This window comes from Hypanus sabinus, chromosome X2 (genome assembly GCF_030144855.1).
Source record: "Hypanus sabinus isolate sHypSab1 chromosome X2, sHypSab1.hap1, whole genome shotgun sequence".
NCBI classification, from domain to species: domain Eukaryota; kingdom Metazoa; phylum Chordata; class Chondrichthyes; order Myliobatiformes; family Dasyatidae; genus Hypanus; species Hypanus sabinus.
The window spans coordinates 39,284,783-39,428,961 of NC_082739.1; positions in this window are offsets into that span (position 1 = coordinate 39,284,783).

Sequence of the window (144,179 nt, forward strand, 5' to 3'; positions counted from 1 at the left end):
CCGGTCAGTCACCAAAGTTGCATGGCTTTGATGTCGACTTCCTCAATCCAGGATACTGTTTCTCTTCCATTTCCCCAGGAAAACCAGACATTACTATCACAGGGAAAAGAGGGACAGTCACCACCCCATGTCCGAGGGTAACCTCTGTACCTGAGGTATTCCTGGTAATCACGGTCATCCTGTTTGCGTAGACAGCTGGAGATTTCTGCAGTGCAGGTCTCACCAGCACTCCTGTAGGTAAGGGTGCCTCTTCTTCCGTATCGCCAGGAGCATCCACCTGGATGGCCGAGGCGTTGGCCATTCTGGTAAATTTGGGGGCTCCTGTCACTCTAACTACTCCTCCAGGATGTAACATGACAGGTTTGGACTGGGTATACCACACAGTTCCTCGTTTCTGCTCATCATCCTGCTTAGGGGGACCTTGCACATTCCGTAAAGCATCTCTGAACACAGGGTAAATGGACAGGGTTTTCAAAGAGTTCTCTCCATTTTTCTTGTTGCATCTCAAACCATATACACCAATCATAACCATGGCATTATACATATATTAGGAATTTGTTGTGGTGCGACATGCAACAAGAAACAACAACATTCAATAATTAAGAATTATATAAAATAAGTTAGAGTTTAAAGTACAGATATAGAATATAATGTGCATAACTATATCAATTCATGAATTGAAAATACACGTGGACTAAGATGTTAACTGTCCTGTGCTATCATCAGTCGGATCATCAGTTGATCTGCCACCTCTCCTCAGGAGTTTCGGCCCGCTTACGATCAAGACTCCCTCTAGGTGGTGGGCCAGCAGTGCTAAAGCACCACCTCCCACTGATGAGCTTAACAACTTGGCATCTGCCTCTATCAGAGTTGTTGGTCGCTTCCATCCAACAGATAGTCTACTCTTCAGGTATCTATGCAGCTACTGAAGAGTTTGCAAAAGATGGATACACCTTCCAACTATCTGCCCCTCTGGATGTATTTATTCCACACCCATGATGATCCTGCCTCTGCTGCCTCAGCTACAGCCCTGCGGGTTGACTTGACCTCTCTTCCAGTAAAGCCAAGGTCAAGCAGCCGCTTCTGGAAAGTGAACGCAATAAAGCCACGGCACCCTACTTCGAATGGATAGCATGAGACCTTCCAGCCTCTGTCTCTGCACTCTGATCTTAATTCTGCATACTTGGTTAACTTGCGCTCATGGGCTTCATCGATGTTGTCTTTCCAGGGGACTGTGAGTTCACCAATAACCACTTCTCCAACCAATAACCACCAGTAACCACTTCTCTACTGGTGTCAGACCAGACGATATCAATCCAGCTGGTATATCAACAATGTATTAACAATGCATAAAAATTGGTTTAAAGTGTTTACAGTCCATTGCAGTGACTGAGATAATTAGATAGAGGGTGATGAGGGTGCTAATTGGAATGATTGAACAGATTAACTGCCTGGGGGAAGAAACTTTGAAGATGGCATAAAGTTTTTGTTTTACTAAACCTGTAGTGCATTCCAGAAGACAGCCTTTGGGAAAGGAAATTTGCAGGTTAGCTTGTATCCAGAATGACTTTTCTTGCCCACTTTCTTCCTGGAAACATACAATCCTGCAGTGATGGTAGACAGCAGCCAATGACTTTATCTGTTGACCTGAGAATTTACTGTAATTTCCCTATATATTGTGAAAGGATGCTCAAAGTTCAAAGTAATATTTATTATCAGAGTACATACATGTCACCACATGCAACCCTGAAATTCTTTATCTGTACGCCAAACTTAGCCAATCTATAGAACAGTAACTGTAAACTGTAAAATCAGGAACTGTTACCTGTTAACAAACTGTGCAAATGCAGATATAAATAAACAGCAATAAATAACTATGTATAAATAAATGCTGTACCCAACCAGACAGTAGTGGCTGATGTGAGGACGCTTTTGATGATGGCAGTGCAGAATTACTACGGTATGCTTTAGGGAAGAAAGAGCTTTACCAACTGCCGAGAGAACTATATCCTCTGCTGAGCCTTTTAGTTAATGAAGGAGATGTAGTTCTCCCACATGAAGTCCTGTGAATTAATAAAGCCCAGGAACCCATACGTTGAACAGGTGCTAACTGTGGAGCTGTTATTATGAGTGGGTGGAGAGGACACTCATTTCTCCTGAAGTCGATATGCATCTCCACAGTTCTGAAGACATTCAGCTCCAAGTGGTTGTGATTGGAACAGGACACTAGCTTGTTTTCTTCCTGATCATACTTGGATTTGTTGTCTCAAGAAATTAGTCCAATAACAGTGGCATCATCTGCAAAAATTACCATTTTGACCAATGGACCACTGGAGAAACAGTCATTGGTGTGTAGGGTTTTAGGTTTTCACAAATAAAACGAAGCGAGGTGTTTTACGTTTAATAAAACCCATAACACATTTTATTTAACTCTAAAACCTACACACACAAAAGCGGGCTCTTTGCATAATAACATCTTCACATCAGGCCACCCTCTTAAAGTGAAACCCCAACTCATTGTTGGTGGTTGTGAATCATGTACATTTCTCCCAATTACATTACCCTTCACAAGACCCCCAGAATTCACTAAAACCGGCATTGTGAGCCTGTCTGGAGCACGGAAAAGCAACTCAGCTCAGGTCCTGTGTTCCAAGGGTGGAGGAACAGCCAGTGCACCTGGCTTGACCAGAGGTCACTCTCATAGTCACGTTGGGGCACAGCAGCAGAATACTCCACTTCCTGGTGGGCGATCTACCAAAATACATTTAGGTTTACCCCTCTTATCCATGATAAAAGTCTTTTCACTCCACTCCAAAATGCAGAATGGACCATCATAATGGCAGACAAAAACAAATAAGGTGGAATGTCGATCAGCAAGAACCCAAGAGTGCTGTGTGCCATGATGGGAGGTAGGAATTGGTGGAAAGAAAGTGAATTCACTGAGGAAGGGGAAACTCTGCAGAAAGGCTGACTAGGCAGTCATAGCATCTGGATGATATCACCTAGCATTTGTAGCAGCTGTCCGTATACCAACTCTGCCATGGACGACTGCAGGGTCTCTTTTAGAGCAGTTCTGAGCTCCAGCAGCACCCATGGGAGATGATCATGCCAACATGTATCTGTCAGGGAAGACCTCAGAGCAGCCTTTAAGGAGCGGTGAAACTGCTCCCATTGGCCATTGGACTGCAGGTGATGTAGCCTAATGCTGAGGTTCTGGGCTATCACAGCCCGGAGGTCTGGTATGAATTGGGGGACTACAGTCAGAGGAAATACCAGATGGGATGCCAAACCGAGCAACCCAGGTGCCGATGAATGCCCGAGCCACATCTATGGCCGTTGTCAATACCAGAGGGACGGCCTCTGTCTACCTGCTGATATGGTCCGCCACGGCAAGAAGGTGCATAAAACCATGCGAGGGAGGAAGAAGACCAACAAGGTCCACATTGACTTGGTCAAACCATTGCTCAGGGACCTCAAAAGGTGCCAATGGCACCTGAGCACGATGGCCTGTGACTGCTGTAAGCCTAGACCTCTGAGTCAGTAACTTGGTTGGCTCCCATGACAGCATAATCCAGTGTATGGCCTCAATGGCTGACCGGGAGAGGCAGTTAGCCATTGTTTTTCCTTTGATATGTTGTATATCAGTTGTGAGCTCTGATAAGGAGGCCAGGTGGTGTTGCTGCCGTGCAGACCAAGGGTCTGATATTTTGTCTATCACATGCACAAGGGACTTGTGGTCAATGAACACTGAAATGGCAACCCTCTAGTACAGGGGTGTCAAACTCATTTTAGGTCACGGGCCGGATTGGGCAAAATGCAGCTTCATGCGGGCCGGATCAGTCGGGCGCGTGCGAACGCAGCTTTCATTGCCTCCGTTTTTTCAGCCTGTTCTCGTGTGTCTCAGTCTCTGCTATAACTACAAAGTGTTTTACTTCACAAATTCCGTTTCTTATGAAGAAGGTTGCTGAGCAAGCATTATTTTTATGATTGGTATTAACTTACAAGCGTAGGCTTCATATCGCCGGGCCATTAATAATTAAAATAATAGATCTATCTAAAATGATCTCACGGGCCGGATATAATTGTACGCCGGGCCGGATATGGCCTGCGGGCCTTGAGTTTGACACCTATGCTCTAGTAGAAAGCAAAAATGAGGGACAGGCAGATAGAGACCAAGAAGCTCACGGTCAAATGTGCCGTACTTCCTTTCAGGGCAACGGAGCTGCCGGCTGAAGAAGGCGAGTGGCTGCCACACGCCTCCAAACAACTGTTCGAGCACAGCTCCCACAGCAGAGTCTGAACCGTCAGCAGTAATGCTTATGGAGCGGGTGCGCCAGTCGGATTGTTAGAAAGAGTTCATTTGGTATCATCAAATGGTCTGGTCATATTCACTGACCAGTCAAGTACTTGATTAGAGGTATTGCCTTAAAGTATACTCTCTAGGGGGAAGATAAGTTCAGTAGCCCATGGAATGAAGCTGTGATAGAAATTGACCATACACAAAAAATCCTGTAGTTTTTTGTAGTGCGGGACAGTGGGAAATCTATAATAGCAGTTATTTTTGATGGGAGGCATTTTGCACCTTCTGCAGTGATGTGATGGCTGAGAATGACAACCTACTGGCACTTAGCAAGTTAGTAAGTAACCCGTGTCGGCTTAGGTGCTTCAGAGCTGTGCAGAGATGAGATATGTGTTTGGATTTGGATGCACTGATTTGGATCAAATTCCACTTCTTACTTAGAGTGAGACCTTTGTTAAAATTCTGTCTGATTTCCTCGGGGAGACTGTCTGGGTTCAAAATAATTTTTGCACGGTTAGTCAAAGTAGAAAGAGCCACTCTATGTTGGGAGGTGCGATGGTGGCTGTTGTTGAGGTATGTCCATGTGAGTGGATTGCTGATAGACAGCACGTCCGGGGCTACCTTCTGGTTTCTGTCGTATTTGAATGTCCAGGACAAAGAGGCAACCATTCTTCTCCATCTCCATCATAAACTGAATGTTTGGATGTATGCTGTTCAGATGGTCATGGAACTAGTAGAGTGCCTGGAGTCCATGAGGTCACACTACAAGGATGTCATCAATGTATCTGAAGCATTTGGAGCATAGGGGTGATGAACTTAAAGCCCTCTCCTCAAAGTCACCCACTTAGAAATTATAAGTCATTTAAGTAACAACTAGAAATTGATTGTAAACAAGGTGGGAGAGCAAAACCTGATTGGATTAGGACTAACCAATCAGGAGGGATGCACTAGGGGGGTATAAATACGAATGGACTAGACATACCTGGGCATCATCCTTGATGAAGATGGCAGAGTTTTTCATTGAAACTTTGGGTATAATTGATACCTGTACCCAGTTGGAAGCCCAAGAAGAGTTTATTCATCATATACGCTGGGAAAGTACCAGATCCTTTTTTAGAAAATCGAAGTCTTTTAATATCAGCCATTGCAGTCTGTGCTGCATTTTTCAGTCCAAACAGAATGCACAGGAACTCAAAGAGGCCAAACGGAGTTATCACAGCTGCTTTGAGAATGTCCTCTGAGCACACAGACTCCTGATGGTAACCCCTAACTAGATCGACTTTGAAAAAACATTAACTTTCCAGCTAAACATGCCTAAAAATCTTGAATGTGTGGGACTAGGTAAGGTTTGGGGGTGGTGACCTTTTAAAGACGTCGTTAATCCCCACATGGGCGGCAACCACCATCAATCGGTCTTAGGGGCTATATGGAGGGGTGAAGCCGAAGAGCTATTCGGCTGGCATATAATGCCAGGTATTTCTATGTTTGCAAACTCAGCCTTCGTGGTTGCCAGCTTTTCTGGTTCCAGTCTACATGCGCGGGAATGGACTCGTGATCCAGTTGTGCAAATGTGGTGCTAGACCCCATGTTTTGTGACTGTCATGGACGATGTGGGCTTGGTGAGGTTTGGGAATTGTCCCAGCAGTCGAGTAAACTCACATAATACAGTGGTGCACGCTCTTGTCAGAGTCGTTGTGGGGAACTTACTGGGGCAGCAGGGTAATGACCCAAAGTCCCTGACATCCACAATCCGGCAGTCGTTAAGATCGACTGACAGACCTTGGGCACGCAGGAAATCTGCACTAAGCAGAGGTTTAGCCTCTTTATCCAGGATGAGGTCCCATGTGTAATGTCACCTACTCAAGCAGAGTCTCACCTCTCGTGTCCTGTCAGTCTGGATCTTGCTGTCGTTGGCAACCTCCAGTGAGGTTTCAGTGCTCTTTGCCTTCTCATCAATAGGTGATGTTGGCAGCAAACTCATTTGAGCACCTGTGTCACACAGGAAATGTCACCGTGAAAGGGTATCTGTAATGAACAGACCTTGGCAGCTGGAAACCATAGAGCTCACAGACCTCTGATGTCCCAGTGCACTGGCACTGTCAAAGCTGCAAGGAAGTCAGCACTTCTCAGCATTCCTACCAAAGTGAATGTGGTAAAAACACAGACCTAACATTGTCTGTTTCTCAGCTGCGGGCGTCCTTCCCTTGGGGGCCTTGCTGACTGTGCTTATTGAGGTAGAGGAAGGAGCAATGATACACCGCAGCCTAGCTGAGTGTAGACTCTCAGCCATTTTAAAATGCTCCCAATCGTCCATCGCGGGAGCATTAGCAAGGGCTGTGTAAGCTTCTTCAGGTTTTTGCTGCATGAAGAGTTCTTCAAAAATAAAACAAAATAAAACAAGGATTGCGATTTTATAGCAGAGACAGCACATGGTCAGTTAGCTCCAAAGGCCTAGCATCGCCAAGGCTGGGCAAGGAGAGCAACTGTTAGGCACGTTCAGACAATGATAGTCCAAACGTCTGTTAAAAGTGAGTTTTCAGCGATTGGTATTTATCATGCTCAAGCAGGTGTTCAAGCAGACTAACTACTTTCACACCCATGGAATTAGTGAATGATGCTACCACGTAGTAGAATTTAGTGTCATCGGCAGAGATTTCTCGCAGAGTGAACTGGGCCTCAGCTTGTATGAACCAAGCGACAGCATTTTGCTCCCAAAACTCCAGCAATTTCAAAGCGACTGCATTAGCCAACATGTTCAATAACCCTGGAATTCTCCTAGAGCACTGGGGTCTCCAATGTAGGTTTTCGCAAATGAAACAAAGTGAGGAGTTTTATGTTCAATGAAACCCATAGCACATTTTACTTAACTCCAAAACATACACACACAAAAGTGTGCTAAAACTCTAAGTAATAACGTCATCAAATCAGACCAGCCTTTTCGAGTGAAACCCCAACTCATTGTTGGTGGTTGTGAATTATGTACCTTTTTGTGGATTATGTACCTTTCTCCCAATTATATTACTCTACAGGGTAAGTAGGAGAGGGGAGAGAACACACCCCTGTTGTGCACGAGTGTTGACTAAGCAGGATGTGGGAATGTGTTTGCCCAGTCTCACCATCTGACTCTTGTCAGAGAGGAAGTTTGTGATCCACCAGCAGATGGGACCTGGTATGTTAAATTTGGACAACTTCTCTTGCAGAAGCTCAGGAGTGATGGTATTGAAAGTTGAAATAAAATCAACAAAGAGAATCCTGATTTACCAGGGGAGTCAGAGAGCTGTGGTATGAAGTGCAGACTGATGTGAACTGCATCACCTACAGATCTATTGGCTTTGTAGGCAAGCTGCAGTGATCTCACATGAACATGAGTGCAAGTTCTTGCCCAAGATGCACAAAACACTTACAAATACGTCTCCATTCTGTCTTACCACTGCCTCCAAATCCTAGAACTCCCTATGCCTGTACTGTGGGAATACCTTACAGAAGGATTGAAGTGGATAAAGAAGATGTCTTCTGAACAATATTAGGGAATGCTAGTGTCTCCTTCATCTCATGCTCAAATAAAAAGCAGAAAGTTGTTGCATAGAGAATGATGGAATTTGCAGCTATTTGAGACTGGATGGAAATCTAGATTCTGCGATACACATCCAATACTGCTGCCACAAGACATCACCAGATTGCTAACTATGCAGTGCTAATTAGTGTTGGGCAAAATAGTTTGCTTAATTCCCAAAGGATATAAGGGCCCTCCTCTAAATGTTTCACATGTTATACCGCTGTCTAACTGAGTATGTTCCATTCGCCTCAGCCCAACCATCCCTGTGATTTGTCATGGTGGCTGAAGTACTTTCATTCAAATAGGTGTGAGGCTGATCGAAATAATCAAAGTCAAAAACTAGCAAGGTCTCAATTAATACAGATTTTCAATTAGTTAGGCCCTGGAAATCTCAGGTTTGTTATCACCCCTGATTAGTCGTATCTGAAGTAACGTAACTTTAACCTTTCAGGAAAGGCAGAATGTGAAAATGTACTTTTTAACACCTAAAAAGAAAAAAATACAGTTTGCAAATCTTCCTGCTGGAAGCTGGTATTGTTCCAAACTGGAGGATGATATTGTGCCAGGGTGGGGGCTGGTATTCTGCGGATGATATTGTTCCATTCTGGGGCTGTTATCATTTCAAGATGGGTGATGGCACTTTTCTAGGTTGGGGATTGTCTTTGCTCAGGATGGGGACTGGTATTGTTCCAATCAACCTCGGTCTGTTACAATGACACAAAGTTGACAGAGTGTCAGACTGTGACACAGTCAAGACATTTTTCAAACAGTGTGCAGACCATACAGAGCTGTGATGAAGAAGCACCACCCTAAGTATCATAAACACAAGAAATTCTGCAGATGCTGGAACTCCAAAGCAACACACACACAATGCTGGAGGAACTCAGCAGGTCAAGCAGCATCTATGGAAATGAATAAACAGTTAACGTTTAGGTCCAAGACTCTTCTTCAGGACTTGAAAGAAAAGGGGAAGATGGCAGAATAAAAAAGGTGGTGTGAGGGGAACGAGAGCTAGAAAGTGATAGGTGAAGCCAGGTGAGTGGAAAAGGTAAAGAGCTGGAGAGGAAGGAATCTGATAGGAGAGGAGATGGGAGAAAGAGAAGGAGGAGGGGACCTGAGGGAGGTGATAGGCAGGTGAGAAGAGTTAAGAGACCTGAGTGGGGATTAGAAGAAGATGGGAAGAAAAATTTATTTTTACCAGAAGGAGGAATCGAGTTTGTGTCATCAGGTTGGAGGCTACACAGACGTAATATGAGGTGCTGTTCCTCCACCCTGAGAGCAACCTCATTGTGGCGTAAGAGGAAGCCATGGACCAACATGTTGGAACAGGAATGGGAATAGCAAGTAGGATGGTTTGCCACTGGGAAGTTCTGCATCTGGCAGGTGGAGCAGAGGTACTTGACAAAGCGGTCACACAATTTATGACGGGTCTCACCAATGTAGAGGAGGCTGCATCTAGAGCACTTCCTCTTACTAACCCCTTGAATAGAACCCCACTTTGGACCACGTGAAAATTGTCTCCAGCACAATTATTAATGTCATCAGCTCTGGAGAACTCCCATCCACTCCCACCATACTCATAGTTCCCTTACTCTGCATTGCTTGCTTCTGTCATCCACCCAAGATCCACAAACCTGACTTTCCAAGTAGGCCCATTGTCTCTGCCTGCTCCTGCCCTACTGAGCTCATGTCACCTTACTTCAACTCCATTCTATCCTTCTTGGTTCAGTCCCTTCCCACTTCACAGGCTCTCGATCTCCTGACTAGCTTTCAATACCCTGGTCCTGACCACCTCATTTTCACCATGGATGTCCAGTCCTTATACACTTCTATCCACCATCAAAAAGGCCTTAACACTCTCTGCTTCTTTCTCAACAAAATGACCAACTGGCTCCCCCCTCCTCCACCACCCTTCTCTGTCTGGTAGAACTGGTCCTTGCCCTCAACCATTTCTCTTTTGGCTCGTCCTACTTTCTCCAGGATCAAGAGGTAGCAATGTGTATCCGCATGGGCCCCAGCTATGCCTGCCTTTTTGGTGGCTACTTAGACCAGTCACTATTCCAGGCATTCCCTGGTAACGTTCTGCAACTCTTCCTACGCTACATTGAAGATGGCAATGATGCTGCTTCATGCACCCATGCTGAGTTCATCAATTCCATCAACTTTGCCTCCAACTTCTACCCTGTCTTTAAATTCACTTGGTTCATTTCTGCCACCTCTCTTTCTCGATCTGTTTGTCTCCATCCCTGATGTTGCTCCTCCACCCTGTAAAAATGCTACTCCCTTTTCTCAGTTCCTTCATCTCTGCTGCATCTATACCTGGGATTAGGCTTTCAGTTCTAGGAATCAGAGATGTAAGCCTTCCTCAAAGCAAGGGGTTTCCCTTCCTCTCTCATTGATGCCTCCCTCACCTGCATCTCCTCCATTACCCAGACATCCACACTCACCCCATCTTCCTACTGCCTTAACAGTGATAGAGCTCTTCTCGTCCTAACCTACCAGCCAATGAGCTTCCACATCCAACACATCATTCTCCACAACGTCCGCCATCTCCAGAGAGATCCTACCACCAAACACATCTTTACCTCCCGCCCACTCTTGTAGTGTTCTTGCACAGGTGTAAAAGAACTCTGAACTAAACACAGAGTTTAAACCAGTCAATGAGGTGGTCCCAGTAAGATTAACCATTTACTGTTCACTCTTCCACATTAACGTATGGTGAAAAGGCGTTGCTTCACTGATGTTTCTAGTGCGTAGAAAGAAAACTTTTCTTGCGCTGATCTTGCACACACATAAGCCCCCTCCTTCCCGTTTCTCCAAATTGGTATTTTCCCACAGGACACGGTGAAACCGGGTGTGACGTCATCGCATGCCGCGATATTATCACAGACAACGAATTTACTTTAAACAACCTTAACTTTAACTAGAAGACGATTACAAACGAATTACTAAAGTGAAAATATAATAAACTTATCAAATGCCTTAAAGGCAACGCACACATCTTTACCTCCCGCCCACTCTCTACTTTTCGCAGGGATCACTCCCTCTGTGATTCCCTTGTCCATTCATCCTGTTGTAATGTGAGTATTATTAAAAGTAAGTTAATACTAATTGGGAAGCTGTTGGTAGCAAGAGGCAGGATCCGGGGTTGGCGGGGTCTTTACTTCTGCTCTTTTTATTCCCAGTATGCATCGTATATAGGCCCTCTACCCATGCCGCACAAGGTACCTAGAAGCCTCTGTATTGTAAATATCATTTGCCGTCCCAGATAAAGATGCTCTTTTGGCCGTCGAGTTGTCGAGTGGTCTTTTTGTAAAGTAGAAGTCACCACACATCCCACCCCACCATTCGCCCTCCTGGCACTTACCCGTGCAAGTGGCCTAAGTGCCACACCTACCCATTCACTTCTTTCCTCCCCTCCATTCAGGGCCCCAAACAGTCCTTCCAGGTGAGGCAGCACGTCACCTCCGAATCTGCTGGGGTCAGCTATTATAGCCAGTGCTCCCGCTGCGGTCTTCTGTACATTGGTGAGACAAATTGGAACCACTTTGCCGTGCACTTCTACTACACCCACTAACAGCAGAATTTCTCTGTGCCCAACCATTTTAATTCTTATTCCCTTTCCTGTTCTGACGTGTTGGTCCACGGCCTCCTCTTGTGCCACTTGCAGGGTGGAGGAGCACCACTTTATATTCCATCTGGGCGTCTTCCAACCTGATGGCATGAACATCAATTTCTACTTTCAGTAAAAAAAAGTCTCCCTCCCCTCTTTTTCTATTTCCCACTCTGGCCTCTTACCTCTTCTCACCTGCCTATCACCTCCCCCCGATTCCCCTCCTTCCCTTTCTTGCAGGGTCCACTCTTCTCTGCTATTGGATTCTTCCTGCTCCAGCCCTTTACCTTTCACACCTGAATGGCTTCTGCTATCACCTTCTAGTTGTCCTCCTTCCCTTCCCCCACCTTTTTATTCTGGTGTCTTCCTTCTTCCTTTCCAGTCCTGAAGAAAGGACTTGACCCGAAACGTCAACGGTTTATTAATTTCCGTGGATGCTGCCTGACCTGCAGAGTTCCTCTAGCATTTTGTGTGTGTTACCCAAAATATCAGCCTTCCTTTTCTTTCACAAGGGTCAATGGTCCTGCTGAGTACTTCCACCTTCTGTTTTAATTCAGATATTACCATTATAGATAATTTTCCATGAGAATCAATATGTGAAATTGATCTGGTCATTCCTTAGATGCCCCCTGAAAATAAAGCAGTGCAAGTCCATTCTCCTTTACGGCTAGGATATCTTTTGCTAAGATTCTGGATGATGGAGTGTGTGTGGGAGGGGAATATCCTGATGTAACAAAGTGAAACAGAACATAGCAACATTAGGGAATAATTTCCAAAGCAAGTTACCTCTAATGGGAATAAGAGATGATGTTTCTCATGTTGCTTAGCCTGTCAGCATCCCCCTGTTAATTGGAGGAACATCAAGGTATGTGTTTCCTCATCTCCCTGTAAAGGCCATGTGTGGAGAGAACTTTCTGTTCCATTTCTCTCATGTCTTGCAGCAAATCTCTGTCGTTCCCCTTTTGAGAGCTTTATTTTGCCTGATTAATCAGGATTGCTTGTTAAGTGATGATCTTCAGGCTGTGGAACTGTGGAACATTGAGGAACTGAAGAAAAATAAATCACTCGTATCACAGATCTTCTGATTGTCCTGAAGCCTTTTTCACAGCCAAAGAAATGTGTGGTTGCTGATGTCATGAAGGAAAATATTCAGAATCAGAATCAGGTTTATTATCACTGTCTTATATGATGTGAAATTTGTTGTTTTGCTACAGCAGTATAATGCAAAGACATAAAATACTAAAAATTGCAAAATAAATATATAGTGCAAAAAGAACAATAAGGTACTGCTCATAGGTTCGTGGACTGTTCAGAAATATGATAAATTTTGAGTGTAGATCTTCAGGCTCCTGTACCTCCTCCCTGATGGAAGTAACGAGAAGAGGCCTTGTCCCGGTTGATGAGGCTCCATAACGATGGATGCTCTCTTTTGAGGCTCTGACTCTTGAGGTATCATTGATGGTGGGGAGGTTTGAGCCTGTGATGGAGTTGGCTGAATATACAACCTCCTTCAGCCTCTTGTGATCCTGGTGCATTGGAGCCTTGAAACCAGATGGTGATGGTGATGGTGATGGTGATGGTGATGTTCTCCTCCACAGTACGTCTGTAGAAATTTGCTAGAGTCTTTGGTGACATATCAAATCTCCTCAAACTCCTAATGAAGTAGAACTGCTGGCATAGTAAGTGATTGCATCAATGTGTTGGGCTCATGACAAATCCTCTCAGATATTGATACCCAGGAATTTAAAGCTGCTCAGCTGAACATGCATTCTCCCGATTTCCCCTTCCTATGTCCACAATCAATGCCTTGGCCTTGCAGACATTGAGTGTGAGGTTGTTGTTGTGACAGCACGTCTGGTTGCCTTCTTAAACCCATCTGAGATTTTATGAACAAGTTGTCATCTGAAGATACAAAAATAATATTTGAGCTGTGCTTAGCCACACAGTTATGAGTGTAGAGCAGTGTTGCACCTGTGTTGATTCTCAGTGAGGAGAGGTGTTATCACTGATCTGTACTCAATGAAATTTCCTCATGAGGAAGTTGAGGATCCAGTTTGGTGGGGGGGGGAGGGGTTACAGAGGTCCAGGTTTAGAAGCTTGCTGATTCAATACCAATTGGTATTGAATACCAAGCTGTGATCAATAAACAGCAACTGACATAGGCTATTGTCTGGGTGCTCTAAAGCAAAATGGAGAGACAGTGAAATTGCATCCAATTATAGGCCTGTTGTGGCGGTAGGCAAATTGCAGCAGGTCCAGGTCCTTGCACATGTAGGTGTTCATTCCAGCCATAACTAATCTCTTGAAGCACTTCTTTACAGTAGATGTGAGTGCTACCAGTCAATAGTCACTGAGGCAGATTGGCCTGCATTTCATGGTCATGGGTATGAATGATGCCCTTTTGAAACAGAATCTGTACAGAAGAACTTCTTTTCAAGTTTATCAAATGCCTGAAGCTTCAACTTCACACAGAATCAGTTCAATGCCTGGTATAAATTACATAACGAGAACAGAATCATTCCTGAACCTTCTTTTATAGAAGAGCTGCATGCTATATTGAAGTAAATGGTTTCCAAGCTTGATTAGGACTTCAACAACATGAACCCAATTTTAATTTTGATTATGTGTCAGTGAACGAGTGTGTTGGTATTGGTCTAATAATAAGACCATAAGACATAGGAGCAGAATTGGGCTTTTCAGTCTTTCGAGTCTGCTCTGCCATTCCATCATAGCTGATCCCAGATCCCACTCAATACCTGCCTTCTCACCATATCTTTTGATGCCCTGACTGATCAGGAAACGATCAACTTCCGCCTTAAGTATACACATGGACTTGCCGACTACTGCGGTCTGTGGTGGAGCATTCCACAGATTTACAACTCACTGGCTAAAAAATTCCTCCTTACCTCTGTTTTAATGCCTGATTCAGTCTGGTCCTGTGCTAGTGCCAACATACAGAGGAGTAGATTTTTCAGAGAGAGGCTAGGGAATATCTGGGATGGGTTACCAGAAGAGATGGTAGAGGCAGATATAATTACAATATCTACAAGGCATTTGGAATGGTACTTGTGGAAGTGATATAAAGGGATACAAGCCTAATACAGGCAAATGGGATTAGCACAGATCAACATCATGGTTGCCATGGATTTGTATGGTTCTGCAAATCATAGAACTGTACAGCCTGTTTTTTGCTCCTGTATCTACAAATGGCCACTGAGTGTATGTTCCTGATCTTCTGCTGCTGCAGCCGATCCACTTCAGGGTTGGACGTATTGTACATTCAGAGATGAACGTTGTTGTACCACATGATTATTTGAGTTACTGTCAATTTCCTGTCAGCTTGAACCAGTCTGGTCATTCTCCTCTGACCGCTCTCATTAAAAAGGCGTTTTTACCCCACAGAACTGCCAATCACTGGATTTTTTTTTTGTTTTCCACACCATTCTCTGTAAACTCTAGAGATGATTGGTCTGAAAACCCCAGGAGATCAGCAGTTTCTGAGATACTCAAACCATCCTATCTGGCACCAACAATCATCCCAGTCAAAGTTACTTTGATCACATTTCTTTCCTATGATGTTTGGTCTGAACAAAAACTGAGCTTCTTGATTCTACAAGCTTTTATGCATTGAGTTGCTGCCACATGATCAGCTGATTAGATTTTTGAATTAATGAGCAGGAGAACAGATATACCGAATAAAGTGGCCACTGAGTGTATGTCACTATCTTAAGTTTGCTCTACAATAGCTTGTTAGCTGTGTTATTAGCTACTGTCTATTTTCAGTGATGCATTCTGTAAATGTAAGTACAGCCTTTCTTGCTGAAATGTTGCCCCTCATCTCCAAGAAGCTCCCTACAAGAGTTGAGCAATCTACAGTCACTACATTCTAGAACCAGACACACAAAACACCATAGTGCAAATGATACATACACTTGTTCAAAAGCTGAACTCCAAACCATGATCCATGGTGAGACCTTTGAAAGTGCGGACCACTTCACATGTCTCAGAAACCACCTCTCAGTGAAGTTACGTATTGACTATGAAATTCACAAATGGCTTCAATGTGCCAGCAGGGTTTTTAGTTAATTGAAGAGAAGAACATTTGGAGTTCAAGACCTCTGACCTGCTATGAAACTCATGAACTACCGCACAGGAGTGATCCCTACCATCCTATATGCTTTTGAGACCCACATGACTTACAGCTGACATCTCAAGGCATGGATTAATACCTCCATTGCTCTCTCTGTCAAATCCTTGAAGTTCACTGGAAGAACAAACATACAAATGATAGTGCCGTAATCAATCCTCAGTACACTATTTCCACCATTCAAAAGTTCAAATTCCAAATTAAATTTATTATCAAAGTATAGCCTGAGATTCACTTTCTTACAGGCACTTATGGGAAAGTAAAGAAGTACTATGGAGTTTATGAAAAATTATACATAACATAGACTAACAAATATCCAATGTGCAATGTACCAATAATAAATCTAAAAAATAATTCCGAGAACATGTGCTGTAAAGTCCTTGAAAGTGAGTCTATGGGTTGTGGAGTCAGTTCAGGATTGAGCTGCGTGAATTTATCCACACTGATTCAGGAGACTTATGGTTGTAGAGTCCTTGAACCTGGTGGCATGGGGCCTAAGGATCCTATATCTCCTGCCTGATGGTATTAGTGAGAAGAAAGCATGGTCTGTATGGTGGCGATCCTTGATGATGGATGCTGCTTTCTTGTGGCATTGCTCCTTGTAAATGTGTTCAATGATAGGGTGGGTTTTGCATGTGATAGACTGGGCTGTATCCACCACTCTTTGCAGACTTTTCCATTCAGGTATTGATGTTTCCATATAGGCTGTGATGCAACTAGTCAGAAAACTCTCCATTGTGCCTATATAGAAGATTGTTAAAGTTTTAAATGACATGCTGAATTAATGCAAACTTGTAACAAAGTCGAAGCACTGTCGTGCCTTCTTTGTAATGGTACTTCTTTGTGATGACAGATCCTCTGATATGGTAACACTAAGGGCATCAAGATGGCACTGGTGAACCTCAGTAATGTGTTACAAGGAGTTTACAAAACTTCTAAATATAGTTATTTTGAATTAATCTCACTGAAGTCTGCAGCCTATAGTTTCCCTTTAAGGACATTTTCCTGTATTCTTCATCTCATGTTCTTGATATTTATTGCTTTTTTTTTTATTATTATTATTATTTTTTTTTCTCTTTCTTTTGTGAAGAAGAAACTCTGGAATTCTCCTCTCTCCTCTCTGATTCTTTCTTAAAGTATACACCTTTGGCAAAGCTTTTGGTCAGTCCGTTATGTGGCTTAGTATCAGACTGTAACAAACCTTCAGACATTTAGTTCCCTTAAGGACAGTACAGAAATAGAAGTTGTTTTTGTTGATAATGGGACGGAATAGGTTATTATCCTGGATCTGATTCATCACAGTCCAAGAATGTGAAGAGAGATTTTTAAAGAATGAGCAAGAATACATCACCAGAAGAAAATTCAGTTCATTTAAAATAAATAACAAAAAAATTATTTCCAAAAAACAAAGATGATGTACTGCACGTGACCGCTAGATACTGCAGAGAGTTGTAGAGACAGCACAGCACATCAGTGAAAAGTTTCCCCTCTATGGACTCTGACTATACGTCTTGCTGCTTCAGTAAAGCAGCCAGCGTAATGAAGATGCCATCCATCCAGACTATTCTTCTTCTCCTGTCATTCAGCAGGGAGGAGATACAAAAGCTTGAAAGCATGTACCGCTAGGTTTAAGAACAGATTCTATCCCACTGTTATCAGACTCTTGAATGAACCTCTTGTATGAGAAGTTGTACTCTTGGCCTTATAATCTACCTTGTTATGATTTGCACTTAATTGATTACCTGCTTCACATTCATTTTGTAGCTTTCACACCTTATTCTGCATGGGCATTGCTTTACCTTATTCTAGCTCAATGCACTGTATAATGATTTGATCTTTATGAACAGTATGCAAGACAAGTTTTTCACTCTGTCTTGGTACATATGACAATAATAAACCAAAAGCAATGATATGGGCTGTAAGGGTCTCAGAAACTTCCTTAATTGTCATAATTGTAATCTTGGAATATCTACTGTTTTAGCTTTAGGAACCTAATGAGTGTTCTCACTGTGCCCAAAGTTAAATCACTTCGTACATGACAATGGTACATGCATTTACTATCATTTTATTTAAAACCCTCAGTAAATGAGCATCCACGGCCCTCTTTGATATGGATTTCCAAGGACTCACTACCTTCTGGTTGAAGAAATTTGATCCTCAACAGTGGACCTGATATTTTGAGAATAGGCTTTTTGGTTCTAGACTCTGCAGCTGCCTAAGAGAATTTTGCGCACTTCAATGACATACCTTTTTATTTTCCTAAACTTAAGAAAACATAAGCCCAGTCCACTTAACTCCCCTCACATAATCCACAACTACCTTTAAACCAATCTGGTGAAGTGATGCTGCATATTTCTAGAAGTAAGCATATCCTTTGTAACATATTGCAACTAGACCTGTGCATGATATTCCAGATATGGATTTATCAGTGCTCTACAAAATTTGACAAAGAAGTCTTTACTCTTGCACTCACGTCCTCTTTACAACAAATGCCAATAGACCATTTGCCTTCCTAATTGTTTGCTATATCTGTATGTTGACTTTATCTCATTTGTATGCAAGAACATTCAGAACCCTCTGAACAACACCATTCAAACTCTCACCATTTCTAACAAACTCTGCCTTTTCATTTCTTTGCCCAATGTGGTGACCTCACAGCACTCTAACCTGTATTTCATTTGGCCATTCAATTAAGATTCTGGTAAGATAGCAACACACTCAGATGCAGCAGCCTTTCTGGGCCTAAACAAAGGAGTAATTGTTCATCCTTTATGTCTTCTTTACAATCGCAAGACACGGGTGAATATTAAGAACATCAAATACTGCAGGTCTACCCCATCAGTGAGTTGTTCAATTGTGTTCTCACCTGGACTTGTTGCGTACCATTGCTGTGCAGAGGCAGTGCATGGTGATTGTGGTTCTTTTTGGGACTCTTTTTGTGTGATCGTAAGACTCTGTTGGACATTGGAAATACAGAATACAGAGAGTCCGATTCACTGGCTCACTCATTTGATCGACAGCTGATTTGCCTTGGTTGTGGCGCAGATTAGGCCCAAATGCCGTGGGGTCACCTGTAGCAGCCAACCAGTGGAGGAGGTGCTGGTGACAGTGTGGGAGAAAGCAAAGACCTTTGGGGGTATGCTGGGATCCGTACTGAGTTGGGGGGGGGGGGGTGGGGGCTGGGCCCTACACTGCCTCCAGTGTTTGCTCAATGGAAGAATAAACTAGACTAGAACACCATTCCATGCACAATCAGTCTACAGGCCATGCCATTCAGGAACTTGGGCTATAAATATTTTTTGTGACTATGTGACTCTACTTTTTTCTTTTATCGTAAAAATATGTGCTCTATGTGCTATGAGTTGTGTGCTGTTGTTAACGTGCTTTTCACCTTATCTATTGAGGAATACCTTCTTTGTTTGGCTATATGATAACTAAACCTGAACTTCAAACTGTCTGAATATCCCAGAAACCTTATTGCATTCCTTTTCATATCCCATACTTCCATTCACCTAAGACACTGAAATAGATTTTGAACAGCTAATTTCACAGTATTACATTGCCTCACTGGTCGCAGTCTTCCAACTCAAAACACTCATCCTTTCCCCCACAGATGCTACTCAATTCTCTGAGTTCTTCCAGCTAATTGGTTGCTATTCCTACTTTTTGTTTATTGTTTGCTAATCGATGCTCAATACGTGCCAATGTACATTGCCATCAATAATGTTCACTCCACTATTATTTAACAAAACCTTGTGTTGCACCTTTTTGGAGACCTATATTAGGCAGATTACTGTCAACAGAACTTACATATTTAGTTTAGTCTTCTCCGCTTATCTACTGTTTTATTTCTTGTACATTTTCCAAAGAGGCACTAATTGGCAATTAACAGTGCAGTTCTTCTCTCTCTAGCCCAATTTGTGAAGGTATAACAGTATGGGTTGACATGAGTGAAATCCTGATCTAATTTGCTGTTATCCATAAACAAACTTGTTATTCTTCTTGAGGTCATCGCCTTGGAATTCCAATCTTCTTCACAAACTTTAATATGTCTGTCTTGCTGAATTGGAACAGCAAGAGGTGTTAGATCTCAAAACAATAGCAACTGAATCATGAACTCAGACAATTAAATTGACTTTATTTCTTACATTCTTCATATACACGAGGAGTAAAAATCTTTGTTACATCTCCATCTGAATGTACAAATGAGCAATTTATAGTAATTTGTAATATATAGTATGTACAACCCAATAGTCAATATAGCATAGAAATACAATTGTATCAGTGTGAATTAATTTGTCTGACAGCCTGGTGGGAGAAGCTGTCCCAGAGCCTGTTGGTCCGGGCTTTTATGCTGGATGGTAGTAGCTGGAACAGTTAGTGGTTGGGGTGACTCAGGTCTCCAATGATCCTTTGGGCCCTTTTAATGCACCTGTCTTTGTAAATGTCTTGAATAGTGGGAAGTTCATGTCTACAGATGTGCTGGGTTGTCCACACCACTCTCTGCAGAGTCCTGCGATTGAGGGAAGTACAGTTCCCATACCAGGCAGTGATGCAACCAGTCAGGATGCTCTCAATTGTGCCCTTGTAGAAAGTTCTTAGGGTTTTGAGACTCATGTCAAACTTCTTCAACCGTCTGAGGTGAAAGAGGCACTATTGTGCCTTTTTCACCACACAGCCAGTATGTACAAACCTCATGAGATCGTCAGTGATGTGTACGCTGAGGAACTTAAAGCTGTTCGCCCTCTCAACTTCATATCCGTTGATGTCAATAGGGGTTAGCCTCTCTCCATTCCTCCTGTAATCCACAACCAGTTCCTTTGCTTTTGCAAAATTGAAGAAGAGGTTGTTTTCTTGACACCGCTGCGTCAGAGTGATGACTTCTTCTTTGTCGGCTGCCTCAGTATTATTTGAGATAATGTCATTCAATGTAGTATCGGCAGATTGGAGCTGTGGGTGGTGATACAGTCATGGGTATACAAGGGATAAAGGAGGGGGCTTAGGACACAGCCCTGAGGGGCACCTGTGTTGAGGGTCAAAGGGGCAAAGGTGAGGGAGCCCACTCTTATCACTTGCCGGCGATCTGACAGGAAGTCCAGGATCCAGCTGCACAAGGCAGGGTGAAGGCCAAAGTCTCTGAGCTTCTTTTCAAGCCTAGAGGGAATTATGAACTGTATGAGTTGAAAGCTGAACTGTAGTCCAATAACAACACCTACATAAGCATCACTCTTCTCCAGATGTATAGAGCTGTGGCAATTGCATCATCTGTCGATTGGTTGTGTCAGTAGGTGAATTGTAGAGGGTCCAACGTTGGTGGTAGCATGCTGCAGATGTAGTCCTTGACCAGCCTCTCAAAGCATTTGTAAGTTTGACGGGATGGCAGTCATTCAGACATGTTACCTTGGTCTTTTTAGGTATAGGAACAATGGCAGATATTTTGAAGCAGGAGGGCACTCTACAGTGGGAGAGGGAGAGATTAAAAATGAGATTAACTTCCTGAATTTAAGCACATAAATCTGTGTTCATAACAACCTACTGAGTTGCCATAGAGTACTACGTGATCTGCTAATATTCTCAACTATGGAAGCCACCAGTCATGACTGATCTTATGTATAGAAGAATGGAAAACACTTCTGGAAATTGTCAGAATGATCAAGCAATACCAATATTGCTTTGATTCTAGAGGCAAACTATTTAAAAAAAATCTTTAATGCATGGGCTTGCATTGCTGCTGATGCATTACATGGGAAGTCCAGAGAACCTTTCGGAAATCCAAATCCAGGAGGAAACAGGTTAGTATCTACATGAGCAGTTTGATGTTGGAATGGGAGCTTTGAGCCTGATTAGAGCTAATGAGGCACTGAGCAAAAGGGAGTATGTATTAATAGCACATGGCATTTTTAAAACACATGATCATTGTCCAAAATGGCCTAGATATCAGAGCATATCAGCTCTAAATAAAGAGTCACCCCATAAAATGGGTAACTTTTCAGTAACTTTTATCTTGATAATCTTCTGCTTTAGCAAGGGAAGTGCATTGTACTGACAGTTAAGTCAAATAAAGTTGGATAAATATTACATGTGGAGGCACAGATCAGATGGACTGTCCAGAGCAGGGGCCTATCAACAGCAGTCATTTTGAGTGAGTTATTGTGCCATAGAGTGAAAAAGCATGGTAAACAAGGTCTTTGGCACTCTTGTTCTGAATGTGGTGGAGTGGGGGGGGGACGGGGAAGGAATCTGAAGACCACATCTGTGAAGGTGATACACCTTTTGGAATCCTCTACTGAAGGCAAATGGTGGCTCTGTCACAGAGTATCGTCAAGATTGGGATTAACAGAATTTTAGATATTAAGGATATCAAGGGATATGGATTAATGAATGAAAGTCTCTACTGAGGTAGAAGATCAGCCATGATCTTGTTCTTAATGAAACTGTACATCCAGGGAAGAGTTTCCAAAGCTACTGATTTCACATGCAGTTGGTTTGAGAGTTTTCCACTGCGCTGACCCCTGTTTGCTCAAGCTGAGGCCGTTGTGGGCTCACTGCTTGCAAATAGCCTCCCTTCAGCAACTTCAGAACAAAAGGAAATCTCACATCATTTTTCTCACAGCTTCAGTCAGAGCAAGTAAATACACTTGAACTAAATTTGCTGCACAGCAGGGACACAATGTTTCTAACGCAGGGTCACAGGGAACAGACTGATTGGAGCAGCTTACTGTGACTGGCAATTTATTGAACAAGAAAAATTATAGACAAATACTTTAATTCATAAGGGAACTATCTTTAAAAGCAACACTGTGAGAATACATTGCTTTATTCAAGCTTTAGCAGCAAATTGAGAGTACAGTTTATTGCCCCCTTTCGGGTATATTCAGACAATGTTTTATCTTGGGTCATAAAAATCAGAATCAGAACCAGAATTAGGTTTAATATCACTGGCATATGTCATAAAATATGTTGCTTTGCAGTAGCAGTACATTGCAATACATAAGAATAAAATTAAATTACAATAAGAAATATATATATATATAAAATTAAGTTAAATAAGTAGTACAAACAAAAGAGAGAAAAAAGCAAAAAAACAATACTAGTGAGGTAGTGTACATGGGTTCATTGTCCGTTCAGAAATCTGATGGAAGTAGGGAAAAGCTGTTCCTCAAACGTTAAGTATGTATCTTCAGGCTCCTGTACTTCCTCCTTAATGGCAACAATGAGAAGAGTGCATGTCCTGGGTCATGGGGGTGCTTAGTGATGAATGTCACCTTTTTGAGGCATCACCTTTTGAAGGTCTCCTCAATGCGGGGGAGGCTAGTGCCCATGATAGAACTGCCTGAGTTTACAACTTTCTGCAGCTTTTTCTGGTCCTGTGTGGTGGTCCCTCCATACCAGACGGTGATGCAGCCAGTTAGAATGCTCTCCACAGTACATCTATAGAAATTTGCGAGGGTCCTTGGTGACACACCAAGTCTCCTCAAATGCCTAATGAAATATAACCACTGTTGTGCCTTCTTTGTAATTGCATCAATATGTTGGGCCCAGGATAGATCTTCAGAGATGTTGACACCCAGGAACTTCAGACTGCTCACCCTTTCCACTGCTGACCCCTCAATGAGGACTTGTGTGTGTTCCCTTAACTTCACCTTCCTGAATTCCACAATCAATTCCTTGGTCTCACTGACATTAAGTGCAAGGTTGTTGCTGTGACACAACTCAACCAGCTGATCTATCTCACTCCTTTATGCCTCCTTGTCACCATCTGAAGTTCTGCCAACAATAGTTTTATCATCGACAAATTTATACATGGCGTTTGAGCTGTGTCTAGCTACACAGTCATAGGTATAGAGAGAGTAGAGCAGTGGGCTAAACACACATCCTTGAGGTGCGCCAGTGTTGATAGTCAGCGAGAAGGAGATGTTATTTCCGATCTGCACAGACTGTTGTGAGGAAATCAAGGATCCAGTTGCTGAGGGAGTTACAGAGGCCCAGATTTTGGATTAGTACTGAGGGTATGAATGTGTTGAATGCTGAGCTGTAATCAATAAATAGCAGCCTGACATACAGTAACTATTGATATTGTCCTGATGACCCACGGAGGAGTGGAGAGCCACTGAGACTGCATCTGCTGTAGACCTATTATGGTGCTAGGCTAATTGCAGTGGGTCCAGGTCCTTTGCAGGAGTTGATGCTTTTGCTATGACCAACCTCTCAAAGCACTTCATCACAGTAGAATGTAATAGAGTGCACTCAGTGTTAGTCACTGAGGCAGCTTAACCTGCTCTTCTTGGGCACTGGCAGTAGCAGTAGAGGAGTGGACCAGTGAGAGACCTGTATCAGTCTAACCTTCCATCCCGCCCTGAACAGGTGGGGTAGCAGGCAGGAGTGTGAATTCAGATGGTCAAGTTTAGTTCATTGTCATAAATGTGGAGAAGCAAGGTACCAGGCTCAAGAATAGCTTCTGCACTAATGTTATAATACTATTAAATGGTTCCCTTTTACAATAAGATGGACTCTTGAATCTGAACCTCACAATCTACCTCATTATGATCTTGCACCTTATTGTTTAGCTGCAATGAACTTTCTTTATAGCTGTTACACTTTATTTTGCTTTGAAATAGCTTTACCTTGTTCTACCTCAATGCATTCTGTAATGATCTATTCCGCCTGAACAACATGCAAGACAAGCTTTTCACTGTATCTTTGGGACATGTGGGCGTAACAAAGCAATTCCAATTCTAACAATAAAATCTTGCTTGCAGTAGCATCACGGGCACTTACATTCAGGAAACACACAAAACATCAATTATACACAAATTATACATAAATTAAGTGAAGAGAAATGATTGCGCAAAGCAAGACGCGAGTGCAAATTAAAACACGATCCAAGCTAAATCCACAGCAGTGCAAAAGGTGGCCCGCACTGTTCCATTAGTGAGATAGGGTAAAGGCTGTGCAGGTTGATTCAAAGTGCACCTTGAACCAACCTGCACAATGTTATCCACACTCATTCAGGGGTTTGATAATTGAAAGGTAATAACTGTTTCTGACCCTTAGGTCCCACATCACCAGGTTCAGGAAGAGTTATAATCTTACTCACCTCAACTCTGAACTGATTCCACAACCTAAGGACTCACCTTCAAGGATTCTTCTGTATTATTTATTTATATGCACAGTTTGTCTTCTTTTGCATACTGGCTGTTTGTCAGTCTTTATGTGCAGCTTTTCATTGATCTATTGTATTTTTCTGTTGTATTGTGAATGCCTGCAAGAAAATGAATCTCAAGGTAACCCTGATAAGTGTGAAGTGGTTCATTTTGGTAGGTCTAATATGATGGCAGAATATAGTATTAATGGTAAGACTCTTGGCAGTGTGGAGGATCAGAGGGATCTTGGGGTCTGAGTCTATAGGACACTCAAAGTAGCTGCACAGGTTGACTCTGTGGTTAAGAAGGTGTACGGTGTATTGGCCTTCATCAATCGTGAAATTGAATTTAGGAGCCAAGAGGTAATGTTACAGCTCTATAGGACCCTGGTCAGATCCCACTTGGCGTACTTTGCTCATTTCTGGTCGCCTCACTACAGGAAGGATGTGGAAACCATAGAAAAGGTGCAGAGGAGATTTACACGGATGTTGTCTGGATTTGAGGGTATACCTTATGAGAATAGGTTGAGTGAACTCGGCCTTTTCTCCTTGGAGTGACAGAGGATGAGTGATGACCTGATAGAGATGTATAAGATGATGAGAGGCATTGATTGTGTGGATAGTCAGATGCTTTTTCCCAGGGCTGAAATGGTTACCACAATAGGACACAGGTTTAAGGTGCTGGGGAGTAGGTACAGAGGAGATGTCAGAGGTAAGTTTTTTATGCAGAGAGTGGTGAGTGTGTGGAATGGGCTGCTGTCAACAGTGGTGGAGGCAGATACGATAGGGTCTTTTAAGAGACTTTTGGATAGGTACATGGAGATTAGGAAAATACAGGGCTATGGGTAAGCCTAGTAATTTCTAAGGTAGGGACATGTTCAACACAACTTTGTGGGCCGAAGGGCCTGGATTGTGCTGTAGGATTTCTATGTTTCTATGTTAACATACAGTAGATGTAGTTTGATAATAAATTTACTTTGAAGTTTGAACTTTCCGTCGGAAACACAAGGACATGGCATTGAGGCGGGTAAAGAAAAAAGAATGAATGGCCTGAAGGGTGCTGTGTTAAAAAAAACATTCCTTGTACATAATCCTCTTATCTCCCAAGGATTCCCTGTAAGGTGTAAAAAACACTCCCTTGTTATACCTCCTTGAGGCTTGAATTCATTTGATGCCTATTTTCCCTGATGTGGTCAAGATTATCCTTATTGCCTAGATTAAAGTCTCTCGAAACGCTAAGTATGCAAGGCTTTTTCTAATTATTGTGAAAATTCAATACTGCATGAATAAAATAATAGTGGTTGAAGATGGTGCCCTAAAGTAATCCCCTCGTACCCCATAACAACAGGCTTGACAACATCAAATAAAATGTTCCTACTTCAGTGTCACTGCAGGAAAGATCTAATAGTTTTCTATTAACGGAGATTACAATTTAGGTAGAAGTATTGTTTTCTGATGTTGAAAGAGTTAAAATCACAACCAATCACATGCCAATTCAATATACAATGTTGACTTTTTCCATCTTCTGTATATTAATAAGCAGTCCAGTCAATATGAAGCTATTCGCATTTTCAGGAGAGAATCAATGAAATGCTTGTCAGCCATAGGAGATGTGAAAGTCAGCAAAAAACATCTAATTCTCTGCGTGGTCAACTTCTTATGTGAGTAACTATATACACCTCTGGAAATATTTCTGCTCAGGTATCAGCTTTTATATGCATAAGCATATATAAAAGTACACACTTCTCAATCATGAATGAACTTCAGAATGGCTAAAAATACTGAAAAAATTATCATGACCTTGAACTCAATCTGGCTTGAATGTTTCCTGTACCTGCAGTTTCTCAGTTTCCGTCCTGGGTTGAGGAAAATGGCTCCGTTTGGAGTCTTTCTCTGTTTCTTTGTTCCATCAATGAATGGCTCATTAGTCCACTTGAATTAAGAGAACCATGGGGATATTAACTGATCTGAGAGAGGGTTTCCATGCTTAACTTGAGGAATGAAAACTCTGGAATAAGAAGTTGTAGATATTTTATGAGGACCAGTGACCTTATTCATTCTACCCATTGACCCTGATGTGGATCCAACTTAATTGGAGAATGGCCCATATGTTGAGATCTTCAATGAAGCTGTCTGTCAATTTGTAGCAAAATTGAAGGAGGCTCATGCTTTATTAACTTGAAATGTTGTCAACTACATTTACATGTTTGTTCCTATATTTTGTGGTTTAATGGTGCCGTATATGTATTTTGATAATAAATTTAATTTGAACTTTCAGCTTTCCAGCGCAGTATATTGGTGATTTTATCAAAACTCCACCCTCATGAGCTCCTGGCTTAAATATTTGAAACCAATTATGTAATCAGTAATGATCCAAGCTAAGTTCATCTTCTGATCAGTTCCAGCCAATATATACACCGACCTATTGCAGAACAGCAAAACATTCAGGATATATACATTTAGTGGCCACATTATTAGGTACCTCCTGTACCTAATAAAGTTGCCTCTGAACGTACTGTATGTTCATGGCCTTCTGCAGCTGTAGCTCATCCACTTCAAGGTTCGATGTGCTGTGTGTTCAGAGGTGCTCTTCTGCACACCACTGTTGTATCGAGTGGTTATTTAAGTTACTGTTGCCTTCCTGTCTGCTTGAACTAGACTAGCCATTCTCCTCTGATATCTCTCACTAACAAGGAGATTTTGCCCACAAAACTGTTGCTCATCGTTATCAACACAGTCAGCTGAGTTCAGAATCAGAAACAGGCAGATTATCACTGACATAAAATTTGTAATTTGTAATTTTGTGGCAGCAATACAGTGCAATACATGAAAAAGACAATAAGCTACCAGAAGAAATATAAAAAATACTTAAGTATGTAGTGCAAAAAGAGGAAAGATAGTGAGATGCTTTTCATGGGTTTATGGACCATTCAGAAAACTGATGGCTGAGGGAAAGAAGCTAAAACACTGAATATGTGTCTTCAGGCTCCCGTGCTTCCTCCCTAATGGTAGTAATGAGAAGAGGGCATGAGCTGGGTAGTGAGTATTCTTAATGATGGATGCCACCTTCTTGAAGCATTGCGTTTTGAAGATGTCCTTGTTGAAGAAAAGGCTAGTTCTCATGATGGAGCTGGCTGAGTTTACAACCTTCAGCAGTTTTTTCCAATCCTGTGCATTGGAGCTTCGATGCCAGTGATGCAACCAGTCAGAATACTCTCCACTGTACACCTGTAGCAATTTGGCAACATAGCAAATCTCCTCAAACTCCTAATGAAGTATAGTTGCTGGCATGCCTCCTTTGTAATTTCTTCAATATGTTGGGCCCTGGATGGATCATCAGAGATATTGACATCCAGGAATTTGAAACTGCTTGCCTTTTCCACTGTTGATTTCTCGATGAGGACTGGTGTGTGTTCTATCAATTTCATCTTCCTGAAATCCACAATCAATTCCTTGGTCTGACTGATGTTGAGAGCAAGGTTGTTATTGCGACACCACTCAATCAGCTGCTCTATCCTTCTCCTGTAAGCTTCCTTGTCATCTTATCACTGTCTGAGGTTCTGCCAACAGTTGGGTCATCGATAAATTTATAGATGGCATTTAAACTGTGCTGAGCCACACAGTCATGTGTAGAGAGAGTAGAGCAGTGGGTTAAGCACGCATCCCTGAGGTGCATTTGCATTGATTGTCAGTGAAGAGGAGATGGTATTTCCAATATGCACTGACTATGGTTTCACAAAGAGGAAGTCAAGCATCCAGTTGCAGAGGGAGGTACAGTGCCTAGGTTTTGAAGTTTGTTGATTAGTACTAAGGTGGTTGATAATCACTGATGGTGTTAAATACTCAGCTGTAATCACTAAGCAGCAGCCTAATGTAGTTATTGCTGTTGTCCAGATGGTCCCAGGCTGAAAGGAGAGCCACTGAGATTGCATCTGCTGTCAACATATTGTAGCGATAGGCAAATTGCAGTGGGTCCAGGTCCTTGCTTAGGCAGGAGCTGATTCACGCCATGACCAACCTTTCAAAGCACTTCATCACAGCTGATATGAGTGCCAGTGGACAATAGTCATTGAGGCAGCTCGCCCTGCTCTTCTTGGGCAGTGCTTGAGTTCAGTTGAAGCAGGTGGGAACCTTTGACTGCAGCAATGAGAGGTGGACCAGATCTTCTCAATCCATCTTTATAGGTCTGCGAAAAAATGCAGAATAACTTAAAATTCCTGACTTTATCCAGAGGCTAATGCTTCCGAGGACCACCAGGTAGAAGGTTGGGATACCCTAATAAGTGGGAGGGATGGAATTGTTCCATTTTAGCTGTAATTGAACATTAGATAGATCTGATCAAATAGAATGGACAGTCATGTTTTTACATTGTAATGGTTACATATTTCCCATCATTTTGCACTTCAACTCTTTGGGTTTTGTGGAGTAATCTACTACAATAGGTATAAAAGTTAATGCTTAATTACTTTTGAATAGTCAACTTCAACCTTCAAATAGATTACACTAATGCAAGGTACATTGAAGATTTTTTTTTCACCAAGAAGATGATTGCAATCTGCCTTGAGAAGGTAGTGGAGGGAAGTACTGTCACAAGATTTATAAAGTATCTAGACTTCCAGATGGGTCTCCAGGAATATTGAATAAACATCAACCTTGTTATGTCTAAATTTCTGCGAGGAATGTATCTTGTGCTCCTACTGTTTCTTTGTCAAGCATACATCATGCTACAATTGACAGAACATGCTTTCTGCTCTCTCTCAGCTCAGTAACGATAAGTTGCTAGAACAATCTCAACAACTCCAAGAATGTTTCTTCAACATTCGCTTGCTGTTGCTAGGTAACAAGCCAAGAATCTCTGGTAATAAGACATCATCAATGACAGCTGCTAAAACAAAAAAAGGTGGTATTTGCACAGTCGGCTTAAGTGCTGTGTCTGAAGTCAGTCAGAAATGAACAGAGCCCATTATAAACATAAATCTGTTTGGCAAGCAATATTATGCTTGGATTTGAATTTTGATGTGAAACAGTTTTTTTAATGATCAATTTGTACTATTTGAATACAAACCTAATTTATCATTCATCTTCTAATAGATTAGATGTTTAGTTGCAAAATAAGATTTTGACAAAATATTATTCTAGAGCACGATTGGCATTCAACTCACTATAAATTGCAGGCAACTTGGAAGAGATAGTTAAAATGTCTTTATCCACAGCTAAGGTACTAGGAGATAGGAGAATAACTAAAGTTGTTAAGGCTCTAAGAATAAGTCAAGAAATTATAGGCTAGTGGGTCTGATGTCAGTTTTGGATAAATTAATGGAATATATTCTAAGGGAGAGGATATATAATTATTTGGATAGATAGGGCCTGATTAGGAATAGTCAACATGGTAGGTCTTGTACAACCAGACCAAGAAGGTTGATGAAGAAAGGGCAAATTTTTATGGGTGAGAGGGTGGAGATATATTTCTAGCAAAGCAGGTGTAAGACGTTCCTTCCCTCCGCAATGCTGCAGGTCACCCTTGGGCAAGGTGTAACACTACCACCACGCCCCTCACCGCCCTGATCAGGGTCATGTGAAGCCATGGGAGCAGGTGGTGTATGGTCATATGAGCTGCTGATGCACACGACTGATGCCAGGCAGAAAATCTCCAAAGAGTATTAATAATAGCTGGATGCACCTGTTTTGTAAAGTCACTGCCCAGAGGAAGGCAATGGCAAACCACTTCTGTTGAAAAAATTGTCAAGAATAACCATGGTGATGGGACCATGATTGCCTACGTCATACAACATGGCAAATAATGATGATGATGATATGTTGAAGTTGTATAAGATGTTGGTGAGGCAAAATTTTGACTATTGTGTGCAATCCCGGTCATCTTCCTACAGGAAAGATATCAATAAACTTGAAAGGGTGCAGAGAAAACTTACAAGGATTTTGCTGGGACTTGAGGACTTGAGTTATAAGGTAAAAATGAATAGGTTAAGATGATATTCACTTAAGAGGTGATTTAGGGAAGATCTTATAGAGCTATACAAAATTATAAGCAGTATAGATAGGATGAATGCACGCAGACATTTTCCCCTCAGGTTGGGTGAGACTAGAACTTGATGTCATCGGTTTGGGGTGAAAGGTGAAATATTTAAAGGGAATTTGAGGGGTAACTTCTTCACTTAGAGGGTGATGCAAGTGTGGAATGAGCTGCCAGCGAAGTTTGGTACATGGATGAGAAAGGTACAGAGGGCTATGGTCTGGGTACACGTAGATGGGACTAGGAAGAATACCAGTCAGCCCAGCCTAGATAGGTCAAAGAATCTCTTTCTGTGCTTTAGTGTTCTATGACTCTATGACATTCGGGCAGATGGGGCTTGTCAGCTGTGATTGGCAGCTCATCTAGGAGAAGGAAGACTCTGATCTCAAACCTCCGCTGCCTTGCGGTTATACCCACTCATGGGGTAGGCTTCAGGAGTAAACCCCGAGGGAAAAATCCAGAGCTGGAGTCCCTAAGGCATTCCTACATTGAGTTCAATACTGACTGGCAACGCCTGTGATGCTGCTGGTACCAAACTGTATCGGTATCTGTCGTTCCTTTGGGTTCATCAGATGCATGGAGAGGGGGAGCTTGCTACATGGGCAACAGCTTGCTACTCATATCATCCTGCCCAGGCTTGTGTATCAAGACAGCTAGGGTGCAATATCCATGGTCAACCCTAACCAACGAAGGGCTCACTCACTGTATGACATGCCAAGCAACGTAAAAAGGTTAGGAAATATCTAATCAAGAATTATGCACAATAGGCTGGGATAAAACTTATAAAGGATGGCAGAATCCAAATGTGCAGGAAATACAAAATCTATTAGAGACAGATTCCAAGCTGGGTGGTGGATATTGGGACACTGAGGGATAGATTTTATGATAGTTGTTGCGGTAGCCATATCAGGGCTGCTATTCTGAATTTGAGGAGTTGTTATGGATTTAAGTGTGGTCCAGAATTTACTCTGTAACTGCAGGGAATTACATGATGCAGACAAGCATACAGATTAAATTTACTTCTGTGCATCAGCAGTTCACACTCATGCTTTGCTTTCATTTAAACTGTGTCCATGGTAACAGTCCCACCAGAAGTTCCAAAACTCTATAAGCTAGCGTTGTATGTTCCTTCTTAATTAAAGCTTCTCCTCAAATTATGAGCAGACGTTAGATGCATCATTATCGAGAATGATTTATTTTATTTTAGCTTTTCAATAATTTTCAAGACATTTTCATCGTTATGAGCACTTTATCTTCATTGTATCCTCATGGAGTTTGCTGCTGAAACATGTAACTATGGAGTGGCACAGTGGCAAAGCTGGTAGAGGCACCATCTCACTGGGTCAGAGAGACAGATTCAATCCTGACCTCTTGGTTTGCTGTGGGAAAAATGTATGCAAAGCCTTGTGTATTTGTTTCGCAGCTCTGTTTTATATTTCTCTGAAGCAATTGTGTCAAATACATGTAGACACCTGTCAGTATAATTGTCTACCTATTGTGCTATCATACTTTTACACTAAAATATCAATATTTCGTTCAGAATGCATACAGATGACATAATTTTTATCTTTCTCCAAAAGATATTTTGCTCCTTCCAGTGTACCTTTTCTTAATGTATTGGCGTTTTACTAATTTTAAAGCTTGAACTGGTACCATTCCCTTATATTTCTTTGTTTTATTTATTGAGATACAGCAAGCAACAGGCCCTTCGAAACACACTGCCCAGCAATCCCTGATTTAACCCTAGCCTTATCATGGAGCAATTTACAATGACTGATTAACCTACAAAATAGTACGTCCTTGCACTGTGGGGGGAAACCGGAGCACCTGGAGAAAATCCACGCATTCCATGGGGAAGGTGTACGAACTCCTTGCAGAGGACACTGGAATTGAACTCCTAACTCTGATGCCCTGAGCTCTAATAGCGTTGCGTTAACTGCTACGCTACAGTGGCTTATGACAAGGGTTACTCGATGGAGGATGTCGTTTCTGAGCTTAATTCTATTTTCACAAAACTGGACACACACACACACACACACACACACTCACACACTCACACACACACACACACACACACACACACACACACACACACACACACACACACTCACACACACACACACACACACACACACACACACACACACACACTCACACACACACACACACACACACACACTCACACACACACACACACACACACACACACACACACACACACACACACACACACACACACACACACACACACACACCAAGGTCTGTTTCAAGTACAAATAATAAGATTTAAAAGTTATATCATTTGCATGAGTATGTGTGCTACATGTTGGAGGTAGGGAGGGGCATGAAAATTAAGCTAGTGATTGAAAGAAAGATTGATAATTGTTCCATCAGCAATCCAATCCTAGTGTTTCATGTTATCATGTGAAGAAGGATACAGGATCCAATTTGAAATCATCATTGAACACAATGTATCCCTCAAGTGCTTGTACGGATCAACTGGTCAATGAGCTCACTCAGCCTGTCTTCCCCACTCCTTATCCACTGGATCACCTCATTCAAATCAATGGAACAAAAATCTAAAAGAAAACTTAATTTTGTGGAAGTCAATGTGTTAAAGAAAAGATTAGCCTTATTTGTCACATGTATATCGAAATATACGGTGAAATGCAATTATTGCATTTAATCAAATCAGCGAGGATTTGTTGAGGGGGGGGGCAGTCTGTAAGTGTTGCCCTGGTTCTGGCACCAACAAAACTCAAAATTTACTAACCCTAACCTGTAGGTGATTGGAATGTGAGAGGAAACTGGCACATCCAGAGGAAACCCACACAGTCACAGGGAGAATGTACGAGCTCCTCTCAGACAGGTGGGAATTGAATCCTCATTGTTGATCGCTGGTGCTGTAAAGAGACTACGCTACAGTGCCGCCCACGGATGGATGAATAATTATATTTTAATATTTTTATTTTCATATATTTACTGGAGTTGCATAATGCTACAAACATAACAAGCCTGCTAAATGGATCTACAGGGTATTGAACGCTAAATCTAATTTACAACACTGCCGCTCAAAAAGCTAAAGGCACCATCCTTAATTAGTATTTATTTATAATTTGACTTATCGAAAGCCTGCTTTCCAAGTTGTTCATGTGCTTCATAAAAACAACAGAAAAGGCTTGAATTTAATCTAGTCTTCCTGGCATAAGCAGGGTGAGTGTTTAGTTATAATATCAGCTGGCAGATGTGTGCCCAGTTCCTGCATGTTGAGGTCATCTGTCATGTTAAGTACCAGGATTACATCTACAAGGTATATCAATATTAATTTTCAGTATTGTTGTTACTTAAAGACTGGTGGGGCCACAGTTGATTTGAGAAACTCACATGGATTATCATGACTAAATTTAATATATTTTTAGCTAATTGAAAACAAATAAAAATATGCATTTAAGTAAAACAGAAACTGCTGGAAATGTTCAGCAGGTCAGATATCCCTGAATCTGTGGGGAGAGAAAGGGAACTAACATTTCATGTTGAAGTCCCTTTGTAGAACTGGGCTGGATAGTCTTGATGTCCAAACTGGCTACATCTGCTGCTCAATGGACTACCACAATTCAGAGTCTTGTTTACTTGAGTGACAATGAGACTTGGTTCCAGAGTCCAGAACCACCAACGACCAGAGTACTACTTTTAACTTTAAATTGTGGACACAATGCCAAGGGAGCTACTGACAATGTGCTTAAGGGAGAAATGTGACCAGAGAAAGTCAAAGCTAATATGACATAGTCTGACATAGTCATATAAATTGTGAGGTACAGTGGTGCTAGAAAGTTTGTGAATCCTGTAGAATTTTCTCTATTTCTGTATAAATATGACCTAAAATGTGATCAGATCTTCATGTAAGTCCTAAAACTAGATACAGAGAACACAATTAAATAGCACAAAAAACATTATACTTGTTCATTTATTTATTGAGAAAAATTATCCAATATTACATGTATTTGTTGGAAGAAGTATGTGAACCTCTGGGATAATGCTTTCTACAAAAGCTATTTGGAGTCAGGTGTTCCAATCAATGAGATGAGATTGGTGATGTGAGTTGTAGAGGTGTCCTGCCCTATAAAAAGGACACACAGTCAGGTTACTGACAGAGCTTGCTCTTCTCAAGAAAGATTTGTGTATGTACACCATGCCTCAATCAAAAAAACTTTCAGAGGACCTTAAAAGAAAAATTGTAGAGATGTGTGAAGCTGGAAAAGGCTACAAAAACATTTCTAAAGAGCTGAATCTTCATCAGTCCACAGGAAGGGAAATTATCTACAAATGGAAGAAAACTTGGTACTGTTGTTATCCTTCCTAGGAGTGGACATTTGCACACCAAGAGCACAACGTGTAATGCTGAAGGAAGTATAAAGAAACCAGCAAAAGAGCTGCAGAAATCTCTGGAACTTGCTGAAGTCTCTGTTCATGTGTCCACTATAAGAAAAACACTGAACAAGAATGGTGTTCATGGAAGGACAACACAAAAGAAACCACTGCTCTCTAAAAAAAAAATTCTGCTTGTCCTAAGTTTGCAAAAGGCCATCTGGATGTTCAACAATGCTTCTGGGACAATGTTCTGTGGACAGATGAGACAAAAGTTGAACTTTCTGGCAGAAATGCACATGACCATGTTTGGAGGAAAAAGGGCACTACATACCAACATCAAAACCTCATCCCAACTGTGAAACATGGTGGAAGGAGCATCATGGTTTGGGGTTGCTTTGCTGCCTCAAGGCCTGAACAGCTTGCCATTGTTAAGGGAATAATTAATTAATTAATTCAAATTTTATTAAGACATTTTGCAGGAGAATGTCAGGGTAGCAGTCCATCACCTGAAGCTTAATAGAAGTTACATGATGCAGCAAGACAATGAGACAAGTAAATCAACAACAGAATGACTTAAAAAGAAGAAAGTTTGCATTTTGGAATAGCCAAGTCAAAGTCCTGACCTTAATCCAATATAAATGTTGTGGAAGGACCTGAAGCAAGCAGCTCATACAAAGAGGCCCAGCAACATCTCAGAGCTGAAGTAGTTTTATAAGGAAGAATGACCTAAAATTCCTCCATGCTGATGTGGACAGTGAGCCCAACACCATCACACTTCCATCCAGAAGCACAGTGGATGTTCTTCACTGCATGACTACCCCAAGAGAAGTATCAATCACTATTGTTTAACTTCACAAATGCTTTTGCATTCATCAATCAAAAGGGAGACTGTCGTATCCTTCCCAAACCTGACTGCTTCCAAAAATTCATTTCCATCTTACATCTGTTTCACATTAACATGCAAGCAGTGATGTAACTCATTCATTTTGCACCTACCATATCCAAAATTAAGGTCTTTTCCCAGGTTGATTGTTATATGCAACAGTCATTGACAGTAGATGTTCAACATGAATCCCTGCAAAACTTGAAGCACTTTCTATAACTCACGAGCCACCTCTCAGTGAAGACAGACTTCAAAGCTGATATTCACTATTGATTTCAGTAATTCAGTACACCAGCACATATTTTGATTGTCTGAGAAAACAAATATTTTGATTTGAAGACCTTAAAAACTACCACAAACCTCGTAGTCTACTGGGCTCCAAAAAAAAAGTCAGAACATTAACAACTATGGTTCTTCTGAAACTTGCTGAAGTTTTTGACTCTGTCAGTTGAGAAGGACAGTGGAGAAATCTTCTCAACTGTATTTGTCCTCAGAAATCTGTTTCTATTTTACATCTTTTACATGCAAGCAATGATTTTAACTAATAAATTCATCACAGACTAAACGCATTGCAGACTAGGCCCAAAGAATCTCATCCATCCAATCCTCTCCTCAATATTGATCCATGTCTTCATGAACATCCAGCTGATCTTAACTAAAGGCTATCCATCTGGGCATATGTGAGATTATGCAGTATTTGTTCTCTTCATTCCAGAGTAAAGGTCAGTTCTTCAATATTTATTGAGGTGTACTTCACAACATGCATACTCTGCAAGTTGATGATGAGTCATTACTTGAGCTGATTGGGAATGGAATATGCCTTAGAAATGTATGCAGTGGAAATATGGAGAAAAGCTTTGCAAACTACGTGGTTTGAGTTACAACCTAATTAAAATATTCTCACATCAGCAAAATTTAAAAATATCATTCCAAAATCACCCAACACCTCCCTTTGTTTTTGTACTTGTGAATGTTTTTCATTAATATGAATTAATTTCATTGAACTATGCTGGATCTTACATGTTAAGTATTGTTTCCTTAACATAAAAGATCCAGCATCAAACATTTGACCCTGCTCTTACGAGCTGCAGTATGAAAATGTTATTGATCCATCAGAATGATGACCTGAACTTCTGTGCTTCAGTTATTCATCATGGACAAAATGTAATGACTGAGAAAGAAAATCTGGTGAGAGGGCGGATGCTTTTGAAAGGGAAAGTATAATTGCTTTCTTCCAAATTTGTATCTTTGTATTGTTCAGAAATATTTTGGATGTGCAAAAGCTAAATTTGCCTTCCTGAATTTGCAGTGGCTGGGTTGTCAGCTTTGAAACTGGTGATATTGCAGGCTGTCACAGACGACGAACCGTTTGCTTGTGGATTTGTTCACACGCACCAATCAGACTCCTGATCACACCAGCCAGTGGACACAGAAATAAACAGAAAACACTTCTATCTCAACCTATCTAAAAAAACTTGCCAATGATTTGAGGATTGGTAGTCTATTAATAGGAAGCAACACACATTGCAGGCAAAATTTAAGTGCAATTGGGCAAAGTTTGTAAAATAGACCATAAAACATAAGACATTGGAGTAGAATTAAGCTATTTGGTCCACTGACCCTGCTCTGCCATTTCATCATGGCTGATCCATTTCCCTCTCAGCCACACTCTCCTGCGTTCTCCCCATATCCCTTCATGCTCTGACTCATCAAAAATCTACCAACCTCTGCCTTAAACACACTCACTGACCTTGTTCCCACTGCCACCTGTGGTAATGAATTCCAGAGATTCACCCCCTTAGGCTAAAGAAACTCCTCCTCATCACCATTCTAATGGACATCCCTCTATTCTGAGGCTGTGTGCTCTGGTTCTCGACTCACCCACCATAGGAACCATCCTCGCCATATCCACTCTATCTATGCCTTTCAACATTCGGTTGGTTTCAATGAGACCCCCCCCCCCCCCCCTTTTGTCTATCTTCCAAGTGAGTGCAGGCTCAGAGCCATCAACGTTTTTCATAAGATAAGAGCCTGGAATAATTTTCGTGAACCTCCTTTGAACCCTCTCCAATGTCAGCACATCCTTTCTTAGTAAAGGGGCCAAAGACTGCTCACAATATTCCAAGTGCCTGAAAAAGCCTCGGCATTACATCCTTGTTTTTATATTCTAGTCCCCTCGAAATGAATGCTAGCATTGTATTTGTCTTTCTCCCCACCAACTCAACTTGCAAGTTAACCTTTAGGAAATCCTGCATGAGGACTCCCAAGTCCCCTTGTATCTCAGATATTTGATGTTTCTTCCCATTTAGAAAATCATCTATGCTTTTATTCCTCTACCAAAGTCCATGACCATACACTTCCCGCCATTATATTCTGCCGATTTTCTAATATGTCCAAGTCCTTCCGCAGCTTCCCTGCTTCTGCAGCACTACTTTGCCACAATGCCATTAATTCCATCATCCAAATCATTTACATACAATGTGAAAAGAAGCAGTACCGACACTGAACCCTGCAGAGCACCACTAGTCACCAGCAGCCAATCAGAATAGGCTCCCATTATTCCCACTCTTTGCCTCTGGCCAATCAGCCAATGTTCTATCCATGCTGGTATCTTTCCTGCAATAGTAAGGCCTCTTACCTTGTTAAGCAACCTAGTGTTATAGGCCTTCTGAAAATCCAAATGCTCAACATCCACCGATTTTCCTGTGTCTATCCTACTTGTAATTTCTTCAAAGAATTAGATTGAGAGGAATGTGTTTTTATTTGTTTTGTTCATGAAATATATGCAATTATCATTGAGTTATGTCCAGAACATTCATGATGGCTTATTTATGATCTAAGTCCTGTTACCATTCCTGATGGCTCTTAAGCCTACCCCATCATTTTATGTGAACATGACTGATCTACCCCAGGCATAATCTTTTCTTCTGTAGCAAGTTCCCCACAGCCCTCAATTCTCTGATCTTTTAAAATTTTACCTATGTTCACTTTAAATACCCCCCAATGATTTTGCCTCCCTCAACAATCTGGGGAGATAATTCCAGGCATTCACCATGACCACTGTGAGAAATTTCTCTACATCTCAGTTTTAAATGACCACACCTTCGAGTCTTGTAACTGTGAACCCTTCTTCTGTCAGTGACCTATTTCATTTTCTAACCTATCCCCTCAGGGTCTTATATTTTTCAAAAGTATCGCCCCTCATTTTTCTAAACTCTAAAGAAATGAGATGTTATTTCTTTTGCCCGGATAAGGGGTCTTGGCTCAAAAAGTCAGTTGTTTATTCATTTCCATAAATACTGTTTGACCTGCTGAACTCCTCCAGCATTTTGTGTGTGGTGCTGTAGATTTCCGGCACCTGCAGAATCTTTTGTGCTCTTATTTCTTTACCTGCTCATAATAGGATAGCCCTCTCACCCCAGAAACTAGGCCAATGAGTCCCTTTTTGCCTGTCTCCAACGCCAGAATATCCCTACCTAAATAATGGGAACAAACCTATGCACAGTACTCCAGGTGTGGCTTCTCCAAGACCTTGTAAAATTACAATAATATTTAACCATTTCTGTATTCCAATCAGCTTTTGCAATAACACCTAATATATCATTTGCCTTTTCACCACTTGCTGCACCAGCCTTCTAATTTTCTGTGATTCATACACAAAGAATACTTCAACCTCTCCATATTTTGCTCATTTATAGTCTTTGTCTGCCTTTAGATTCGACTTTTTGAAGGTCACAACCTTGCACTTTCACCACATTCAACTCCATTTGCCCAAGTTTTCACTCACTCACTCACTCAACCTATCTATATTCCACTGCAGAGTCCTAATATCTTGATCATCACTTGCCTTTTCACTTGTTATTGGAAAACTTGGATACCTTGCCTTCTGCTCTGTCATCAAGGTTATTAATATCAATCAATAATCTATGAATCAATGATCTGTGTCACTCTATTATCATCATCCTTCCAGGCAGTTTTCTGACTCTGTTATGTTTAATAACTTGCCTTTAATCCAACAAACTTTTCCTCATAACATGTGCTCTTATTATGTGAACACTCATTCTATATGACACCTTGTTGAAAGCCTTCTGAAGATCAACAAACAGCACTGACTGAAGAGATCTGCGCCCTCTTTGGCTTGCTTTGCTCTTCTGATCATTAATTCATTCCTCCATATTGAGACAACTTGATGCACTTGGGCTCTATGGCAGAATGTATGGACCCCGCCCCCCGCTCTTATTTCCACAAGTTATATGAGGTGCTTGGGTGCTTACTTATGAGCCTGAACAGACATTACTCCTGATGACTGTAAGTCTCCCACAGTCACCACACAATCCACTCGTATAGAGGAAAGCAGCTCATGAATAAATAATGTTAGTTATCATGTTCAAGATATAAAACTGATTTTTTGAGGTCTAAGCAGGAATTACATTCTATGCTTAAGAATCAAAGTGAATGAACTGGCGAGTCATTACTTCACTGAAACTATTTCATATTTATTCTGACCTGCAGATGATTGTGGTGACCTAATTATTTGCATGTGTGGGTCTCTCTGGCAACACAGTACACAGGGGAGTAAAGCACATGTGGCTTGATTCTGTACTCCTGGTTAAATTGGTGCCTGCAGCTGCTTCACTTTTAATTACTCCAGGTAGCAGCTGAATAATTTTCAGTGACTGTGCTTCAGCTGCACCACGTACTGGCACAACAGACATCTATTTTTCTATATTTAGATATAGAAGGACATAGATTTGCTTCCATAAATATATTGCTGGTCTTTGGTTTGCCTCTTGTAATGGTTTCCATTGTTATAGTTAGTGATTTCTTTATTTGGCTTCCCAGATCTTTTTGAGTTTGGATAATTGTTTTGTAGGTAGTGCATAACCTCCATTTTACTAAAATGTGATTCTTTGCTGCATTGAAATCCATTTGTCATTTACATACCTGTTCTGTAAGTTATTTAATGTCCATTCTGGGTCTTCTTATCTTTCAAGAGAACATCTCACAGAAATTTAAAGCTAGCATACTGAACAATAAATTCATAACAAGTCATGCAACAGAAAGTCATTCAACCTATTGAGTACATGGCTCCAAATATAGATACATACAGTTGATTAATTCTGCATCCCATGCTTCAGTCTATAGACAGGAGGCTCTAGCATTTCAAGTGGACATCTATTACTGTTTAAATCGGTTCCTCTCATCACCGATCAGTAGGAGCCCACTGCTCATTCAGACTACAGCACTCTTCGGAAGGGACTAATCAACTCAATTCAACCCTGATAATTTTTATTCTCAGGCATTTACCTGATTTTGAATGTTACTCTCAGGTATACCACAACCATTAAATTAACAAAAGCAGCTGAGGCATCAACAAATGAGAGAGGCAATGATAATTATTGTCTATATTAATTGCAGTTGAAATTTAGCACCAAGTAATACTAAATATTAAAAGGCAAAACAATCAGTGTATGATGAAATATGTGGTGCTGAAGTAGCTAACAATGAGGTTGGAGGTGACCAAGACTATTGCTTTTTTCATAAATGTATTCAACATGGGCATTGCTGGTCCTAATTGTCATATTGGTTGGGTCTGGCCTCAGATTTAAATTCATTTATTTATTAGATGTACATCAAAACATAAAGTGAAATGTGTTGTTTGTGTCAATAACCAACACAACCTAAGGATGTGCTGGGGGCAGCCCGCAAGTGTTGCCGTGCATTTTGGTGCCAGCAGAGCAGCAAAAACAACAGCAATTTTACTCACCACCATCCACCCAGCCTCTCACACCCCACACACAGACAGTTCTCCAACCCTTGGACAGGCCGTCTTCAGGCCTCCAGTCTCCAGCTGACTTGCAGCCATCGAGCCTCTGACTTTCCCAGTGGACTCGCAGACTTCAACATAACATCCCAACTTCTGTATTCCTTTGACTTATGAAGGCCAATGTGACAAAAGCTCTCTTTACAGCCTGATCTACTTTTAAGGAATTATGGATCTGTATTCCCAGATCCCTCTGTTCTACCACATTTTTCAGTGCCCTACCACTCATTGCATAGTGTACGTCCTACCTTGGTTTGTCCTCTCAAAATGCAACACCTCCCACTTATCTACATTAAATTCCATCTGCCATTTTTAGGGCCATTTTTCCAGTTAGTTCAGATTGCGCTGCAGGTTTGATAGCCTTGGTATCATCTACAAATTTGCTGGTCCAATTTACTATATTATCATCCAGATTGTTGACAGAGGGAACAACTAACAACAGATCCGACACTGATCCCTGCAGAACACCACTAGTCACAGGCCTCCAGTCAGAGTGGCAAACTCCTACTACCACTCTCTGGCTTCTCCCGCAATGCCAATATCTAATCTAATTTACTACCTCATCCTGAAAGTCAAGCAACTGAGCATTCTTGACCAACCACCTGTGAGGGACCTTGTCAAAGACTTTGCTAAATTCCATGTAGATAACATCCACTGGCTTGCCTTCATTAATTTTTCTAGTAACATTCTCAAAAAAATCTATAAGATTGGTTAGACTTGATCTACTATACACAAAGCCATGTTGACTATCCTTAATCAGTCCCTATCTATCCAAATATTTATATATCCTCTCCTTTAGAATACATTCCAGTAATTTGCCCTACTGCTATCAGGCAGTAGTGGGAAAATTTCCCAGTTTATTCTTTGAGCCTTCCTTAAACAACAGAGCAACATTAGCTATTTTCCAATCTTCTGGCTCCTCACCTGTTGCTAAGGGTGTTTGAAATATCTCTGCTAGGACCTCTGTAGTTTCGGTATTTGGCCCTGGGGATTTATCCACCTTAATTTGACTCAAGACAGCAAACACCTCCTCCTCTGTAATTGTGTATGGTCCTCAGTGCTGTTTTGCTACACTTCTATGGACTCTAGATCAGTCTCCTGAGTAAATTAGATATTTTTTACATCAATCCAATAACTTTCTGACTGCTATTGCAATGACTACATTTAATTCTGTAATTATGTTGATACCTGGACTTATATTCTCCAGTTACAATGCTACCATTTCATTTATGTCTCAGGAAAAAATGACACAGAATTCTAACCTAACTAGTTAATTACTTAACTTCTCCTTTCATCATAAAACTAATACAAAGGGACTATCGGAAAAGGTAACTAAATTGATAGGAAACAAGCTGATTACGGGACAAGGGAAGAAACAAAATACTGTAATGCTCTGGTCATACAACATCCCGTGGAATGTGTCTAAATTTGATCACATGGATGCAAGAAAGTCCTTCAAGAAAAAGAATACAGTAAAGAAAAGAGGCCAAAGTATTCCAATCAAGTTATTGATCTAAGAAGAAAGATAGTGGAGGTGTTGACATTTCAATTGAAAAGGAAGCATTAGGGAGCTGCAAGCATGGATAAGTAAATCAATTAGAAGGCAAAAAGGCAGAAAAAAGGCAAAAGGTGTTCTGATTAAGGGTCTTGGCCCAAAATGCCAGCTGGTTATTCTTTTTCCAGAGATACTGCCTGTTACGACATGCACCCAACTGCATCACCGTCCGGGGTTTAGATGCTCTAACTCTCCAGAATAGAGATAGCTGGCACTGCCCCTTTAAGGGTTCAACACATCCCAATAATTGGTAATACATTTTGGGTACCAAGAGTTGAGTAATTAAAGGGCACCTGAATGAAACCTCAGTGCTCAATCATCAGCCCAACCAGAGATATCATCTAGCATTTTGTTCTGTGCTCAGTTCCCGATCCAATTTTATTCCATGTCTCAATCCTAGCCTCGGATATACTTCGGCATCTGGGTCTGAACCATCCTTGTCAAGGACTCTCGACACAGTGCCTGACTGGCTGAATTCCTCCAGCATTTTGTGTGTTTCTCTGCATTTCCAGCATCTGCAGAATGAGTCCTGATGAAGGGTCTTAGTCCATAACGTCAACTGTTTGTTCATTTCCATCGATGCTGCCTGACTTGCTGAGATCCTCCCTCGTTTTGTGTGTTCTGCTCTGGATTTTCAGCATCTGTAGACTCTCTTGAGTTTATGCTCTGTTTATGATTGTGCTGAAGACATAAGTGATTCTAAATTGGTTAATATCTGTGCATTATTTAAGTTGGAGAGAAATTAATAGTTGGAATTAACTTCTCTGTACATTAGTGGAAACAGGAGATCTCCTTAAATTTAATAAACAGACATCTTCTGCATTGGGTGTAACTGTTGGAACATCCAAGATGGAATAAAATAAATCTGATGTGATTTAGTACCAGTTATACCTCAAGACCAGGTATGACTCAGTGCTGAAGGTGATTTAGAATTTGATATCACTGAATTCTTTGTGTGTCATTATCTTATGCGTCCTTGTAGCAAGTCTGGTTCAATGTCCGGTATGACTCAGAACAGAACATGTCTCAGTATCTGGTGTGATTAAGTGATGCATGTGTCTCAGTATCCAAGTGTGTCTTCACACTAACTGTAGCACTATATCTGGTGTGATTCAGAACTGAGGGTACCTTGGTGTTTCATGTAACTTAATCCATGTGTGGCCAATTCATGGTTGTAACTCATTCCCCAGTGTGACTCAGTGCTTGTTGTGTCTCAGTACCCAATATGAGTTAACCAGTGATTTGATTCAGTACCAAAAGTGATCACAACAGATACATTCTCAGCGAAATCCAATGCCAAGGCTTTATTTTTAATCTTCTGTCCTCCCTCTTACCTCCAAGAGACACCCTGCAGGAGTGGAAATACTAATGGGAAGCTGTTCAACTTGTAGTGACTACACTCCAGAACCAAGGTCAATGAATATCACTTGTTGAGCTACAGTGCGCAAAGTGAAGGATTGTGAGCACTCAGAGTTTGATTTCCAACTCAGCTTCAGCCCACTCACTAAAGTATACCAGAGCCTGGGGCTTATACCCAATATCTACAAGGGAAAGATTCTCTATCAACCTGTTCTTGTTGCACAACATTTACCTTCTGACAATAACGATTCTCAGCAAGTTCCTGCCTGGGAAGTATGAGCTGGTTCCCACAGCTTGGGAGTCACCATCCACCATCTGAGGCCTAATTGCCATTGGACAGCCATGGTAATGAGTGGACTGCAAGGCTGCAAAAGGTTAGTGCTACCTCAAGGACTATTATGGATAGGAGGGTGTGAACTTAAGGTTGGGCTAGATAGACATGGAGACATGGAGTCATAGGGTCATAGAAAAATGTAGCACAGAAACAGGCCCTTTGCCCCATCTAGTCCATGTTGAGACCATTTAAACTGCCTACTTCCATTGACTTGCACTGGGACCATAGCCCTCCATACCCCTAGCATTTATGTACCATTCGAAACTACTCTTCAAAATGCTCACATGCACCTCTTGCACAGGCAGCTCGTTCCACACTCTCATGACCCTCTGAGTGAAGATGTGTCCCCTCATGTCCACCTTAATCTTTCACCTTTCACCCATAACCATTGGTTGTTGTCCCACCTAAACTCAGCGGAAAAAGCATGTTTGGATTACCCTATTTATACCTCTCATAAATTGGTACGCCTCCATCAAATCTCCTCGTGATCCAAGCAATGTTGAGTAATTTCTTTTCATCATCTTTTTTTCTTAATATCAATTTTTTCCTTACTTTCTCATTCAAGACCATTAATAATTTTGAAAAACTCTATCAAATTTTCCTTTACTTTTCTCTACTTCTCCATATAACTGAAAAGGTTCACCCAGTTCCATTCTGGTTGATGCCCTTTTTATGTTTTCATGTGCCTGAGCACCCTATTTAAAGAATGGCACCTATAAATTGCCACAGTTCTCTAGCTGGAACCATCCTGTAATTAACAATCTGCCATAAGTAACCCACTTTGGACTCTTAAGTGATTTTCTACTATTTTCAGAATGATTGCAACCTAACAATTCCTAATGTTTCAAAGTTTCAATGTCAGAGAAATGTATACGATATACATCCTGAAATTCTTTTTCTTTGCAACCATCCATGAAAGCAGAGGAGTGCCCCAAAGAATGAATGACTGTTAAATGTTAGAACCCCAAAGGCCCCCCCAGCTTCCCCTCCCAAGCGTAAGCAGCAGCAAAACAATGACCCCCACTACTCCCACTAGCAAAAAAGCTTCGGCTCCCCCCACCAAGCACTCGAGCGTGCAGCAAAGCATCAATAAAGACACAGACTTGCAGTACCCCAAAGACTACTTGTTCACCCGGTAACTCCAGGTCAGGGTCTTCAACAGAACCCTGAAAGGGAAAAACAGAGATATTAAAGATAGAAATAGAGCTGTTTCCAAAGGTGCAAGTAAAGGAGTCGCCGTTCGGCGCCAATGTAATTGAGTAATCCTGAAAAGTTTTAAACTATCATAAGAATGGGGAGAAAAAGTCAAGTTGATTGTCATATGCACAAGTACATGGATGCACAGGGTCAATGTGATAAATACTTGCTGCAGCATCACAAGCACTTGGCATTATATCGCACCAATCAGAAGAAGTGCAAATTAAACATAAATTATGCAGAATTTTTACAAGAAAGAATATAATTTGAGCAATATAAGTCCATTTTAGTGCAAAATGATCAAAGTGGTCATACTTGCTTACCTACCACACGTTATGCCGCTGGCGTTTCGGGCAGCAATGAAGATCCTCCATCCCTGGTGGGGTTCAGGGCTTCCTTCATCATGTCAGCAGATTCCTTTCAGTTTTCTCTACTATCAGTCATGCAAGCCCCAGGTGGAGACTCAGGAATACTGTCACACTTAGATGTAGAAGGATCCTTCATTGCTGTTTCCATAACAATTTTGTTTTACCAGTCTGGTTTGTTGGCCCTGAGCCAGACCCCCAAACCTGGAGGACAGATGGACCGCTCTTAGTCTATCCTACCAAGGGTCAAGGCACAAGGCCCTGACTCCAGCCAACTTAGTTCTCTGGGCAAATGTGGTATGCAAGCTCCAAGCCATGACATGGTCCTACTGTTGCTAAACTGTTTTGCTTAAGAATGTGCAGGTTGGGTCAACAACTGAATGACTGAAGGGAAGTAACTGGTCTTGAACCTGGTGGTTTGTTACTGCAAAAAGATGGCTTGGGCCAAGGAAGAAGGGTTTTTGATTATGGTTATTGCCTCCATGAAGCAGCTGCTCATGTAGATATTACCAATGACGGAGTGGATGTGCTCATGATGGGAGATCCTGTATAGAGTTCTCCATTTATTAAATATTTGTCACTCATCTTTAAAGAGTTCAGCCCAACGAAATCAGATTTGAGGTATTATAATGAAACTTTTTAATCTGTTGTAACCATTATATGAACTCATTGGATTTACCATCAATATTGCTGCCATTAATGTTCCTCTTTGCTGATTATATGCAACTGGTCAGTTAATGCTGAGAACTAACCACCAACATACAGTCAATGAAGAACATTTGTGATCAGGGGTCTGATACACTTTGTAGCTGATCTCTTCACCTTGGTGCCAGCATCTAGCCCAATTCATTTGAATGGAATGGCTGAAGATTAATCGTAATGATCTTAGATTTACTATAAGATAATAAGACCATAAAATATAGGAGCAGAATTAGGCCATTTGGCCCACCAGGTCTACTCCACCATTTCATTATGGCTGATTCATTTCTCATGCACAGTCAAGATCCTGCCAAACTCTGCCTAAAATACACCCAATGACCTGTCCTCTGCAGCTACCTGTGGCAATAAATTCTATAGATTCACCACTCTCTGGGTAAAGAAATATCTCCTCATCATTCTAAATGGATGTCTTTCTATTCTGAGGCTGTGGCCTCTGGTCCAGGAATCCCCCACCATCCTTTCCACATCCACTCTATTGAGGCCTTTCAACATTCGATTGGTATCAAAGAGATCCCCTACTCCCCTTTCTTCTAAATTCCAGTGAGCACAGGCTCAAAGCCATCAATCACTCCTCACACGACAAACCTTTCATTCCTGGAATTGCTTAACAACATAAGAGACTATGGTATTACAGGAAAGATACGAGCACGGATATAGCATTGGCTGATAGGCAGGAGGAAAAGAACGGGAGTAATTGGAAACTTTTCTGACTGACTGCCGGTAACTGGTGGTGTTCTGCAAGGGTCAGTGTTGGGACTGCTTCTTTTTGCGTTGTATGTCAAAGATTTGAATGATAGAATTGTTGGCTTTGTGCCCAAGTTTACAAAAGATAGGTGGAAGTACAGGTAGTGTTGAGGAAACAGGGAGGCTGCAGAGGGACTTGAATAGATTAGAAGAATGGGTAAATAAGTGGCAGAAAGAATATAGTGTGGGTAAGTGCAGTCATGCACTTTTGTAGAAGGAATAAAGGTGCAGATTACTTTCTAAATGGGGAGAAAATTCAAAAATCTGAGGTGCAAAGGGATTTGGGAGTCCTTGTGCAGGATTCGCTAAAGGTTAAATTGCAGGTGAGGAAGGCAAATGCAATGTTAGCATTCATTTTTAGAGGATTAGAATATAAAAGCAAAGATGTAATGTTGTGGCTTTATAAGACACTGGTGAGGCCTCACTTGGAGTGTAGTGAGCAGTTTTGGGCCTCTTATCTAAGAAAGGATGTGCTGACATTGGAGAGGGTTCAGAGCAGGTTCACAAGAAAACTAAAATGGTAGGTTGATCTGCTTAATTAATTTATTTGCCCATACATTTCAGTTAATACATATTTTTCATGATTACCTTTTGAATTATTCATTTCCAGTTTTATTTTTTTAAATAATTCCACAACTCAAAATTTACCAAGTCTCTGATTATGAGATGTTTAAAAATAAACAGATCTATGTCAGCATGAGCTGTGAATGGTTGTCAGAGATAGCTGGAGCCTTAGGGTTTCAAGAAAAGCTATGTGCTTATTATCTGCTGCAGCACTGCAGGAAACCTGTGCTCTCTGAGGTACTGTCTTTTGGATGAGATGCCAAGTCAAGGCCCCATCTGTTTTCAGGACCATACTGAAGAAAAGCCAGTAGCTGTCCCTTGGGTCCCGGCCAATAGTAATGCCTCACTCAGCAAACAGATCATCTGGTCAGTATCACAAACAAGATAAAATCTGCAGATGCTAGAAATCCAAGCAACACACACAAAGTGCTGGAGGAAGTCAGTGAGCCAGGCAGCATCCATGGAAAAGAGTAAAAGAGTTTTGGGCTGAGACATGAAGGCTCTCGGCCGAAAACGTCGACTGTTTACTCTTTTCCATAGATGCTGCCTGGCCTGCTGAGTTCTTCCCGCATTCTGTGTGTGGTATCTGGTCAGTATGAGATAGTTGTTCGTGGGAACTCACCGCATTCAGAGTGGCAGTTGTAATGGCAGCTCCACTTCAAAATTGTTTCGTTCTTTTTGGCATTCTGGTGAAGTGCACTGTGGACATGCACATTTATTGCAGCATGAATATGGGATAAAAATGCAAAAAAATTGGGGTAAATCCTTGTCAATATCTAAACATTATTTAAAAAGCATTTGGACAGGCATAGATAGGAAAGGTTGAGAGGGATAAGGGCCAAATGCGAGCAAATGGACAAGCTTAGGTGAACATGTTGGTTGGCATGGATAAGTAGGGCTGAAGGGCTTGTTTCCATGCTTTATGATTCTATGGTTCTATGAAATACAATTTTGCTGTTCCCTAAAGCTAACAATTCCTAAATGTCACCATGGCAAACTGCAGCTTATTCCAACTCCTAGCTTTTAAAAATTCTGTCAAGCACCACTTGAGTCTCTTTCACTGTTCACTAATCTCTTTGGTGTTCTTATTTTGAACATCTCATTGATTGATTGCTACAGTTCTATAGGACAGAAAATTCCAAAGATTCATATTATCTTGAGTGAAGAAATTTTCCTTCAACTCAGTCCTGAATGGCTGACACCTTATTTGGAATCATCTCCTCCAGCTCTACCTCGAGCTAGATGCAACATCTTATCAGTATTCACCCTTTCAAGCCCTCTTTTCATATCTTTCAAAGGCAAAATAAGGATACTGTGAGATGCAAAGTCATAGAATAATTGGAGAAGGGAGAATAGAACATAGAAGAGTACAGCACAGGAGTGGGCCTATTGGTCCATAACAACAGAAATCAGGAATCAAAAATGGTTTGAACTTTTCTCTCTTGAATTCTTTTCACTGCAGTTAATTCCTCTTCTGCATTTGTGAACAGCACGCAAATAATCAAACACCACAAATGAAATCTCTGGAATTAAAACAGACATTTACAATATATCACATATAATTTGAGGTAACCAAGCTGATTACCTCACACCACCACTTCTTTATCATTTCCTGTCAGTCACCTCATGTACAGATACTCCCATACCTAGTCTAATTTTGTGTAAATACAATCAGTCTATGTACAAAAGCAAATCTTATGTATTTATATTCATTGTGTTTATTTATCACTGGTGCTAGATATGGTGATGTGCTTGTCCACAGGAAAGGAGAAAAACAAATCTGTAGGAAATTATATAGTAACATTCACATATATAATCCTGTTCCTAAAATCCATTCCACTGAAGCAAAATAAAACACACTGACACTGCTTGAGAGCAGACTTAGTTCTATCAACTGCAGTGGGTTTCAAGGTGTGAGATGGATGTTCATTTTTCAGGGCCAGGAGCTCTTGTTATTTGTCAAGCTCTAAACATAGTTCTAAAGATCAAATTATTGTTTTTGAATAAATTACACTTCCAACTATTATTCTTTGTTTAACTTCAGGTTGTAAATGGAAGCCAGTATTCAGTTCTTTTTTGTCACTTGAGTGATTTCACACACATAGTTCTTAATCTAAATGGCAAGTAGTAATCAGTTTGAGGTTAAAAAGAACAGTGCTGAAAACAAGCACTGTCCATACAGCAGACTGCTGGCCCATAGCACCTGGTCTATCTGCTGAAGAGGTGCAGTATAACTCTATAGGTTATTTAATCTGGCTTGTTTCAAACTAGACAAGGCTGGCTAAGTTGTTTAGTTCAAGGAGGCTGGCAGTCCAGACTGGTATTTTCATCTAACATATCAATAGCTGACTGATTAATATGTTGGACAGTTTATATACTCAAAGAGTTAGCTTCACAGCATTAATTGTGGGAACCTGGAATCTCTGCATCCAGGAGCATTTAGATCACTTGAAGGTGAAAAATATTACATATGTGAAGTTACCAAAGTGGCAGTAAAGAGAGAATAAATTTAGAGAGCAGGTCAGGTATTTTTAGGAATGGTCCAGGAACATCAAGAAGCATGCCAAAAACACAAGGTGAATTAGAAACCATTCCTCTGCCATCGATTTCTGCATTAAATGACTAGTTTGTCTGCACTCATGGATATATCTTTTTAGCTTATCGGAATTGTAATTGTGTTTTGGAAAACCTTTGTGTTTTAGAAATGGTTTGTAATTTGGAAATGTTTTATAAGACAATAGACAATAGACAATAGGTGCAGAAGTAGACCATTCGGCCCTTCAAGCCTGCACCGCCATTTTGAGATCATGGCTGATCAACTACTATTAATACCCGGTTCCTGCCTTGTCCCCATATCCCTTGATTCTCCTATCCATACCTATCTAGCTCCTTCTTGAAAGCATCCAGAGAATTGGCCTCCACTACCTTCCGAGGCAGTGCATTCCAGATCCCCACAACTCTCTGGGAGAAGAAGTTCTTCCTTAACTCTGTCCTAAATGACCTACCCCTTATTCTCAAACCATGCCCTCTGGTACTGGACTCTCCCAGCATCCGGAACATATTTCCTGCCTCTATCTTGTCCAATCCCTTAATAATCTTAAATGTTTCAATCAGATCCTCTCTCAATCTCCTTAATTCCAGTGTGTACAAGCCCAGTCTCTCTAACCTCTCTGCGTAAGACAGTCCAGACATCCCAGGAATTAACCTCGCGAATCTACGCTGCACTTCCTCTACAGCCAGGATGTCCTTCCTTAACCCTGGAGACCAAAACTGTACACAATACTCCAGGTGTGGTCTCACCAGGACTCTGTACAAATGCAAGAGGATTTCCTTGCTCTTGTACTCAATTCCCTTTGTAATTCCATTAGCCTTCTTCACTGCCTGCTGTACTTGCTCATTCACCTTCAGTGACTGATGAACAAGGACTCCGAGATCTCTTTGTATTTCTCCCTTACCTAACTCTACACCGTTCAGATAATAATCTGCCTTCCTGTTCTTACTCCCAAAGTGGATAACCTCACACTTATTCACATTAAATGTCATCTGCCAAGTATCTGCCCACTCACCCAGCCTATCCAAGTCACCCTGAATTCTCCTAACATCCTCATCACATGTCACACTGCCACCCAGCTTAGTATCATCAGCAAATTTGCTGATGTTATTCTCAATGCCTTCATCCAAATCGTAGACGTAAATTGTAAACAGCTGTGGTCCCAATACCGAGCCCTGTGGCACCCCACTAGTCACCACCTGCCATTCCGAGAAACACTCATTCACCGCTACCCTTTGCTTTCTATCTGCCAACCAGTTTTCTCTCCATGTCAATGTCTTCACCCCGATGCCCTGAGCTCTGATTTTACCCACCAATCTCCTATGTGGGACCTTATCAAATGCCTTCTGAAAATCGAGGTACACTACATCCACTGGATCTCTCCCGTCTAACTTCCTGGTTACATCCTCGAAAAACTCCAACAGATTAGTCAAGCTTGATTTACCCTTGGTAAATCCATGCTGGCCTGGCACAATCCTATCACTGCTATCAAGATATGCCACTATTTCATCCTTAATAATGGACTGTAGCATCTTCCCCACCACCGATGTCAGGCTGACAGGTCGATAGTTCTCTGTTTTCTCCCTCCCTCCTTTCTTAAAAAGTGGGATAACATTAGCCATTCTCCAATCCTCAGGAACTGATCCTGAATCTAAGGAACATTGGAAAATGATTACCAATGCATCCGCAATTTCCAGGGCCACCTCCTTTAGTACCCTAGGATGCAGACCATCTGGACCTGGGGATTTGTCAGCCTTCAGTCCCATCAGTCTTCTCATTGCCGTTTCCTTCCTAATGTCAATCTGTTTCATTTCCTCTGTTACCCTATGTCCTTGGCCCATCCATACATCTGGGAGATTGCTTGTGTCTTCCTTAATGAAAACAGATCTAAAGTACTCATTAAATTCTTCTGCCATTTCTCTGTTTCCCATAACAATTACACCCAATTCATTCTTCAAGGGCCCAACATTGTTCTTAACTATCTTCTTTCTCTTCACATACCTAAAAAAGCTTTTGCTACCCTCCTTTATATTCCTGGCTAGCTTGTGTTCGTACCTCATTTTTTCTCCCCATATTGTCTTTTTAGTTAAGTTCTGTTGTTCCTTAAAAACTTCCCAATCATCTGTCCTCCCACTCACCTTAGCTCTGTCATACTTCTTTTTTTTAATGCTGTGCAATCTCTGACTTCCTTTGTCAACCACTGTGGCCCCTTTCCCCGCTTTCATCTCAGTTCATCTCTGGGGGATGAACTGATTTTGCACCTTGTGCATTATTCCCAAGAATACCTGCCATTGCTGTTCCACTGTCTTTTCTGCTAGGCTATCCGTCCAGTCAACTTTGGCCAGCTCCTCCCTCATGGCTCCATAGTTTCCCCTGTTCATCTGCAACACTGACACCTCTGAGCTGCCCTTATCCTTCTCAAATTGCAGATAAAAACTTATCATATTATGATCATTACCTCCTAATGGCTCCTTTACTGCAAGATCGCTTATCAAATCCTGTTCATTACATAACTGTAAATCCAGAATAATCTTGTCCCTGGTCGGCTCTCGTACAAGCTGTGCCACCCCCTCTGCCCACATTTCTGTCCCTACGATAGCACGTATAACCTTGTACATTCATTTCCCAGGTCTGATCTCCCTGCAGCCATGTCTCCGTTATCCCAACAACATCATAGTTACCCATTCGCACCTGGACTTCAAGCTCATCCACCTTATTTCTGACACTTCATGCATTCAGATATAGAATTTTTAGTCCATTTCTCCTCTCTCTGTTTGAATCGCTGCCTATTGTGCTTAACCCAGCTCCCCGAACTCCCATCGGCCTATACGCCCCTAGAATTTTGTTGTCCTTCCTAAATTTACTTATTCTTTCAACACATTTAATTTCATGTTCCGTCAGACCATCCTCTGTACATGTGTCCTCCTTATCACTTGTTCTGCCTCACCTTTCTCTACTACACACTTAATATTCCGGAACCATGTGGCCCCCACCTGTCCTTTATTCTTCCTCTCGCGATCCTCTCACATTCTGGATCCCCGCCCCCTGCAAATTTAGTTTAAAAGCTAGAAAGTTTTAAGAATGTTTTTAGAATGCTTTTGAATTTAAACATTTATCACTGAAAATAAAAGAACTATGGTTATACCACTTTGTTTGCTGGAAGTATCTCCTTGGTAGGGAGGGCGGAATGTAACAGTCAAATAGTGAGTATTGGCAACTGAAGCCACCATAGAGGATGAATGGGGAAGTGGACTAGTCCTTGAAGATTGGTTAGCTAAAGTATAACCTCCCTTTAGTGGGGGTACCAATAGCTATTTGTATCAGATAGGGCTTAGGGTCTTCATTTGAGATTAAAACTTTATGGTCAGCAAGCCCAATACCATCACAGGAGAACATCTCTTTCCATAAACTGTGTTTTCATGTGAGATTTGATACCCACAGAGCGAGATTATTCTACTCAGCATACTGTTACTCTTTGGAATGCACTGCCTGAAAGTGTGGAGAAAATAGACAGAACAATATGCTGCCACAGGAATCCTGCATTTGTGCTTAACGCAAGCATAAGACAGAGATGTGAAGATAACTGGATAACTCACATGGGGCTGAAGGGACTCTTCTATCTGATTCTGTGGCGCATTGATTCACCAAAAAGATTCTTCTTCAGCACCATTCTTTTTATAGTTTTTGGATGAATATTCTTTGCATTATCATCTCTGTTTGCTTCCTTCCACAGTAAGCAGCAGCAGCTTGTTTGAACAGCACACACTAACCAAGCTTCCAATTTCCCCTCACTTTGAGCTGCATCTGGCAGTGGATCTGACAGTTTAAATAATGACAGCAATATTAGTACCAGTGAGAGAATCTTGGCTGCATCATGAATAAATATAGTGTGTGTGTGTGTGTGTGTGTGTGTGTGTGTGTGTGTGTGTGTGTGTGTGTGTGTGTGTGTGTATGTGTGTGTGTATTTCCTTGAGGAGGATGGAGAAGTTGAAGTGAGTGTAGGTTTGTAACTTCACACCTTCTCAATTTGTCTTCATTAGTACTCCTCATAAAATGCTCAGTGCTTGACCCAAAATATTGACTTAAACCATTTTCCTCCAAAGATGTTCTTTAACCTACTGAGTTCTTCCAGTTCTCTTTTTATTCTAGATTCCATATCTGACGTTTGCTTTAAGACTTTACTCCAAGGATTATCATTAAGGTACCAAAGCCATAATTGAGAAAATTAAGCAGCACAGAAATGTTGTATGGAGAAGGTGACCTTTGTGGATGGAGGCTAGAAATTGTCAGTCTGGAAGCCCCTCATCCTGTCTCCCAAAAGGGGAATGAGTCTGGACATGGTTAGACCAGAGCAACCTTTTGCCTCTTGAACAGGTTTCACAGCTTGGTTGATCATTTCTGTTGTGCCGTAATTGCAACAATGCAATTCTAGTTGACTTCTGGCATTGTCCTGGAATCAGGGAGCAAGCATGATCACTGACCTCAAGTGGAAGATGCCTTTGGCAAGATCCTTGGAGGAAAAGCTGAGAAATATTTAATCCAGTATTTCCTGTGAATTAAATCACGGAATACACATTGGATGTTTTACTTTTTTCAAGTAAATATGATCATTGCATATCTGCCCAAATTGTTCTTCAGCCATTAATTTTGGAAGGGAAAATATGACCCATTTAAAATGTGTGATGATTTACATTCTCCATGTAGCCATCTCCTGCCTCCAGATGATTGGCAAAAAGGGAGAGTGCAAATTAGAACTATTAATGTTTGAAATCAAATGCAAAGTCATGAATTAGAATCTTCATAGATTCCTTAAGTGAAATTGGGAGTAGTATGGTTAGAGATAGATTTTGGAGTAGGTGCAATACACAGATACAGGTGGAGATACTGTCTATATGTACAGTACATGTGGTATATACATAATACCTTATGATATTGTAGTTATTCTTCGAAGAAGTAACATTTAGGATAGACAAAGGAGAATCGGTGGATGTTGTGCACTTGGATTTTCAGAAGGCCTTTGATAAGGTGCCACACATGAGGTTGCTTAACAAGCTATGAGCCCATGGTATTATAGGAAATGTTCTAGCATGGATAAAGCTGTGACTGGTTGGCAGGAGGCAAAGATTGGAAGTAAAGGGAGCCTCTTCTGACTGGTTGCCGGTGACTAGTGGTGTTCCACAGGGACCTGATGGCTTTGTTGCAAAGTTTGCAGACAATATGAAGATAGGTAGAGGGGCAGGTAGTTTTGAGGATGTAGAGAGACTACAGAAGGACTTAGACAGGTTAGGAGAATGGGCAAAGAAATGGCAGATGGAATACAGTGTCAGGAAATGTATGGTCATGCGCTTTGGTAGAAGAAATGAAAAGGGTTGACTGTTTTCTAAATGGAGAGAAAGTACAAAAAAACTGAGCTTGAGAAAGGACTTGGGAGTCCTTGTGCAGGATTCCCTAAAGGTTAGTTGCAGTTTGAGTCTGTGGTGAGGAAGGCAAATGCAATGTCAGCATTCATTTCCAGAGGACAAGAATATACAAGCAAGGATGTGATGTTGAAACTTAATAAAGCACTGGTGAGGCCTCACTTGGTGTATTGTGAGCTCTTTTCGGCCCTTTATTTTAGAAAAAATGCGCTGAAAATGGACGGGTTTGAAAGTAAGTTCAAGAAAATGATTCCAGGATTGAATGGCTTGTCATGTGAAGAGATTTTGATGGTTTTGGTACTGTTTTCACTAGAATTCAGAAGAATGAGGAGTGACCTCATTGAAAATTATCAAATGGTGAAAGGCCTTGATAGAGTGGACGTGGAGAAGATGTTTCCTATGGTAGGAGAGTCTAAGACCAGAGGACACAGCTTCAGAATTGAGGGCATTCTTTTAGAACAGAGATGAGGAGGAATTTCTTTAGCCAGAGAGTGGAGAATCAGTAGAATTCTTTGCTACAGGCAGTTGTAGAAGCCAAGTCTTTATGTATATTTAAGGCAAATGTTGATAGATTCTGGCATGAAAGGATATGGGGAGAAGGCAAAAGATTGGGGTTGAGAGGAAAACTGGACCAGCCATGATGAGATGGCGGAGCAGACTTGATGGGCCAAATAACTTAATTCTGCTCCTATATCTTATGGTCTTACATTCTTTGGGAATTATATGAGTTACTGAGAACTTTGTTAGTCTTGACTCCTGATGAAAAATAGTTAACTGAATTTTGTTATCTCACACTACTTCCCTTGACATATTCAACAGTACAATTTCCCCTGTAAGTTCTGAGTGGCCGATGCAAATAACTCGTTCATGAATAAAGATAGTGACTAATTTCTTAGGTATGCAGTATTACACCTGACTGGATTTGATTCCCTGATGATGACTCACCAAGAAGAGCACTACCTAATGCATTAATTTAATCATTCAGGAAAGCTTGCAAATATAATGCTTAGATTGTTTAGGTGGAGTTTTGCATTCAGCATGATAATGCAGGAATATAGTTAAGGTCTACTTAGAAGAAAAATAAGCATATATTATCTGATCCTGTCTGCTTATCTATGATTCTTTATCTACATGTGCATGGACATGCATACATTTGTGTGTGAGTGTTTACTTTGTGTGCATGCGTGTGTTTGATTTGTGTGTATTTGTTCTGAATGTTGACTAGTTTATTGCATGTGTGCTTGTTTATGTACTGTATTTGTTCCGTGTTTGTGTATTTTTGCATTTGAATTTGGGTGTGTGTGTTTATTATCTGTCTGTGTGTTATACATTAGTTGTGTGCCTGACAGCTTATTGGATACGGTTGTGTGTGTTTGTGTGTCAATATATTACCAATGCTGCAATATACCCATGACTGACTAATCTGCTGAGGCTTGTTTGGATTAACACATGGAGAAGTGGATAGTGGGGCAAGTTACGGTGACACTTCCAGACTATGGAAAACTACCCTGGCATCATTCAGAGACTATAACGTGAATGAATTTGAAAAGTTTCCCATGTACTATGAAACAAAGTAAATATTATTATATCCTAACTTATATGATATAATTTGAGCCAGAAGTCAAGGTATATTTAAAGAGTATTGAAGGGTACTTTGCAACAAGAGAGTACCTAGATCTCACTGTCTCTGATACAGAGCAATCTGCTGATCAGTTACTGACAGCCTCTGAATACTTCATTAAAATAGACTGCTTAATTGCTTATCCAATATTAATTTGTCTTCTTTAAAATTTTCAGAAAACAGAGTAACCCTGTGTTAGGAGAATGTAACAAAATATTTTTAATATTTTATGTTAAAGGAAAATTAAAATTAATTTTAGTTATTTCAAAATATGAACATGATGGGATTAGTGATGTGTTTGTCAAGTGTTTGTCAAATATAAGACCGAAAGTAAAATAAATATATATAATTAACTCAAAATTGGAATTTATACATTGCAATTAATTTCACAGAGGCTTAATTTGTGTGGGAGTTCAAAAAATGGTAAGGGAAAGAGAGAGAGAGAGAGAAAATTAGGACAGAAAGAACCATTCAACACAAATCTCATCTGTATTTGTCTTGCAACATGTCTGTTGAGAATAGAGAAAAGGCAGAAAAAAACATTTACTGGTGAAAAGATTTATTGGCAGTGTCGGTTGTAACTGTGCATGGAAAGAGCCCAAGTTTTGTGTGGGCTGGTGATAGGTCGGTTTGGGCTAACGAAGGAGGTTATGTAATCAGTGATGGTCTAGTTTTAACACCTGCAGAAGCTGATCACTCCAGAAGAGAGTGAGAGTGAGAGAGAGCTTGAGTATAGAGAGTACAGCACTCGCTCACAAGCCTCTTGTTTACCTGCAGTAACTAAATCTCAGCATCTGAATTTAGCTTTTGATCCCCAGTCGTGTTAGGATGGATTGCTGTTCTGTATGTATAATTTCCAGTTTTTTCTCCTTGTTTGTTTAATTGTGATATGTCTGCTTAATTCACGTCTGTTTTCAGAACCTTCAGTTTTGAACTTGTATTATGCTTATCAGTGAGACAGGCTGAACAGTAAGCTGATAAGTATTGTTAATGGCATTTGGGATGTTCTGATTTATATCACTTCAATTAACTTGGTTAATTCATTGGCTTTCTAGAGATTTGTTTCTTTTACAAAATGTAACTACGTATAACTGAAAATAGCAATATCTCATACAGAGGAGGATTGAAATCTCTCAGATGCTGCATTGCTTGTGTTGTAGGCTTTTGGATTTATTAAAAACAATTCTGAATAAGAAGCACTTCAGGAAGGAAGTTTTAACTGAAGAATTAGTGGATCGGCTTTCTGCATTTTTAACTCTTTGAATGCTGCTTTCTTCCTGCTGTTCTTCAGTAAATATACATTTTCTAGAACCATCCAAGATCAAAAATACCTTTCTGAGGGTCATGCCTGGTTATGGTATGTGGTTATAAAACTCTCTTTATCAAAATTCCACCCAGAAAGGTATTTTGACTTCCAAACACTATGATGGACATTAGGATAATGTGAAAGAAAGAGACTTTAAAAACATTTCTGTGTATAAAGTAGGTAATATTTTGGCATTTATAAATTAACAGTTATGATTCAAAATATGATGATGTTTTATTGTATTTTTACATTTCAAACGTAAGCTTAAGGATATTGATAGATTGAATTTAATAGGACAAGTGACAACAGTAATGGCAATATAAAGAAATAAAAGGTACTTGTTTACAACTCTCCTTCAGTTACATAGTAATAAGTATATGGAATAATTTGCCATGTAGGGTTAGAAGAACTTCCCAAGCATCTGAAATACAGTTGGAACAAAAAAGAGAACTAGTGGATGTTTGTGGATGAGCCAAAATGCTCTTCCATTCCTGTTTTAATAAAAGTGTTGGATCTGAAATGATTGAAGATATATAGTAGGATACAAAGGACATCCAGTAATTAACAAATGTCATACATTGTCATGCTAACACCATTTTAAAGTAAGAATTTTATTGAGAGATTTAAGTGGAACCATTTGGTTTCATTAATAGCAACAGCAGAATGAATGGCATCGAATGCAAATATTTCCCCAATAAGATCTATTTTCGGTAATTCACATTTACCAGACTGTGTTGGTGGTCTAAGGATGATGTGACAATTGTTAACACTTCGATGGGACTTCAGTGGTTTAGAGTGGACTGACCATGTGTAATACATGGACCCAAAATGTAAGCAATCACCTATGCAAAATTCATAATGCATAATAGAAAATTAACATATAACCTGAGCCAATTTCATGGCTATGATTATTTGTGGATATATTAGTTGCTCAGGTCTTGACTGGCTTACATTGTTATTGCTCTTCTATCGAGCTAAGTGCCACCTCTGTTGAAGCGGATGAGTGAGCTTGTATGCCCTTGTGTTCCTACTGATGCTCTTCTTGGTCAGAACTATGGAAGTTTCCTTTCATGAATGTTTCCTTTCATGTTATCCCTTCTGCTTAAGGGAAGCTCAGATGGACACAACAATCAGGATTGGAAATTGCCTGACTCTAAAGTTTAAGATAGTGCTGAAACCATACAACTGACAAATGCTGCCTTGAATTATCAAGGGAAAACCAATTACTTGGTTGTTGTTTTGGTTCTTGTGTGAGATATTTTCTTTTTCAAAAATGCTTCCACTCCACCATGTTGGAAGTCGCATGCTATGCACAAACCTCAGCTGATGAGAGGGGTGTAAAATCTGCTCACAGCTTTCATTGATGTGAGAAGGTGCAACAGATGCATGGAAATAGGTTGTCAGGATTTCATTTGTAGAGACATAATTAAATTCTTCATAGTGAGTGGCATATTTAATGTTGAGAATTTGTTGCGTGATGATTTATGGACACAAACTCACACAATGTTCCTGTGGCACTCTAAAATAGTGTTTCTATCTGTGAGCTTTGCTTTTGCAAACAAACTGAAAAAATTACGATTTTCATTTCTTCTCCCTTGTGCTTGTCAGTTTTGATATTAAAATGTGCTTTCAGGCAATTTCTCCTCCATCATCCTAAAGCTAAGAGGAAAATTTGCATTTACGTCGTGCTTTAATTGTCCAAAGGAAGGTGCTTAGAATGCCCTTCAGAAGGGTGACTTCAAAACAAGCATTAAGAACAGTTCATGAAAGAAATACATTATGGAACTAGTTCAGAGGGTTGGGTTTTCCAGATGCAGGGCTTTGGTCCTAAACATCAACAATTTCTTCCCCTACTCTTCCCACCCAACTCCAATGCTGCTTGACCAACTGAGTTCATCCATAAGATTGTTTATTGCTCCAAATTTTATATTGTGTAACAAGACATCATTAATCAGTTAATTCACAGCAATGGATCTTTCAGGGAAGCATGACTTTTAAAAAACAATCATTTTGAGGACAATGGACAAAATATTTAATAATTCTCAGTAAGTATATATTCCATTGAGAAATAAAAACTTAATGAGAAGGATAATCCATCCATTGATGACTAAGGAAATGAAAGATGATATTACATTAAGGGAAAAAACAAAAAGCAATACAACCCAGGCCACATTAAGCCCAACGACTGGAAGTGACAGGAAGCAGAAATGTCATCAAAACTTTAAGAAGCATGGGATACATACACAAAGCATAAATATTAAACAAAATGGGAGAATATAGAAAAAGGGAGAGAGAAACAAAAATAAATGTGTGTCCGATGGAGAAAAAGGAATTATAATGAGGAATAAAAAATATGGAGGCATTGAACAAATATTTTGTATCTGCTTTTTGAAGGCACCCCTCAAAGAGGACCACAACATTGTCAGTGGGTTTGGAGGCTTGCATGCCTCAATGACCCAGAGAGCTATACTGGTTGGAGTCAGTGCTTTATGCTTTGGCTCTTGGTAGAATCACCCGTGCCAAACAGGTCAAAGGGTAGAGGCCAGACTAAGAGTGGTCCACCGGTCCTCCAGGTTCAGGTGTTCAGCTCAGGGCTAAAAACCCTGACTGGTAAAAAAAAATTGTGATGGAAACAACAATGAAGAATCCTTCTACAGCTGAGTATGACAGTGTTCCTCAGTCTCCACCTGGGACTTGCATGACGGACAGTAGCGAAAAGTGAGAGGAAGCTGCTGACATGATGAAGGAAGTGCTCAAGTGCAAAGATGGAGGACCTTCATTACGGCTCTAAACACCTACGGCATAACGGGCAGTAAGTAAGTAAGTTTTGAAAGGGACTGTAAACTAAACTGAAAAAGCAGGGTATCAAAGGTTTAACAGCAGTAAGGAACTTATCATTAATTTAATATTCTAGCATTCTTAATGAGATTAGCTGCAGAGAAAAAGATTTTGTAAGAGATGAACTTTCAAAATTCCTGGTATTCTGAAATGATCATATCTCAGAGAATTATGACAAATGGAAATTTTCAAGAACAGAGAAAGAGAAAAATTGACCCCATACTTAGGATATGATAATGAAACACTTAAAATTATAGGATAATTAGTTATGGTCAATGTTTCCATGAAATGGGAATCATTTTGAAATTCTATTCAAGTGCTTTGAGAATATAACAAAGCAAATCATTTTATTTAGACCAGGGGTTCCTGACCTGGGGTTCATGGACCCCTCGGTTAATGGTAGGGATCCATGCCATAAAAAAGCTTCGGAACCTCTGATTTAGACCATCTGGATTTTTGAATGGCACTTGGTAAGATATCTCAAAAAAAGTTGCTGTTTGAAAGAAAGGTTCATTGGCTTCAGGTAATATAAAATATGGGTACAGATTTGTATAAGGTTCAGAACAACAATAGAAAAGTTTAGATAGGCTTTACTGGTGAAATGCTCGACTAATAACAATTAACCTTTATCCAAAGTTCAAAGTAAATTTATTATCAAAATACTTGTATGTCAAAGAGCATATAAAACCCTGAGATTTGTTTTCTTGTGGGCATACACAGTAAATGTAAAAAGCACAATAGAATTAATGGAAGGCCACACATGAGAGAACAAAGAGCCAATGTGCAAATGCCAATGAATCGTGCAAATACAAAACAAAAGAGAAAAAAGAACAATAAATAAGCATAAATTTCAAGAACATGAGATGAAGACTCCTTGAAAGTGAGTCTATAGGTTGTGAGAACAATTCAGTGATGGGGTGAGTGAAGTTGAGTGAGGTTATCCCTTCTGGTTCAAAAGCCTAATGGTTGAGGGCTAATAATCGTTCCTGAACCTGGTGGTGTGGGTCCTGAGGTTTCTGTACATCCTTCCTGATGGTAGCAGCGAGAAAAGACCGTAGCCTGGATGGTGGGGGTCCTTGATTTTGGATTCTGCATTCTTGTGACATTGCTCCATATAGATGTGTTCAGTGATGGGAGTGCTTTACCTATGATGGACTGGGCCATACACACTTTTTTAATCTTTTCCATTCAAGGGCATTGGTGTTTCCATACCAGGGCCTGATGCAACTAGTCAATATACTCTCCACAGCATGTCTATAGAAGTTAGTCAAAATTATAGATGTCATGCCAAATCTTCACAAACGTTTGAGGAAGTAGAGGCACTGCCATGTGTTTTTCATAATAGCACTTATGTGCTGTGCCCAGGACAGATCCTTTGAAATGATAATACTGAGGAATTTGAATTTGCTGACCCACTCCAACTCCGATCCCCCGATGAGAACTGGCTCATGGACCTCCAGTTTCCTCCTCCTGAAGTCCACAATCAGTTCTTTGGTCTTGCTGACATTGCGTGAGTGGTTGTTGTTGTGGCAACACTCAGCCAGATTTTTCAGTCCCCCTCCTATATGCCGATTCATCACCCCATTTGATTCAGCAACGACAGTGGTGTCATCAGCAAACTTAACTATGGCATTGGAGCTGTACTTAGCCACACAGTCATAGTATAAAGTGAGTAGAGCAGAAGGCTAAGCACACAGCCTTGTGGTGCACCTGTTCAGTTGCTGACTGTGAAGGAGATATTGTTGCCTATCCAAACTTACTGGGGTTTGCAAGTGAGGACATTTATGTATTGGAAAGTTGAAATTACTGCAATCTGTCCTTTCAGTGGAATTTTACAGGGCTTTGCTGGTGTCATACCTGGATGACTGTGTGTTGTTTTGTTCTCTTTGTCTAAGGAAGACTATACTTGCTTTGTAGGCATGGCGTTTGGATTCAACAAATTGATAGCAAAGATGATATAAATTTGCAAGAGTGAAAGGCAGTGCAAGATTCTTGATTAAAAAAGGTAATTAAAGAAAAATTAGAGAATCTAACCCAAGGAGGTTGATCACAAGGTATGGGGATCAGCTATTTAGAACAGAGATGAGGAGATGAAAACATATTGGAATTGGGAGGGACTGCAGAAGTTCAAGAAGGTGACACTGTCTCAAGTCCATTTAGGGAGCTGCAATTACATACAAGCACAACCCGTGAAATTAACAAATGCACTTCAAAAGAAATAGACAGGATAAGGCATAGAGCTGGCCAGTGCCTCGCAATGATGGGGGAAGCTGAAAAGACTGTAAGACCAATCTTCTTCAAAAGTTATGAAATCTAATGCATTTGATGATTCTATTCCAGACCTCCAGCAAAACCTTCCAAAGCCTGACACAGGAAGGAGATTTGACATTATTTAACATAATCCTCAGGGCTCTTCTTCTCAGTCATTTTATGCTTTCTATTGGTGACAATCAATTCATCAGCTATTACTGGACCAGAAGTTCCAGGAATGGAGATGACCTATTGAAAGGTCTCCTTCTATCTGATGTATTTTTTTCTACTTCGATTGTGTGAACCCCTCTCCCTACAGCCATGACACTCTTTTGCTCTGTTCACAGGAAATACAATTAATTTCTGTCAATAGTAATAATAATAATTTGTTTATGATTGTCATATGAACCGAGGTACTGTGAAAAGCTGTGTTTAGAATGCTATCCAGACAGATCACAAGTACATCAAGGTAGTAAAAAGGGGAAGCAATAACAATGCAGAACATAGTGTTACTGTTATGGGAAATGTATAGTGCAGAAAGATGAATAGGATGTAAGTGCCTTTATGAGGGTGACTGAGAGATTAAGAGTTCATATTTATCACACACAAGGTCCAGTCAAGAGCCTTATAACAATGCTTTAGAAGTTGTTCATGAAACTTCACCTATGTATTTGTGAGGTTTTAGCACATCTTGAAAGGAGGCAGTGGGTGTGGGTGCTGTTACAAATGCTGTGAGTGTTGTAGGGATCACTGGAGGACATGAGACACATAGAGAGTTACCAAACACATGAAACTTGTCAACTCTTTCCTTGTTTCTCCTGGATACATACATGATACATATGGATGTACTAGTATTTAAGTACAGCAAACTGGTTTATCCTTTTGCAAACAATGGTTTATTTTCAATGTGGTGATCAGGCTCCCACTAATATCAATAGATTAATGATCAGACGATTTGTTTTTATGATGTTGATTGTGGCAAAGTATCAGACAGACAACAAGATATTGCTTGACTCCTCTTTCCTCAGGTGTACCATGGAGCCATTAATGCCCCCCCCCCCCCTCAGGAATTATGTTAGGGCGTTCCACCTTTTGTCTTACCAAACATCCATCAGCATGACACTCCTTCTGTACTGCACTGAAGAGTCATGCCAGATATTGTGTTCATTTGAAATATGATTGAATTTATGAATTTCTAGCTCAGAGGAGAAATGCTGCTTACTGAACCAAAGTTGACACTTAATAGTTTTTGTTGTGCTATGATCTCCCTACAATACAGAGATCTCTGGATTTCTGCGAATGCTGGAACAATATTCATTGGTAAAAAGGCAAGCTCATTAAATGTAACTCGGCACCTCCCTATTGCCTGTAATACTGATTGTGGAATGCTAATGTCTTAGATTTCCCTTCTTATATCCTGCCAAGAACTCTTCAAAAAAAAAACAGAGAAAATCAAAGTCAAAGGAACAGCAACATCTTTGATTTATATATCACCTATAACTTAGTAAAACTTGCTAGGGTATGTCACGGAGCACTTTTTATCAAGGCTTGACATGAAGCCAAAGAGGAGGCATCAGAGAAGTTCAGTAAAAATTTGGTGAAATGAATGTTTTAAGAAGTTTGAGAGTATTCCTTTAAAAAAGAGGAATAACGAGTGATTAATATTAAAGTTAATGGTGCATTCTTGGCATAAGTTCAAGATTTTCTTCGTAAGTTCAAAATCATAAGATTTTAGATGCATCTGGATGAAGCTATTCCCAAAGGAAGTCTGCAATATTTAAAGCTCCATACCCCTCTTTGTTCCATTTTAATCAAAAGAATGTAAAGAAACTTATTATCTCTTTATGGACATTGTTTCTGGGACAGAGATTAATATTATTTTCACTAAATAATGTGTATTAAGATACATTTTTTTTCTGAAGCAAAAAGGAATAGAATAGAAGATATTTTGGGGGGAGAATTCCCAAGCAAAGGACCCATAAAATTCAATGCACGACTAATGATAATTTTCAAAGGAATTTGGGGCGGTGGCCCAGTGCTGTGAAGCGGTAAATAGCAGTGGGACCAAGGATGAACCACCTAAAATTAAGGCTGAAGTTTGAAAATGATTGAGACTTGGGAGATGATTTTGATTGATGCATTTGAGGATGCAAGGAACATTGGATGATGTGCATTTAGTTTGAGTTATGATCTGGTCATTAGAAGAAGGAAGGAAAGTATGGAATCAAGAAAGATCAAGTGTGACATGGTAGGCTGTGGTAGCATAATGCTTTACAGCACTGACACACAGAAGATTGGTGTTCAATTCACGCCACTGTCTGTAAAGAGATTGTACATTCTCCCTATGACTGCATGGGTTTTCCCTGGGTGGTCTCGTTTCCTCCCACATTCCAAAAGTCGTATGGGTTAGGGTTAGTAAGTTGTGAGCATGCTATGCCAGTGGCGGAAACATGCTGACACTTGCAGGCTGCCCAAACACATCTTCAGGATGTGTTGGTCATTTCACTGAATGTATCAATGCTTCAATGAACACATTACAAATAAAGCTAATCTGTAAAGCATAGAATTTCACTTGAAAGTATCATGTCAATATTCGGCAGAGTTGAATATTGGGATTGGAAGTTCATTCGTTTAGGATATTTTGTCAGATTAAAGATTTGAGGGTATGCAAATCCAATTTATTATTGGTTTCCAAGTATTTGTCAGCGTTCCTCGACTGGAGAATGTTAAAATCAGCCAGTATCTGCTCCTTTCTGTGCTCTATGTGATGGTTTGCTGGAAATGTGTTTGATGATTTCTGAGGATGAAAAGGAGGTCTGTTGATCACCAATGTCCAGCTGGCATGTAGAGCTTAAATAACTGTACCGAGTAGCAGAGACCTTCAAGTGTCCTTATTACGGAAAGGCCAGTGTGAAATTGCCAATCCAGCAAAAGTGATAAATCTACAGAAGAACCGGAAAGGAAATCAAATGATTAAAAATGGGGTGATTGTGCTAAAAATTGCATTTCTATCAGAAAATAAAACTAGGTTATTATCAACTGCAGCTACCTCTCAAGGGAAAACCTTGTTAAGCTGACTTCCTACTGTCTGAGTTTGAAATGTGTGAGCGTGTGTGTGCAAATGCTGCTTGTTTCAAGGAGCCAATTAGTCACAGTTAACAAGTACGCAGAAGGAAAGGTTATTATTTTTCAGTTGCAGTTATAATAGAGATGTCTATGCCCATTTACTTCATTATGCTGTCGATGAGAATATTTCATCTTGTGTATTTTGAATTACCAAACATATGCATCTTAATAACACTTTTTCTTGTGAGAAAAAGAGACAACAACCTTTTCAGATAAAAGGTCTGTAAAGAGATGATGAAAAATGGGGGTTATAGTATTCTTTTGGCAGAAAAAGAGAGCGATGGGTTTAAATGTTACAATGCTGTCAGAAAGAGTGGAGGAGGGGGGGCACACTAGCAACATCTAAAAACAATCTAAATACCTGTATGAAAGGGAGAGATTTAGAAGGCTATGGGTCAAATGCAGGCATGTGCAACTAACTTGTTGGGCAACACAACCAGCATGGAAGATGGGGGTTGATGGCCTGTTTCCATGCTCCATGACTCTGGCTTGATGACTCCCAGAAGGGAGCACACATGGAAGCTCCATGTTCAGCACAGACATATCAAGTACTATCTGAAGAATCCACTATAAATATCCATTAATACAGATTACTATGGCACTTAGATCCACACAACTGAATGAAGAACATATCATGAGTACCCTTTAAGCAGCAGGCTTTGCTTTGCATTCCCAGTCTTCACTGAAGGAATCAATGTAGCCAGATGAACCATGTATTATAGATTATATACACATCACTAAGCCATCCAGGCATCTGAACCTTTTCAATTATTTCATGGCTTCAGTTCAAGGGAGTCGTAAACATTAGAATGTAAGAAATAGAAGCAGGAAAAAGCAATATGGCCACTCACATTTACTCTGCTGTTCAGAAAGATCTTTTACCTCAGTGTCACTTTCCAGCACTAATCCCTTATCCCATGATTCCCTTAATATCTAAAAACCTATCATGCTCTCCTTTGAATATACTCTGAAACAAAAGTGGTAGCCTTTTTCAAGAGAGAATTCCAAAAGTACACTGCACTCAAGATAAAGATTTGTTTTTCTTAGCTCTGTTCTCAATGGACAGCCTTTAAGTAGAGACTGACACATGGTTCCAGACACCTTAGCTAAGTGAAACTTCAGTTTTAAATCTACTTATTAAACCCTATTAGAAGATTATATGTTTCAATCAGAATATTGCCAATTCATCTAAATGGCACGGGGTATTTACTTATTTATTTACAGCCTGGAACGGGCTCTTTTGGCCCAATGAGTCACGCTGCCCAGCAACCCACCTATTTAATCTTAGTCTAATCACAGGACAATTTACAATGACCAATTAACCGATACATCTTTGGACTGTGGGAAGAAACTGGAGCACCCGGAGGAAACCCACATAGTTCATGTAGAAGAACCTACAAACTCCTTACAGACGAGGCCAGAATTGAACTTTGAACTCTGGAATGCCCCGAGCTGTAACAGAGTAATGGTAGATGCTATGCTCCCATGGTGCCCAGTCTGTCTACTCTCACGGGCCTCTCCCTTATTCCAGGAATCAATCTGGTGAATCTTGATTGGACTAGATTGTAAGTATAGCCTTCATTAGATAGGGAAATAAGATCTGCCCATAATATTCCAGCTGTAGTCTCACCAGAGTCTGTATAATTTCAGCAAGATATCAATACAAGTGTACTTATTGAACTCTTTTTTTAAGAGGGAGGACAAAGAGTACATATAATCAATGGTCCCTCTAATTTATTTTTTACAGCTGTGCAGACCAACCATTGCTCTTGAGCAGGAAATTTTTACATGGCCCGAAAATTGAATGCCACTTTATATTAACATTATATAAAAGGAAATTCCAGCTGCACAACAACAAAGGCTACGGATGTGGGAGCATTTCAGTTACTGTGCAGCCATGCACCTGTGCAGGTCAGAGGGAACAGTGCCTACACGCCTAGTAAGAGATAACAATATGTATATCAGCACCGGAGTTTCACCACATCCTAATCGTCCACTTATTTGTCATTTACAAAATATGCACTGAAACATTTTGCAACATCAGTGTTTCCATTCAAGGCAACAAATGCAAAACCATTTGTTGCATCTCAGTGTTTTCTTTCTCCAGCAGGTCCAGAGGAGGATTGCCCCACTACTCCAATCAACCTGAACATATTTCCCAATTGGAACCGTTTGCTTCTTCAGAAATAACTGAAAGATTCTTGCAGCCAATATTCTTCCACAATCTATTCAGGCTACTCTTTTTCTTCTAGGTATTCCTGCTGGCTTTATCTTTGTTGGCCTCTGCCATGCTAACAACTTGTCTGATAACGGCATAGTTGAGCTGCATTGCAGGACACTCTCAAATAGCCTACGATGCGATCATGCATGACTGCAGAGAGCTGTGGACATAGCTTAGCACATCAAGGAATCACCTCCCCTCTATGGATTTTGTCTATACCTCTCACTGCCTCAGTAAAGCAAACAGCATAATCAAAGTCCTCACACACTCCAGACGTTCTCCCTCCTCTCCTCTCCCATCAAGCCGAAGTACAAAAGCCTGAAAGCATGTATCACCAGGCTCAAGGACTGCCTCTATCCCACTGTAATCAGACCCTTGAGTGGACCTCTAGTCTGATACACTGGCATGTGGCCAAATGGATAAAGCGTTCGTCTAGTGATCTAAAGGTCGCTAGTTCGAGCCTAGGCTGAGGTGGTGTGTTGTGTCCTTGAGAAAGGCACTTTAAACAAGGAGTCCATAAGTCAAGACAAAAATGGGAAAGTGACTTGAATATTAAAATTGAAGAAACAAATTTGTCAAGACTATGTCTTGATAGTATGACAAATACAATAAATGTCCGGTTAAGATTAGTGCAATATAATTTTTTACATCAATTATATATCACACCACAAAAAATAAATAAATTAAATCCAAATTTATCTGAACAGTGTTTCCGATGTAACCAAGAAATCGGTACTTTTTTACATTCTACTTGGTCTTGTTCTAAAATTCAACCTTTTTGGACAAATTTAAGAGTTTTATTGGAACAAATTATTGGTACCCAACTTCCATATAACCCAAAATTATTTTTATTAGGCAATATTGAAGGGATAAAATCGAAACCCAAATTGAATAAATATCAGAAAGAATTTATAAAAATTGCACTGGCAGTAGCCAAAAAGGCTATTGCAGTTACTTGGAAATTGGATGCATACTTAAGTATAGATCGTTGGAAGAATGAAATTTCCAGCTGTATTCCACTTGAAAAACTTACTTATAATTTAAGAGATAAATATGAAACATTTTTGAAAATTTGACACCCTTATTTACAAAAGACAGGATTAAATAAATAGGTGCTCCAAAGTTAAAATAATTGGTTATTTGGGGAAAGAAATAAATATATATACTAAAGTTATTACGAACTCCATGGATTATGTGGGGATCTTCTGATATCCAGGCACTCTCTCTCTCTCTCTCTCTCTCTCTTTCTTTCTTTCTTTTTTTTCTATAGGGATGTTAGGGGGGAGGGGCTAAGGGGAGGGGGGAAGGGTATTTTTTTTTACATATTTTCTTTTTCTTTCTGTAATTATTTGAAAACTCAATACAAAAAGTTTTTTAATAAAAAGAGAAAGGCACTTAGCCACACATTGCTCTGCGATGACACTAGTGCCAAGCTGTATGGGTCCGAATGCCCTTCCCTTAGACAACATTGGTGGTGTGGAGAGGGGAGACTTGCAGCTTGGGCAACTGCCGGTCTTCCATAAAAAAAACCTTGCCCAGGCTTGTGCCCTGCAAATCTATGGTTTATCAAGACTAACAGAGGCCTACACACAGTCTGATAAGATGGACTCTTGACCTCACAATCTACTTTACTATGATCCTGCACGTTATCATTCACCTACACTGTACTTTATCAGTAGCTTTTACACTTTATTCTGCATTGTTATTGTTTTACCTTATTCTCAATTGTGTAATGATTTGATCTGTATGACTTCCGCTGTATATTAGTACCTGTGATAAGAATAAACCAATACCAATACTCCAACACACCAAAATGAAAGCATAAACATTGTAGTACCTTAATTTGGGATTAAGTCTTTATTTATCACAGCAGTGTGATAGCTACAATGCTCCCAGGTATAGCTCTTAAACATTTTGCCAATTTGGAATTTAAGATTCTTTAAAATATAAAAGCATTGTGACAGGTGTCTGCGAAGCAATCGATGACTTGCATAATGCTGTGTTGATGGATGCACTAAATTGAGCATTCACAGAATATAATGATCCCAGATTTATTGAGGTACTGGCATTGTGTGTAAGTGAAAAAAATGTACTCACATAAAGTTTAAAAATGCTGCTAATTTAAAAGAGAAAGCACATCAGCTGCAGGAGACATGCAAGTGGAACATAAAGCACAAAACACTACAGCACAGTACAGGCTCTTCAGCACATGATGTTGTGTCAATCTTTTAACCCACTCTAAAATCAATCTATCCTACATAGCCCTTCATTTTTATATCATCTACTGTATGCGTCTAAGAGTTTCTTAAAAGCCCTAATGTATCTGCTCTACCACCACAGAAAATAGCAATAAAAAGAGTAACCAGAAACCAGAAGCACATATGACATGAACTACAGAGTCCTCAAACAGTGTCGATTAAGTCTTGCCCATGACCCAAGGCACTAGCATCATCCTCCACGTGTGTATTCCACGCACTCACCACTCTCTGTGTAAAAAATTTGACCTCTGACATCCCACCTATACTTTTCTCTAATCACCTAAAAATTATGTCGTCTAGTATTAGCGATTTCCTCCCTGGGAAAAAGTCTCTGGCTATCCACTCAATCTATGCCTGTTATAATCTTGTACACCTTGATGAAATATATGATAGACATTTATAACTAGAATAGGGAGCTCAGGAGAAGCTACTTTACCCAGGGAATAGTCACAACATAGAACTCACTGCCTCAGTGAAAGTGAACAGTATGTAAGGAAAAGAGATAAACAGAGAATGGAAAAAGGGAGCAAAACATATGCAACTAGCATTGATGAAAAGGGTGGAGAGAATATTGTGTGTAGGTTAAGTATTGGCATGGACCTGCACAGATTTACTTCTGTAATGCCCTTTCCTCAGGACAAGAAACTCAGCACTATAAAGAAGACAGGGTATGTCAGTGGGAGCACACACAAAGCCACCCAATAACTCTTCAATATCATTTTCCTGTTTCAGTCTCTGACCCTAGTGCTATTCTTCATATCTGCTGATTGTCCTTAACTCAACTGTGCTCTCTATGTTAGTCAGCTAACCCTGAATCTCTCTGTTCTAACCTGGAAGCTCTAGTTAAGTATTTAGTTGTATCACTTTCTAAAATTAGGACATCACAGAATAATGTGTAAGCAGTGAAGAGTTCACCCCAAGGTAAGGAAAACAGTATTCTTGTCATATGTTAAATAGTTATTATTTCTGAGCTAAATCTACATGGTATATGGAATTTAGCTCTGTTTAGGCAGGTGATAGGTAGACTAATGTTTAGCCTGCCCAAGACTGAAGCTCAATAGAACTTGGATTCAAAGATTCAAAGTACATTTATTATTGGAGATTGTATGTATACAACCCTGGAATTTGTCTTCCCACAGACAGCCGAAAAATGAAGAAACACAATGGAACCTGTTCAAAGAAAACATCAAATACCCCACACGCAAAAAACTGAAGAAATCACGCAAACAGCAAAAAGTGAGCAAAAAACACACAATATAAATAATCAAACCACAGAGTCATTGAAACAGTCTAGGTATGCTCAATTTAGTTCAGTTGAGTTCAGATAAATTTAGCAATGTGTTATTCATTGACTGCAGGCTGTCTGCCCCGCTGTAAGTCACAGAAAATAGCAATAAAAAGAGTAACCAGAAACCAGAAGCACATATGACATGAACTACAGAGTCCTCAAACAGTGTCGATTAAGTCTTGCCCATGACCCAAGGCACTAGCATCATCCTCTAGCAACAGTGAACAAGAGGGTGAGAGAGATTGGTCAGATGCAGGCAGCGCTGAACACCCGCTTACCTTCTGCTCTCGTCCTTGTTGATTTCAATCTTGTTCGATGCTTTAATTGGCGAGATCAGTGAGAAATAGAGTTGATCATGGCTCACTGGGCTTCTTGGCCTCCAGGCCGCACACGCAGCTCGAAACCTCCCCAGTCTCCATCGGAGACAGCAAAGTGCCAGTTTGGTCAATTGGCCCAAAAAAAAACAATCATAATGTAAATTACAGGTTCCAGTAGTAGCAGAAGCATATTTGAAAGAAGAAGTAAGAGAAATAGTTTTGTGAAATGTCTGAGAACGGCGCCTTTGGCCACGTTGTTCGCTGTCGCCATCTTCCTCAGGACAACAAATCATGAAAATGCTGATGGATTTCCCCATTTACCCTTCAAAGAGGAAATGCCTGAAAGCCTGAAAAATTTACAAAAGAGGACACTCCTCTTGACTTATGCTCCCTAATGCAAATCAAAAGTTTCCCTATTGCGGTAGAGATGATCCCAAAGGAAACCAGGAAAGACCCCACACTTTTTCAGGTCTATATGGCAATCCCAAATGTGAAGCAGAAATCCCAGTTCCCCCCACTTTTTATCAGCACCAGGATGAACTTGCCCTTATGTAGGGATTGAGAGTTGTTGTACCATCCAAGCTGAGAGCTGAAGTGTTAGAGGAGCTACATGCCAGTCATCTAAGCATGGTTGAAATGAAAGCATTGGCTCGAAGCTTCATCTGGTGGCCTGAGATTGATCAGCAGATCGAGCAGCTTGCCATGAACTGTTTGGAATGCAAACACATCCAGAAGATGCCAAGAGCAGTGCTTCTAAATCCCTGGAAATGATTCATGTGGATTTTGCCAGACCATTCATGGCACAAGAATCTCGGTAGAAGCGGATGCAGCTACTAAGTGGCCAGAGGTGTTATCAATAACCACTGCTGCAGCCTGGCATTGTTGAAGTATTGAGAAGCCTCTTTGCAAGGACTGGTGTTCCAGAACACTTCGTCAGTGACAATGGACCACAGTGTGTGGGGGAACAGTTTCAGTCATTCCTGAAAACAAATGGAGTAAGACATATTATATCTGCACCATACCACCCAGCTACAAAAGACTTGGCGAGGTTTGTCCAGTGTTTAATGAATGCCCTGCGAGCAATGCCATCAGAACACACTGCACTGTCACTGAATCGCACCAATTTCTCCTTTGCATCTCACAATGCAGCACACTCCACAACCAACAATTCATCAGCTATGCTGTCCTGGGTCCTCATTGTGTTCACACTTGGATCTCTTCAAACCCAATCTCAGAAGGAATATGCAGGGTGAATAGCTGAGACAAACTGAAGGCTCCTCAAACAAGGAGGTTCGATGTTTCATTCCTGGGCAAGCAGTCCTGGCGAAGGACTACAGGGGTGATCCAAAGTAGGTACTGGGAAAGATTAAGGACAGAACTGGAACACTCTCCTACACAGTGGTGATTGTGTCTGATGTCATCTGGGGATGATACATCGATCAATTGAGGAGAGCAGAGTCAATTGTTGGAAAAGAAAGTTAGCTACTGCTGTCAGATCCATTTCCTGCAGTCCCAGAGTCAACTCCTACAACCACCATGGAAGAGGCGCCAGAACCTGAGATTGTCTCACACATTTTATATATATATGTGTGTGTGTGTGTGTGTGTGTGTGTGTGTGTCTAAGTAGAGATGCATTCTATATTGAGTTGGAGTTTATAACTAAGCAGGGAGGAGTGATGTATATTTAAATTTCAGTAATATTTGAATAATATTGTAAATATATTGTTTGATTAAGCATTCTTTGTTTGCTTAAATAATTAATTATGGGTTATATGTAAAAGTACGTGCATGGAATATGTCATCGAGCCACCGCATCATATGTACACATCTCGCTAATAGTAAAGCTAAGTACATATTTGAGTTATCCGGGCTCTGCATTTCCTTTCAACTAGTTTTTGTTTTGGAGTTACAAAATAGAACAGTTAATTCATATGATCTCCAGTTATCAATACTTAATAAGGGAATATTTATAAATCCTTCATAAGTGACAGGATATAATTTTCATTTTATTTCATTTTTATTGAATTTGCTGATCTGCATTATGAATTCTGTCAGTACAATATCATCATCTTACTGTGCTTATGAAGACTCTTTGTAGAGGAACTTAGTGATAAAGAGAACCTCACCTTTGTCCTTCCTCCCTCAACAATTCCAAGTCTAGTGCAGCATGGACTCAGTGTAGAGAAAATATCTTATTTTGAACATTTCTGCATTATATACTTGACTGATATGCTGCTGGCATGTAGGTCAGCAATGAAAGTCCTTTATCTCTGTCTTTCTTTGGCCAATCAGTTGTAGAAGGATTCTTCATTGATGTTACCATTACAGTTTTGTTTTACCAGTCAGGGTCATTAGCCTTGAGTTGAATCCCTGAACCTGGAGGACTGGTGGACCACTCTTAGTCTGGCCTCTACCCTTTGACCAGTTTAGCATGGGTCACCCCACCAAGAGCTGAATAATAGAGCCCTACTCCAGCCACCATAGTTCTCTAGCTCATTGAGGCCTGCAAGTCTCCAAACCATGACAAGGTTGTGTTCCTCGTGAAGAATTTCTACATTACTCAGCCCTCAATTCTACATCAATGAATTGTTCACACTTGGGTGATTCCTGTAGTTCCCATTTCCAGTCACTTTCATTGCTTTGCTAAGAATCAACATCTTGGTGCCAACCATGTTGAATTCTTTACACGTGTCAGTGATTCAGGAGCTGTATTATGATTGCTTAAATGTACCTTTGTTGGAGTACTTTAGTGCACTTGCTAAATTACCAAGTTTGTACAAGGAAGTCTGGACTGATGAGTCTGAGAATTTAATTTGAAACCCTTTGATTGCAGCTGGGAAATTTAAACTCAAATATTTAAAACTGACTAGAATGAAAATATTACTTTTAGCAAAAGTAAATTACTGGATTAAGATAAAGCCATTTGGTTCACTAATCTGAAAGGCTGAATCTTTACCTAAAACCGTGACTCCAGATGCAACACTGTCCTCTGTAACGGCCAAAGGAGCAGTGAGGGTGTGACGTAAATGCTGGTTTTTTATTTTGGCCCAGTGAATTAACTAATAAAACAATTAGACCAAGGTAAGACCCTAGTCCAAATAGGCGATTTGAGAGCTGTGCTCACCAGTGCTGAATCACCAGTGAGCACACTAGAGTTCAACACTGAATTCAGTGCTAGTTGTAAAGCAGCAGTGTCCTTCCCAGGTGGGGATTTAGGACAGCTCCTCAACTGTGAGTTGAGTTCCAGTTACCAGTCCTATGTATATTTGTGATTCTCTTATTTGAATAATAATTGAGCTGGAATTTCAAGATAGTGAGTAATTAGAATGCATTAAAACAGTTCATTGAAGATACTGGTATTTAAATGTACTGCTGTGTTGGGGGATTAATGGGAAATTGGTTACATTATGAACTAATAATGAACAAATGATACACAGAGACGTTAGAGCGTTACCATGACATTATTTGATATTTAAATTCAGTCTTAATTAAATTGGAATGTAGAGATAGTTCTATTTGTGGTGTTTATGAAACCACAGGATTGTTGAAAACCCTATCAACCTCACCTCCAAACATAATAGAAGGAAGAAGATTGTCCTTAATTGGTCTGAGAATTTAGACCCACAGTAATGTGATTAACTTCTACTGCTCTCTAAGATTGTTAGAGGCCATTTATTTCAGTATAGCCAATGAATATATTTTTGTTTCCAGCAATTCCCATGGTTTCAGACATACATTTTAAATACTTTAATTACCTTGCCTCAATTGTTCTTTCCTCTCCAGATGATGTATGTGTGCTTTTGGTGTTTCAACTTCGGAGTTATTAATTTATCTATAAATAGGCTACAAACACCATCAAACTTATCAATTATAAACAGATTCTCTGATGGGTTAGCTCATGCGCTTAGCCAGTGCTCTCTTTCCAAAACGGTCATTTGAATAATTATGGAATGGGAACTTGGGCTGATTTTCCATTTCCAGTCCTACGATGCAAGTTATTTAGGACTGCCTATTGACTTGTGTTCCTTTTAATGGCCAGCGCACTAAACTTCTAAGCATTGACACTGGGAGCTGAAATCAGTGTGTAAGTCAAAGTGCTGTGTTTGAATCAGGTCCACTTGCTCACGCTGCTTTAGGGATTGGCCAAGGCATTTGTAGCATCTGTGAATATCATCTGTTGACTTGGACAAAGTAGGGGAGGAGGTGGGTGGGGAAGGAAGACTGGAAACTGAGGATGGGAAAGAACAAGGAACAAATCCGCCACCCACATACAATATTATGGTACAACAGTGATCTGTGCCATTAGATCTGTTTTGCAGTCTGCTGCTTTACACCCACCTGTCTGCTAAATCCAATTGGATTTTGCAGTAATCTGCAAACCAAAGACGTTTAATATTTGCATTTTTATCTTCAACTTCTGACATGTTTGCTTACAGATAAGTAAAAGCCTTTCTTGAAAACAGCATTTTTTTTTTGCTGTGATAATTTTGTTTTAAAAGCTTGTTTCCATCCCTCTTTTTCTCGTTTAATGAAGGGTGATAAGGAAGAGACCTGCGTGAAGCATGAGGAGGAAGATATCCTCGACATCCCCTTGGATGACGAAGAGGCTAATGCAGCTGCCGCAAAGATCCAGGCTAGCTTCCGCGGCCACATGACCAGAAAGAAGCTCAAGGGTGGAGAGAAGGAAGATTCTGAGCAGAAAGCAGATGGCACAAGGGATTGCGAGGAGGAAGCTCCTGCGGATGGGCCTGACGAGACCAGTGCGAATGCTGGAGACTCAGGAGCAGCTGATGCAGTCAAGGAAGAGAAAGGTCAAAATGGGGCTACTGAAGAGGCAAAGGAAGGGGCATCTGTTAATGGGGACCAAGCAGAGACAGGTAAGAACTCATTCTGTTTAATGGCTTCACCTTCAGACATAGCAGCTTTCTCCAGCATCCTTCTTCAACCACTCTACCTTGCACCTCGTTTTATTACTTCAAAGTTCTCACTGATCCTAATGCAAAGGAAAAATACACAAAAATGTGCAGTTAATATATGATAATAAAAATAATATGAACAATAATAAAAACTGGAACATATAAACTGAAAACAGAAAATACAGCAAGTACTTAACAGGTCAGGCAGCATCTGTGGAGAAATGTGGATGCCTGAAAGTTCAATGGCTCGAAATGGTAACTTGTATTCTTTCTTCCTAAAACCTAATGTTCTTTTCTTTTTTTCTGTCACTGTGAATCACTATAGGACATTGCTGTTGGCCCCCAGTTTACCCCATAAGCAGAGAATAGCTAGAATTATCAGTACAGTTTCAAAGAGGGATTTTTAATTTTTTTTTAGTTAGGATGGATTCACTATTGTAAAGCTATGGCTGTTTACATTGGTGAAAAAAAGATTAGAACTTTTTACTTATCTACTTCCTTTCATTTCTTTCGCAGATTTTTATAGTAAATGACACACATTGGAAATGAATCAGAATCAGAAGCAGGTTTATTATCATCTGCATGTGCCGTGAGACTTGTTAACTTCGCAGCAGCAGTTCAATGCAATACATGATAATGTAGAAAATAACTAAATTACAGTAAATATATATATGTATATTGAATAGATTAAAGTAAGTGCAAAACAGAAATTATATATATTAACAAAAAGAAAAAATGTAGTGAGGTTGTGTTCATGGATTCAATGTCCATTTAGGAATCAGACGGCAGAGGGGAAGAAGCTGTTCCTGAATCACTGAGTTTGTGCCTTCAGGCTTCTGTACCTCCTTCCTGATGGTAACAATGAGAAGAGGGCATGTCTTTGTTATGGGGGTCCATAATGATGGATGCCACCTTTTTGAGGCACCGCTCCTTGAAGATGTCTTGGATACTCCAAAGGCTAGTACCCAAGATAGAGCTGACTAATTTTACAACTTTCTGTAACTTCTTTCAGTCCTGTGCAGAAGCGCCCCCCCCCCCCACATATCAAACTGTGATGCAGCCTGTCAGAATGCTCTCCATGGTACATATATAGATGTTTTTGAGTGTATTTGTTGACATACCAAATCTCTTCAAACTCCTCATGAAGTATAGTCGCTGTCTTGCCTTCTTTATATAACTGCATCGATACATTAGAACCAGGTTAGGTCCTCAGAGATCTTGACATCCAGGAAATTGAAACTGCTCACTCTCTCCACTTCTGATCCCTCTAAGGATTGGTTTGTCTTCCCTTGTATTACCCTTTCTGAAGTCCTCAATCAGCTCTTTCATCTTACTGACATTGAATGCAAGGTTGTAGCTGTGACACTAGTTGGCATACCTCACCCCTGTATGCCCTCTCATCTCCATCTGAGATTCTCCCAACAATGGCTTTATCATCAGCAAATTTATAAATGATATTTGAGCTATCCCTAGCCACACACCCATGTGTATAGAGGGAGCAGATCAATGGGCTAAGCACACACCCCTGAGGTGAGTCAGTGTTGATTGTCAGCAAAGAGGAGATATTATTACAAATCTGCACAGATGGTGGTCTTCTTAGGCACTGGCACAAATGGTGCCTTTTTGGAGCAGGTGGACACACGTTCAAAGGAGTTAGTCATCATAGCAAATATATCACCTTCATAAGGCATTGTTCAGTCTGCACTTGGAGTATGGTGAGCAGCTTTGAGCCTCTTATCTAAGAAAGGATGTGCTGGCATTGGAGAGGGTTCAGAGGAGGCTCATGAGAATGGTCCTGGGACTGAAAGGGTGAATGTTTGAGAAGCATTTGATGGCTCTGGGCCTGGACTCGCTGGAGTTTAGGGGAAATCTCATTGAAACCTATTGAATATTTAAAGGCCTATATAGAATGGACATGAAGAGGATGTTACCTATCGTGGGGGAGTCTAGGACCAAAGAACACAGCCTGAGAATGGAGGGATGTCCCTTTAGAACAGAGGTGAGGAGGAATTTCTTTATTCAGATGGTGGGGAAATTGTGGAATTCATTGCCATGGACATCTGTGGAAGCCAAGTCATTGGGTATATAGAAAGTGGAGGTCAATAGGTTCTTGATTAGTAAGAGTATCTAAGGTTCCAGAGAGATGCATTTACACTTCACTTAAAACAGCAGGGAGTGGAATTTGGAACAAGCTCTTCAGACAGCTTCAGTAACTTTGAAACTCTACTGTTTCTGTTTGATTTTCCAAGATTTATATAGCTGGCTGTTGTGAAGGAGTCTTTGTGAAAACAATTTTTTGGTCTGGTTCTTACTGCGGAAGAGCCCAGAATGTTCATGACAAAGTCCAAGAACAATAGTCCTGCATCAGACTTTCATCTGTAGAGTTACATTTTGGACTATTGCATACTGAGTAGTTCTTTACAGAAATTAATAAACAAATTGAAGAACAGGTTTTATGAGGAATTGAGGAACAGAACATTGTGCTGCTTAAAGCTTTTATATGAATTGAGTAATGAGTGGTGTAGGTGCACAAATCAAACTACCTGAGGGATCTGTGGGCATCACATTGGTTTTGCAAATAGCACTATTGCCTCACGGATTCAGCGGACATCTGGTATTCTCTGAGTGGGGTTTTCATGTTCTCCCTGTGACTCCAAGGGAATTCCTCCCAGTGCTCCAGTTTCCTCACATCCTAAAGACCTGCTGCCAGGTTAACGGATAAATGGAAATGATCACAAGTTCAAATAGGATAGGATATCAAGAAGAAAATTGCTATTTGAGAAAGGATAGGTTGCAGAGAATGTGGGAAATGCAATTGATTCAATGGGCTGTCATAGTCTAAAAGAACAAAATGTCCCCCTTTTATATCATGAGAAAATATAAAACATAACATATAAGGTTCAAATGGACTTTCTTTGCTTGAAGTAGAATAATCCAACTTCTACGGTCTCTCAGCAGAACAGACCTTTGATCTCTGGTAGTATCCTTCTAAATATCTTCTGCATCTTCTCAAAGGCCTTGTCATCTTTCCCTGAGTGTGACACCTACAATTAGCAACAATGATCAAGCTGAGACCAGTTTAGGAAAAATTCCTTTTGTACTTCAAGTATCAACTTAAAGCCAATGGTCCCACCTGTCCTTTAAATGACCTTTTCACATCCTGCTACTTTAAAAGATTTAAGCGTGTATTCCCTCAAGTCTTGTACTTCTGTGTTTATTCTCACCTATTTTTTCCTTTCAGCATCAACCACTTCATTCTTTCCTTCACTATTTCATGTGTTTTCCCATTTTTCAGATCAAATCAGGAGGATTTAAACTAATGTGGCAGGGGGATGGGAACAAGTGCAGAGAGACAGAGTGGTGTAAAATGAGAGTAGAAGCAAAAAGCAGTAAGGTGAAAAGTAAAAGTGGTAGACAGGCAAATCCAGGGCAAAAATCAAAAAGGGCCACTTTTCAACATAATCGTATAAGGGCTAAGAGTGTTGTGAAAACAAGCCTGAAGGCTTTGTGTGTCAATGTGAGGAGCATTCGTAACAAGGTGGATGAATTGAATGTGCAGGTAGTTATTAATGAATATGATATAGTTGGGATCACAGAGACATAGCTCCAGGGTGACCAAGGATGGGAGCTCAGCATCCAGGGATATTCAATATTCAGGAGGGATAGACAGGATGAAAGAGAAGGTGGGGTAGCATTGCTGGTTAGAGAGGAGATTAATGCAATAGAAAGGAAGGATATTAGCCTAGAGGACGTGGAATCGATATGGGTAGAGCTGCATAACACTAAGGGGCAGAAAATGCTGGTGGGAGTTGTGTACAGGCCACCTATCAGTAGAAATGAGGTTGGGATGGCATTAAACAGAAAATTAGAAATGCGTGCAATAAAGGAACAGCAGTTATAATGGGTGACTTCAATCTACATATAGATTGGGTGAACCAAATTGGTAAGGGTGCTGAGGAAGAGGATTTCTTGGAATGTATGTGGGATGGTTTTCTGAACCAACATGTCGAGGAACCAACCAGAGAGCAGGCCATTCTAGATTGGGTATTGAGCAATGAGGAAGGGTTAGTTAGCAATCTTGTCATGTGTGGCTCCTTGGGTAAGAGTGACCATAATATCGTGGAATTCTTCATTAAGATGGAGAGTGACATATTAATTCAGAAACAAAGGTTCTGAACTTAAAGAAGGGTAACTTTGAAGGTATGTGACGTGAATTAGCTAAGATAGACTGGCAAATGATACTTAAAGGGTTGACAGTGGATATGCAATGGCAAGCATTTAAGGATCGCATGGATGAACTACAACAATTGTTCATCCCAGTTTGGCAAAAGAATAAACCAGGGAAGGTAGTGCACCTGTGGCTGACAAGGGAAATTAGGGGTAGTATCAAATCCAAAGAAGAAACATATAAATTAGCCAGAAACAGTGGCACACCTGAGGACTGGGAGAAATTCAGAGACCAGCAGAGGAGGACAAAGGGCTTAATTAGGAAAGGGAAAAAAGATTATGAGAGAAAGCTGGCAGGGAACATAAAAACTGACTGTAAAAGCTTTTATAGATACGTGAGAAGAAAAAGTTTGGTTAAGACAAATGTAGGGTCCTTACAGTCAGAAACAGGTGAATTGATCATGGGGAACAAAGACATGGCAGACCAATTGAATAATTACTTTGGTTCTGTCTTCACTAAGGAGGACATAAATACTCTTCCGGAAATAATAGGGGACCGAGGGTCTAGTGAGATGGAGGAACTGAGGGAAATACATGTTAGTAGGGAAGTGGTGTTAGGTAAATTGAAGGGATTAAAGGCAGATAAATCCCCAGGGCTAGATGGTCTGCATCCCAGAGTGCTTAAGGAAGTAGCCCAAGAAATAGTGGATGCATTAGTGATAATTTTACAAAACTCCTTAGATTCTAGATTAGCTCCTGAGGATTGGAGGGTGGCTCATGTAACCCCACTTTTTAAAAAAGGAGGGAGAGAGAAACCGGAGAATTATAGATCGGTTAGCCTGACATCAGTGGCGGGGAAAATGCTAGAGTCGGTTATCAAAAATGTGATAACAGCACATTTGGAAAGAGGTGAAATCATCGGACAAAGTCAGCATGGATTTGTGAAAGGAAAATTATGTCTGACAAATCTTATAGAATTTTTTTGAGGATGTAACTAGTAGAGTGGATAGGGGAGAACCAGTGGATGTGGTATATTCGGATTTTCAAAAGGCTTTTGATAAGGTCCCACACAGGAGATTAGTGTGCAAACTTAAAGCACATGGTATTGGGGGTATGGTATTGATGTGGATAGAGAATTGGTTGGCAGACAGGAAGCAAAGAGTGGGAATAAACGGGACCTTTTCAGAATGGCAGGCAGTGACTAGTGGGGTACCACAAGGCTCAGTGCTGGGACCCCAGTTGTTTACAATATATATTAATGATTTAGATGAGGGAATTAAATGCAGCATCTCCAAGTTTGCGGATAACATGAAGCTGGGCGGCGGTGTTAGCTGTGAGGAGGATGCTAAGAGGATGCAGGGTGACTTGGATAGGTTAGGTGATTGGGCAAATTCATGGGAGGTGCAATTTAATGTGGATAAATGTGAGATTATCCACTTTGGTGGCAAGAACAGGAAAACAGATTAATATCTGAATGGTGGCCGATTAAGAAAAGGGGAGGTGCAACGAGACCTGGGTGTCATTGTATATCAGTCATTGAAAGTGGGCATGCCGGTACAGCAGGCGGTGAAAAAGGCGAATGGTATGTTGACATTCATAGCAAGAGGATTTGAGTACAAGAGCAGGGAGGTTCTACTGCAGTTGTACAAGGCCTTGGTGAGATCACACCTGGAGTATTGTGCGCAGTTTTGGTCCCCTAATCTGAGGAAAGACATTCTTGCCATAGAGGGAGTACAGAGAAGGTTCACCAGATTGATTCCTGGGATGGCAGGACTTTCATATGAAGAAAGACTGGATCGACTGGGCTTATACTTGCTGGTATTTAGAAGACTGAGGGGGGATCTTATTGAAACGTATAAAATTCTAAAGGGATTGGACAGGCTAGATGCAGGAAGACTGTTTCCGATGTTGGGGAAGTCCAGAACGAGGGGTCACAGTTTAAGGATAAAGGGGAAGCCTTTTAGGACCGAGATAAGGAAAAACTTCTTCACACAGAGTGTGGTGAATCTGTGGAATTCTCTGCCACAGGAACCAGTTGAGGCCAGTTCATTGGCTATATTTAAGAGGGAGTTAGATATGGCCCTTGTGGCTAAAGGGATCAGGGGGTATGGAGAGAAAGCAGGTACAGGGTTCTGAGTTGGATGATCAGCCATGATCATACTGAATGGCGGTGTAGGCTCGAAGGGCCGAATGGCCTACTCCTGCACCTATTTTCTATGTTTCTATGTTTGTCAGTGTCCTCTCCATTCTCAGTTTGACCTTTGTGTCATCTGTAGTTTTGATGTAACGCCCCAGATCTATCGCAAGACAGTTATATGAGTTCTAATGAATGGCTTTGGCCTGAGATGTTGACTGTCTATTTGCCTTGATAGATGCTGCCTGATCCACTGAGCTCCTCCAGTGCCTTTGAGTGTTGCTCCACATTTCCAGTGCTTTCAGTCTCTTGTTGTCTTCGGTTATGTAAGAGCCTTGTTCCCTACACCAATCCCCATTGCACACTTTCTGCCAGAGCGGAAACATTTGTTTATTCCGTCTCCATCTACATCCACATGTCATTTCACTTTGAGTGATGGATTGAGTTTTACTCGCAAGTCTATTAAGTAGCTTGAAAATGTTTGATAGAACAAATCATAATTTTGACCGTACAGTTATTCTCTCTTTCCATTACTTCATCACCAAACTCATTCATCCAAGAAGGCAAAATTTGTTTGTAACAACACATTAAAAGCTTTCACTTCTTAAAGCATATTTTTTCAAGAGGTTTTAATATTGTCCCACATTAATAACTTTAAAAGTCTCCATTATCATTGGGTCCGCTTTTTAGGATTATATCCTTTACTCATTTTAGTCGCAAGGGTGTAATGTACTTGGTTCACCTTTGGTGCCATTGCCATATTTAAGAAAGAAAATTAGAATTAGAAAATTATGGTGGTTTTTCATCCTGACTTGCCTTAAGACTCTGAATGAATGTTATCATATCAAATTACTTTCTGTTCCTAATCCTGCCAAGATTCAAATATCTGTTATTAAATTTCATCCTGCTCTAACATCCCTTGTTTCAATACAGCTGTGTTCTCTTTTTTAGTGAAAGTAGAGGAAAACTTTTCAGCTAGTTCCATAACCGCGGTCTCCATCTTCACAAGAAAGTTTCATTTGTTGACCTCTTGGTTTGCAATCTTCCTTTGACTAGGATTTATCAATTCATTTGCTTGTAACAAAACTTGTGGTTTTTACATAAGACATTGGTTTATTCTTATACACATCTTTGCTCCACCCATGTTCCATTTCAAAATTTGCCCATGTACCTTTTTGTATATAGTCACGTTCTTCACCGACTTACGAACCTGACATTTCCCTTAAACTTTTAAGCTTCATTTATTATTTTATTTTAATCTCCATACCTGCATACCTACTGGAACATATATTTCCAGATGTTTAGGGAGTAGATGTTTAGTTTTAAGCTGTACTCAGTTTTCAAAGTCTGTGCTGAGCTACTGTTTAATTCATAAATGTTTTATTCAGTTGTATATTTTCATGATTAATTCTCCTCTCTATCAGTTCTAAACCTAATGATATTGTGAACATCGTCTTCCCAATTCTTTAGTCCTCCCCATTTTATTCATTTGACCTACAGGCAAATCTGTGGGGAAACTAATCTACACATTCCATATGCACTATCAGGAGATGAATACGGCACAGTCTTTATTGAAGACAAATGTTCTTCAGTTATTGGGTTAAATATCAAGTTTAACAATACATAATTGTGATAAATCCTTTCCACAACTGTGAACCAGCATCCTTAGGTCTTGGTGAATGAATCTCTGACAATATAATTACAAATCCTTGGGCACGAACATGTATCATAATATAAAACTTAAATGAAATTCAATTTAAAAATAATCTCAGATAATCCTATTTCAGATCTCAGGCTGCTGCTACTGAGTATCGCAGGGCTGATCTGTCATGTGGTGATGTAAGAATGACATGTAAATCTGTGGATATCTTCTACGACGCAAGATTAGGAGTGTTGTGCTTAGTGCAGAAGATAATCGTAGACTACAGGGGTATCTTGGACAGGTAGGGAAGTGGGGCAAGGAGTGGCAAATCAGTTTCAATGCAGATAACGGTGAGGTAATACACTTTGGAAAATCAAAACAATAGAGGACCTATACTATGAATGGTAGGGCATCAGGCAGTGTAGCATTACAGGCAAACAGGGTTGTGAAAAAGGTGTTTAACATGCTGGCCTTCATCAGCTAGTAAGTATGGGAGTTGGGATATTATGTGCAGTTGTATAACTCTTTGGTACACCCACCCTTGGAGTACTTGTTTTGGTCATGCTGTTACTTGAAAAACATTGTTAAACTGGAAACAGTGCAAAAAGGATTTACAAGGATGTTGCCAGGACCAGAGGGCTTGGGTTACTGGGGTGAGGTTAGCTAGAATTGGTCTTCATTCCTTGGAACATAGGAGAATGAGGGGTGATCTTATAGAAGTGCTTAAAATTATGAGAGGCATAGATAAAGTGCACAGTAACAGTCTTTTCCTCAGTTAGGGGAGTCCAAAACTCAGCTTTCCAGACTTGAATGCCTCTGATCCGGCCCTCGGCACATTGCAGATCTCAAGGTTCATCCAGGGCTTCTGGCTGGGGAAGACTGTGAATGATTTTGTGGGGACACAATCATCTAAGACTCATTTTATAAAGTCCGTGACAACCGTGGTGTATTCATTCAGATTTACCTATGAGTCCTTGAACCCTTTGGACCGAGACCCTTCATCATGTCCTGAGAAGGGTCTCAGCACATTATTCCTTTCCATAGATGCTGTCTGACCTGTTGAACTCCTTCAGCATTTTGTGCGTCTTATACTGTACTTATGAAGGTTAGGAACAGGGAAAGAAACTTTATATTGGGGCTTTTTCTGAAGGGGTGCATTTTTCATGATGGATTGTCCAAATAAGAATCAACTGTAAGGAAAGTAAAAATTAAATGTATCATGATTGCTGTCCTAAGGATAACTTGTTATTGACAAATGATGTACCAATTGTATTTAGGTCACAGGGTTGGACAATATTGATCTAAGAGTGAAATTTGTCAGTGGATCTATGATTGGCTCAGTTAGCATTGACTAGACATTTTAAATCCACCATAATTAGAGAATGTTAATTCTTAATTGCAATGTACATAAGATTATTGAGTGCTTAATCCAGCACACAATTTTGCTTGTTGTGTCATAATTCTGCTAGTAAATTCAGCGGGTTCTGTGCTCTTGAAGGTCACAGGCAACTGAAATAGTTCACATGGTAACTTCAGTTAAACATCCTGTCCAATCTCTGGTGTAAATCGTCAAGCCCTACTTCTGAATTTAGCTTCTTTTATCCCTAGCAACACTAACCTAATTGTCAGTTGCTATGTAAGATGTGCATGAGAGAATGCTCTATCGAAAGCAAGGTGCTCTGTTTAAAAAGGTAAAATATTTGCCAGGCCATGAATGCATCCATCAAGATGACAATGCCTGACTTCCAGAAGGTTTCTCATCTCTCTTTTTTTAGCTCAATAACTTATGACTAGTATTGTCATAAAAGTAAAGTGAATATAGTTTTGTCATTGTTGTTGATCATTCCAAATTTGGCATATGTGCCACATGATAGGTGGTTGTTAGGATTGGAAAAAAAAAGTTCTTGGACTGTTTTAAAGAAAGTCATTTAATATCCTCCATTCAACAAGAAATTCTTGGTTTTCTGCTTTTTTCCTAAATTTTGTTCTCAACTGATCCTTTGTCAAATTAGTGTTTTTGCTTTAACTTTAAGATAGACAATGGAAGTTAGCATTGATCATTGCATAGCAATCTGGGCGAATCTAATGCTGTCTCTTTCTATGTGCTCTACTGTTAGACAGAACTCAAGAGGGGAAAAGTGGGACAAAACTCCTCCTTTGTGGATGAGAAATAGTAATACTAATGGCAAGGTCATCAAATTCACATCCAAGTACAAAACCAGAAGGAACTTTTATCTAATAGGCATCACAGGAATCCAACAAAATAAACATCTCAGTCCATATTAATCTTATTTTCAGACAGAAAAGATTAAAATGAAACATAAAAGCTCAGAATTACATATTAATAATAAGTTTTAGAAAGCTAGTGTTACAATAGAGTGCAGAATGGGAATGGACATGTCTTTTCAAATCTTCAACAGTGGATGTGATAAGGATGGTGTGATTTTATGTAATCTGAATGAACTAAATTTATCTTTATGTGTGATTTTATCACTACATTTATATATTTTCTCTGAAACAAATTGCACTGAGGAAATGTCAAATTCAGGAGAATTATAAAGCACCACATTTGGAGAGCTGCCCAATGAACTTCTTCCATTTCTGTTCTGGCAGAAACCTTCCTCACATTTACAGTGATGTGGAGACACAGTTTTGATTTTCAGCAGATGAGTTAAAATGGAGATTTTTAAAATAAATAATATTATTGCCATCAGTGCTACTGAAGATTTAGCAAATGAGGTGCATTTATAAATCTATGTAAATCTAAATATTTTGTTTAAACCCTGTTCAAAATAGATCTGAACAAGGAATGTATTCATGTATTCTTGTATGGCATAAGTTACATATGCCGGTTAGGTGTAATGTCAAATTCATGAGAAGGCAGCTAATACTTAAATAATCTCAAGTACACTGTGTGAATTCTTAAAGGATGCTCTAATTCATAAAAAATGCACAACCAAACCTAAGACATCTTAGATGTTCTGTTTTCAAATTCCCATCATCAGTGCTTCGTAACCATAACATTGTGATTGAAGTTCCTCAGTGTTAGTATTGCTTAATCTGCCCTGTGTTGTTTCGGAATAAATAAGTGAAAATGTGAGAGCAAGGTCAGTGTTAAGATGCTTCAGCTCACGAATGGTGGATCCTCCTCTATAACCATCAACATGGGAGGTGATTCACAGTCAGAAATGGCCCCTGAGACAGAGAGTGGCGACAGTCACTTGAGCAACTGGAGCGTTTGAGCAGAAGCAGCCTTCCAATGGAGAGTAAGTAAAAGCTAGGAGTGGGTGTGGGTGACCAGACAGGAATGGAAAGGCAACGGCAATGGAAAAGCTGCAAAGTGGGAAGATGCTGAAAGAGAGGGAGAGAAAATAATAATTCGGGGGAAGAGGATGGTGATAGGGGCAATTAGGAAGGGGATCCGAAAGAGGGGGATCAAAGCAAAAGAGGTAATTGGTGGGCCTAAAGAAGGGGGTGTTAGCAAAATTCATCAGTGGCAATGGTCCTTTTATTTGTTCCTTGGGTTGAACCACACCAATAATGTTTTGCTACTTAATTTTCATATCTTTTTATCAAGTCTCTTCCATTGTCTGTCTATGATACCTAACAGTCACACACAATTCTGTCCTAACTATTGACGTCCAATACCTCACCCATTCCGATTTCTGGCTGATTTCTCACTCCTTTCTCACAGAACTGGTTTGCCATTGCCTTATTCTAGGCAGTATCTTTATAAGGTGGGTGACACCAGCCATTATCAATACTCTTCAGAGATTGTCCGCCTGGGGTCAGTGGTTGCATAACCAGGACTTGTGATATGCACCAGCTGCTCATACAACCATCCACCACCTGTTCCCATGGCTTCACTTGACCCTGATCGGGGGGGGGGGCTAAGCAGGTGCTACACCTCGCCAAGGGTGACATGCAGGGTAGTGGAATGAAAGAGTGTCTCATACATCCTTTGGTAGAGATGTATCTCCATCCCACCACCCATCTCTTTCTAATCCAGAGTATTTGAACATACTAAAGCAGCATCCCCATTTTCCTTATTCTTATGCTTGCTCTGATCAGATTTTCATTTTTGCCATAATCCTGATTCACCCATATAAAAGAGACATGTCACATTGTTTACAGTTTTGTGTGAAATTACCCCTTGTAATTCTTACTCATTTCTCAGTAGCCCCTGACACATTTAACCATCCCATCTGCCTTCAGTGTCTCTTCACCACACACAAAATGCTGGAGGAGCTCAGCAGGCCGGGCAGCATCTACGGAAAAGACGTTTCAAACTGAGACACTTGGATTTCCAGCATCTTCAGATTTTCTCTTGTTTGTGATTCAATGTCTCTTCTCCATTTTCCATTTGGGTGGAATAGCTCTCGCCTATTTGTTACTTACAGAATGAGCTTGAACATTGTGTTATCTATATAACTGCATTTCTGTATGATTTCTTTTCCTGCTCTAAAAGCTTGTCCCTAAAGATTTATTTTTGGTATTTTGTTTTTCATTTATATGTTAATCCACAGTGATATAGTTTAAGGCACAGCATTGTAGTCAAGGAGGATGATGACATTCAGCCTCATCTCACTAGTTTTCTGGACTACTCTGCTGTTTTACATTTCTCACACTGTTTATCTGACACCCAACACTGAATAAGTTTAAACTTCCGACAATTAAATGTGAGGAAATTGAAGCTATTGTCTTTTGCACCTGCCACAAACTCGAATAAGTGAAATTCTGGATGGCACTAATTAAATGCACATACTAAAAGAAAGGAATGAGGCAAAAACTTGTATAAAAATAGCTCAATGTCAACGGAGCTAAAATATCTAGCCAATAATTCGGCATAAAGTTAACGGGATTTGGATAATCTTGACCTGATAAGTGAAACATGTATTTGCTATCAACTATGCTTGATGACATTATCAAGTTCTTTGATAAAGAAGTGGAAAGTATTAATGAGACAGCATGGTTAAATTCCAAGATTGTTTAATGTCATTTCCATTACACGAGTTACTCCGGATCTGATGCAGCACAAAAAAAACTACAATACAATTAAGAACACAATTATCAAAACACATAATAAACATAAATGCATAAGATAGTTTGCATGTATCAATTGATTGTATATCCATAAAGTGATGTGGAAACCATAGAAAGGGTGCAGAGGAGATTTACAGGGATGTTGCCTGGATTGGGGAGCATGCCTTATGAGAATAGGTTGAATGAACTCGGCCTTTTCTCCTTGGAGCGACGGAGGATGAAAGGTGACCTGATAGAGGTGTACAAGATGATGAGAGGCATTGATCATGTGGATAGTCAGAGGCTTTTCCCCAGGGCTGAAATGGTTAGCATGAGAGGGCATAGTCTTAAGGTGCTTGGAGGTAAGTACAGAGAAGATGTCAGGGGTAAGTTTTTTACGCAGAGAGTGGTGAGTGTGTGGAATAGGCTGCCGGCGGCGGTGGTGAAGGCGGATATGATAGGGTCCTGGATGGCTACATGGAGCTTAGAAAAATAGAGGGCTATGAGTAAAGCCTAGGTAGTTCTAAGGTAGGGACATATTTGAAACAGCTTTGTGGGCTGAAGGGCCTGCATTGTGCTGTAGGTTTTCTATGTTTCTATAAAATGACTCTGACAGGAAATGATAGTGGTAGGGAGTGTATTGGAGTGGGTTAGTGGGTGGAGGTGTTGAACAGTTTTACTACTTGAGGAAAGTAATTGTTTTTGAGTTTGGTGGTCCTGCCGTAGATGCTACCTAGCCTGCTCCCTGATGGGAGTGGGGCAAACAGTGCATGAGCGAGGTGGGTGGGATCCTTCATGGTGCAGTGATGCAGCATGTTAGGATGCTTTCTGTTGTGCATCAGTAGAAGGAGGTGAGTATAGATGTGTATCTTTGCTGTTGATGAGTCCCACCACTGTCGTGTCATTGGCAAACTTGACAATGTGATTAGAGTCATAGAGTCATAGAAGGTGTCAGCACAGAAACAGGCCCTTTGGCCCATCTAGTCTGTGCCAAACTATTAATCTGCCTCGTCCCATCAACCAGCGCCCAGACCATAGTCCTCCCTACACCTGCCATCTATGTGTCTATCAAAATTTCTCTTAAATGTTGAAATAAATCACACATTCACCACTTTCACTGTCAGCTCGTTCCACATTTTCACCACCCTCTGAGTGAAGAAGTTCCCGCTCTTGTTCCCCTCAAACATTTTATGTTTCACCCTTAACCTTTAATTCTCATCTCACCCAACCTCAGTGGAAAAAGATTACTTATATTTACACTATCTATATCCTTCATAATTTTATATACCTCTGTCAAATATCTTGACACTCTTCTATGCTCTAAGGAATACAGTCGTAACATTTTCAAACTTTCCCTATCACTCAAGTCCTCGAGTTCTGGCAACATCTTTGTAAATTTTCTCTATACTCTTTCAATCTTATTGACATTTTTCTGTAGGTAGGTAACCAAATCTGCACACAATAATCCAAATTAGGCCTCATCAACATCTCGTACAACTCCAACATAATATCCTAACTCCTGTATTCAATACATTGATTTATGAAGGCCAATGTGCCAACAGTTTTCTTTATGACCCAACTTACCTGTGAAATCACTTTCAAGGAGTTATGGACCTGTATTCCCAGATCCCTTTGTTCTACTGCACTCCTTGGTGCCCTACTGTTCACAGTGTAAGTCCTAGTCTGGTTTATCCTCCCAAAAGGGCAATGTCTGCATTAAATTCCATCTGCCATTATTCAGCCCATTTTTCCATCTGGTTCAGATCCTGCTGTAAACTTTGATAGTCTTCTTTGTTGTCCTCTACATCCCAAATCTTGCTGTCATCAGCAAATTTGCTGATCCAGTTTACTACATTATCATCAAAATTGTTGATGACAAACAACAATGGACACAACACCGATCTTGGCAGCAAACTGCTAGACACAGGCCTCCAGTCAGAGAGGCAACCAGCTACTACCACTCTCTGGCTTCTCCCACGAAGCCAATATCTAACTCAACTTGGTACCTCATCTTGAATGCTAAGCAACTGAACCTTCTTAATCAAGCTCCCATGTGGGACCTTGTCAATGGCCTTGCTAAAGTCCATGTAGACAACATCCACTGCCTTGCCTTCATCCACTTTCCTGGTAACCTCTTCAAAAAATTCTATAATATTGGTTAGAGAAGACCTACCATGCACAAAGCCATGTGGACTTGGGCGTTTGATAACTCGGGTGTTTGGCCGTGCAGTCATGTGTGAGCAGAGTGTACAGCAATGGGTTCAGGACACAACCCCTGGGAGGGGAGGGGGTGGCACCGGTGTTGAGGATGATGGGGCGGGAGGAGTGATTGTGCATCCTGACTGTCTGAGGACTCTTGGTTAGGAAATCCAACACCCATTTAGTCTGAGGAATAGGAGTTTGTTCACCAAGGTCTGTGGAACAATGGTGTTTGAATGCTGAACTAATATCCAGAAGCAGCATTCTGACATAGTTGTCCTTGTTTTCTAGGTGTGTCAGGGTCAGGTGCATGACAGATGCTATGGCATCTGTTGTAAAGCAGTTCTGTCAGTAAACATATTGGTGAGTGTCCAGTGTGGCAGGAATGGGGTTTTTGGTATGTGCCATTATCAGCTGTTCAAATTACTTCATGTGAACTGACACGTGAATTTCAGTAGGCTTTTGACAAGGTGCATTGTGGCAACGTCAAAGCACATATCAAATATCAGTGATGGCATATGCAGGGACACATGAAACCATAGTGTGGAATGTGGAGCAAGAGACAATCAGCAGGAGGATTCAGAATCAAATTTATTATCAGTCTTGCATGACATGAAATTTGTTTTACAGCAGCAATGCAGTACAAAGAAATAACATTACTATAAATTTTGAGATAAATAAGTAGTGATTAAATGAGAGGGGTATAGAGGGTTATATTCCATTTGCAGGTCAATGGAACTAGGCAGAATAACAGTTTGGCATGGATTAGAATGGCCGATGGTCCTGTTTTCAATCTGTAGTGTGCTATGACTCTGTAAAAATACTCATAACTCAGAGACTGAGCAGCATCTGTGTGAGGAAAGGAATTGTCAATGTTTTGGGTCAAAATTTTAACATTTCAGTCCTAATACAGGACTGAAATCTCCACATTAGCATGTGTAGAATTGGCTAAGCGACTGAAGGCAGATAGTGATGGTGAATGGCAGTTTCTGCCACCTGAGGGAAGTAAGGACTTGTGTCCCATGAGGGCAGCATTGTATTTGCTTTTTACCTGCTTGCCAACTAAATGCATTTTTTTCTTACTGTCATGTATTTTAATGATCCAGATATGATTTCAAGTTTCCAATTGATATGAAACTTAGAAATGTGGTAAACAAGAAGGTTAGTAACAGAGACAGATTGGTCAAAATTGTAGACAGATGATGATGAATTTAACAAAAGGAGGTGTGAAGTCAAGTTTTTGGTGAGACAGTGAGGCAATAAAAATCAGGGACATACTCCTAGAGGCTGTGTAAGAACAGAAAATATTGCAAAAGAATACATAATAATCTATCAAGACATGACAACTGGGAGATCATCTTAAACTTAAACTTTTATAATTCTTGACTTTATTTATCAATGAATAGGTTACAAAAATCAAGGAACCTGTACTGAACCTGGTTAAATCTCTTGTAGGGTATTGGACTTTATTTCCGAGCACCACATATTTAATGATCATCATGGATCTGTCGAGAAAGTGGGAAAGTAGAAAGCTTGAGATTGCCCATTTTAAAGCAGAGTAGGTTAAGAGGGCTGTTTAGAAAACCATTGAAAATCATAATGGCCTTTTGAACAAGAACATAAACATTTTTAAGCAGCAGGATATGTGATAATTAATCAAATGAAACTTTCAATGTGATTGACAAAATTGTTGAAGACAACATGAAGAAACATTGGCTTAGATATTAATGGAGGAGGGGTAGGGGAGAAGTTGAGGAATCACACAAAGCAGGAGCTTCTATCTTTGATGGATTCCGTCACCAGAAGACAGTCTGAATTGGCCAGATAGATGGAATGATTAGGTATAGTTTCACTGCAGTTAGGTATGATTTCTGCTCCTGAAATGTGGGTGGAATATGGGAGTGATATAGCTGGGTGTTAAGCTTAATCCTTGGAGGGGGAAAAAATCCTGAGTTTTTATTTTACATAAGAGATAGTCAGAACATGGTCACTCCTCGTCTCACTCCTTCTAAACCTAGAAATGGGTGAGTTGGAGGCACACTGGGGTCACCTGAAAATTTTAAACATCTGAACTTCAAGTAATGTTTTCTGTTTTTATCTATTAATGTCCAGCTTCGTGTTTTACTGAGCAATTTGGCTCGCATTGTCTGAAAATCTGATGTGGGTAATTTAATAACAAAATTTAAAAGTGAATTAGATAAATACTTAAGGGAAAGACAACAATAAAACAACAGGAGAATCATCAAGAATTTAGACTAATTGGATAGTTCTTACCATAAAGTTAAGATGGGCCCTATAGGTAGGATAACTTGTCTTTATGCCATAGCATTTTCTATTAACTTCCTGTGTGATATTCACACCAATGTCAGGCCTGTTTTTATATTTGCAACAGAACCTCCGTCTTGCTGACCGGATACACACAGCCATTCAACTACAACCAATCAAAGTTAAAGACATTACTAAATTAAACTTCTTCACAATTGTATTCTTCATGTATCAGATAAAGTTTGTACAAGGACTGATCTAATTACAAAAAAATCTTGCATTTAGAAAATGCTGCAGGACATCTAGATTACTGTACTTTAGCTTTGAAATGTGTTGACTGTTATAATGGAGGGATCTGAGTCCATTTTCGCACAGTAAGATCCTACAAACAAAAATCTCCCTCCTTTCCCCCTCCCTCCCTCTCTATCTCTCTGTCTCTCTCTCTAAAAAGATCTGAAAAGTTGTGAAAGCAGATTTACAATAATTTGCGAAGGTGAATTGAATATATGGTTTTAACTGGATAATATTTTCAAAGAGCTGGTACCTAATGTCCTATGCAGTATAATTTTTTTTTGTATCTCCTTTCCTTAGTGCCAACACTGTGCCTTATGCATTATGCCACTATTATTTTGCCAGGTGCTTTTGGCTGATATTCTAAAGTTGCTTCTAGGCTTTTGCATAGATACAGCAAAATAATTTAGAGTCCAAAAGCATGCCTAATATTTAACTCATTCTAGGTCAGCTATTGAAAGAGGACAATGCTCTAACCATTAAGACCCAGCAGTCCATGTTGTTCCAGGACTGTCCCTGATCTGTAATCCATGTTCTGTCTTGAAATGAGTTGTAGGTTGAATCACACAAGATAGGCATCTTGAATGTTGCCAAATAAAAATCAAACAGCTATTTCCACAATTTTTGCTTGTGATCACATACCATCTGTACATCAAATGAGCAGTAACACTGATTATTGTGAAATGGAGCTTGAACACAGATACATGTACAAAAAATAATATTGCCTTTGTCCCTATGGTCATCAGAGAAAATGCATCTTCCTATTCCAGTCATCACTGTGCTAAACTTACCCTGCACTGGCATTTTCAAAAGGTAACTTGTTATGTGTCTAACAGAGACATTAGAAGCTTTGGCTCAGTAATTGGTACCTTAATTTGGAGTCAGAATGTTGTAGAGACAGATCACAATCCAAAAAAGGGGGTTAACAGTGCAGTAATACAGGAACATTCTCTTATCGCTGATGTGTTCTCATCCATGCAGAAATTAAACAAGGACCTATCTGCCTTCAGCTGATGTAAGTTGTAATGGTGTGCGAGGAAGTCAATGGAACTGAATTTTGAAGGCAGGCTACATTACCGTGTAGAACATTTAGCAGTAGAGACATTGCTAGGCAGAGAACAGAACACAAGCTATGACACATACCAGAGGGAGCATATATTGGAAAATACACCATGTTTCTAGTTTCTGTAACAGGTCACAAAGAGGACAAATGAACTTATATTTGCTGACTTTTGAAGTATCAAGTGTGTACTAAAGTTTATGGGATGGTTGTGTACTTCTGTGTCTGCAGTCTAAAGGTTATTTTTGTTTGATTATTGGGGGAGGAACCTACTGACATATGTCCCCACAGCATTAGGAAACTCAGGCAGAATAACAATGATACGAAGAACAATCCATGGCTTAGTATTATTAGTAGAAGAAGCAAACAGATAGCCAATTGATTCAGTGTGCCTCTGACATTTCTTTCGAAGTGCAGTGGGTCCTATTTCCCACAGCAGTGAACATCTTCACTTCCTATCCATCCATCGAATGCCATTCTGAGAATTTCCATCGAATCTTCTTCCCCCTCATTCCCAGGCAGTGAATTTCAGATCACAACTCATATTTTTTTTTGTATATATAACAATTCTCCTCATCTAGCTTAAGTTATGTTAAATGTTTGGCTACTGAGCATCCTGCCAATGGGAGTAGTCTCATTTGCCACTCTTTCATGAAGATTTAAGCTGTAGAGAAGGAAATCTCATTTCAGGAAAAAGATTATGACAATCTTCCTGTAGAGATGTTAGAAATTTCATATACTGTACTTTATGGAATCTCAGCAGCTGATGGCTGCTCATTGAGTGTTATCGGCAGCTCCTTCTGCAGATGTTACCATAATTAATTTGTGAACAAATTTCAGATTTTCCTACTACGCTCTGTTTAGACATAAAGAGCATATTTACATAAATAATAGACAACAAATTAAAAAAATATGCATAAGTGAACATTACTGAAAAATATTGCTGTGCAGATCCATTGTTCAATTAACTTACTCTTGCTTTCCTGCTATGCAATTTCCTATCAATACCATGATCCACCTGCAGTCTTACTAAATACCATAAACAGAGCTGATTCCAGCTGTGGGAGCCTACAGATTTCTTTCATTTTCCGTAGTTACCTGTGAATTATTGTGAACTAATTGGATGTCGAGAGCTTCCTGCCTGCTCTTGTCCTCCAGTATGTATTCTTATGGTGAATCCCACTGCCTTGTGCAAGATGCTGTTGCCAAAGGCATTCATACTAGCAGACTTCATATCACAGATTATCCAATTAACCCACTAAGCACTAGCAGTAAGAATATCACATGAAGATGCTGTTTTGCTTCAAATTGGGTCTGGTTGGGTCTGCGTTTTGCTGGTAGCACTGAGCATAAAGCATACACAAAGTAAGTTACATTTCTCAGGTTGGTAAATTGATGATTGTTGATATGACACAATTGTTGTTAAGTGACAACATTTAATTGGTAATTGGTTCATGTTGGTCACATGTAAAAAGGTACACAGAATGTTTTGCTTGCATGGCATCCAAACCAATTCCACACTTTAGTACAAATGAAATACAGAACAGAATGCAGAACATAATATTAGTTACTGTGGAAGTGATTTGCAGGCAGACAATAATGTGCAAAGACCATGACGAGGTAGACTGAGAGATGAAGACTCCCTCTTTATTGTACAAAAGGTCTGTTCAAGAGTCTTACAACACCAGAGTAGAAGCTGACTTTGAGCATGGTGGTATGTATTCTCTTGACCTTCTGTTGGGTGGAAAGGGAAGAGAATAATCGGGGTGGAAGGTGTCCTTGATTATGTTGTCTGCTTTGCCTAGGCAGTGGGAAGTGTGGACAATTAATGGAAGGGAGGCAGGTTTGTGTGACAGGCCAGGCTCATTATTATGGCAATGTGAAGGTGGAATCAATAAATGCGTATAATCTATGTTGACCCCGGTCACACCTCCTATCTGACTTTTGCATTTGTTGTTAAGACCTGTAATCTACATTCTTGTACTTCTCATGTTTCAAACTCTAATCTACAGGCCACCATCTATAACACTGACCTTTCCTTGCTCTACTTTCTCTGATGTGCTTCAATTACTTTGATGAGAGGCTGTTTTTAAATTGTTGGTGCTATTTGCAGGATTAAAAAAAATGATTAATTAATATGATCACAGACTGAATGCTGACTCTTCATTAATGGGCATCCTTCAAACTCAATCAGTAAACTACTGTTTCTCAGCATCCTCCAATTCTGGCCTGACACCCATAAAGAGTGACTACTGCCCTGCTACCATAATATTTTTCAGTTGTAAACTGTTGTGTGTGGCTGGCAAAAGCAGTATTTCCCCTGGGGCAGATTTCTTGGTGTTTCCTTTACTTGCTCAACCTGTGACTGGATTTCAAAGTAAGCCAGCAGCTGTGAAGTGCCTGTGGATCTGATGGGTTTCTGTTTTATTGTAAGCTTCCTCCTCATTGTAAACTATCTCCTAGTCTGCACTTGCATCAGGATAGAGGGTTAGGTCAGATTATTTGTGCTACCTCATAAACTAGTTGTGAAATCAGAATTATACCTATCTCCATGGATTACTATTGACAACAAATTAAGAAATCCTGAATGTTGAGGCATTTTTGTTTTACTCTTTAACTAAATGCAAATATTGTCAGGTAATACTGTTATGAACAGGTCAACATGGAGGAGTATAATACTAATACTTATCCATTCAGTTTTGATGCCTTCATAATATGTTCTGTATGATAGGCACAGCATGCCATATCGTTACCTGGAAATGTTTCTTGTATTTGAGACCTGTAACCAGTGTTCTTCTTGTTCTAATGTTTCCAGCTCTAATCATAAAGCTGACCTTTCTTTGCTCTACTTTCTCTGATGTGCTCCAAATCCTGGGCTGTTTTTAACTTGCCGAATGCTCTTTGCAGGCCAAACATGGAAACTGCTCTGATTTAAAAATGATTAATTAACATGATGTCAGACAGGAACACTAACTCTTAATTGGGTTCTTGACCTGACCTAGCAAACCATTCAGTTTAACCACGTCTGTTAAAATGAAACAGAAACAACAATAGCTGAGCACCTTCCATTGCCCTTGCCCTGGATTCATACTCTGCAAAGGCACTCCCTGCTTAGTTGACTTTGAAGATTCTTCCTCACCTGTGTCGGGGGTTTGGTGTCTAAATCAGGAGAACTTTCCAGCTATTAAACATGATGCATTGATCTACGAAGGATCACATCACAGCGAAGATGTGCAAAACTTCTCTGTCACAATCCCAGAGGCGGTGGAGATCAACCAATGATACAAGAACATAAAGAAATAGCATGGCAGACCTCTCATTGACTCCAGGCCTCATAAGTTTTCATGGCATCAAATCAGAAATAAGCAAGGAAATATCCTCATTGTCACCACCTATCATCTTCCCTTAGTCGATGTATCAGCCTTTTTCCATGAAATAGGGCTAGGTTTTAGTCACCTGAACTCCTAAGCCTGCTTCACCATTTGATAAGATCATGGCTGACCTGTCTGCAACTTTACATGCACATTCTCATCCACCCACATTCTTCTTTCACCCCCTTGCTTCTCAAGAACCCATCTACCCCTGCCTTGAAATCATTCAAAGGCTGCTTCCACTACTATTTGAGGAAGAGCACTCCAAATATTCATGCCTTTCACTGGGAAACCCCTGATTTTTAAACAGTGACCCCTAAGTACTTGACACTTCCACAAGTGGAAACTTCTCTGTATCCACCCTAGCAAGAATCCTTAGGATTTTATCAACTCCCCATTTAATCTTGTAAATGCAAACAAATGCAAGTTTAGGTTATCCAGCAACTCTTCATAAGGCAGCCAACTAATTCCAGTTATTAGCCTAGTGAGCTTTCTATGAGCTAATTCAAATGTATCAATATCCTTCCTTAAGTAAATGGACTGATAGTGAACACAGTACTCCAGATTTGGTCTTAACAATTTCCTTGAAGGCTGAAACATAACTACTCTATTCTTGTATTCAGATTGCTTAGCAATAAACAGTGACAGTCTCCCACATCTATGCAACATGGATACAAGCCTTTCAGCCCACCAAATGTGAACTAACCCATCTAGCACCCATTTTAATTTCTCCACAATCTCTTCAACTTTCCCTATGATGTGTGTTATCACATAGCCCTGTCAACATAAAATATAAACTGCCCAGTTTGTATTTTGCCAGGACTACTTATCTCTCTGTCTCATTACAGTCTTCATCAAAACATTGACTATGGTGTTGAATTTTGGACGTGACACTGTCTGCTCTTGACAATGAAGCAGCAGTTGACTGTGTCCGGCATCAAGGTGCTCCAGTAAAACTGAATCAATGGGCATCAAGAGATAATATCTCCAACTGTTGGACTCATACCTTCTACAAAGGAGGTTATTGGAGATCCTCAGTACAGTGCCCCAGTCCCAACCACTTTCAGTTAATTCATTAATGACTTTTCTTCCATCAAAAAGTCAGAAATGAGGAAGATAGCCAGTAGTAAAAACAATCAGCTGGAGGAACTTAATGGATCAAGTAGCATCTATGAAATGATGTTTCAGGTTGAAGTCCAGCACTAGGTCTCCTTACCAGCTAGAAATTGCACGATATGCTTAAATCCATATGGAATCTGAATGCATGCAGTGAGACAGAGACAATGTGCAGTAAAGGAATGATGAGTGACAAGTACCACAATAATATCAGGCAATGACCCTGTCTAATAAGACTTGCCTTTTATATTCAATAGCATTATGATTGCCAAGTCATCTACCCATAACATACTGAAACTCAAATGGACCAGTGCAGCAGGCTAGAGACCAGAGGGTATCAAGGGCAGACCACAAGTGCAAATCAGTAGTGCAAAGGGATATAATACCATTTAGAAGTTCAACACTGTGAAGACACAACAGCCTACTAGGTTGGTACCTCATCAACTACTCCAGGTATCATTCCCTCCACAACAGTTACCCAGTAGCTGCAATATGTTCCTCCTACAATAATACACTGAAGTGACTCATGCAATACTTTACGAGAAGGATAAGGGGAGCATCACCCCTGCATGTTCCTTCCAAAATGTATACCATCGGGATAAGGAAATATAGCACTAGTTCTCCATTTTCACAGAGTGTAAACTTGGAACTACCCACCTAATATAATTCTGGGCGTGCCTTCAGGAGAAGAATGGCAGTATTTCAAAAAGGTATCTCAATAACAGCCCTTAAAGGTAATTAGGTATTGTGCCTCATCAGTGACGCTAAAATCGTGAAAAAAATAATGAATAATTAAAGTAGAAAGGGGAGGGGTTGGACACATGGTGGGATTGAGTGAAGATAAGCAGACTAAAAAAAGATCTCATGTTTTAGCTTGGTTGAGATAACAGCTAATTATGAACTGATTATGCCTTCTCATATTCTAAAGCTCATTTTGTGTTTTTGGAAAGACAAGACTATTGCTATTTACTCGTCCCTTCATTAGATTTGTATGAGCCAACCTACAACAAGGTTAATTTACTGATAATTTTCCCTGCATGAATAATTAGGTGTTTATATGCAGTCGTTCCATGGGATTGAGAATGCTCAGCTCTTCTTTCTAAAGTACCAGCTTATCTTTTACATTCACCCACATTGGTTGGCAGGGTCTTAGCTTAATGCCTAACAATAAAAAAAACAGATTCTCCAGAAGTTTATGTACCCTTAGTTTGAGTCAATATTTCAGGACAGATGATGAGTTTTCCCTTGAAGTCACAGCTTTCCAGTAAATGATCTCAGCTGAGAAAAGCCAGAATTACATTGATTGAATTATCCAACCTCCTTTCAAATGGTGCTAATTCATTATTAGTACCAAGCAATTTGCTGGGACCATTTAAAAGCTGTAAATGACAAGCAAATAAATGATCTCCCCACTCCTGCCTTCCCATATTCTATCCATCTGTACCTTGAACTCTGATAATACCTTAATTATCAGCAGCTTCCCTTGGAGATTATTTCAACTGCTGCCTTTCAGTCTACAAGTGATAGTCTAAGAGAATGGGAACTTTATGCCACAGCATTTTACTGATCACACTTCAAAGCTCAAATTTCATAGTAATTTATTATCAAAGGACATATATGTCACCATATACTACCCTGAGATTCATTTTTTGTGGGCATTCACAGTAAATACAAAGTAAGACAATAAAATCAGTGAAAACCCGCACAAAACAATAAAGGACACCAACCAATGTGCAAAAGACAACAAATTGTGCAAAAACAGAAAAAAGAAAAACAAATATAATAATAATAATAATAATAAATATTGAGAATGAGCTGTAGAGTCCTTAAAAGTGAATCCATAGGTTGTGGAATCATTTCAGTGCTGGGTGAGTGGAATTTTCCACTCTGGGCTTGTGGAATAATTGAATTGTAAAGCAGAGGAACAGGTACTTTCAGGTCAACTCATCCATGTGGGTATGATGTCTATCAACGTTAATCCCAGTTTCATGCTTCAGACACATAGTCTTGATGCCTCTCCTTTCTATGTATCCATCCAAATGCCTTTGAACATTGTCATTGTTTCTGTCTCTACCACCTTCATTGGCAACTTATACCACATAACCACCACCATCCATGTGAGAAAATTACTCTTCAGATTTGCTTTAAATATCTCCCCTCTCACCTTAAACTATGCCCCCTAGTTCTTGACTCCCTTGCTCTTGGAAAAACGACTCCTTCCGCCTTTCCTTTCTATGCCTTTCATAACTTTATAGCCCTCATCCCTCAGCTTCCGACACTCAGGTGAGAATAAAACCAGTATATTCAAACTCTCCTTATAAACTCTCCCTCCATTCCAGGCAACATCCTGGTAAATCTCTTCTACACTCCTTTGGCATGCTGACCTTACTTATTCAGGGCACTAAATATAGAAGTTGGGATGTTAAGTTTTAGTTTTAAATGACATTGCAAGGGTAAAATTAAGATATTGTGTTTAGTTTTGGTTACCTTACTATAAGCAAGATGCCATTAAGCTGGAAAGAGTGCAGAGGAGATTAACGAGAATATTGCCGGGACTTAAGGGACTGAGTTATGGAGAGGGTGTGAGAAATCTGTGACAGTCAATCTATTAGGTTGTAAATTAATTTTCAAAGCTTTAGAGATTGTAGAAAATAAAGATTTCCAGAACGATTTTAATGCAGAATGTGACCAGAATGTGACAAAGTAGCTACTTCAGTTTTACATCTATCGCAATAGTTATCTATACTAGGAAATATTTTAGTCTCCCCTTTGTTAATGGTGTACAATTTTAAATTGAATTAAACAATGGTTGGCACATACAGAAGAAGAATTTACCTTTTTCAAAACTTGAAGCCAATCTTCATTAACAAAGGTCATATTAAGTTCTCTCTCACAATCTTGTTTGATCTTTAGTGATAGGTTCTCTTTTTGTAACAAAAATAAATGATAAATTCTACTAATGGAACCTTTCACTAAGGGATTCAAATTCAAAATGGTATCCAACAAATCAGATTCTTGTAAATATGGAAACTTAGGTAAATATTGTTGTAAAAAATGTCATATCATATCATGCCGCATCAGATTCAGGGTATCTCATTTTCAGATCAACACGTAATTGCATTTGTTACACTACTGGCAAGAAGGGCTATCTTATTAAAATGGAAAGATATTTCTTCCCCTCCATTGATTGAATGGTTTTCTCAAGTGATGTTATGTCTTAGTTTGGAAGAAATTAGAAGTAGAATTTTTGATCCTCGATTTGATTCTGAGAGAAGATGGGGTTCTTTTGCCAAATATTATCATTTAATTTGAATTAAGTTATATGGTATCCTTCCAATTTTATTTTTTTTATAAATATGAAATGGCAGTTGATGACTTTTTTTTGTATATTTAGATGATGGTCAAATGTATTGCTCCAGGGGATTGATTTCTAATGGGTGTTTTTTTTTTGTAGTTAGTTAGTGGGTTTTTTTCCTAGTTAGATGGGGTTCTTTTTTCCCCTTTTTCCTATATATAATTTTTTTCCATTTTTATATTTTAAGATCAGTTTTTTTTCTTCAGCTTTATTAGTTGTATACGTTAATCTGTTGAAGGTTTGTATTATTTTATAGCTGTTGAAGATTATATATCAATAAAAAGATTCTAAAAATGAGAAATCTGTGACTTGTTCAATGGATTGGTTGAGAATGAGGGGTGATGTTACAGAGGTGTATAAAATCATGAGGGGCAAAGAGAAGGTCAATACATACTGTCTTTTTTCCTCAGGCAGAGGAATCAAGCAGAGGTTTAAGATGAAAGCAGAGAGATTTAATAGGAACCTGAGGTAAAAGTTTTCACCCAGAGGGTGGTCAGTATATAGAATGAGCTGCCAGATGAAGTACAAACAGGAGAAAATCTTCGGATGCTGGAAATCCTGATAAAGGGCCTCGGCCTGAAACATCGACTATTTACTCTTTTCCATAGATGCTGCCTGGTCTCCAGTTATTTGGTCTGTTTCCAGAGGAAGTAGTTGGGGCAGGTACATTAAAAGGTATTTGGAAGGGTACCTGGATAGGACAGGCTTCAGAATCAGAATCAGGTTTATTATCACTGACCTAAGCCATGAAATTTGTTGTTTTATGGCAACAGTAGGGGGCAATATATAAGTTACAGGAAGAAAGTCAGGAAGTCTGCAGATGCTGGAAAAACAAGCAACACACACAAAATGCTGGAGGAACTCAGCAGGCCAGGCAGCTTCTATGGAAAAGAATACAGTCGACAGTTCGGGCTGAAATCCTTCAGCAGGACTGGACAATAAAACAAGATGAGAAGTCAGATTTATAAGGTGAGGGGAGGGAGAAACACAAGGTAATAGGTGAAACTGGGAGGGAGGGATGAAGTTAAGAGCTGGGAAGTTGATTGGTGAAAGAGATACAAGGCTGGAGAAGGGGGAATCTAATAGGAGAGGACAGAAGGCCATGGAAGAAAGAAAAGGGGGAAGAGCGCCAGAGGGAGGTGATGGGCAGGTAAGGAGATAAGGTGAGAGAGGGGAAAGGCGATGGGGAATGGAGAAGGATGAGGGGGGCATTAGCGGAAGTTTGAGAAATTGATGTTCATGCCACCATGTTGAAGGTTACCCAGATGGAATGTAAGGTGTTGTTCCTCCAACCCGAGTGTGGCCTCATTGCAAGAGTAAAGGAAGCCATAGATAGACATATCGAATGGGAACGGGAGGTGGAATTAAAATGGGTGGCCACTGGGAGATCCAGCTTGTTCTGGTGAATGGAGCGTAGGTGCTCAGCAAAGCGGTCTCCCAGTCTATGTCACCGATATACAGGAGGCCACACCAGTAGTACCCAGACACAGTAAGTGACCCCAACAGACTCACAGGTGAAGTCTTGCCTCACCTGGAAGGACTGCTTGGGGCCCTGAATGTTAGTGAGGGAGGAGGTGTAGGGGTAGGAAAGCACTTGTTTCGCTTGCAAGGGTAAGCGCTAGGGGGAGCTCAGTGGAGAGGGATGAATGGACAAGGGAGTCCCTTAGGGAGTGATCCCTGCTGGAAGCAGAAAGTGAGGGGGGGGGGGAAAGACGTGCTTGGTGGTGAGATCCCAATGGAGGAGACGGAAGTTTTGGAGAATTATTTGCTGGACGCGTAGGTTAGTGGGGTGGTAGGTAAGGACAAGAGGGACCCTAATCCCTGGTAGGGTGTCGGGAGGGTGGGGTAAGAGCAGACATGCATGAAATGGAAGAGATGTGGTTAAGGGCAGAGTTGATGGTGGAGGAAGGGATGTCCCTTACTTTGAAAAAGGAGAACATCTCCTTTGTTCTGGAATGAAAAGCCTCATCCTGAGAGCAGGTGGAAGAATTGAGAGACGGGGGTGGCATTTTTACAAGTGATGGGGTAGGAAGAGGTATAGTCCAGGTAGCTGTGAGTGTCCGTGGGTTTATAATGGACATCAGCAGATAAACTGTCTCCAGAGATGGAGACAGAGAGATCGAGAAAGGGGAGCAAGGTGTTGCAAATGGACCGTAAATTTGAGGGCAGGGTGAAGTTGGAGGCAGAGTGGATAAAGTCAACAAGTTCCATATGTGTGCAGGAAGCAGCACCAATGTAGTCATTAATGTACTATCAGAAAAGTGGGGGACAGACACCAGTGTAGGCTGGAAACATAGACTGTTCCACGTAGCCAACAAAAAGGAAGGCATAGCTGGGACACATATGAGTGCCCATGGCTACACCTTTTATTTAAAGGAAGTGGGAGGAGCCAAAGGAGAAATTATTGAGAATGAGGACAGATTCCGCTAGACGGAGGAGAGTGGTGGTGGATGGGAACTGGTTGGGTCTGGTGTCCAGAAAGGAACGGAGAGCTTTGAGGCCTTAAAGAATGTCAGAAAGACAGAAAGAAGGAAAGAAACAATGTTGAAAAAAGAGAACAAATAGTGAGCTAGTATTCATGGATTCATGGACCATTCAGAAATCTGACAGCAGAAGGAAATAAGTTGTTCCTAAAGTTTTCATTGTGGGTTTTCAGGCTCTTGTGTCTCCTCTCCAATGGTAATAATGAGAAAAGGGCATGTCCCAGATGGTCAGGGCCTTTAATGATGAATTCTGCCTTTTTGAGGCATCACCTTTTGAAGATATCCTTGAGTGCCCATGATGGAGCTGGATGAACTTGCAACCCTCTCCACCTCTTTAGAATCCAGTGCAGTGGCCCTTCTATACCAGATGATGATGCCCTGTAGAAATCTGCTGGCATCCTCAGTGCAATGCCAGATCTCTGCAAACTCCTAATGAAGTATTGCATCAATATGTTGGGCCCAGAAAAGATCATCTGAGGTGTGGAAGGGCCAAATGCAAGCAAATGGGACTAGCTTAGATGGGATCCTTGGTTGTCATGGACCAATTGGTTCAAAGTGTCTCTTTCCATGCTTATTAACTTTAGAATTCTCTCTGTTGTTATCACATCTATCCTGTAGTGTAGCAACCAGAAGTGTGCAGAGTCTTCTATGCAAATGACCCAGACAGTGTTTGCAAGCAAGAGAAAATCTGCAGATGTTGGAAATTCAAGCAACACACACACAAAATGCTGGAGGAACTCAGCAGGCCAGGCAGCATCTATGGAAAAGAGTGCAGTCGATGTCTCAGGCTGAGACCCTTCGGCAGGACTGGAGACTGTACTCTTCCATAGATGCTGCCTGGCCTGCTGAGTTCCTCCAGCATTTTGTGTGTGTTGCTCAGACAATGTTTGCATTTATTTACGTATTGCATATTTGTGTGTGTCAACAAAAGCTCCACTTAACACCCTTCTCTCTTCAGCACAAATCTTTTTCGTTCTCCCCCATTACCCATTCTCTGTTTTTTGGGCTCTTCTCTCTCCTTATGCCCTTGACATAATAGACTGAAAAATTCTGCCTAATTTCAAAGAACATTTGGAGATCTGAATGCAAGAAGAGAGAAAAATGGCTTGCTTTTGTAAGAAAAATAACTAACAATAGATAGGGTAGGGAAGAAATGATTGAGTTGTTTGAAATCAATAATAAAAATTGAGGAACAGTTTCCTATCATTGATAAATCAGTAAAAAAAAGAGCACAGATTGATGATGATTGGTAAAGAAACCAAAGATAACACAGGAACTCTTTGACAGCAACTTGAAAGATGCTGCCTGATGTAGTAGCAGATACAGTTTTAATGCATCTTTAAAGAGGAAATTTGATGAGCATTAAATGGAGAGAAAATAGTGGGAACATAAAGAAAGCAATGAGAACCTACAACAACAAAAATGTTGCCAGCACATTATTTAAACAGCCTCCTCTGTGCTGTGGTATTTAATGATTGTGTCATTCCATGTGCCAATCCCAGCCCTTTTGCTGATCTCATGGCCACAGCTTTCACAGCTCCATGGACTGATCTAAATTCTGCAGCTATGCCTACTTAGCTGGCTGGTCAAGAGTGACGATTGGGCGTCAGTTAGTGTATCCTGAGGTCCCACCCCTGAATGCTTTGATGGCTTTTTGACAGTTTGCTTCTTGCAGTTTTATTTTGAGATACAACATGGTAACACACTCTACTGTCCGAATGAGTCTGTGCCATTCAATTGCACCCATGTGACCAATTAACCTACATGTCTGTGGAACGTGGGAGGAAACCAGAGCACCCAGAGGAAACCCACATAGTCACGGGGAGAACGTACAAACTCCTTACAGACAGTGGCTGAAATGAACTTGGGCTGCTGGTGCTGGAAAAGCGTTATGCTAACCACTATGTAGTGGTGCTGCCTCAAAACTGAAATAAGAAACAAATGAAAAATTGAAAAACAAATCACTTAAATGTCATTTTAATCTTACAGAAATTAACTAAACATACAGTATATTCCTTGGAATTTGGTTGAATGGAAAGTCATCTCGTTGAAACATGGAAATTTGCCTCGGGGTGTGACAGAGCAAATGTATGGTGTTGACTGGGGAAATAAAATTGATTAGCAAGCCAAACCTGACTGATTAATATGATGTCAAGGATTCTTAGATATTTTCACTGGAGCACAGCAAAGTTCAAAGTAATTTTATTATCAAAGTACATACAGTACATGCCACCATATACAACACTGAGATTCATTTCTTTGCGGGTATATTTAATAAATCCATAATAGAACAATAATTATAATCGAGTCAGTGAAAGACCCCACCAACTTGGGTATTCAACCAGTGTGCAAAAGACAAACTGTGCAAATACAAAAAGAAATAATAAAAATAAATAAATAAATAAGCAATAAATATCAACAACACAAGATGAAAAGTCTTTGAAAGTGAGTCCATAAGTTGTGGGAGCATTTCAATGCTGGGGCAAGTGAAGTTGAGTGAAGTTATACCCTTTGGTTCAAGAGCCTGATGGTTGAGGGGTAATAACTGTTCCTGAATCTGGTGGTATGGGTCCTGAGGCTCCTGTACCTTCTTCCTGATGGCAGCAATGAGAAGCCAGCATGTTCTGGATGGTGAGGGTCTTTGATGATGGATGCTTCTTCCACTATTTTTGTAGGATTTACTGTTTGAGGGCATTAGTGTATTTATACCAGGCTGTGATGCAGCCAGTCAATACATTCTCCACTATACATCTAGAGAAGTTTGTCAAAGTTTTAGATGTCATGTCAAATCTTTGCAGACTCCTAAGGAAGTTGATGTGCTGCTATGCTTTCTTAATAATTGCACTTACGTGCGGAGACCAGCGCAGGTCCTTTGAAATGATCACACCAAGGAATTTAAAGCAGCTAACCCTCTTCACCTCTAATCCTCTGATGACGACTGGCTCATGAACCTCTGGTTTCCTCCTCTTGAAGTCAAAACTCAGCTCCTTGTCTTGCTGACATTGAGTGACAGTTTGTTGTTGTGCCACCAATCAGCCAGATTTTCAATCGGCGAATATGCTGATTTGTCACCACATTTGATTCGGCCGATGGATGACAGTGGTGTCAGCAGCAAACTTGAATATAGCAATGGAGCTGTGCTTAGCTACACAGTCATAATTGTAAAGTGAGTAGAGCAGGATCTGAGCACACAGCCTTGTGGTGCACCGGTGCTGATGGAGACCATCGAGGAGATATTGTTGCCAATCCAAGTTGACTGGGGTTTGCAAGTGAAGAAAACAAGGATCCAATTGCACAAGGATGTATTAAGGCCAAAGTCTTGAAGCTTCTTGATTAGTTTTGAAGGGATGATGGTTTTGAATGCCGAGCTGTAGTCGATAAAGAGCATCCTGATGTACTCTTCTTTGCTATCCTGGTGTTCCAGGATTGAGTGAAGAACCAATGAAAGGCCATCAGCTGTGGACCTATTGCTTCAGTAGGCGAACTGAAGCAAATCCCAATCATTTCTGAGGCAAGAGTTGAAATGTTTCATCACAAGCTTCTCAAAACATTTCATCACTGTGGATGTAAGTGCTGCTGAATGATAGTCATTGAGGCAGGTTACCAGGTTCTTCTTAGGCACCAGTATAAGTAATGCCAACTTGAAACACGTGGGTACCTCAACTGCTGAAGTGAGAGGTTAAAGATCTCAATGAACACTCCAGCCAGTTGATCAGCACAGGTATTTAGTACTTGGCCAGATAGTTCATCTGGGCTGGAAGCTTTTTTGTGGGTTCACTCTTATGAAGGTTGGTCTTACATCAGCCTCAGAGATTGAAATCACAGGATAATTGGGGGCTATGGGAATTCCTCCATGTTTTGACGGTCAACGCAAGCATAAAATGCATTGAGCTTATCTGGAAGCGAAGCCCTGTTGTCACCTACGTGACTTAATTTTACTTTTTAAGAGGTGATAGCATTCAAGCCCTGCCACAACTATTGAGCATCCTCCGTTGATTCAAGTTTTGTCCAGAATTTGTGGAGACACACTCATCTACAATTGTTTTAATGAAGTCCTTGACAACCATGGTGTACTTATTCAGATCCACAGATGAGGTCTTGAACATGGCCAAGTCCACAAACTCATAGCAATCCTGAAGCCATTCCTTTGCATCTATAACCACCTCTTTGTTGTGCTCATCTCTGTAGCTTTGCTCTGTAGCTTCAGCCTGTTTGCAGGTAGAAGGACAGTCAAATATTTAGATTTACTGAATTGTGGTCTAGGCATGGAATGGTAGGCTTTCCTTAACATCCTCCACCAGTTCCATGATGGGAAGACTGCTCGGGTGACCATAGGAGGACAAGGGTCTGAGCACAGGGGTGAGGCAGGGGTGTGTGCTAGCGCCAGTGCTCTTTAACATCTTCCTCCTGTGTGTTACCAAGCTTCTCCACAATGAGATTGAGGATAACAGTGGTGTGGCAGTGGACGTCAGATTAGATGGCAACCTCTTTAACATCAGGAGGCTCCACACAATCACCAAACTCCATAGAGAACGGGTCCTGGAGCTGCAGTATGCAGACGGCTGTGCTCTTGTTGCCCATACTCCGGAGGATCTTCAGACTGTCCTTGCTGTGGCGGTGAGAGCGTACAGCAGGATGGGGCTGACCGTCAATACCAACAAGACAGAAGTGGTTTGCCAATGGAGTACCAGTGTCCCACCCACCCTACCTGCCTTCATGGTTGGTGATTAAAAGCTGTCAGTAGTGCCACCTTTCAAATATCTGAGGAGCGGCATTGACAACAACATTCAGAGCCGCATTAAACAGGCATCAGCTGCCTTTGGGAGACTTCGGCGTAGAATCTTCCAGAACAGGAGCCTTCGTCCCTCCACAAAGATCGCTGTATACCAAGCGCTCTGTGTCACCACCCTCCTTTATGGCTGTGAAGCTTGGGTAACCTACGGCCGTCACATCAAGTCCTTGGAGCGCTTCCACATAAGCTGCCTTCAGCGCATCCTGGGAATTACTTGGCGTGAGCGGGTAATGCTTGCAAAGACCAACTGCAGAAGTACTGAGGCGTCAGTTGCAGTGGCTGAGGCACATCATAAAGATGAATAACAGTGGTCTGGTGTGTTGGGACCTCTGGTACTACAGGATATATGCTGATGGTAATCGGGCAAGGTTGAATTCCCTGACTATAATTTGAAATGCATTGGTATGGACTGGTTCATTATAGAGATGACATTACGCAGTATCTCAAGCACCTGATTGTAGTCGGCCCTGGTGATATGTAAACTGCAGTCAGGAATATGGAGGAGAACTCCTTCAGTAAATAGAACAGATGACATTTGACCATTAGGTGTTGAAGGTGGGGGAACATGAGTTTGACATAACTGCGACATCAGAGCACCACTGAGAGTTTATTATGAAACATGCTGTGGTGAACTATGTGCCTGTCGGGACACGCCCCTGCTGACTGCTCCTGCGGCTCCTCCCACAGGCCCCTGTATAAAGGAGACCTGCGGCCTGACGCTCGGCCTCAGTCTCCAAGACCTTGTATGACAGACACTCACTCCTGGTTCCTTCTTCGTCAATAAAAGCCGATATCTTGCCTACGTCTCAGTGTGAGTTATTGATGGTGCATCACATGCTCCTCCATCTTTTACCTTTTCCGGGTCTGCAGTTTGGTCCATCCTGTGAACAGAGAAGTCTTCGGATCTGATTGCCATATCTGGCATGCTGGGAGTAAGCCATGTCTCAGTCAAACATAGAATACAACAATCTTTCATTTCTGTTCGATCTTGCCCTCAGATCCTCAGTTTTCTTCTCCAGTGACTGTACGTTTTCTAACAAGATGCTGGGTGGAGGGGTTCTCATTCCTGTGTTTCATCCTGGCTTGGAGTCATCCCTGTTCTGCCTCACTTCTGGCCCTGCTAATGAACTAATGCTTGAGAGTTAAGTTTGCCGAGTCCTTCATAAGATCGTGAAATCTGTAGATCATGAAGTTGATTTAAAAGTACATTGCTTCAAGGGAGAGCATTTGTTTGCCACCACCTTCTGCAGACAGATTTCCCAGTGAAGTAGATGTCCATCAATGCTCCCTTTTAATACAGTCTTAGATTATGTTAATGTGATATTACTTTTTTTCAGTTTGCATTTCCTCATTCCAAGTCACAGCCTGCATTTTGTTAATGCACAGTGTTCACCAACCTTCTCAGACCTGAGCTAGTTTGCCGCAGTCTGAACAGCATGCCCTGGGTCTCCCCAGTGTGAATGCTTCTGCTGATTCTGTGCCTTCCTGTTATTAAGCCCTCTGCAGCCTGACAAGCTTGAAATGTGTGAGGTATTGATTTTCTTCCTTGACGAAGATATAAACCAATTAAATCTGCAACACACTGAATGTTATTTTTCAGATTTGCAGACAAATTCCTAAATACCATGTAGGCTATACAGTACTTACTTAAAAAGCGATTATTATGTTTTCTCTAATCCAACTCACTTCTCTGTACCTTTTATTTATGTAACTCACTGTGATTTATTGAATAGTTGCTTTCACCAGCTAACTGTTATTATAATAGTGTGCTCCCTCCTTTCCTCTAGACGCCTCAGACTGGATTGCTTCAGTCCACTTTCCACAAAGTGTAAGATGCCTACTCTGCCACTAAATGCTCAACATGCCAACCCCTTGAGAGAACAGCCAGCTATGTTTTAGCATATTCATAATGTACTTGTATACTTACAGTGTGGGAGTCCTGAACACAGGGTTCAGCACTGTATTCAGGGGTGGTTCTGAAGTGAATTCTGCTCTGGGTCCAGTTGCACTTCGCACCCGAGCCCTAAACTTTATGCCAATCATACTGAGCATATCATAATTATTTTATGGGTTAATTAAAAAGATAACTGCAGAATTTGTCCTTTCTTTACTTCACTTTATTTTCATTTGTAATACTGTAATTAATTCATTAAATTAATTAAGATTACAGACAATTAGATTCAATTAAAATGCCTTTGACAGCACAAATTGAGAAAAGGGAAATCTGGGACAAGGACATTGGAGACCTAATCAATGCTTGCAGACTATTCTTATGGCAGTGAAGCCTTGAAGATTTTGGGAGCCAAACACTGAGCCATCTTGCGTACAATTCACGCTGAGATTAACTATGATAGAAACTTCTCAGAAGTCAACATTTTCACCTGGCTCAATGTGGTCACACACTGCCTTGTTAGCTTTACTGTGGACACATTTCCACTCAGGTGGCACAGTATAACATTTTCCTCACAGTTTCAGTGACCAAGGTTCAACCCTGACCTCGAGAACTCTCCCTATGAATTTGTACATCCCCCAAGTGTTCTGGTTTCTTCCCCAAACCCCAAAGACATGTGGTTTGTAGGTTAATTTGCCACTGCATTTCATCCCTAGCTGTGGATGTGTGATAGAATCTAAGGAGGGTTGTTCAGATTATGGGAGAATAATGTGGGTTTTTCATTAGATTGCTGTAAATGAGTGCTTAATGCTCAGCATAAACTCAATACACTGAAGAACCTGGTTCCATGCTATATCATTTCACTTCATAGCTTGTCACACCAGTCAGCCATTCTTGTCTGGCGCGTGGTGTCAGGATTGGCCTCCTTTCGGATTAACCGGGTCACGGTATGAACGTTCCTGACTCGACCCTTGTATTTTTTACGAGGCCGAGTGGCTAGCTTGACATTCAACCCAACATGGATGGGCAGTGTGCTCCGGGGTTGGGGGGCTGACTGGGTTCGAACTCGGGAGCCTTTGCTTCCGAAGTCCGGCGCTGATACCACTGCACCACCATGCTGTATGGTCCAATTACTTTATAAGACAATCCCAGGTAAGTAGATTCTCCTCATAACTATACTTCTTGAATAATTAAAAAAAAAATCTGCTGAAAACAGTCAGCACATCACACAGATCTGTGAAAGGCGAAGCAGAGTTAATGTTTCAGGCTAGAACACGGAAAAAGAGGTAACAAGCTACTTTTAAGCTTGTGATATAAGCACAATTCCCCCAAAACATCTTTCGTCTGTGCTCCAAGATGACCAAGGATTAGAGTGACATTTGCAGTCGAGAAATTTCAAATCTAACACCGAGAGACGAGCAAGCACAGAATTACCTTAATTTCATTGGTAAAACATAAAATGGCAGTGACTAAAAGTGGATATCACGGTTCATTCGCATTCCCAGTGTCAGAATTAATTGATTTCCAGTCAACTTAAGAAAGAAAAAAAATAATCAAGCTACAGTGAAAAACTGCTCAGAAATAGCTGTGTTTGGACAATTTACATTTCCCTATTTTGCATCAAATACTAAATTTGGAGATGTTGGGTGGATCCTGATGGTGTGAATGAAGGTTGTAAAATTGGTGACAGCGGGTTGCCTGCTCTTACAACTCATCCTATTTTTAAATCCATGGAAGTCAGCTGATTGAGATCCAAGAAGGTGCCATGAAGCACAATGCAGAACATTTGGCTTCAGTGACAGTGAAGGGAAATATCTGTGGAGTGATTGCTTCAGTTATGAAGTATGGCCACTTTCTCCAATTCTTTGTTTAAACCCCACTCCCACATATTCTAAGTAAAAGAAATGGTTGTTTTTTTTAATCAATTGCAGAACTTTTATTGCAGTTAATTAAAGGCATGAGAAAGCTGGTGGCTTGCTTAGTGTGGAGCTGATTTGTCGCAGATGTCAAGGGAGATGTCTTGATTCTGACAACGGTTACTAACAGCAGAGGTGTCAGCGGTGTGGAAATCATAATTTTTAATCACTTGACTAGATGGTAGCTCCAGAAACTCAATCATTCCCCAGCCCTGGAGGAGACCTTGCAGGGCTGGTAGTCAAGGTCTAATCAGCTGCAGCAGCTCCTCGTTAAAAGCCAACTTGTCAGGTTCTCATGAACCACAACACTTGTATTGGTTCCCAGAAAGAAAATGTGAAAGAAAGCAGGTATTACACAATTAAACTCGGTAGACAGTGTTAAATAAGAGAGCTGACACATAGCAGTTCGGTCTCGAGGTGCAAGTGATTATTTCCCATGTATATGGGGAAACAGCTTGCAAGTGAAGAAGAACCATACAACCCACAGATCCCACTCCAAAACTACTCACCGTTCCAGCTTGGAAGTATTTTCCTTTCTTTCATTGTTACTGTCTCTGAATCATGTAACTCCCTACCGGAATAGCATGGATGTGGAGAGGATGGTTTCATTATTAGTAGAGTCTAGAATTCGAGGGCACAGCTGCAAAATAAAGGAGCTTCCTTTTAAAGCTGAGATAAGGAGCAATTTCTTCAGCCAGGATATGGTGAATCCATGGAATTTGTCACCAGAGTGCCGTGGAGGCCAAGTCATTGGGTGCAGTTAAAGCAAAGATTGATAGGTTCTTTATTAGTAAAAGGGTTAAAGGTTACGGAAAGAAGGCAGAAGGATGAGGTTGAGGCAATAAATGCAGAAAAGTGGAGGACTACTGCAAGTAAATAAATCTACTCCATAACTATTCAACATCTCACTGAAAGAGAATGTCTGTGACATTAGCAAATGCTGGCCTATAACTGAGACTCGCGAAGGACTGCAGATGCTGGAAATCTGGATCACACGTAAAATGCTGAAGGAAATCAGGTCAGGCTGCATCTATGGAGGGCAATGTTCAGTTAAAGTTTTGGGTCAAGACCATTCATCAGAGCATGAATGAAAGGAGATAGTATAAAATGTAAAGGGAAAGGGTAGAACTAGAGCAGGATACAGCTAAGAGGGAAGACAGGCATGTATGAAGGGGAGAGAGAGAGAGAATTATGTAAGAAGCTGGGAGGTGATAGGTGAAAGTGACAATGGACAAAGAAGATGGAATCTGATAGGAGAGAACAGTCCCTGTCTCCACCATATCTATTCTTATGGTAAGGCTTTCTATTCCAGGACTTACAAGCTATCCTTTTATCAAAAAACCCACTTATTATTCTAAGCCCTCACCATTTCTTCTGTTTCCTACAAGTCTGCCTTCACCATATCACACCAGATTTAACAGTAGTAGGATTCCCCTTGTCCTCACCTACCACTCTACCTGCCTCTGCATCTAACACATTCTCTGAAAGTTCTACCATTTCCAACAGGATCTCACCTTTGTCCATCTTCCTTTGTCCACCCCTCACCAATTTCCACAAGGATCTCTCATTCCTTGGCTCTTTTGTACACTCTTCTCTTCCACCAGTCCCCCTCCAGGCACTTATACCTGAAAATGCACTTAGCCTTGCCCCTACTCCTTTCCTTTTAAAAACAGCCCTTCCAGGTGGGATAGTCCATCACATGTGAATATATCAGTGTCATTTATTACACCTGGTGCTCTCAAAGCAGCCTTCTCTGTATCAGTGAGACCAAAATCAGGGCACTATAACATCGTACATTCATTTCATCTGTGTAACAGCCAGGATCTCACATTGGCCAGCCATTTTAACTGCATTTTCCATTCCACAAACAACATGTCTACCCATGTCCTCCTCTACTGACAAGTTAAGGACAGATGCAGATTTGATGAACAACTCATATGTTCTACCTCAGTAGGCTCCAAGCTCATGGCACAGCATCACACCACACCCTTCACCTCCTTTCCTTTTATTTCATGGTCCACTGATTCCACCACCCTATCAGAGTTAATTTTCTTCAGCCCTTTGTCACTTCAACCTATCACCTCCCAGCTTCTTACATTATGCCCACACCACCTCCTCACCTGCCAATCTTCCTCCCTCACCTGAATCCACCAATCACCTGATGACTCTAGCTCTTCCCACCCTTTTATACTGGCTTCTTCCATCTTCCTTACTAGTCCTGATGGTCTTCACTTGAAATGTCAACTGTCCATTTTCCTCCTTAAATACTGTCTGACCTATTGAGTTGCTTCACCATTTTGTAGGTTGCTGGCTTATCAAGGGTCAAGGATCAACTTTATTCGCTCTATACATTTACATGTATTAGGAAATTGCTGTGGTGTTGGTGCTGCATACAATAAAAATTGACAACATTCAACAATTATACAGAATGAAGAATTATATGAGAATAAAGGTAGAATACAGATATGAAATACAATGTGCATAAATAGGGAAATACCAGCATATGTTCACAATGTAAACAGCATTATATAAAACATTATAACTTCATGTTACTTCTCCAGAGTCACAATGGGACCAAAGCTTTGAGTCAGCAAATCGGACACATATGCAAAAGGTGTGCCTGTATTATGATGAAACAGAAAGTATAGGCAAAAATATCCTCCTTAAGCAATGTCACTTCCTTGACAAACGTGGACTGCTGGCCCGGAGAAAACAAGGGGTAAGCAGGGTAATTCACAACTGAACAATAAATACAAGGCTAGTAGAAACTATTTTCAGTGCTTCTGCTCTTTATCTGCATTCTTTCTTTTTCCATCTTCTGTGCGTAAACTTTTATCCCCTTTCATTCTGCTACTGGTCCAGTGTCAGATATCGAATCCCTGCTGGAATAAACACCCTGACTAAAGTTTTACCTCCCCAAGTTCTCATTGTTAATTGCCTCATTCTAATTAACTTTTACTCAGATTGTCCTAAACGTACCTTTGGTAATTAAGTGTTCAGCAGCATCACAGGAGAGAGAATTGCTAATTGCTACGTATTCATTTCTGGAAGAGACTTTGCAAGTTTTAAGTGGTGTGATTGGAATACTTTATTTAAAATGGACAGTGGAAGGTGAAAGTTTTATTTTTAAAATAGAAGTCATTTGTTTTCCCACTTGATTATTCTACTTATGATCGGATCAATTAATGTGCACTCCAATCATTTCAGTAGAATACATATAAATCTCTTCTGCATTAGAAGCACTTTGTGAACATTAATGAGGAAATATTTAATCTTAAACATTTTCTAAAGCTGAATATATATAAATATATCATATATTTTTTCCATTTTCAACTTAAACATTGAAGAAATAGTTGAAGAATTTCTATAACAGTGATGATCTATCATAAAATTCATACAAAGTTTCTCTATATGGTGTCAAGCACAAGAGTTGTAGACATGATATGTAATACTAATTTAGAAAAAATATTAATGCATCTCCTGTCAGAACAATTGACAGTTCAGGATGTTATGTAAGACCTCAGGAGATGTTCTTTTCTAAACCCTTTTCTTCATACTGTATCTTTTTGTGGTCTTGTTCCTGATCTCAATAATCTCCAACCTTCAAGTTCTATTTCTGGTCTCTTGCTCATCTATAATTTTCATTTCTCCACTGTTGACAGCCAATCTTTCAGTAGCCCAGACCTGAGCACTAGAATTCCCTTCCTTCACCACTCCTCCTTATGGGGTTTCTTAAAGCATAAGTCTTTGACTGACTTTTTGTCATCTGTGCAAATAATCCTTTCTGTGGCTTGATTTCTTATAACTTTATAATTAAATGTTTTGGGAATAATGCATTGACTGTATTATATAAAAGCAAGTTATTGAAATTGATTTTGAAGAATTTAATACTTCTCTCACTTTTTGCTTATATTTTTGAATACATTTTTAATTACTGCTTAACTGTCAACATAACTGGCTCAGTGAGAAGATGACATTTCACCTGCTGAAGTCAGACAAATAAAGAGGATTAAGGGAACAAAAGAGAAGAGTAATGAAAAGTGTAAAAGATATAATGTAGTCATGGAGTCATTGAGCACAGAAACGGACCTTCCAGCCCAATATGTTCTTGACAAGTACCAAACAGTGCCACAGTAGCGTAGCGGCTAGTGTGACACTATTACAGCTCAGGGCACTGGGAGTTCAGAGTTTAATTCTCGCGTAATTTGCAAGGACTCTGTACGTCCTCCCTGTGGAATGTGTTGGTTTTCTCCAGGTCCCGCAGTTTCCTCCCACAGTCAAAAGACGTATCGGTTAGAAGGTTAATGGTTTATTGTAAATAATCCCATTATTAGGCCAAGATCAAAATCAGGGGTTGCTGGACAGTTATGCACGAAGATCTAGAAGGGCCTATTCCATGCTGTACAACATCTCTAAATAAAAATATAGCCTTTTGTGCTTTGATGATTACAATACTGATCTAGGTACTTCTTAAATATTGTGCAAATAACTTGCTCCGACACCCACTCTAGCAGTGTGTTCCAGATTCCAAACACTTTCTGGGTGAGTAAGTTTCTTCTCAGACCTCCTCTAGACCATTCCTCACTAGTCTTAGGTGCCCCGTTGATGGGGAAATGTTTTCTACTGCCCACCCTATTTATACCCCTTACAATGTTGTTTACCTCTCTCAGGTCACCCATAGTTGCCTCTGCCCTAAGGATAAAGAGTACTTGTCAATGCATTCTTTCACTATAACTAAAACCCTCTTTCCAGGCAGCAATCTGGTCAATCTCCTCTGCACTTTATCCAAATTGTCTCCTCTCATATGGCAACCAGAAATGTACACACTACTCCAGCTATGGTCTAATGAATATTTTGTAGTTCAACTATAACTTACATAATCTTAAATTCTATGCCCTGGCCATTGAAGACAGGTGGCTATATGCCTTCTGCACTGCCTCATCCTGTGTTTGTACAGCAATATCTTCTTATTCATTTGTACAACCTCAGGCCCTGCTATTCATTGTGCAGCTCCTACATTTGGCAATCCTTGAAAAGTGCACTATGCTGCATTTATCAGAAATTAGATCCATCTCGGAATCAGAATTAGGTTTAATATTACTGGCATATAAGGCTCAGAGGGAGCCCAGACAATGGGAGCAGTTGAGTGAATGTGTGTGGAAGCAAATCTCCTCGCAAAGAGTATGGAGTACCCGTACTCAAAGTGTACTGAGTACTGATGTGGAGAATTGTAACATCAGTTTGGGGTATGCTAGAAGATGTTCAGATAAAGAAAGATGTAGTCTTGTGGAATATTACAGTGGGTAAGTGCCTAGGGCTTGATGGGTTATTGAGACAAGCAAGAGATGAGATTACTAGGGTCTTGGCCAGTTATCTTCGTATTCTCTCTAGCCATGGGCATAGTCACGGAGGACTGGTGAGTAGTTAATTTTTCTCTGTTATTCTAGTTAAAAAAAGGATAATCCTGAAAACTATACAGCGTAAGACCAGAAGATATTGGAACAGAATTAGGCCATTTGGCTCATTGTGTCCACTTCCCCATTCAATCCCATTTTCCCACCCTCTCTATAAACCTTAACCTCCTTACAAATCAAGAACCTATCAATCTACGTCTAAGTACATACAATAAGGCTTGGCCTCCATAGCCCTCAGTGCCGATGAATTCCATGGATTCACAATCCCTGCACACCTCCCCCCCAAACTGAAATTCCTCCTCATCTCAGTTTTATTTTGAGGCTGTGCCTTCAGATTTTAGACTAATAGAAACATCCTTTCTAAGTCCAATCTATCCAGGCCTTTCAGTATTTGGTGGATTTCAGCGAGATCCCTCCTCATCCTTTGGAAATTCATCAAGTACAGGCCCAGAGCCATCAAACACTCCTCATAAATTTATCTTTGTATGGCAGAGAAAAATACATCACCCATCAGACCCCAGATTAGCAGTGACGTGCAAGATGCATTAAGCAGTCATATCAGCTGGAATGTGAGGACGATGAATCACTTCCAGTTGCAGTATGCTGTATCTTTGGTAATTGGTATCTGCAGATAAACATGCATGTCATGAAAGGAACCCCTCATCTTGCTTCACTCTGCCTGCTGCTCTCTGACAAAACAGACTGAAATTACTTTACTGCATTGGAGCAGTTAGTCACTGCACAATGGAAGACAATCGCCAATGCAGCAAAGATCCAGCAGCCTATCATTTCGCATTTTCCCCTCACTATTGCAGAAGCTTTTAAGACAAGACAATTGCCAATGCAGCAAAGATCTCCAGCTCCATCCTGAGATAAAACCTCACAGATAAAAATATTCGATCACACTGGCCTTGGCAGCTACAAGCAAGGCAGTCCTCACATTACTCTGTCACAAACCTGCAGCATGACATCCTTATTAAGCATGAATAGCTTTGATGAGCCTTACTTGGAAAATTGCACTGTGGAGAGGCTGTATGAACATGGTCCACAACGAAGAGCCCTTCTTACCCCCAGCTCCTCCTCATCCTTGTAGGAGCTTATACTGGCCATTTGTCCACTGCTTTGCATCATATTGTTTTTCAGGGGGAAAAAAACACAAATAACAAATCACCCTGTCTGAGAGTAATCACTACTGCAGAAGCTTTTAAGACAAGACAATTTCTTTTAGCATTTGGCATAATACTTCCTGTAGAATTTAGAAACTTCGGAGATGTCTAGAAAACACTAAACCGTCAATCTGCAGAAGCACCAGAGAGTCTCACATCAATTTGGAGCTATTGGAGAGCATACTTCAGGACTGGATTTATGGGAACTTGGAAACCATGGTCTAACTAGGAACAGTCAGCATGGCTTTAGAAACAGAGAAAATAGGTGCAGGAGTAAGCCATTTGGCCCTTCGAGCCTGCACCGCCATTCAGTATGATCATAGCTGATCATCCAACTCAGAACCCTGTACCTGCTTTCTCTCCATACCCCCTGATCCCTTTAGCCACAAGGGCCATATCTAACTCCCTCTTAAATATAGCCAATGAACCGGCCTCAACTGTTTCCCATGGCAGAGAATTCCACAGATTCACCACTCTCTGTGTGAAGAAGTTTCTCCTCACGTCAGTCCTAAAAGGTTTCCCCTTTATCCTTAAACTGTGACCCCTCCTTCTGGACTTCCCCAATATCGGAAACAATCTTCCTGCATCTAGCCTGTCCAATCCCTTTAGAATTTTATACGTTTCAATAAGATCCCCCCTCAATCTTCTAAATTCCAGTGAGTATAAGCCTAGTCGATCCAATCTTTCTTCATATAAAAGTCCTGCCATCCCAGGAATCAATCTGGTGAACCTTCTCTGTACTCCCTCTATGGCAAAAATGTCTTTCCTCAGATTAGGGGACCAAAACTGCACACAATATTCTAGGTGCAGTCTCACCGAGGCCTTGGACAACTGCAGTAGAACCTCCCTGCTTCTGTACTCAAATCCTTTTGCTATGAATGCCAACATACCATTTGCCTTTTTCACCGCCTGCTGTACCTGCATGCCCACTTTCAATGACTGGTGTACAATGACACCCAGGTCTCATTGCACCTCCCCTTTTCCTAATTGGCCACTGTTCAGATAATAATCTGTTTTCCTGTTCTCGCAACCAAAGTGGATAACCTCACATTTATCCACATTAAATTGCATCTGCTATGAATTTTCCCACACACCTAACCTATCCAAGTCACCCTGCATCCTCTTAGCATCCTCCTTACAGCTAACACTGTTCACAGCTCACAGCTTCGTGTCATCCGCAAACTTGGAGATGCTGCATTTAATTCCCTCGTCTAAATCATTAATATATATTGTAAACAACTGGGGTCCCAGCACTGAGCCTTGCGGTACCCCACTAGTCACTGCCTGCCATTCTGAAAAGGTCCCGTTTATTCCCACTCTTTGCTTCCTGTCTGCCAACCAATTCTCTATCCACATCAATACTATACCCCCAATACCGTGTGCTTTAAGTTTGCACACTAATCTCCTGTGTGGGACCTTATCAAAAGCCTTTTGAAAATCCGAATATACCACATCCACTGGTTCTCCCCTATCCACTCTAGTTACATCCTCAAAAAAATTCTATACGGTTTGTCAGACATAATTTTCCTTTCACAAATCCATGCTGACTTTGTCCGATGATTTCACCTCTTTCCAAATGTGCTGTTATCACATTTTTGATAACCGACTCTAGCATTTTCCCCACCACTGATGTCAGGCTAACCGATCTATAATTCTCCGGTTTCTCTCTCCCTCCTTTTTTAAAAAGTGGGGTTACATGAGCCACCCTCCAATCCTCAGGAGCTAATCTAGAATCTAAGGAGTTTTGTAAAATTATCACTAATGCATCCACTATTTCTTGGGCTACTTCCTTAAGCACTCTGGGATGCAGACCATCTGGCCCTGGGGATTTATTTGCCTTTAATCCCTTCAATTTACCTAACACCACTTCCCTACTAACATGTATTTCACTCAGTTCCTCCATCTCACTAGACCCTCGGTCCCTTACTATTTCTGGAAGATTATTTATGTCCTCCTTAATGAAGACAGAACCAAAGTAGTTATTCAATTGGTCTGCCATGTCTTTGTTCCCTATGATCAATTCACCTGTTTCTGACTGTAAAGGACCTACATTTGTCTTGACTAATCTTTTTCTTTTCACGTATCTATAAAAGCTTTTACAGTCAGTTTTTATGTTCCCTGCCAGCTTTCTCTTGTAATCATTTTTCCCTTTCCTAATTAAGCCCTTTGTCCTCCTCTGCTGGTCTCTGAATTTCTCCCAGTCCTCAGGTGTGCCGCTTTTTTTTGCTAATTTATATGTTTCTTCTTTGGACTTGATACTATCCCTAATTTCCCTTGTCAGCCACGGCTGCACTACCTTCCCTGGCTTATTCTTTTGCCAAACTGGGATAAACAATTGTTGTAGTTCATCCATGTGATCTTTAAATGCTTGCCATTGCATATCCACCGTCAACCCTTTAAGTATCATTTGCCAGTCTATCTTAGCTAATTCACATCTCATACCTTCAAAGTTACCCTTCTTTAAGTTCAGAACCTTTGTTTCTGAATTAACTATGTCACTCTCCATTTAAGGAAGAATTCCACCAGATTATGGTCACTCTTACCCAAGGGGCCTTGCACGACAAGATTGCTAATTAACCCTTCCTCATTGCTCAATACCCAATCTAGAATGGCCTGCTCTCTAGTTGGTTCCTCTACATGTTGGTTCAGAAAACCATCCCGCATACATTCCAAGAAATCCTCTTCCTCAGCACCCTTACCAATTTGGTTCACCCAATCTATATGTAGATTGAAGTCACCCATTATAACTACTGTTCCTTTATTGCACGCTTTTCTAATTTCCTGTTTAATGCCATCCCCAACCTCACTACTACTGTTAGGTGGCCTGCACACAACTCCCACCAGCGTTTTCTGCCCCTTAGTGTTACGCAGCTCTACCCATATCGATTCCACATCCTCCTGGCTAATGTCCTTCCTTTTTATTGCGTTAATCTCCTCTCTAACCAGCAATGCTACCCCATCTCCTTTTCTTTCCTGTCTATCCCTCCTGAATATTGAATATCCCTGGATGTTGAGCTCCCATTCTTGGTCACCCTGGAGCCATGTCTCTGTGATCCCAACTATAACATATTCATTAATAACTATCTGCACATTCAATTCATCCACCTTGTTACGAATGCTCCTCGCATTGACACACAAAGCCTTCAGGCTTGTTTTTACAACACTCTTAGTCCTTATACAATTATGTTGAAAAGTGGCTCTTTTTGCTTTTTTCCCTGGATTTGCCTGCCTGCCACTTTTACTTTTCACCTTACTACTTTTTGCTTCTCTCTTCATTTTACACCCCTCTGTCTCTCTGCACTTGTTCCCATCCCCCTGCCTTTATGCAGGGCAAGCCTTGACTTACTAACTTGATTGAGCTTTTTGAGCAAGTGACATAGGTGATTGATAAAGGTAGAGCTCCAGATAATAGAAAGATGTTTGACAAGGTCCTTTGCGGTAGGCTCATTCAGAAGATTAAGCTGCAAGAGATTCACAGTGTCTTGTTTGTTTGGATTAGGAATGAGTTGTCCAAAGAACACAAAAGACAATGGTTGATGCAACTTTAATCTGGATCGAGATCTGCGATTATTTGTGTTCTCCAGGGCTTCATTCTGGGACCTCTGCTCTTTGTGACATATACAAAAGACTTGGATGAAAATGTAGATGCTTGGGTTAGTAAGTTTGCAGATGAATCAAAGATTTGTGGCATTGTGGATGGTGTAGACAATTGCCAAAGGATATAATGGAATATAGATCACTTGCAGAAACAGGAGGAAAAATGTTAGATGGAATTTAATCTGGCCAAATGTGAGGTGTTGTACAATGGATATCAATTGTAAAGGGGCAGAACACTGTTGATATACAGATAGTCATGGGGTTCATGTCCATTGCTCCATGAAAGTGGCTGCACAGGTTGATAGGGTGGTAAAGAAGGCGTATGCCATGCTTGCCTTTATTCATTGAGGCATTAAGTTCAAGAGTCTGGAACTTATTTTACAGCTTTCTAAAACTCTGGTTAGGTCCCATCTGAAGTATTTCATTCAATTCTGGTTATTCCATTATAGACAGGAGGTGAGGGTCTTTGGAACAGTTGCAGAAGAGCTTTACCAGGCAGAAATTAGTTAGCTTAGTGGATTTGTTTGTAGTTCATTAATAGAAAATGGACTGAGATGGTGAATAAATGTACAAAATGCTGGAGGAACTCAGCATGTTAGGCAGCATTGAATGAGGAGAATGAATAGTCAACGTTTTGGTTTGAGAACCTTCAAGGACTCACCAGAGATCCTTCAGTAGAGATTCTGAATAGATGTATGTTTAAAATATTACCTGTTTAACATCTACAGAGAAGCACAAGGATATCCATTTCCTCCCTATTATTATTCCAGTCAGTGAGCCCTGTAAAGCAAGTTTTAGGAAAGAGTTGTGATGAAGGGTCACAGCCTGAAATGTTGACTGTTCATCTTTCATTTCCTCCATGGATGCTGCCTGACCTGCTGAGTTCCTCCAACATTTTCTGTGTGTTACTCAAGACCTTCACCATCTGCAGAATCATTTGTATCTCTGTCGAAAAATGTTGGCATGCAGTTTGAACGCAATCCACAGTTTCAAGACAAATACCTACAGTATATTCGGAAAATTAATCACACTGTCAATGAGAACAAAAAGTATTTTTGTCACAAGGTATTGTCACTTGAAAGGCTGCTAGAAGTAGATTCTGAGGTAACTTTCACCAGAAGAATAAAAGAAAAATAAAGTTTGCTCGTGAAAGAGCTGGAATTTGGAACTAATGTTAAACATAAGAGATTCTGCAGATGCTGGAAATACAGAGCAACACCCACAAAATGCTGGAGAACTTAGCAGGCCAGGTAGCATCAATGGAAATGAATAAACAGTGATGTTTTGGGCTGTGACTGTTTGTTAGGACTGGCAATGAAGGGCGATGATGCCAGAATGAACAGGTGGGAAGGAGGGGAAGGTGAGAAGGTTATAGGTGAAGCCAGGTGAGTGAGAAACGTAAAAAGCTGGAGAAGAAGGAGTCTGATAGGAGAGGAGAATATATCATGGGAGAAAGGGAAGGAGGAGGGGCACCAGAGGAAGATGAGAGGCAGGTGAGGAGAAGAGGTAAGAGGGCAGATAGGGGAATAGAAGAAGGAAGGTGGGGGGAAATATTTACTGGCAGGAGAAATTGATGTTCATGCCATCAGGTTGAAGGCTACATGGATGGAAGATGAGGTGTTGCTCCTCCACCCTGAGAGTGGCTCCTGGCTTCATCATGGATCGACATGTCAGAACAGGAAAGTGATAGGAATCAAAAAGGCGAGCAACAAGGAAATTCCACTTTTGGAGAATGGAGCTGAGGTCCTTCACAAAGCAGCCCCCCAATTTAAGTTGGGTCTCACCAATGTGGAGCAGGCGGCATCGGGACCACTGGATACAATAGGCGACCCCAACAGATTTCACAGATGTTGGTAGACAGATTGCCTCCAGAGATGGTGACATACAGATTGATAAAGGGGAGGAAGGTGTCAAAAATGGACCAAGTAATTTCAAGGGCAGGATGGTAGTTGGAGGCAAAGTTGATGAAATTGATGAGTTCAGCATAGGTGCATGAAGCAGCACCAATGAAGTTGTCAGTGTAGTGTAGGAAGAGTTGGGGAGCAATACCAGTGAAAGCTTGGAACATGCACTATTCTGTGTAACAAACGAAAAGGCAGACATAGCTGGGGCCCATGGTTACCCCTTGAGTCTGGAGAAAGTGGGAGGAGTCAAAGGAGAAATTGAGGGGGAAGACCATTTCTGCCAGATGGAGGAGAAGGGTGGTGATGGAACTAATGGGGTAAATTTCAGCTGGCTGGTCCAGGTACAATGGGCAGACTAGCTTCTTTCTGCTGTAGAGTAGAACAAAGTGGGGCAAAGCGATCCATCCTGATCTCATGGTTTGTCAAAAAACATTGCAAGTTAGCTCCTGGCATTTCCTGCCAGATGATAGTCATTCCTCAGATTGTGGGCAGCTCTCCAACACTGCTACGAAGTGGTACTCTTCACACACCAATCCAGGTAGTAGGAGATTTTGGAGACTATCTTTGCCGCCAGAACCTCGATATGAAAAAGAGTACTGTATAGTGGCCCCTGTGCCCATGTGAAAATAGCACACATAGAAACTATGAAATGATCTCATTCTTACTAATGAATTGCAAACAGAAATGGTAAACAATGGAGGGAGGATTGTTTCTTTGTTGAGATACTAATTTTAATCAGGTTATGGAAAACAAAAACCAAAAACTTCCTGGGTTATCTACAGCAGAGAGACTGAAATCTCCTTCAGGAGAATTCAATTATATCTGGAATTGATAAGCACAAGAGTAAAACAGTTAAAACAAAGTGTGTTTGCTCATTTTCTTTCCTTGTACTAGTGCCTGTACTTCAAAGGTATTTCATTGCTTGTAAAGTGATTTTGGATTTCCTGAGTTTGAGACAGCTACTGTATAAACACAAGTGCTTGCTCTTTTAATGTTGGGTGCAGGTTACTGTAGGTTAAAGTAAACTCTCAGATTAGAGTTCAGTGATATTGGTGTAGAAATTCAGTTGCTCTAAAGTTTAGAGCAGAACATCCATCCTTCCCGCTGCTCATTTATGCAATCTACTGCAGAAAAACAGTTCTAGTGACTTCAGTGAAAGTGAGAGGCACCACACAGCCAATACAATGCTGTGCATGCAGTGAAAGTAAGCATGGGTGAATTTCTAACCCATTATCTTAAATTAAAGATGACAGTCTGTACACATAGAGTAATCAGGTAACAAATTAGCATCTTCCCTGGTATTCCTGCTTTGTGTCAAATATGGAGCAGCTACAAGTAATGAAGAGTGAAATTTATGCCTGAATTTAAACTGTGTTGAAGACGAAAGTGCCAGGACTCTGCCCACTGTAACTGTCTTTGTCTGTGTATTTGGCAAAGAAAAAAAAATAACTGAATGCAACCTGTCACTTTTACAGCTCGTAGTAATAAATCCGTGGGTTTGAACAGCCTCCAAATAGAAACAATTTGTTAAAGAGAATATCTCAGAGAATCTAACAGTACATCAAAGTATTGCCTCCTGATCATATTTTGCACTGTATTTTTTGAGTGCAAGATGATTTCAACTGAGGCCAATAAAAAGACACTGCAAATGTTTTCCATTCTAAATCAATAATAGCTGTATGGTACAATCCTATATGGGCATGTAATTTGCAAACCTTCCACTTGCTGCTGAAATGATCTGATATCAAAAAATGTTCAGGCTCCTGTTGATATCAATGGTGTTGAGGCTGAGAGGGTTCAGAGCTTCAAGTTCCCAGGAGTGAACATCACCAATAGTCTGTTCCGCTCCAACAACATTGACGCCATTGCCAAGAACGTTTGCCAGTTTCTTCTGGAGGTTGAAGAAATTTGGCATGTCCCCTTTGACCTTCACCAGCTTTTGAATCGAAGCTTCATAGAAAGCATCCTATCTGACTTGGATGGTATGGCAACTGCTATGCCCATCACTGCAAGAAACTGCAGAGAGTTGTGGACACAGCTCAGCACAACACAGAAACCAGCATCCCAACTATGGACTCTGTCTATACCTCTCACTACCTTGGTAAAGCAGCCAACATAATCAAGGTGGAGGAGCTTGTCATTGAAACATTGCTTAAAATCTATATCCGTACCTGGCTGGAAGCCCGAGAAGAACTTATGCGTCATATATGCCGAGAAAGCACCAGATCCTTTTTCATCCAGATCATTGATATAGATGACAAACAACAATGGACCCAGCACCGATCCTTGTGGTACACCACTAGTCATAGGCTTCCAGTCAAAGAGGTAACCCTCAACTACCACTCTTTGGGTTCTCCCACAAAGCTGATGTCTAATCCAATTTATGATTTCATCCTGAACGCCGACTCACTGAACCTTCTAGACTAACTTTCCATGCGGGACCTTGTCAAATGCCTTATTAAAGTCTATGTAGACAACATCCACAGCCTTGCCTTCGTCCACTTTCCTGTTAACTTCCTTGAAAAACTCTGTAAGATTGGTTAGACATGACCTACCATGCACGAAGCTATGCTGACGATCCTTCATCAGTCCATGTCTATTCGAATACTTAAATATACAGTCCCTTCGAATACCTTCCAATGACTTTCTCACAACTGATGTCAGACTCACCGGCCTATACCTTTCTGGTTTCTGTTTAGAGCTTTTTTAAACGGCAAAGCAACGCTTGGCTATACTCCAATCCTCTGGTATCTTTCCTGTCACGGAGGATGTTTTAAATATCCCTGCTGGGGCCTTGACAATTTCTGCACTTGCCTCCCGTAGAGTATGAAGGAACACCTTGTCAGGCCCTAGGGATTTATTCACCCTGATTTGCCTCAGGGTAGCAAACACCTCTTCCTCTGTAATCTGTACAGGGTCCATGAAGTTGATGCCACTTTGCCTCACTTCTATAGACAACTGTGTCCATCTCCTGAGTAAATACAGATGCAAATAATGCACTTAAGATCTCGCCAATCTGTTTTGGCTCCACACACGGATTACCATTCTGGTCTTCCAGAGGATCAATTTTGTCCCTGGCATTCCTTTTGCTCTTAACATACCTGTAGAATCCCTTAGGAATCTCCTTCACCTTGTCTGCTAGAGCAAATCCAAACCTTCTTTTAGCTTTCCTGATGTCTTTCCTAAGTTTTCTCTTGTATTCTATAAGCAACTTATTTGTTCCTACTTGCCTACACCTACACCTGCATCATAATTCCATGTGAGATCATCCACCTTTCCTACGATACTTCTTGCATTGAAATATCGGCAACTCAGGACACTAGACGCACCATGCTCAACCTTTTGATTTCTGACTTTGTCTGAGATCTTACCAACATCAGCCTCCACAGCCTCTCCACTAACTGTTCTGGCACTCTGGTTCCCATCCCCCTGCAACTCTAGTTACAACCCCACTGTATATCATTAATAAACCTTCCTGCTAGGATGGTAGCCCCCCTTCAGTTGAAGTGCAAACCATCCCTTCTGTACAGGTCCCACCTTCCCTGAAAAAGAGCCTGATGATCCACAAATCTTTTGCCCAGCCTCTTACACCAACTTCTTCATCATCATCATGGCTATCCCTTGAGATTGAGAATTATGGTTTTCATTCCGTTTCCACAGAGTGAAGACACCTATGCATGTACTTGTTTAACGTGTACTTGATGTTGCGCTCCAAGCAGCACACAATACTTCACAAATCAACCAACTGATTCCAATGGCATGGAAAGCACAACGACTGGAGCTGAATGATTTGTTGCAGCCTTCATCCGCCTTCACAACCATTGAGTTTGAAGTAACTTTGTCCGCCTGTTCCACCGTTGAGGTCTTGGTTGGATTGTTCTTTGTCAGGGACCTCACCATCAACCTTACCACCATGGGTGACCCCCACCAGGAGCATAGCTCCAGACAGCATCGCTCTCGGGATCTCAGGAGACACGAGCTTCTCCATCACGACAAGGTGACAATCCATGGAGAAGACCAACTTTTTAGCCACATATTAAACTGAATAATCTTCCTTGTCTGGTCTCACTAGCATGTGGCATGGGTAGCAATCCTGAGATCCCGATCCTGGAGGTCCTGCTCTTTGACTTTGCACCCTGAACTCCCTATGCAGAGCCTTGTCACTTGTCCTGCCCATGTCATTGCTACCTACATGGTACCTACTGTAACATTTTATTTTTCATTCTGTATTGTTTTATCTCATTGCTCTGCGGTCATGATTTGATCTGCATGGATGGTGCTTCAAGACAAGTTTTTCACTATACTTCCATGTGTGTGACAACAAGGAACCCATTTTCCAATTTGCCAATTTAATCCAAATTTACCAGTATGGATTCATCTTTAATTGGCATTGCTGGTTTCATGGTAACCAGATTCAAGGAGTTGGCCCAGTGACACTAAGGTATCCTATTACCTAGTCTGCTGTCAGCAACCTGTTGCTTGGCAAGATGAGTTTCAATTTTTGACGAGAAGAATACTTCAAGATAATGAATCCAACACTTAAGTAGACAGTGATAATCACTCAGGGTATCTCTTCTGCTACAGATCAGCAAAAGACAAGCATTAACTAGTGCCCTGTAGCACAGAGTTAGCACAGGGATGAGAGTTCATTTTTTAAAGTGATTGCCCTGAAATTTAATCCTACCTGGTAGGCAGGAAATCATAACAAGATAGTAGTTAGGAGTTATTTAATGGATAGTCCCTACCTGAAACATTTAACTGCTATTGTTTGTGTAGTACTGGTTACAAACAATAATTATTGTTTTTGGGTTGTAATTCCTTAAGGAATCTGTCATGACTTGGCACACCTACAAGGAGTGTTGTCGCAGGAAAGAGGCGTCTACCATCAGAGACTCCCATCACCTAGGTCATGTTCTCTTCTCACTGCTGCCACCAGGAAGAAGCTACAGGAGCCTCAGGACTTACACCATCAAGTTCAGAAACAGGTTCACTCAACTTCAATTGAAATGGGCACCCATTTGAATTCTACTTCCCATTCCTATTCTGACATGTCAGTCCATGGACTCCTCTACTCTTGCAATGAGGCCACACTCAGGTTGGAGGAGCAACACCTTATATTCCATCTGGGTAGCCTCCAACCTGATGGTATGAACATTGGTTTCTCAAACTTCCAGTAATTGCCCCCACCTCCTTCTCCTTTACCATTCTCTATTTCAATTTCCCTCTCTCAAATTATCTTCTTACCTGCCCATCACCTGCCTCTGGTGCTCCTGCCCCTTCTCTTTCTTCCATGGCTTTTTGTCCTCTCCAATCAGATTCCCTCCTCTGCAGTCCTTTATCTCTTTCACTAATCGACTTCCCAGCTCTTTACTTCACCCCTCCCCCTCTCCTGGTTTCACCTGTCACCTACTACCTTGTATCTCTTCCTCTCCTTGCCCCACCTTCTTACTCTGACTTCTCATCTCTTTTTTCCCCAATCCTGATGAAAGGTCTTGAGCCATAATGTTGACTGTTTACTTCTTTCCATAGATGCTGCCTGGCCTTCTGAGTTCCTCCAGCATTGTGTGTGTGTAACTTTGCTCTCCAATATCTGCAGATTTTCTCCTGTTCACTCAGCTTCACTTGCCCTATTACTGATCTGTTTCCACAACTTATGGACTTACTTTCAATGACTCTTCATCTCATGGTCTCGACATTTATTATAATTTATTCATTATTATCATTATTATTTCTTTATTTTTGTATTTACACTGTTAACCTTTGCACATTGGTTGTCCGCCCTGTTGGGAGAGCTCTTTCATTGATACTATTGTGATTATTGGATTTACTAAGCATGCCTGCAAGAAAATAAATCTCAGGGTTGCATATGGTGATATATATCTACTTTGATAATAAATTTACTTTTGAACTCTTTGAACTTTTGATGTGACGAGCTGTTTCCTAGACTTCAGGAGTGTTTATTGAAGATTTCAGTGAGGCAGTCAGTATGGACCTTGAATAGAGCGGGCATATCTTGGTTTGAGCTGGAGTTTTCTGTTTTCATTGGCTCTAATTGCATTTGGACTTTGTTGGATGTTAGGAAATTATAGAGTGCATGTTACACACTGGCCTTGGAAATGAGATGGGTATCAAAAGTAGTAAGCTCATTCTGCATGAATAAATTGCTTCTGGGAAGCTCACAACCATTTTTGTGAGGTTAACGTGTGGACAAGAGCCTGAAAAATAATGGCAAACAGAAAATTGATTGTAAGAACCTGGATACCCTCGTAAACTACTGGACAAAATTTATATCTATTCAGTATAAGACGACAAGCAAGTCCCAGAATAGGTACTTGTAAATCTCTACCACTGTAATAAAGCACTTCCTTCCTGAAAAATATGAAGATTTTTCCAGATGAATAACATAATTGGAATAGAGGGTGAAGTTAAAGAATTTCGCAATGAATGCATGATGCCGATTTTATGAGAAGGAATAGGACCAAACCCATATGTGAAGTTGGCAGTACTACATCAATGCCCTATCTAATAAAGTCATTGAGGCATTTTGAGTCACCTCAACTCAGCACCATCATAAAACATGGAGTTCTGTAATTTCAGAATCCATGGTCAGGGGTCAGGAGATAAGATCATCAACTCATTTATAAAAGTAGTTACAATGCCGTAAATTTGCTGCAGTTCTGGTTCGTCAACAACCAAATAGACGGACATTTCAATCCTAGTTAGTATGAATGGAAGATCTGACATTCAAAAGGGCATTTCTATGGAAAAGCTTACTAATGATGCAATGCTTTCAAGCAGCGTATTACATCAGTATAAATGTAGCATATGTACCAATGTTTGGCCGGTGGTGTGGTGGCATCCACACTGGACTTTGGGGAGAGTGGCCTTTTTGAATACTTTCCAATAACTTTCCCACTACTGATGTCAGGCTCACTGGCCTACAATCTCCTGGTTTATTTTTAGAGCTTTTCTTAAACAGTGGCACTTCACCTGTCACTAACGGTGACTTAAATATCTCTTCCAGGGCTACTGCAATTTCTGCACTTTCCTTGCACAGGATCTGAGGGAACACCCTGTCAGGGATTTATTCATCCTAATTTGCCTCAAGACAACAAAGACCACCTCCTCTTTAATCTGTATAGGGTCCATGACCTCGCTGCTGTTTTGCCTCACTTCTCAGTCTGTCTCTCTCTCTCTCAAGTAAATTCAGATGCAAAATTTCCATTTAAAATCTCCTCCATCTCTTTTGGCTCCATGCATAGTTTACTATTTTGATGTTCCAGAGGATCAATTTTGCCTCTTGCAATCCTTTTGCTCTTAACATATCTGCAGAACTCCTTAGGATTCTTCTTCAGCTTGTCTACTAGAGCTTGTCTTCTACTTGAAGGCCTCCCACTTACCAAGTACACCTTTGCTAGAAAACAACCTGTCCCAATTAACACTTACCAGATCCTTTCTGATACCATCAAAATCGGCCTTTCTCCAATTTAGAATCTTAACCCATGGACCAGACCTACCTTTTTCCATATTTACTTTGAAACTAATGGCTTTATGATCACTGGATCCAAAGTGTTCCCCTACACAAATGTCTGTCACCTGCCCTGACTCATTCCCTAATCAAGTATCAAGTATCGCACACTCTCTCATTGAGACTTCTATATACTGATTAAGGAAACATTTCTGAACACATTTAGCAAACACTATCCCATCTATCCCTTTTACAGTATGAGAGTCCCAGTCAATATGTGGAAAGTTAAAATCACCCATTATCACAACCTTATGTTCCTTGCATCAGTCTGCAATCGCAAATTATCAGATGAAAAATCAAATTGAAAGTCTGAATAGAACTCAGCGAACCAGGATATCGAGACCTTGGTACAAATATTGACCTATCTATAGTCACTGGCACTCTTGATCAGAAATTTGATCAGGGGTCAATTGTGAGAAACTGTAAATCAAGACCATACTCTGGTGAAACACTGAAAATTTTAGAGATAAACGTGAGAGGCTTTTGTAGAGGCAAGACCTCTAATTTTAGAGGCAAATTATGCAATAAAAGATCTTATCTTGCCAGGAAGGGATTAGTAGGAAGAATTGATGATGGATTGGATCACAATTTTCTTTGCAAATTAGTCACAACCTGACTTTAGCAGGCTTCTGCAACAACATGCTTTAAGGATTCACACATGGCAATTGAGTGGCATAAAGATCAGATATATAAAATAATGGAAGCAAGACTAATCTCTACTGCAAACCCTGATCTGCTCCCTATGCATTGAACGTGCAGACAGAAGAGTTGAACAAACTTTCACAGCACGTGGTATCAATGGAAAAAGCATATTGAGTGACATGAAATTTTCCGGCCTACATTCTAAGGTTTGCATAAGAAATAGTCAAGGCTAGAGGAGTTAATGAAGCTAGACTTCTCATACTATACTCAGCATAATGTAGTTAATAAAACACAGCATTTCTTGACAATTAAGACCTACACATGTATAGCAAATCCCCACTGAGCAAAATGAGCACCAAGAAAATTCTGATCAGCTGTGGGGAATTCAACATTTTGTATGCAATCGGATTCCTCTAACTTTAACCGACTTGGAGACGGAGAACCTTTCAATACAAGGTAATATATCTAGAAGGTCATAAACACAAGAGATTCTGCAGATGCTGGAACTCATGAGCAAGTAATCTTTAAATCAAAGTCCTGATGAGTGGTCTCAGCCTGAACCATCGACTGGTTATTCCTCTTCATAGACGTTGCCTGATCTACAGAGATTCTGCAGCATTTTGTGTGTGTTGTTCAACGTATTTTGATAAATGTGAGAGAATCTTATTAATTTATTTATTGAGATACAGCGCACAATAGGCTGTTCTGGCCGTTTGAGCCATGCCCCCAATTTAATGGTAGCCTAATCGCAGGACAATTTACTATGACTAATTGACCTACCAACATCTTTGGACTGTGGAAGGAAACCGGAGAATGTACAAACTCCTAACAGGCAACGGTGGGAATTGAACCTGGTTTGCCTGTACTGTAAAGTGTTGTGCTAACCACTACACTATCATGCCCCCCCCTAAAAAACTTCTGTCAAGTTTTTAAAAATGTTAATGTCTTTTTCCAATAGAAGTTGTTTTACTTATGTGAGAAGATGAAAAGAACAATTATCAGTGAAAGCAAAATCTGAGGTCATGATCAAAGGCAGGAAGCCTCAAATAAATATATTTTTAGGTGGCTTTCAATATTATACTTGCTTCCCACCATATCTTATAGAATTGACACCTCTCCACCAACTACTAATGAAAGATGAACGTTGATGTTAGAATAAGGAAAATCAACACGTCGATAATCAGTGCAAGGAAAACCTCAGCAATGAGTTATGTTTAGTACATTACAATGCCAATCATACACTGGCTGGTGAAGTTTCCAGTGATGAGATTGGAGAGTAATATAGACAGTGGATATGACTGGCTTAATACATTGTTTGTATTTCTTAGTTCTACACAGGTTGAGAAGGGGTATTTGTAATTTATTCTGAGGATAAGATTTTACTAATTCTCTCTGGGAAGACAATTTGCACGAATTACTGACCTTGTATCTTTATTAACTATACAAAGTCTAAAATCTACCATTCCTATGATATCTGTTTAATGGATGCCCAGCAGGTTAACAATATAATTACAACAGGGTACAGGGCATTGAACCAAAAATACAGTATATGTCTTTTGATGAAGACATATAAAAAATGCAAGAAAATTAGAGACAAATACTTTTACAACAAACAGCACGGATGGGTATTTCCCAGACTCAGCAGTGGCATACAAGCTTAGAGGCATACAAAACAAACCAATTTTGATCCACACTCCGTGGATAGAGGAATAGAGACACAGGAAAACAAATAAAATTGTAGACGATGGAGTCTGAAAAAGTCTCCCGGCTCTTTTTCCAATACATTGATGACTGCATTGGTGCTGCATCTTGCACTTGTACCGAGCTTGAAGCTTTCATTCATTTTGCTGCTAGTTTCCTCTCTAAAATTCAAGTGGTCCATCTCTGATCATTTTCTTCCCTTTCTGGATCTCTCTATCTCCATCTCAGGAGTTAAACCAGCCACTAATACTTCCTACATCTCCACAGACTTTCCCATTTTTCTTGACCATACCTTATCTCACTATGCCTCTTGTAAAGAAGCCATTCTTTCCCCAGTTTCTTTGTCTTCATCAGATTTGTGAGGCCTTTCACTCTGGTGCCCCTCAAATATCCCTCTTCTTCCTGAAACGTTGTTTCCTCTCTGCCATAGAGTATGAATTTCTTGCCTACATTTCATCTAATTTCCTCTTATTTGCTCCTGCCTGGTACAGAGCTCACCAACCTCTGCATTCAAGTACTACTGTTTACAATTGCCACCAGCTTCAACATGATCCCATCATCAGTCACATGTTCTATCCATGTAGAAAAGGGGCATTTGTAATTATTTGGAGGAACAAGATTTTACCAGTCTCTCTGGGAAGACAGTTTGGATTAATTGCTGACCTTATACCTGTTTTAACTATACTGAGTCCAAAATCTACAATTCCTGTGAAGCCTGTTTAATGGAAAACTCCCTGGTCTGGTTTCCATCCCCAACTATCATTCCCCTCCCATGGCACCTTTTCTGTATTACCAGCAGAGGTGTAATACCAGTTCATTCATTGCTTCCCTTCACTTCATCCAGAGCCCTAAGTGATGCAGTGATCCACATGCCCATTGGCCAAATATCTCTTCCATCTGGAATTCACAATGGTCCATCCGACAAACCCCAAAAAGAGATTGTTCAGTTCACAGGGATGATCCTGAGCTCCCGGTTACTTGTAAATTTAATTCTCAATCTCACTCAAACTCCAACGCCTCAATCGGTGGACTCCTCCATTACTGCACTCAGGCTTAACATAAATCTCACCTTGCATCTAGGCACTTTGCAAGCTTCGGAGATAGAAACATAAAACCATAGAACATCACAGCACAGAAACAGGCTTTTCGGCCCTTCTTGGCTGTGCCAAACCATTTTTCTGCCTAGTCCCACTGACCTGCACCCGGCCCATATCCCTCCAAACACCTCTCATCCATGTACCTGTCCAAATTTTTCTTAAATGTTAAAAGTGAGCCCACATTTACCACTTCATCTGGCAGCTCATTCCACACTCCCACCACTCTCTGTGTGAAGAAGCCTTTAAACTTTAAACTGTTCCCTTTAAACTTTTCCCCCTTCACCCTTAACCCATGTCCTCTGGATTTTTTCTCCCCTAGCCTCAGTGGAAAAAGCCTGCTTGCATTCACTCTATCTATACCCATCATAAATTTATATACCTCTATCAAATCTGCCCTCATTCTTCTACACCCCAGGGAATAAAATCCTAACCTATTCAACCTTTCTGGGTATCCCAGTTTCTCAAGTCCTGGCAACATCTTTGTAAACATTCTCTGCACTCTTTCAACCTTATTAATATCCTTCCTATAATTTGTTGACCAAAACTGCACACAGTACTCCAAATTCAGCCTCACCAATGTTTGATGAATATTGAATTTTCGACCTTCAGGTAACTGCCTTCACATCATATCATGTTCAGGCCATTTCTTCAAAGCATCATGCTAATGGTCTTTCGTGCTCTTTATCACATGATTTGTCTTAACCTATCTCCATATGGTCTTTTGTCTTACACTTCACCCTTCACTAAAGTGAAGTCAAACTTTATTATTGCTACAGAGAGCTGTGATAGTACAAGTCCGGACATAGATCTTACCAGAGGGATCTGAGATGCATGAGGCACTAGCACTGTTGTGAAGATCACAATTCACTTGTGCAGTGTGTCAGATTTGTAAATGTGTTAATTCACTATTAATTTTTCTTTATAAAAGAGAAGTGGGGCATTTATATAATATTGGTTGTGTTGGATGATTGTTACGTTATGCCTGTTACTCTATAAGTGGTACATTATATGACTGCAACACTGCTTATAAAAGCTCCTTGAGAAAAATATGATGCTCAGAGGAGGGAACAATCCTAGAAATGATGCACTGGAAATTTCTTCTAGGATTCTCCCAATCATCTGCCATAATTTCTACAGAAAATTGTCAGAAGTCCTATCTAGGGTGTCGCCAATCAACCCCTGAGGTTATGGTGCCCAGTGGACAGAATGCTCAGGAATGAATGGCACAGTAACATAGCGGTTAGCATAACGCTTCACAAAGCCATCTGTAGAATTGTGGTTCAATTCCTGCTGCTGTCTGTAAGAAGTCTGTGCAATCTCTCCATGATCAGGGTGGGTTTCCATTGAGTGCTCCAGTTTCCTCCCACGTTACCAAAATACTTGAATAGAGTTAATAGAGTTAGAAAGTTGTGGCCATGCTATGTTGGCACTGGAAGCATGGTGAATCTTGTAGGCTGTCCCCTGTACATCCTCGATACAAACAATGCATTTCACTGAATTTTTCAATTTGTTAATATACGTGTAACAAATGAAGTTAATCTATATCTTTGTCATTTTATAAGAATTTCCTTGTGATTATTTGGAGGTGCATTTGTTCTTTGTGCTAGATTACCTTGTGGAAATTGGGTATTATATTTGCATTTGTAACAATAGTGATGATTTATCAAAGGTAATGTCAGTTTGCAAATGAAATTGTAATGTTTTCAGAATGATCAATTATTTCATTAACATTGGTTACCTAGCAACAGTATTTAGACAGTAGCAATGTAATGAATATTGGTTTGGCACTAGCACACCAACACTGCCACCAGGAGTAATTGTGTGGTGCAGCAGTCAATTTGGAAAATGACTTTCAACAGTAATCTGTAAATGTATGGATTTACAAGCATTCATTCAGAGGTGGGTCATCAGGTAGAGTCAACAAGTGAACGCTATTCCTCAAAGACCAGTCAAAGCAGAGACCTAGGACATTTTAGGGCAAAGGTAGAGAGATACTAATAAGAAAGGGATGAAAGCATACCTTGGGCAGATTGGAGTGTGGAGCCATGATCTGATTAAATGGTGGTAGAGGACTGATGGGCCAAGAGGCCATCTCCTGCTTCTAATTCCCATGTTCATGTGGTTGTGCAGACAAGAAGGTTATAAGCCAAGTTTAATTATGTTCCCTGTCCTTATCATTTAATATTGTAAAGTTTTGTACTACTCTGTTTAAATTTTATTAGCGTAATATGGCATGGATGACTGTGAAAATGAAAGGAAGTGGAAGGCTCAACATCACTTCATAGAACCATAAAAGTTTTGTGTCTCGGAAAACCAGTTGGCTAATCATAAACATGCCAGCTGAAAAGTTATTTGGACCAATTTCATGCACCAGTCCTCAGGTGACAGCCTTGCTTATGCATGTGCTCATTGAAGTAATTTTTAAATGTGCGGCCTTTTCCTGCTGCAAGCATTCCTTCAGATACAGGTTGTCTTCAACTCCCCTCCAATCCTTCAATCTTAAGAGTACAGGCTGATGATGTACTTCTGAGGAAGTACCCATTAATTCCACTCATTCTGTTACCTCAGGGATCCTTCAGCAAGCAACCAACCCCTCCCTTGTCCACTCAAAGTATTGAAACTTATATTCTTTCAGCCCACCTGACCAGTCCATTGATCTCTTATTGCAGTCTACAGCTCTTCCTCCCAACTCCCATGCCAATTATAGTATCAAAATCATTGATATTTATCATTAAAAGTCAAAGGCTATGGTAGAATGGAGCCTTTAGGAATGCTTCCCCAAGTCTTCCTACTACTACAACATTTGTTGATCACTACCCCTTACATCCTGCAGCCAGCTCAGTTTTGAACAAAAATTTAATGTAGGATCCTTACACTTTTACTTCCCTGATCCATCTGCTTGGTGAATGCCTTGCAACAATGCCTTTAACCCTGGTAGGTGTCTTGCTAAAGTCTATACTGCATCTAATAACTATTAGATTTGTAGATGAGAGATCTGCCAACAAGAACATCAAGTACTAATTTGATCAACACGATTTTAAATAATAGATGTTGTTTCTTCAAATCTAATTGACACCTTTGAATTTGAATGTGGAAATCTGCAGAGTGTTACCCTGTTTAATAACTAAATCTAAATGTTCTTGCAGCTCCTGAAGATGGAGGGAAAGCATCCGAGGAGGTAGAAGGTGAGACAGAGGCATCTGCACCTGAGCAGTGAGGCCATGATCACACGCCTTGTCAATACTTCCTGTAAGCCTAGGAACAATGTTGTGCAGGATTAATTCAATGCTATTGTTTCAATTTGTACTCCTTGCAAGATATTCCTGTGTTCTTCTGAATTACTTTGTACATTTCCACCTGCCAGCAGACACAGTAGTCCTCTCTGTCCTATATCTCTCTCTTTTCTCTCACCTTCCTTTATTTTTTCTTTCACATTCTTTGCTTCATTTGTTTTATCTTCCTTCTTTCAAGGGAAGAAATAGTCCATTGCTTCTTTCTTGCTTTGCACATAAAGGCATTAAGTGGATATTGAATTATTCCATGAGCCTGTATGATATTCTCATATTATATTGTCCAAGAGTTTGAAGCATTATACCTTGGCATCATTATTGGATTTGGTTAACTCCCAGATGACATTACAGACTGCACCGATGAGAAGAAATCAGCATTAGTAAGTCCTTGCCCTTGGTTAGTAATGACCTGCTCCTCTCAGTCAGGATCTCCCACTAGAAGACTCATGGCTGGGTCTGATTGTCAGGTGGAAATTTCATTGTACCATGAAACATTTTCTCTCCTACCGGTCTCCACAAGATTTATTGCTTTTTTTAAGGAGGAAAATATGATTACAACGTAGCAACAGAAATGAGCGTAGATGCATGCTGCATGAAATAGAATTTTCAGTAAATAATTTGCTGTATATTGGGTAATGATTTAAGGAAGCAAATTACTATCACTAGCTCAAAAAATACAGAGTATCAAACACAGGCAGAAAAGTATTTTTTAAAATTCTAACCCATAGTAGAAATTACATTATGTCTAAAATGTTCAAAAATAAAACTATGAAAATCACAAATAACTTCACCTGGGATTCTTTCCTTATGGTTTTATACTTGGGCAGCCACAAGGGAAGTTGTTGGATTATAACAAAGTGTAAGTGCTGATAGCAACACAGCTTAAGCCTGGAAGAGTCTGGCTTCTCATGGCAATGAAATGGTTAGTGGAGCCTTCCCACCAGTCTAACCATCCATTTCCAAACCTGAAGCCAGACTTCTTCAGGGAATCCCCTGGTTTAGTTTTGGCTCAGCTGGTCCTCACATCTCTACCCCAATTTATCTGTTTATCTGAATGGAACAGAGTCAGGATCTACAATTGAAGGTATCCTAAGCCCTTGACCATGACTAATGCAATTGTTGTTTGGACTTGGAAAGAAAGCTCTTTACGTTGATGTGAAGTATTACATTCAGAGCATTTCAAACACATGAGCACCGAGATTCCTGGGAATGATGACTGATCATATGAAACTCTTAGCCCTTTCTACTGTCACCTTCAGCTTCCCATCTCTCTTTCTGTTTCATACCTGAACATAACTTTTACTGGTCAAGAACAGGAGGTTTTC